We start from the raw sequence: 144,179 nt of genomic DNA, 5'->3' as shown, positions 1-144,179 counted from the left end.
AAAAGGGGCATTATAATATTTAATAACCAAGAAGAAGTTCCGTTTGTTGCATCTGCAGAGGATTCCCGATTGGTTCAATCTTTTCATGCGGCACAAACTTCTCATGATAATCCCATAGGTAATAATATTCCCACGGGTCTTTTACCTTCAGAGCTAAATCCAGGCGGTCAAGAAACTCTTTTGGACAATATTCCTGTAGAAAACTTAGAATCTAACCGTTTAGTTATAGCGCCAGGTGAAGGACAAAGACCAATTGACATAATTCAAGATAATAATTCAGAAGAGTTGTCATTTGGAACAATATACGTTGGGCAAAAGCGTACATGCTCTGAAACGTATAGCAAGATAATACGTTCTGAAATCGCCGTTTTAACAGAAGAGCGTGTACCATTCCCAAGTTATTCTATCATTACAAAAAATTAGAACTGCTACAAATTAAGAACAGCACATCCATCTGCCTTAGAAAGTTTTCAGGTCGCAACCAAGTTACGGCCCAAAATCTATTAAACGAAAGCATTGTTCAAAACTTGATTCAACACGATGATGGTTACAAGGTTTTGAAAGGCGTTAGAACCTCACCTGCACACTGGGAAGCTGAGAAGAAAAAGGCAATCGCTATGATTCGCCAATTTGGGCTTCCAACCTTCTTTATCACTTTATCGGCTGCAGAATCTCAGTGGGTTGAGCTTTTGGTCATCCTCTCTAAAACTGTTGATTCTAAAGATATTTCGGAAGAGGAAGCCAACAGTTTAACAACCCAAGATAGATATCGCTTAATTCGGTCAGATGCGGTTACTTGTGCTAGATATTTTGACTACCGCTATCGACAAATTCTGAAGCTTTTTAAAGATAACGCCAGCAATATTGGAGAGCATTTTGTCACAAATTTCTACTGGAGAGTGGAGTTTCAACAGAGAGGTTCCCCGCATGTACACGGCATGTATTGGCTTAATAATGCTCCCAGGATCAACCTTCAAGATACTCAGACATTCCCTGATGTCATTAGTTTTATTGACAATTATATTTCTACCGATGGTTCCATCAGCCACTTAGAAAATTATTTGGGTTATCAAAAGCATAACCACAGTCGATCTTGTACTAGGGAAATAAGAGGACAACAGTTTTGTCGTTTTGGTATACCATATCCACCAATGCCTTCAACGCAAATACTGTTACCTCTTACAGAATCAAGTCAAAATTCAGAAAGACACAAGGAAAACTATTTCAAAATTCAAAACTTTTTAAATTCAAATATGACTACAGAAGACATTTCTAATTTAAACGATTCTGAACACTTTAACAAAACCTAAAATTTTTCTAAAAAGAAAATTACAGGATCGTTTTATAAACGCTTATAATCCTCTGATTTTGGAACTCCATAGAGCAAATATGGATATCCAATATATACTGGATGCATAAGATTGCTGTTCATATATAATAAATTATATTAACAAGTCTAACAGAGGAATTTCTAGGCTCTTAAATGAAGCTATATCAGGGGTAAATGCTGGAAATTATACTATTAAGCAAAAACTTAAACATATAGGTCACAAATTTATATCAAGCACAGAAATATCTGCACAAGAAGTAGTATATTGCTGCATTGGGCTCCATCTTTCGAAAGCAAGTAATGCAGAAATATTTATAAATACCTCTCGACCTGAGGAACGTATTCGAATGATATAACCTAGAGCGGAACTTCAGAACCTTCCTTCTGGTTCGACTAAAATATTCGTAGCCGGAATTTTAGACCGTTATGCTCAAAGATCCGATCAGTTAGAAACTCTTTGTTTAGCTGATTTTGCATCTAGGTATAAATATTTTTAATCTAGTAGAAGAGCACAAGATAGTGATCATGAAGAAGAAGAGAGGGAAGACGATAATTTACCAGAAAGCGGGGTTGTCATGCCTCTTAAAGACGGTAGCGGTTTTGTGAAAAAACGTACCAAACCTTGTATTACTCGGTATAGAAAGTTTAACCCAGATTTGGCCAGAGTTGAGTATTTCCGCGATATGTTAATGCTTTACTATCCTTGGTGGAATGAACAGAGAGATCCCATTGAAAACGATAATGAGCAGACTTGCATAACACATCGTATTATAATTGAGGAAAATCAAAGAAAATATGATGTTTTTGAGCAAAGAGAAGTTGAAAATGTTCTAGAAAGTCTTTATAATGAAATAGACTTGGACGAAGGTGCTCAAAATGAATTACCTATCGTGGAAAATGAGTTCAGAGTGTTGGCACTTCCAGAAATAAACCCAAATATAGACTTATTAAACTACCCCCTTTAATTCTAGTTGAGGAATTATTTTCTTCAGTTCAAAGCCTAAATACTATGCAAAAAACCTATTTGACACATTTGATGCACCACCTAAAAACAAATCTCCCATTTTATGAGTTCATTGGCTGCGGTGCAGGTGTAGGAAAGAGTCGTTTGATATCTGCAATATATCAAGCTCTTAACCATCGTTACAATTCTACACCTGGATCCAATCCAAGTTCCTTAAAAGTTCTCCTTTGCGCACCTACGGGTAAAGTAGCATTTGAAATGACCCTTCATTCAATATTCTCTTTACCTGTTAATCAGTTGAATAGAGAGTTGAGGCCAGTTAGCAATGACACAGTTAATTCATTGTATTCCAGACTTATCGATTTAAAATTAATCATAATTGATGAAATATCGATGGTAGGTGCTCGTATGTTTAGCTCTGTTGATGCGAGATTAAAACAAATTTTCAAAACAGACAGCCCCTTCGGTGGTATACCGATCATAGTGTTTGATGATTTGAAGCAACTCTCACCTGTTGAAGATAGGTGGATATTCTCTCCTAATCCCAATGATGCATACAGCACTTTAGTTGGTTCCTCTTTGTGGGAGTTATTTAAATACTTGGAATTAACAGAAATAATGAGACAACGGGAGGATCAGCCCTTTGCAATTGCATTAAATCATATGGCATCTGGTACTATGACAAATGAGAACATATCACTCAATGAAACTCGAGTAGTTAATATACATTAATTTTGGTCCAATGAAGAGCCAAATAATTTCAATGCCCTTAAGCTCAGTCGAATCCCAACAGAAGCTTTCCTTTCGACTGCAAAAGACTCAGTTAAAGGAATTGGTATAAATGAAAATGATAATATTTTGGAAAGAGTTAAACTTTTCAAAACTTCTGAAACGCAGGGACTGCCCTATGAATTGACACTAAAAACCTTCGCCAAATATATGATTACAGTGAACATAAACACGTGTGATGGCTTGGTTAATGGGGCAGCTGGACAACTTATGCAAATTGATTTCCATTGTTCTTTTCCAACAATTCTGTGGATTAAATTTTTGGAACCTTCTGTTGGATTGATAGCACGATCAAAAAAGCCTCATCCTCTAGAAAGTTCTTGGACACCAATTGAAAAAGTTCTAAAATCTGTTCAATATAAAAGAAATGAACAAATTTCAATTGAAAAAAATCAGTTTCCAGTTGTTCCGGCTGAGGGAAAAGAAATATAATTTGGATATATGTATAAGAATCTCTACAAAAATTTATGTTTAATATTGTAAATATTATATACAAATTAATATAATAATATTATATCATTTTTAAAGTTGTTAATATTTACTAAATATTTTTAAGCTAAACATGTATAATAATATCGATATAGTAAAAAATAAAATATGTTATTCATTGTCCAAAAACGATTTCTTTTCATACTTCTCAATACAGTTACACATTCTATATAAAATCAATTATAAGCGTAAACCAAAAGCACAAGAACGATTTCTCATAATTTGAGTAAATTTAGTTTACAAATTGCTCTAATTATTTTCACTGTGAGTGAAAAGTAAATAACTAAGGCAACAGTTCCTACTTCTAACTATTAAAATATAATATATAAAGAAGTCTCAAACGAATATACCATTTAACTTTGCGAGAGTATAAAATGTTCGGTTATATCCGAACTTAGCCCTTCCTTACTTGTTTATTTTATTAATTTTATATTCAAGTTTGTAACAAATAAGAATTTTTCAAAGTTGTTACTTGATAACATTTGAGATAATGAAAGGGTAGATTAATTTTTAATAATAATGTTTATAGTTATTAATCATAAAAATTCAATTTAATCAGCTCTATTCGTATCGTACATTTGGACAGTACCATTGGTAAACGTGGCAAGAGGACAATTTATTTATTAAATTTTCCGGTCAAAATGGTTGCTACAATAATATTTTTATACTCTCGCAACCTGTTGCTACAGAGTATAATAGTTTTGCTCACCTAACGGTTATTTGTATCACCTAAAACTAATCGAGTTAGATATAGGGTTATGTATATATAAATGATCAGGATGAAGAGACGAGTTGAAATGCGGGTGACTGTCTATCCGTCCGTCCGTGCAAGCTGTAACTTGAATAAAAATTGAGATATCTTTATGAAACTTAATAGACATGTTTCTTGGTACCGTGAGACGATTGGTATTGATAGATGGGCGTAATCGGACCACTGACACGCCCACAAAATGCCATTAATCAAAAACAAATAAATTGCCATAACTAAGCTCCGAAATAAGATACAAGATACAAGACTGTTATTTGGTACACAGGATCACATTAGGGAGGGGCAGTGCAGTTAAAATTTTTTTTTTAATTGGGCGTGGTCCCGCCTCTAATAAACCGCTAATGCTATAATAACAAAATTCACTAGAAGCAAATGTTTTTAGCACTTCTATTGACGGTGTGAAAATAGTTGAAATCGGGTGGCAACTCCGCCCACTCCCCATATAACGGTATTGTTAAAAACTACTAAAAGCGCGATAAATCAAGCACTAAACACGCCAGATACATTAAATTTTATCTCTGGGATGGTATGAGATGACTTTATAGGAATCGCGTTCAAAATTAGACAGTGGGCATGGCACAGCCCACTTTTAGGTGAAAACCCATATCTTGAGATCTGCTTAACCAATTTCAACAAAATTCTGTACATAACCTTATTTTCATATTTCTATGTCATAGCGAAATCGGACTACAACCACGCCTATTTCCCATATAACACCATTTTCAATTCCATCTGATTCTTTCACTTTCCACTATGCATATCAAGCAACAATGATTATATCGGGGTAAAACTTTCCGCGAATAATACGTTTAAAGTATGTCCAAACTTTGTGACCAAAAATTGTCTAAATCGAACCGAAACTGTTCAAGCCCCTAAGTACTAAATATGTGGACCCCAGTGCCTATAGTTGACCTTCTACCGCAAATATCAGCCAATCCACAAAGAAATCTCAAACGAGTATCACATTTGACTTTGCGAGAGTATAAAATGTTCGGTTACATCCGAACTTAGCCCTTCCTTCACCACGCATCAAGGCAACCTTGCTGGAAGCAGCAGCATACACCCATACGGCAGAATAACTCTACACACCAACATGAACAAAACCAGGGAGGGCGATCGCACCGAGCCTCTTTTCCATCGAAAACGTCAACAGGGAAGTCGCAGTTTGAAGTTCCGCCTTTTTTCCACGGTCGTATATGCCGATTGTACTTTAATATTATCCAAGTGACGTTATAATTTTTTGATTTATTGATAAAAATATTAACATGTTTGTAACTATATTACATTGTAAATTGCGTTAAACGTTTGAAACAGAAACAAATTGTGTAAAATTTTTTTTTTTTTCTAATTTTTACAAATACGTGAGTGTTTAGTGGAACGAAATGTGGAGCGAAAAGGTGAGAACAAAGTTTCAACATTAAACATGGTCCTTCGAGCCTAAAAGAAAGGCACTATCGATTTATAAAAAAAAAAAAATGTGGGATGAGCCACAATATAATATTATATATGACAATATAACATGGCAACACCATGTCAACAAGTCAGCTGATCCTGGCTTACAAGGAACGCTGAAACGAATACGACACAAAACGGAACAGCGAATTCATAGTCAACAGTTAGGCTCGAGGACGCCTGCTGTTATTATAAAAGACGATACAACACGGTTAACGGCCTCTTCTCCTGCTGGCAGCCACCGCGTGCGCATCGTTCCTGCACATCAATCACCACAACTGGTGACCCCGACGTGATTTAATAATTTTTCCGCGATTTTGTAAATATAATTTAAAATCCGCTGATTAATTCGTGTACAGTGCATTTCGTTTTCAAGTTTCAACACTTGTGCATAAATTTGCGATTATAGTGCACTTTGTGTATTGGTTTTTGTGCATAATCGCGCACGTGGCTGCCCACGCATACGACCGATTGGAGGACAGCTGGAGTTTTCGCGCATTCCTAATCTTCACAGCTTTGAGCGCAGCGCATAAAACGTTCCAATCATTTAATTTTCTTCAGCAAAAATCGCTATGCCAGATAGCGTGGACGTGCAAGTGGCCGACAGTATAACGCCGCTCCAACGTGTCTCTATACGGTGTCCGTTATTCAATTCCGAACGACCAGCCTTGTGGTTCGCCCAACTTGAGGGACAATTTCATCTCGCCGGAATTTCCGATGAAATTACGCAATACCACTATGCTTCTTCACATCTTGACGCTAGGGCCGCCGCAGAAGTGGAAGATCTTCTTTTGAATGTTCCCACAGAAACGCCTTACACTCGCTTAAAAGGGACACTGGTCGAACGCCTTACGCTCTCTCGAGAAGCACGACTACAGCAGCTTCTCGATCGAGAGACCTTGGGTGATAGAAAACCATCTCAATTTCTCCGACATCTCAGAAGCCTTGACAACACTGTTCCTGACAATATTCTACGAACTAAGTGGCTCAGCAGACTTCCGATGACAATCCAATCTATACTTGCGTCCCAAGCAGACATGAATATCGATAAACTCGCATCTCTTGCAGACAAAATACACGATATCGCATTACCAGCAGCACAAATCAATTCGGTCCAAGAACCAGCCGCAATATCAGCAGTCGAATCACGCATTTCTCGTCTCGAAGCTTCCATTAATGAGCTAGCTTCCAGTTTTAAGAGACAAGTCATTTCTCGTTCCCGTTCTCGTCATCGCTTTCGTTCGCGCACATCTTCTCCAGCACCAAACAACGACACGTGCTGGTATCATCAAAATTTCGGCAATAAAGCGAAACGTTGCCGGTCACCTTGCACATTTCAGGGAAACCTACCGTCGGACCGTTAGTGGCGGCTAACGGCTCCTCACTCGAATCAAACCGCCTCTTCGTAACAGATCGAGCCACCAAAATCCAATTTCTGGTGGATACTGGCGCTTATCTCTGCACGTTTCCCAAGTCTCTCGCACCTTGGTCGCCGGAACAAATCAACTATAATCTCACAGCAGCAAATGGGTCTACGATAAACACGTACGGTTTCATAACTCTATCACTAAACCTTGGCCTCAGACGAAATTTTACATGGCGCTTCGTAGTGGCGGACATAACAAAACCTATTATTGGCGCAGACTTTTTAGCACATTTCGGAATCTTACCCAACCTAAAGAACAACTGCCTTATCGACTCGATCACTGGACTAAAAGTCGCATGTAAATTATCAGCATCCAACATCATTTCGGAAATTAAAGTACTGCCCGTCGACCTTATATGGGCAGATACTCTAGTGGAGTTCCCTAACCTGACAAAGCCGGAAGGAATCTGTCAGCCAACGAAACATACGACGCAGCACCACATATCTACTACGCCGGGACCTCCTGTTTCCTGTAAGGCTCGAAGACTTGTTCCCGACAAACTCAAAATTGCTAAGACAGAGTTCGAAAAAATGTTACAATTAGGAATCGCTCAACGTTCGAAGAGCTCCTGGTCATCTCCGCTCCATCTGGTTCCAAAGAAGTCTGGTGAGTGGCGACCTTGTGGAGATTATCGACGACTTAACGCCCGTACATTGCCAGACCGATATCCTGTTCGTGTTCTTGAAGACTTTACTGCCAATCTAACCGGCAAAACAATATTTTCAACCATTGATCTCGTGCGCGCTTTTAATCAAATACCTGTCACCAAAGAAGATGTCGACAAAACTGCAATTATAACACCGTTTGGTCTTTTCGAATTTCCGTTCATGACGTTCGGACTTCGGAATGCTGCGCAAACATTCCAACGATTTATCGACGAAGTAACACGGGGATTAGATGACTTTGTATTCCCATACATAGACGACATCCTAATCGCTTCTAAGGATGTTACGGAACACCGCAGTCACCTTCGCTCGCTTTTCCAACGGCTCACTAAGTATGGTGTCGTAATTAACACCGCTAAGTGCCGTTTTGGCTGTGTGGATTTTTTGGGACACCGCATCTCAGCAACAGGAATCTTACCTCTTCCAGGTAAAGTAGACGCAATCGTTAACTTTCCTCGTCCAACAACGATCCGAAAACTGCGTGAGTTCCTCGGCATGATAAATTTCTATCGTAAATTTCTTAAAAATGCTGCCAAGTTTCAGGCACCCCTGCACGAGTACACTCAAGGGGTTTCAATAAAATGTTCTCATCCGGTCCCCTGGACACCAGAAGGAGAAGCAGCGTTCGTCCGATGCAAAGAAGAGCTACGCAAAGCAACGATATTAGCATACCCAGACACAACGCTTCCTTGGGCAATATTTACTGATGCCTCCGAGTATGCTATCGGCGCCGTTCTCCAACAAAGACGTGGACAACACTGGGAACCATTGGCTTTCTTCAGCCAGAAGCTTCAACCCGCTCTGAGGAAACACTGTCCATACGACCGTGAGCTTCACGCTATCTACGCAGCTTTACGAAAATTTCGCTATATTTTCGAAGCACGACATGTCACGATATTCACGGATCACAAACCTTTGCTACATGCTTTTGCTCAGGACCCTGATCGAGCGACACCTTGGCCATTCCACCGCTTGGATTTCATCAGCCAGTTTACAACCGATATCCAGTATATAGCCGGCAAAGACAACATCGTCGCAGATGCTCTTTCCCGCATCGAAGAAATATCAACGGCAGTATCCTCAAACGAACTTTCTCAAGCACAAGCTGAAGACGAGGAACTTCAGCAACGTATACGAAGGGAACAGCACGATTCACTGAACTTACGACCAGTCAACATTCCAGGCTGCAATAAACCAATTTATTGCGACGTTTCTAGCGACCTTATTCGTCCCTACGTTCCTGCAGCGCTTAGGAAGAGAATATTCGACGCTCTTCATAGCATTAGTCATCCCGGAGCACGAGCCTCCGCCAAATTGTTAACGCAACGATACGTTTGGCCCAGCATTAACCGCGATTGCCGTTTGTGGGCCCGAACGTGCCTAGCTTGCCAACGAAATAAGGTATCACGCCACGTTTTATCACCAATCCAAAACTTTCCATGCCGCACAAGACGTTTCGAACATATTCACGTGGACATCATTGGACCATACGTACCATCAAGAGGATATCGTAACTGTTTGACAATCATTGACCGTTTCACCAGGTTTCCAGAGGCATTTCCTATTGATAATATCGGGGCCGAATGTGTCGCTCGCACACTCTTCCGTTACGGAGTACCGTTACGCATCACGACCGACCAGGGTACACAGTTTGAGAGTCAACTTTTTAACGCTCTCGCTCGTCTCCTCGGCAGTAAACACATACACACCACCACTTTCCATCCACAGTCAAATGGAATGGTGGAACGTCTTCACCGTCATTTGAAGGATGCGATTCGTTGTCACGAAAATAACTTATGGGTCGACATGCTACCAATCGTCCTTCTTGGAATTCGCGCTGCCTGGAAGGAAGATCTTGGCGCAACTCCTGCCGATCTTGTTTATGGAGAGCCAGTTCGTCTACCAGGTGAATTCCTCGCTCCTTCGCCACGATCTGGTTTGCCACCATCCAATATGGCAGAACGTTTGAGAAACTACTTCGCAGACCTCGCACCTCAACCTATCGTCCGACATGGTCAGAGGAAAACATTTATTTTTAAAGAACTATCGACATGTTCACACGTTTTTGTTCGTCGCGACGCTCCACACCACGCATTCACTTCACCGTATGAAGGACCTCACCGAGTCATTTCAAGGCATGAGAAACATTTCATCGTAAACGTCAGAGGCGACAACACTACAGTTTCTATCGATCGACTAAAGCCTGTCTACCTCCTTCCTGACGATAAGCTCAACGACAGTGAGCAGAACAACGACGATGACAACAACACAACGCTTATTACATCAACTTCACCGGAGTCATCCGAATCTGGGACATCTCGATTTTCGTCGTCATCATACCGCCCACCAGAATCCGATTTCAGCTCACCTACACCGTTACCCAAGAGACGCGTCAGATTCCGCTGAACTACTGATCACCTTTTTAAATTATCAATGATTTCGATAACGTACTCCGAGAAGGGGAGTACTTGTGGGATGAGCCACAATATAATATTATATATGACAATATAACATGGCAACACCATGTCAGCAAGTCAGCTGATCCTGGCTTACAAGGAACGCTGAAACGAATACGACACAAAACGGAACAGCGAACTCATAGTCAACAGTTAGGCTCGAGGACGCCTGCTGTTATTATAAAAGACGATACAACACGGTTAACGGCCTCTTCTCCTGCTGGCAGCCACCGCGTGCGCATCGTTCCTGCACATCAATCACCACAAAAAAATTAGGTCTTTTAACTCGGTATACCCTATAGGACTTGCGGACACAACAAAAATAAAAATAAAAAAAATTATTATAAATAAATAATTGCGGTTATTAATAAACTTTTGCAATTATTACAAATAATAATATATATTACAAATACTTATTTGATAACTCAAATAAAAAATCGGTCTTAATTATACAAAAAAAAAATTTTAATTCACGCACCTTTGTTTATTGTATCTGAATTAAAAACTCGTATTTACGTAAAAAAGTTTCGGTTGTAGTTATAATTTACAAAGTATCGCTTATTTTATTAAATATACATTGATAAAATTTGTTTTTTTTTTTAAATTTTCAATTTTTGTAAATGGGCACAGATTTAAAAGAATTTAAATCTTCACAACTATTAAAAGTACCTAAAATGATTTCGGACGAAAAAAGTCCATGTGCACCTGAAGAAGCTACATGCTCCAAGCAAGGTGCGACAAAACAAAAAAGGGGTAGAGACATTTCTTACACAAAATTCATTTCGGAAAGTGACAGTTTCATAAGATACTGCACTAGATTCTCATCTTCGCCGATTCAGGACAATTCTGAATCGGTATTAGAAATCAAAAAAGACAATCTTGACAATTTTTGGTCAAGTCTCTAGACTTCATATGACGCCAGAGTAGAATCTGACGACTCAGATCTACCAGAAAATTTTATGTCATCGGCTTACGCCAAATATGAGAACTGCTTAGACCAGTTCGAAGAAACTAAAGCAATGATTTCCGATCAACTAAAGCTAATGAAAGCAATTGCACCTACTCCACATCAGCGAGTAGAGCTGCCACAAGTACAAAGTCAAGAGGCAAGTTCAGGCATCCAACTCAAGGTGCCCACATGTGATACAGAAATCTTTCATGGTGGTTATGAACAATGGCCGTCCTTCCGGGACATGTTTACAGCCGTTTACATGAACCACCCAAATTATCAAATGCACAAAAATTGTATCACCTCCGTCAAGCAGGCGTAATAGTAAAACAGTTCGCACTAAATGACGATAAATTCAATTTGGCTTGGGAAGCTCTTAAATCTAGATATGAAAATGAGAGAATATTGGTCGATAATCAAGTAACGATACTAATGAACTTGCCTAAGATTCAAAAGAAAACAAGTGAAGAGTTTATAAAACTGCAATCCACTGTTTCTAATTGCTTGTCGGATCTATCGACACAAAATATTCCCACAGACAGCTGGGACCCAATACTGGTAAATATATGCACCGCCGCTTCACCAGAAAAAGCGTTACTTTTGTGGGAGCAATCGCTCTCATCTCGAAAAAAATGCCCAACGTGGAAACAAATGTAAGACTTTTTAATAACCCAATACGAAATCGTCCAAGCCAGTAGCAACAGCAATTTAAATAGAAGCTTCTTCAAAAATCAAACGTTCACATCCGAACAGTACAAACAAACGTCATGCGAACTATGTACAGGACGGAGCACAAACTGCTTGTCACATGCGCATACACTTAAAGAGTGCGAAAGCAAATTTAATTGCGTTTATTGTCATGAACGACATCATTCTATGCTTCATAATAACAATTAATCCAGCTCACCCACAATCAGCGAAAATATGAAAAGAGCCACGGGTTTAGTTTCAACAACAAATCCCGAAAATTGCCAAGAAGCACCATGCTTCTCAAAGGCATTAAAGACTCAAACGCTACACAGCGAAAACCAAAGTAGGGTACTACTACCCACAGCGGTCGTCTCCATCGAACACCGAGGAGAACTGTTTAAACTTAGGGCCTTAATAGACCAGGGATCACAACGATCTTTCATAGCGTCTAGGGCACAAAATAGGCTACAACTGCCAACAAAACAAGCCAACTTTGAAACTACCCCCCAAGCGGATAGGAAAATTAAAACAGAAGCTATAGTCTTACCGCAGCTAACAAATATGCTTCCAAGCTATCATATAAATAGCAAACATTGGAAAAAGGTTTCACACCCCCGCTCAAAAAGACATTCTTTTAGGCAGCGATCTCTTACCTCAGATAATACTCCAGGGTGTTGAGAAAATTTGAAACACACTATTGGCACAAAATACCATTTTCGGTTGGATCCTAATTGAACAAGTTACGGAACCAGTTACCACTATGACAACTCAAGTTGAGAAAATCTCAAATGAATACCTCAATTCACAATTAAAAAAATTTTGGGAGTTAGAAGAACCTCCCCCAATTCCAATTACAACCCTAGAAGATCAGTATTGTAACGACAGATAATGGTCGGTATGTCGTACGATTACCCCTACAACAATAATTTCCCAACACAATCGCCTTAGCTCACTCTCGTACCTCTGCAATACAGCAGTTTCAAAGTATGGAAAAAAACCTACTTAAAAAAAGACGAACTCAAACCAGTATATGATGGTGTGTTGGAAGAATACCTCCAGTTAGACTACATGGAGGAAGTAAGCCCATGCGAAAAAATCCCCAATGGCAAATACTACTCATTTTACTTGCCACATCATGCAGTAGTTAAGCCAGACAAAAAAACAACTAAAGTAAAAGTTGTCTTTAATGCATCAAGATGCACTAGCTCGGGGAATTCCCTAAATGATATCCTTTTACGAAACCCACGCTTCAACCAGAGTTAATGCTACTTATTTTAAATTGGCGTATATTCAAATATGTATTTAACGAAAATATCGAAAAAATGTATCGCAGATAGTCGTACATAAAGGCGACCAAGATTTTCAGCGAATTATTTTCCGAAAATCTCCCAATAGCTCCCTACGCGACTATAAACTAAAAACAGTTACCTTTGGCATCAACTGTGCCGCATATTTAGCCATTCGAACACTCCACGAATTGGCAGACAACACAAAGTCAGAATTTCCTCTGGCAGCCGAAGTGTTAAAAACTCAAACTTATGTAGACGATATCTTGTCTGGAAGTCACACTCTTTCTCAAGCATACGAGTCACAAGAATCTGTTGGACACTAATTTCCTTAAATTCGAAAAGGAAAGTACAACAAAAACTCTGGGGATCCAATGGAATGCGATATCTGACCAGTTTTCATACACTACAGAGTCAATATCTGCATTATCCGCCATAACGAAGCGACAAATTCTATCCTCTGTGGCAAAGCTTTTCGACCCCGCAGTGTGGCTTTCGCCACTTATAATTCAAGCCAAAATCCTAATACAAGAATTATGGGTAGATGGAACCGACTGGGACGAACAAGTAAAACCACTTCGTTTAGAAAAGTGGTCCCAGTTTGCGAGCAATCTAAATGATATCTTACAGATACAAATCCCACGATGGGTAAATTATGCCTCAGAGCACAAAGTCGAACTACACGGCTTCTGTGACGCTTCTGAAAAGGCATATTGCGCAATTATATATGTTCGCACACAAAGCGACACTACGACCACAAGCCACTTACTAGTAGCAAAAGCAAAAGTGGCTCCTTTAAAAACAATAAGTCTACCACGACTTGAACTTTGTGGAGCGCTATTACTAGCCAAACTAGTATCCATGGTGCGAATACATTTAAACATCTCAAAATACAAATTGTATCTGTGGTCCGATTCTGAAATCGTACTAGCCTGGTTAGAAAAACCACCACATGCATGGAAGACATATATTTCCAATCGAACGTCTCAAATACTTGACTTAATAGGATCAGCCACCTGGCGACATGTAGCCAGTGCTGACAATCCAGCTGATCTAGGTACAAGAGGGTGCAAACCCCTGCACCTTGCCACCACCACCCTATGGTGGAATGACCCCCGATGGTTGATAGAATCTCCCGATTCTTGGCCACAATCGCCCATGCGTAACATAATTGCCCCAGAGAGTCGAAAAATCGAATCCTTTCACACAACATTGCAGGATTATGACATCTTCGAGCGATTCAAGTTCATAGAGCGACCCCATTATATTCCCAATACGATACAGTGCCGCACCTAGACTTACAAAAAGCAAAGGTCGCTCTTATCGCAACTACGCAAGCGCGTTACTTCAGCCGAGAAATATCATTACTAAGAGAATCGAAGCCTATAGATAAAAAGAGTTCACTCTTAGTCTTAAATCCATTCATTGACACGAAAGAAGTACTCCGTGCGAATGGTCGGCTTGCCAATTCAAGCCTGACGTATAACTAACGTCATCCCATAGTTATCCCAGAGAAATCGCAACTTGCCACTTTATACCTTAACTATGCCCACGTGCTATTGCTACACGCAGAACATCGCCTCATGCGACAAATAGTCCGTCAAGAGTTTTATATTCCAAGACTCAAGCCCAAAATAAAGAAATGCATTTTCATGTGCAAGATCTGCACTATGCATAAGCAGAAGATGCGAACGCAGATTATGGCAGCACTTTCACCGAATCGCTGTAACTTCGCTCTGCCTTTCACCATCACAGGTGTCGACTTTGCTGGGCCTTTTCTGATAAAGGTACCATGTTAAGGTCTCCCATCCTCATGAAAGGCTATGTGGCTGTCTTTGTCTGTTTTACGACAAAAGCAGTGCACCTCGAGCTATGTACGAATCTGACAAAGGAGGCTTTTCTCGCGGCATTTGCTCGCTTCGTCGGACGACGCGGTTTTCCGTCAAAACTCATGAGCAACAATGGCAAAACATTTATAGGAGCTCAAGGAGCCACAGAGAAACAGTTCGTGAATTTTGCCAAGCAAATCTCATTTGTACAAAAGTACCCTCCCCAAGGTATTAACTGGCAGTTTATCCCTCCAAGCGCTCCTCATATGGGTGGTTTATGGGAATCAGCTGGAAACTACAAATTTAATTATGAAGAATTTACAACATTATTAATTCGCATTGAAGCCGTTGTCAATTCACGTCCACTTACCACACTATCTCAAGATCCCTCAGATCTCACAGCCCTAACTCCAGGGCACTTTCTAAAAGGAGCACCCATTCTGGCCATACCTGAGCCAGGCGTGGAGTCGCTGTCCTTACATAATAGATGGGAAAGAATTAAAATTCTCCATTATGATTTTAGCCGCCGATGGAAGGAGGAGTATATAAAGGACCTTCATAAAAGGTACCACTGGAAAACTCCCGAACAGGCGCCAAAGCTTGGAGATTTTGTCCTAATACATGAAGATTGTCTCCCCCCTACAGAATGGCGGCTTGGTTGCATAGAGAAGCTACATCATGGTTCCGACGATCATATACGAGTAGTTGACCTCCGTACTCGAACCGGTACGCTAACCAGGCCGCTCGTTAAACCATGCTTCCTACCAATCGCAGATAACAGCGAAAACGCAAGTACTAAAACATCCGTACAATAATATTATATATACACGCAGAAAACAAAATATCCGTCTAATAACCTAAAACCGAAATAAACCGCAAATATGATAAATCACCACAATATATACTAATACAATAATGGGTGGACTAATACGACCCCCACCAACCAAATAAAGTTGGTTACATTTTAAAGGCTCCATTATCTATATCACTGAGTCGTAACTAAACTCGCCCTTTTTTTCCATACAGGTAGTTATGGACGCTGAAATGTCAGTTACACCTACGCCAACCATGCATTTGGCTGTCACTGTGCCGCGCCCTGGGGCTACCCCCGTAGCAGCGCCACGAATAACACCAGCAACAACTGCACCAATAGCTTCACGACGTGCCATGCGCCCAATGCCTACTTTAGACTCGGAGCCGCCTCGCCTCCGCTGCCCGCTTTGTTGCCGTTCACACCGGCTGCAGCACTGCCCCATTTTAGGGTATGACACCCAATCAACGTCAGCAGGTGGACCAGGCACATGGGCATTGTTTGAATTGCTTGGCCCAGACGCATGACATGCAGGAATGCGTGTCCGATATCGTGTGCCAACACTGCGACAGGCCAAATCATACCTTGCTGCATCGAAACCCAGGACGCCCTGTCGCACGGCCCTCAGTACCCTGCAGCCATGATGCAGGCCGTCGTCCACAGCCAAGCCATGCAGCATAATCCCGTCGACGACAAGCACTCGCCGCACCCCGTACTTGGCGTCAGCTCAATAGCACCTCAACACGACCACAACCCTTAAGGCCGCATCATCGTCGCAGGACAGGCCTCAGCAACGTCGTGGCAACGTTGCAACAACTCCAGCGACTGCTAGGCGAAACATTCGCCTAGGGGGGCCGGGATGGCTAAATGAGCCATCCATCCATCCATCCAACCCTAATGCAGTCAACAACACTGCACAACACACCACTCATGCGACGACACAACACACCACTCACACATAACACACCACTTACAGGACAACACTGGCACACCACATCTGGAAACATCAGCACACCCACACACCACGCATCAAGGCAACCTTGCTGGGAGCAGCAGCATACACCCACACACAGCAGAATAACTCTACACACCAACATGAACAAAACCAGGGAGGGCGATCGCACCGAGCCTCTTTTCCATCGAAAACATCAACAGGGAAGTCGCAGTTTGAAGTTCCACCTTTTTTCCACGGTCGTATATCCCGATTATACTTTAATATTATCCAAATGACGTTTAATTTTTTGATTTATTGATAAAAATATTAACATATTTGTAAATATATTACATTGTAAATTGCGTTAAATGTTTGCAACTGGAACAAATTGTGTAATATTTTTTTTTCTAATTTGTACAAATACGTGAGTGTTTAGTGGAACGAAAAGTGGAGCGAAAAGGTGAGAACAAAGTTACAATATTAAACAGATGTCATTCCGAGTATATCTAGATAATGTTACTGTTGTAAGTTGAAAATAATTTGATCAACTTCTACACTTTTGGCCGCTAATGGTTTTGGTAGCTAAAGTATCAAACCTATTAATTATGAGAACAATAAAATGAACGATTAATGCAATTTTAGTCTATCCCGGTCCTACGTTCTACAAATAAGGAAAGAGTAGAGAATATTAAAACAAGCAGAATGTGCAGGAAACGAAGTTTTAAATTTAGCTTTCTTAAAAAATTAAAATTTTAATATTAAATCACGTTTAATTGAATTAAATTAGAATGAGTATTGAACATAGAGGTAGAGACTATATAACTAAGTAATCTTTATGTAATAATATGTTTACCTATTGTTTGTTTGTTAGTGACTTGTCGAGTGGTGTATTTTTTATGTGTTGATTTGAGTTAGAGAAAATGTTGTGATCCCTATCTTGCCCTCAAATGAAACATTTTTTATAATATGAGTTAATGTGTTCTTAGCCTATATTATCAAATTCAGCTGCCACCTGTTGCCCCTCACTGTGTAATTCATGTGTTTCTACCAAGAACTTTTGTGATGGCTTGGTTACGTGGGCGTGTGTATGTATGTATGTAGGTACATGGTCATGTTTATTTGTGCTTTGTTTTAATATTTCTTTTCATAATTTCATTAAACGTTTGTTCTATTATTACCTACATATGTATATATATTTTTGATATTTGTCGATAAAGCTACAAAACATATGACAACCTAAAACATAGATTTGAATCTGTTGGTTACAAATATATTGAAAATACTGTTATATTGAAATTACTTGAATATATATTTACAAAGTTTGAAAAAATGTGGAATAAAAGCAACGGAACAAAATCTAAAGCTCTCGGAAAAAGTCCGATTGAATTAAGTCGACAACCAACTGCTCAGATCCTCTGATAACTGGCCAAAAAAAATTGCCTTGCAAAAAAAAAGTCGGTTGCATTAAGTTTTTGAGTTAACTGAATAATATTAAAACTTTCTTTTTTCTAAGTTATCAACTAAAACTATTTTAAATAAACTTAAAATCACTATCTTTGTAATAATAAATTAAAAATGTCAATGCGATTTGCTGTTGTTACATTAAACCAGTCTTACTGGTTGCACATGGTGAGTTCTAACAAAAAACGACCTTGCTCAGTAGCAACAATCAGTATAATACTATATACTCATGCAGTAGCTATGTTTTGTTATTATTATTATTATTAATTTTTTTTTAAGTAATAAAATATTCAAATGATTCTTACATGAATTTTGAACACATGATTGTGATTTGATATATAATTTTTTTATTTATGAATAGTATTGACTTTTAACATAAAGAAATAAAAAGTATCGTAAGCCCTTCCACTGGTTCTAAGTTAGCTCCTCACCAATTCTCAGCCAAATCGGTTTAGCTGTTCTTGAGTTATAAATAGTGTAACTAACACGACTTTATTTTATATACATATATAAATTATTTATTTATACCATATTACTATCAGGATAATGCATAGGACTTTCATAATCGTCAATTAAATGCATTACATATTTTGGCAAAGCAGGGTTGTAATGAGGGTTGCGAATTTTTTAATCCAAAAATTTGGGATTAAAAATTTGATTTTAATTTTTTAGTTCCGATGTTGGGATTAATAATTAAATTCTACTTTTTTAATCCAAGATGTTTGGGATCAATTTTTAATTTATAATTATATGCTAAAGATTACAATTTTTCTTTTTTATTTTTCAATCCGGGGAAATTTATTTCAAATTTTTAATCCGGTATGCGGGTTAAAAAATTGGTTTCTTTTTATCCGGTATGCGTGATTAAAAATTTAATTCAATTGGTTATTCAATTATTTATTTAATGCATTATTTGCAATTTAGTAAAAAATAAATTTGAAATAAAATGAAAAAAGGGTTTAGTTGAAGATGTACAAATTAAAACAATTGTAACATTTTTATATCCTATAAACTTAATAAACATTTTAAACTTATATAATAAATTGTTATATTGATTTTATTTTTTAAAAGGGACTCATGTGGTATTCGGCTAGAGACAATCGAAAATATATTCACCAAATAATGTGGTGAAAAAAAGTGTAAACAATCAGGCTATGTGCCAAACGGTAACATTTTTCTATGCCTTGAGTTGGGGGTGAACACTACTAGGCTATTTGCATTTGATATGCATCCAGAACAAATTTATGGCAGCCTCAAGGCGCTTTATCAACAAAGCAAACTTTGATCACAACGAACCGACGTTGCTATCCAAGTAGGATCATTCGTGATTTTATAAATATCATTCCGATTACCTAACCTAACTTAACGTGTAACATTTGATTGGTAACAAAAGCTGCTTAAATTTAATAACATATTTTTGCATTCCTTAGCAGTAAACACAAAAATATCGAATAAAAGATAGGTCTACTCAATTTTATGGGAAATAATGAAGATTTCCCAAATGGATTTTGAAAGGAGACATAATACAGATTGAAACGTTGGCCAAGGAACTGAAATACTGCAGTAATAAGCTGACCTGCCATCCTTCCCAATACAAAGTCCGCACTATTAGTCAACTATGTACTTTCCATTCGATGCTTCTTCATTATGAAACATCTGTATCTTTCCCATGACCATTGGCTCCCTGTTGCTGATAAAGTGGAATTGTGCTTCGAAATTAACTACAAAGTTATAATAGTCAATAAAAGTATTTAAAGAGTACATCAGCAACTTGAAACGGATTTGAAAAGCCTTGTTCTAACCTTCTGCAATGCGATGTCAAAAATTTGAAAAACTCGCACAGCAGCACGCTGGTAATTCGAGAAAATTTAAATTTTTGAAAAATAAAATATTTACATATCAATTAAATATAAATGTAATTTGCTTCAAACAGCTGTTTCGATGTGAAATATAAGGACTTCGAAATAAATGAAATTACTCGGTTTGCAGAACACGTTAATTGAAATCATTCGGTTTGTAGAAACGAGATTACATCAATTTCATTCGGTTCCTAGACCATGCCTGAATTTTTTGGTTTTGTGTATTTTATGTTTAAAATAAACCAATGAATTTATACAAGTCTGACGTACCTTTTTTTCTTCCCAGTAATATTGCACTGAATCAAATATTGTATCTGGATGCACTTCGTCAAATGATAACTCTTATTATAACTTAAATATCACATAGCGAAGTGCGCGTTCTTTTGATAAACAACGAAGCGTGATTTTAATATGCTAAATGCTATTTCTATTAAATTTCTTCCCTTCTGAATGCAGGATTAGAAACTGGTGTCAACAACAACGGCTACAGTGGGCCTTAAAGCTTGAAAGCTCTAGCTGTATACTCCGTTATGAGTTTAATAATTACGGTGGAAGTAGTATATATGCCAGCATCGTGGCATGATCCAGGAAGACGAGAATTTATGTAAGTGCACTTTTAGACAGGGTCTCAAAAGAGTCTCATTTTTTTCAAATTTTCTTTTGGTGTCGCTCTGTGCATTCACACGGTCAAAAAGAGTAAAGCAACTCGAGTCTAGTTTTTCTGCATTCCTTTTCACAAATATTTGTGCGGTTCGACTGCGCAACACTGCGTGCTGCGTATTTCATTTGTATGTTAAGATGATGGTCACACATTTTGCTTGCAATGAATTACCATGAATATGGTAGAACAATATGCATAATACAAGTACCTACCCGCTAAATAGTTTCAAAGAAATACTAAAGACGGGAATTCCCTAATCCACAAGAATGTATTGAATATCCGCTACTAATATTTTCAAGGCCAAATTTATAATAGGAATTTCCTAATCTTTAAGTATTAAAAACTCATAATTTCTTTACTCCGTATTAAAAATTCATAATTTCTTTACTCCATAATCTATATCTTAATTTTCTCCTTATTTACAATTTGTCATAATATTTCTATTATTCTATGCATACATATTTGCATATTACATACAAAAATAGATAACAGAACTCAAATTTGCGATCGAATTCATTTGAAACCGAGCGCTCTTGCAACTATTCAAAGAATTTGAAAGTGAAAAGGAATGCTGAAAAGGGTAGCAGCGAGCTGTTACGAACAAGAATACAAAGCGTGCCACCCGAACACGAGTGGCACGGTACCTTCGTCTTTCCTCGTCGTCCCCTCGCCCACAATAAACTGGTTTGAGACTCTTTTGAGTCCCTGTGTAAAAGTGCACTAACGAAACTTAAGGTCATCATCACAAATCTATTAAATAAAATTTGTCACAATATGAGTAGAGGTTTACGCATTAATTATATTTTAACATACAGCTTCAAGGTTGATGCTATAGTATGCTTTCCGATTAATGTAATCGTGAGTTACTAATGGCACAAATAGTCACCGACGCAAAACCGTGGACCGAATCAGCTGATACAACCTTTCTTATGAGAGCGCAATGTAAATGATCAGTCACCACCGCTTCTACCGTCCGCTTCAACAGACCATAAGGTAGGATATCCGCGAAAATTGGATCTTAGTAATTAAAAAATTAACTTGAATATATTTGAAATATTCTTAAAATAACTCAAAATCACAGTCGAATACACTTATTTACAAATAGGTAAAATATTTTTAATAGTAGGATTTTAGTTTTGAGCTTTTACATTATGAAAAATTATAACTGAAAAACTAAATGTTTGAAAAATCGTACAATATACAAATAGAAATGAAATGAAATGAAAAAAAAGAGAACAACTGATTTCTGCGTTGCAACCACGGGCATAACTTTTGACAAATGTGGTTTGATAGGGGCGGTAAGTACGGAAGGGAGGAATGTCGGTGACTGCGCTTTAAACAAGTGTGTGCAATCAATGACAGCTATAATTTCAAATTCGGGATGAAAACTATAAAAACACCTAATTTGAATACATTTTCTTTGGAACTTCTTGTAGACTGAATTTACCCCACTTTGACCAGGTTGTATTCCTGCGTCGATTTCGGGAAGCTTACCTACCGATATTGTCCTTTCGATTTTTGTACTTGGCTCAAAACCGAAAAATACCCATTTCCGACACAACTTTGATATGAGCAATTGTAAAGGAAATATATAAACGAACTGAATAACTTAAAAATAAATACTTACTGTAACGCAGATCTTTTTATGTAAACGTATGGATGTCTAACTAACTCTAAGCTCAAACGCAATGGTGGGTATTTGTTCGTCATGACGTTTTAACTTTCTAAACGTGTTTTCCTCAAACGTACAAAAACGGGTTTTCTAAACCCAAATAGCGCCTGAGAGTATATCTATAAAATAAGCACTTGCTGATTATTCATTTATATATTCATGTATTACCTCTTTTCCCCCTCTTTTTTCATTACGATATAAAATAGTGCAATGTTTTCCTCTAGGTTCACAAAATTATTTTAGTAACTTATTTGACAGCAACTAACAAGATATGCTAAAGATACGGCATTTTTTGAATTCTACTATTACAGAATAAGCAGAAAAAGTATCCGCTCACTGCTTATTACATTAGTTTATTGTAGTTTCTACGCGTTTAAGACTTGTTAATTTTTTTTACGTTATTGTCAATAATACAGATTAAGATAATCAAAGGAAAATTTTTCGAATTATTCAGCTTTAATCGAAATATGTGCAAAAGGCAAAGAAATAAGTGTTGATGAGCGGAAAATAATTTTAAAATTAAGGGAGGGCGGTAAAAGCTTTCGTGAAATTGGACGAGTTGTTAACGGAACGTAGTCATCAGTGTTATACGTCATCTAAACATTCAAAAAAACGGGAATTATTACTTCAAAGCCTCCGATCTGGACGTTTGAGAATATTGACTGATCGGGAAACACGCAAAGTTGTATCTCGTGTAAAGGTTAATCCGCTTCCCAAATAGCAGAAGATGTAAAATACAATCAAAATGCAGCGACACAGCAAAAAATATTAAAAAGTGCTGGTCATAATGGGCGAGTGGCACGCCTAAAGCCATTAATTTCCTTTAAAAATCGTATGAAGCGCATTGCTCGCAAATGAACATATAACCAAGTCTATATCTTTGTATAATGAATAATTTTGATTATCTAAATATTTCAAAACGACAAATGAAGCAAAGTGGTGACAAATTAGGATTGCCAAACGTGTTTTGTTTCCAACAGGACAATGACCCTAAGCATACAGCGGAACTTGTTCGCCTTTGGCTTCTTTACAACGCTCCAAAACAGCTACATTCACCTCCACAATCACCTGACCTCAATCCAATTGAGCATTTATGGGCTCTGTTGGAGCGCAGAATTCGTACACATACGATTACCAGCAAAGAAATGCTCAAAACCGTTATATTGGACGAATGGAGTAAAATGTCGACTGAAGATATGAAGAAATTAGTACATTCCATGCCTAAACGTCTAGCAGAAGTTCTAAAATTTCGAGGCTACCCCACGAGCTATTAAACTTTTTATATTTACTTGATATTATTGTGTTCTGTTTGATGAGCCGAGACTTTTTCCGTTTAAATTAATTGTTTTTAAAATTACAAAGAACTCTGTGGCTTTTGCTTCTTGAATTATTTGAAAAAAAAGTAAATATTTTTAATGAAAATGTATGATTTAATAACACAAAGAAATTTTTTTTTAATCTCTTAATTGGTCAAACTTTTATTTTAGTTTAAAAGATTTTGTACCCAGTGAGCGGATACTTTTTCTATCTAGTGTATGGTTCCGTATAACAATATTTACTACAATAAAGTTTAGGAAACCACGTACCAGCATAGTGACAAACATATGGGTTTCTTTGAGTTTGACACTCATCATATAAACCAGGAAAATGAAGCCAAATTGCTTATGACAATCTTAAAATATTTTATTACCTGAAAAGGATAAAGAAATATTTTACACAATTTCTTTGGGCATTAACAAGGACCAAGCAATATAAAATATTGATTTCAAGAAAAGGTCCTTGCAACAAATTTTTTTATATTTTTTTTTTTTTTTTGTTTTTTGCATTTTTTGGTTATTTTGATGTTTATTTTTTTTCATGTTGAAATTACAGAAAAATTATGATACTGACAGAAGAGCATTAAGCTGAAAACTGATGGATATTTGACCTTTCTACTTTCTACTACACGAGATTTTTTATGTTCTTTCATCTTATTTTTTATTTTCTTAGTTTTTGTGCTCTGGTAAAATGAAAACAATTGATACAAAGTGTTTGCGTGAGAATCGATATAGACGCAATGTTGCTTAACAGTGGAGTTGCAACTTATTTTCCAATTTGGTGGTATTACGATAAAAATTAGCAATTGATAAAACTTTTAGAATAAGTTAAGATCTTGTTTTTACGGAAATATGACAAGCAAAAAAATTTTCATAAAAGAATTTTTATGAGACCTGGTTACATGGTAATATAACAAACTTAAAATGCATTATGGCAATATATTAAATATTTTTAAAAGTTTATTGAAAATTTAATCTCATTAACCCTTTTACACGAAAAATCACCACGCAAGCTAAAAAGTTCACAGCTTTCTATGCAAAAGTGAAACTTCTTTGGATTGTAGATTTTTTGTAGTTACATTTCACAAAATCCGGGTAATTGATTCTTGAGGTATATCATTTTGACTGATACAAGATTGAGCATTTGAAAGACGAAGTAGGAATATTGTGTATTAAGGAATCACTGTATCTATGAGGGTTATGCGAGTTCTGCCTTTTTTCAGGCCATATGTGTATCGAAGTAATGACAGCAAGTTTTATTACGTACAGAGGCTGTTCATAAATAGATTTTGAATGAACGTAAAATTAAGTTGCAATATACAACGATTAACTGGTAAAGTCATGACGTATGCATTTTGAGATCGCATGGAATAATATTCACTGACTATATTATTTAGCGTTTTTAAAAGATTGATTGATAGATATATCAAAATAATGTAACAAATCACTAAAAACTATGACAAGCTGACCCAGGGACTTTTCCAATTTTTAGACCACAAGAGATTGCAAATCGTAACATAAATCAGATGGGAATGTTGAAAGATCGTTAAAATAAGTTTACCGCCCTCGATAGAAATAATAGGTTTTATTCTTTAATATGGTAAAAAAAATTTTAGTAGTTTTAGCTTAAAAAATAGCTTAATGGTTTAGCTTTTCCATTTTTACTTATAACAGCCCTTCGTCCTGTAAGAAATATATTTATAAATTACAACTATTATTATTAACTATGGCTGTGTATATATACCATCGTTATCTGAAGAGTTCGCGATCCCCATTGCATCCAATGATCTTATGAGTATACCAAGATTCGACCGATCGTCGAGATATTTGTTGTTAATACGTAGAGTAGTTCGCTCACGATTCTTCGTTTGTGTATGCCAAACTAGTATTTCTGTGCAGTTATTAGCTTTAGGTTCAATTATATTTAAATTTAACCGGATACTGCGTAGAAAAAGGTCTTCTTCATAGCCCGGTTTATAAGGCATACTAGCATTTGGATACTCAGCCATATATGCCAAATTCGTTGCAAATCCTGCCATATCCACTGGCCAACGCCTTTCTGCTACCCAAGAATCTAGAAATCCAACTACCTTTCCCTATCGAATATAGTTTTTAATAATTAAAGAAAAAATATATTTAAAGCTCACCTTCCGTACAACTGGTCCACTTACGGAGTACTCTTCAATTAGTCCCACAGGAAACATAGAAACTCGTTGTGTATCTCTTATTTCAGAGAATAGCCTTAAATCATATGTATTGTCATCATCGCCAAAGTAGAGAATTCCGTTTGTGATATTTCGCTGTCGTAACCATTGTAATGCTGCCCGACGGTTCGCTACACCACGAGGCATTGGTTTTTTCTTGCGGTAAGATGCTGGCATTGGACTTGCCAAGTGCGTAAAAGGTAACCCTAATGAAAAAAAAACTTTCTATTCATTGAATATATATTAATATATATACTAATGTATTACTTTGAAAAAAGTAACAGATACAAAACGCATACACATATATAATAAAGTCTGCGTTGACCCGACACAGTGAAATATATGGTTTCTTTTGAGCGACTCTACCATGATATCCAGCTTTTCGTAAAATTTTTCTAGCAGTTTCGGCACAAATTGTTTTTTTAATGGTTATATTTACGTTTTCAATAATCTTTGTGGACGTAATTCGAGGGTTAACTTTCACCATAGTTATTATTTTCCGTTCTTCCCGGGCTGATAATATTTTCGGACGTCCAGATCGCGGGTTTGACGTTAAAATTCCGTTTTTTTTAATTGTTTACGACACGCTGGACAGAAGAATACGCTCTTCCAATAGTTTGCCCAATTTTTCTGAAACTTTCGCCATCTTTTCACAACTTAACGATAATTTTTCTTTCAGACAGACTAATTTCTTTTGCTTTGGTTTCCATTTTTTTAAATATTATTAAAACGCGTCAAGAGCTCTTTAAACGACTTATTATATTAAAACACAATAGAATCTACGCAAAAAGAAGGAAAAATTCATGAGAAGTAACGGTATTTCCAATTCATGCTAAATGAACGCAGATTTAATGGCGCCTATGTTTACTTGTACTTACACTGAAATCCCGTTATCGCAAAAATGAAAATAGGAATATTAATTTTTGTTTTTGCATTTTGAACTTAAGAATATAAAGAAGAAATACATGTAAAAAATTTGACGTAAATCACCTATTTACATTGTGTTTTTACTTCACTTAAAAAAATGTGTCAGGTGAACGCAGACTTTATTGGCTATGTGTATGTCAATGAATATCTTATTCAAAAAATATTCGTGTGAATAAATCAATCCATGTTTTAGTTTTGATTCGGTGGCATCGAAAAAAAATTGGCTAAATGACCACTCAATCCCCCCTCACCGTAAGACACTGTCACACTACACCAACTCACATCCACATCACCACACCTACTTACCATACATTCCACACCTACATACCATACATTCCACATCACTACACCATGCACCAACACGCACACAAATACAACTTAACACCGGCATCACACCACCATGAAGACATCAACAGATATATAAGGGACCAAAAGAAGGATCCCGCTTCCCTTTTTTCATCGACTCGCTAGCGATCAGTTCTGTGAGCACCCGCCGAAATCGACTCTCTTTCCTTTTTAATTATTATCTGCTAACGGTGAGTGAAGTGAAAATTAATTTACTGATTACATAAATAAAAATTTATAAATTTATAAAGCCAATACTTCTGTTTTAGGGGTCACCAACAAGAACGACGCGATGTTAAAATAAAACAATACACTGAAATTTGGTCAAATTGGGTACTGTTTTCTTTTTTGTTAATCAGAAATTTTATGCCATTTATGATTTAAACAAAATGTCGGCCACGCTGAATGTTGTCTACGAGCTCCTCTAGGGTTGCTGGTTGAATGGCGTAAGAGACAGCGCCCCGTCTTGTTGGAAATAGAGATCGTCCGGGTCGACTTCATCAAATTCCTGGGAAAAAGTCGGTGAACATCGTTTGGTAACGGCATTTCGTGCCTCATTTCGAATAAATAAGGCCCGATGAAGCAGCCATACAATCCGCAATTTTGCGTTATAATCTGGAGTAATTTCCAAGTGTTGTACCAAAGTAAAACATTACATAATGAAATGGCAAACTGAAAACACTAACACAAATCCGTAAATGAACATCGCCACCTGGAGGTGTATAAATCATGTCATCCTTATTGTTAGACGCTGTATTAGCAGCATAAATTATGCAGATAGAGATTTTCGGTGCTGGCCCAATTTACGTTCTCCACCACAGAAAAAAGATGTAATGGTATATTTGAAAGAATAATGGAATTCAAAAAACTTTTTGAATGGCCACACATTGGGTAACAACTTGACAATTGTTAGTTACCTTTTCATACCCTGAAAAGGGTATATTAGGTGTGTCCGTCTGTATATATGTAACTCAATTTTTAAAATTTCGACCTGAAATTTTGCACACTCCTTTTCTCACTAAGACGTTCCTCATTTGTCGGAACCGGAATTTGGCATGGATTATTATCTAAGGAAATTATGCAATATGCGAAGAAATTGTTTAGATCGGATCACTATAGCCTATAGCTGTTAGACAAAGTGAACGATCGGAATCAAGCGTTTGCATGGTAAACAGTTTAATTTCACGAGATATCTTCACGAAATTTGGCATGTATTATTGTCTAAGATAACTATGCAATCTGAGAAGAAATTATTCAGCTCGGCTCACTATAGCTGTCTAAGACAATCGTTAAGATCAGACCACTATAACATATAGCTATAATACAAACTGTCCGATAAAAATCAAGATATTTTTATACTTCTCTATGCTATCTTAAGTGCATCTGTAAAGGGTATTATAGCTACGGTGCAGCCGAAGTTAACGTTTTTTCGTGTTTCATTCTGAAATCGATTTCGGTCACGTAACTTCTTTATACAGTATGCAAGCTTAAGTCTTCGTTGAGCGTGTAATATCGCAATATACTATAAAATTCGAATTGTGCAGAAAAAACCAAACAACAATTTTTAAAATTACCGTTACACTCGCTTTTTTACCCTTGTTTGTTGTATATTTATAGTTTTCCTAAATTTTGTATTTTTACGTAAACCATATAGCCAAACCAAAATATTATTTGCTTGGACAACCCTAGTTTAAGGAAGGGTAAAGTGTGAGCTTATTTAAGGTGTAAATCAAGGACAGCTCACAATATAACGTGATAAATGAACTACAATTACGAGTATTATAGTATATACGTATGTAGTTGCTGAATAAATCTGCACAGTAGCTCACAGCTTATTTCATTCAACGTACCTTTCATAACAACATTTACATTAACTTACAAACTACGATGCTTAATTTTTTTGTTCAATTTATATTAATTTCGTTAGTTCGCCAGAGCGGAAAGCCATTGTAAGTCAAAAGTTAATAACACAGCATATTTGATAAGATACTTTGGATACTTGGATCCAACTAAGGAGGCCTCAAAGATGAATTTTTTTTTTTTAAATCGTGTTATTTTGACGCGAATATTACAAATCCGTGAGCGGAAAGTTAATTTTTTCAATTCAATTTTTTTAAAATTATTTTAAATATATTTGTAAGTATACTTGTATACATAAATTAATGAACAAATTCACTTTCCGCTCACGGATTTGTAATCATCGCGTAAAAATAAGACGATAAAAAAAAATTTCATTTATGAGGCCCCCTTAGTTGGGGGACCTAAACTATACATTTACCGATACTTTAATTAATTTTTTTATATTAACAGTAATTTTCGTAGTAAGTACTAGATAATTATTATAACCCAATTCAGTAAGCACTCTGTAGTCACTATTTGAGACATTTTGAAGTAAGGTCTCAATTTGTGACAAGTTACTATTCACGATACAGTCTCTAGCCTTTAATCCCAAGATAATGCCTCAAATTTTCAGGTAATAGTAAGCAGGTCAAAAAACTAATAAGAATTCTGGTTTTCCATTTTGAATATCCTGACACTTCTCTTATAGAGGTCATCACAGATATTAATCGATTGTCGGTTTTTATATTTTGTAAGCAACTCAAACAAGTAAATATTAAAAATATTTTGGAGACTTGTGACTGTATCAAAGTATTGAATTCTTATATTCTTATATTAGTTTGATTTTGCAAGCGTGAGTGCAAACATCAACTTCAAGAATTCTAACCTTCGAAACAATCATAAGTGCTCGGGAGCCTTGCCCATCTTCGCTTTTCCATACTCGATGCAAGCAGGCACACACCAATTTTAAACTGCTCCGCTCTGTCCAATTTGCCTTTGTGACTGGGCTTTTTGCGCCTATTTCTTCACTCACATTTGTTCAACTCCACTTCATGCATTACACCTCGCAATTCTGGATTTTCTTGCAAATACTCATCCATTTCAGCGTTTATTTTATCCTGCTTTTCCAACTGTTAGGACCCTTGTACTGGTATACAAGCTTCTTGTTCTTCTGACTGTAAGAACATTGACACTCTCGACTGTTCTTTCTGCATTAATATATTTTTCTAACTGCGAGTACAAATGCGATTGTTGTGCAATCATTTGTGTTGACATCTCTGCTATATACCTACCTCCCGTTCTTTCAACTATGTCGACTACTCTCTCCTTTGTGTCGATATTTGCGTTGACATCTGCGACATTGCAGCACAAATCATATTCATGTCCATAATATTTGGCGAGCATTGAGTCTCTTCCTCTAATTCCAATTGAAATTTATATTCAACATCAATATTTTCTGCTTCTATCGCCTCTCGTACCCGCGATTGTAATTCGGACTTTAATCCTCCTTTTTTAGTTGTGGAATCTTCATATCGTTAAACTTTGCCATTTTAAAACAATTATCTCCTTGGGAATTTATTTGACAACCCCACTTCTGACATGGCAACTACGAATTTCGATGTTTGGTTAATTCTGGCAATTTATCGTCGATTCGATTTTGTTTTCATTTACATCTTTATTGTCTACATCCATCGTTTACACCGGTTAGGAAACCATATACAAAAATATAACTTATCACGCAGAGGAATTTAGTAATTTTCCGACGAACGTAAAATTTAGCTTAAATCTACTAATTTATAATTTTACGAACTCTTGCATAAATTTGAGCAATCCTGCCAAATACCCAAAAGTAAAATCCTTTTATAAGAGTCAGAGCATGTATACTGGTAATTATAATCTAGTAGGCTTATGCAACTGAGATGTTAATATAATATATTGGGCATATAAAGAAGAAGTCAACTAGAGAGGCAAAAATCATTATATTAGGGGTGTGGCGCTAGACCACAATCACACCGAATTATATATTATTTGGGCCAGAAGATGGTCTCAGCTGTATGTATTTGCTTTTACCATTAAACTAAAGTCTGATAGAGAACATGTTTCCATACAATTGTATTAAGATAACTAACAATTTGACTGCTAATTTGGAATAAAGTCCACTAGAAATATATGTATGTATTGTAGTATATGGTGGCTGAGGTAATTTGCGGACCGATTTCATTTCAGTTCAGTTTCGCAACCAAAATACGGTATTTCCAATACTTAACTTAATTTTCTAAGCCATGAAAGATATCTATTTTTCTTTACCATAATTTTCAAAATAATCGCGCTAGGTAGGACGACGTGGTTTTTGTTCAATTTCATACTTTATTTAGAAACGTTTACGCTAAGTCTGATTATTTTTCAACTTTAATTTAAACATTACCTATTAATTGGTACAATCAAAAATATTTCCCCAACCGCCTGAATAGATTTACAAGTTTTACAAGGTGTACCGGTATGAAATTTTTTTGTGAAAATGAAATACAGCAGTATTCTGAAATAACGAACACATTAATTAATCTGCCTAGTTAGTTATATCGAAATATTCGTTAGTTCGAGTGCTCACTTAGCGAGGTATGTTTTTAAATAATAAATTAATACATTGTTTATTGAATTATTTTTTAAAAAAGAACGATTCAAAGCGTTTATGCATGTTAGCATACCTCAAAGAAAGTAATGTTCTTAAAAAGCAAATTCATGAGATTAAAATATTTGTATATCAGTAATAAAGTTTCTATAGCTATTTAAAAAATTGATTAAACGTCAATTGCTTCGTTGGAATACGAAGACTATATTTGATGGATTCTTCCTGAAGTTCGGCCAATAAGTTTTATGAATTCGACATGTTTTTGCTTTGCCCACTGGATAAATGTAAAATTTTCTGTATGAAATTTTGTTCAACCCTTCCATTTAAATCGTTGCCTGAGAATTGAAGCCGAAAATGTTACATAAAAATATTTATTTAAAAAGGCCTAAGCATTTAACAGTTGTAAACAAAATTAAACTTTTTTGCTTTATGAATCATTTAAACTATATCTTACTAATTGACGTCGCTGATTTCAAATCTATTCTCAGTTTTTTTTTCTAGTAGCTCTAGTTTTAGTGATACAGATACTTTCTGAAATATCGTTACTCGACTTACTTGAATTAATTTTTAGGGCAAAAATTACTTAATTTTCACAAATAAACCGCTATGATTACATTAGGAAGAACTTCTTTAACGGATCCGAATAGTATTTGTGCTGTTTGTGGTGACTATATGTTTATAGAATGCCGTATAAAGCCTTATAATGGCTCCCAAATTTAAACGGCATTCTCTAAACAGTAAGCCTTCATGTGCTGAACTAAAAAAGTTTGGCATTTGAGAGTGAATTTAGTACCGGAGCCAGAGAACGCATTATATTATCCACTCTTCATATAATGGATGATATGATAAAAGTTTTTAATAGCTCTAAACAAGGATTGGGAATATTTTAAATATATCAGTAAAATATATCAGAATAATTGAGCACAGAAAAAATTTGCTCTGGTATTTTTGACGGTCCTCAAATCAGGGAAAATAAAGGACCAACATTTTACTGATTGTATGACAAATAAGAAGATAAATGGATTGAAATTATTTGGGATGTGCAAAATTTCTTAGGAAATAAAAAGTCTCCAGACTGCATTCAACACATTGAGCAGCTCATGTTATACTTCCTGAGACTAGAATATAACATGAGCGTCAAGCCATTTAGACCGCTTCCTACTTGTAGAAAATTTAGGCGCCTTAAGTGGAGAACAAGGAGAATGCTTTCATCAGGATATTCGCACTATGGTAGAATGATATCAAGGTCGTTGGCATGCAAATATGCTGAAGCATTCAAAACAAGACTGATGTTTCTACTTATGCAAGAAAAGCACATAAAAGAAAGTTTTTCGTGTTGAGTAAGAGCAATATATTCTATAATTATAAAATTGCAGTATTTTTGTCTAAAAATGTAATATATTCATATTTCGAAAACTAGAGCTGTTAAAGAAAAACTGACTACAGATTTGAATTCATACAAAACTTCATAAAACAAAACTACTGATTCCCAGTGTAATTTAACGTTTTCATTTGGAAAAGCTGAACTCGATGAAGCGCACTTTTTTTCAAATGAGTTTTTCTCGAAACGACTTTTTTGCAACTTGCGCGAATCCTAGCTCGAAAAGTTATTGACGAATCGATCTCATAATGTGTGTTGGCTAAATGAGTTAAGCTTCCCGCCCCGAAAAACTCAACTACACCGCACAACACATCACTCACAAGACAACACTGGCACACACCCCACACCTGGAAACAGCAGAACACCCACACACCACACAACACATACAAATGCGTTACACTACTGGAAGCAGCCGCATACACACACACACACAGTAGGATCTCAACACAGCTCAACATACAAAATATCTGTCCTCGAAGCGGACAGCCCCTTCTCTCAGCGACTTTCGAGCAACAAACACCGAACTTTCTTTTGGCGCGCGTGTCTCCTCATTTCATTCATCAACCATTTTTTATACTCTCGCAAATTGTTACATACATTTTTATTACCTCTCCACTGGTATGCGACCAGGGAGTGCGTTGAGATAATCTTTGTGTAATTATTTAAAATAAATTTTGTGAACATTTAAAAAAAAGGAAAAAAACATATAATCCAAATTTCATTTGAATATACGTGGAGTGAAAATGGCAAGTAAGTGGTGGCGTTAACATTGGTCTTTGAAGCCATTCAGAATGGCACTATTGTGAAAAACAAAAAAATTTATAATAAAAATAAAGTTGGAAAACAAAAAAAAAATCAGTGACAAACAAATACAAAAAAAAAGGATATATATAAAAAAAAATAAAAGTAGAAGACATAAAAAAAAACATAAAACCATACTTGTGTGCTGGCGAGAACCCAACAACAAGTGTACTGCAAAAAAAAAAGCAGAAGATTAAAAGTGCAGTGACCACAACAACCAAAAAAAATTTATATATATATATACTTGTATATACATATGTTTTTGGTGCAGAATTCACAGTGCAGTGACTAAACGGAGCAATACTCATACAAAAACAAAACGGGCGCGAATTAAAATCCATATATATGTATATATAACACAGAAAACGGGCGCGAAATTAATACAACCAAAAAGCCCATCTAGAGGAAGTCCACATATATACAAGCTATAGTGCCCAAAATCCCTTAACGGATTTCAGTGAGTTGTATCGATTCCGTTTTGTATTTCATTACTGCAGGGTATATGTATATTTATTACGGTTTACATTTAATCTCAAGCCGGTTTGAATAACAAACAAAACAAGAAAAAACGTTAACTTCGGTTGCGCCGAAGCTATAGTACCCTTCACAAATACAAAGGCCCTTTACAAGAACTTGATTCCGAACGTTCAATTTGTATGGCAGCTATATGATATAGTGATCTGATCTGACCAATTTCTGTGGAGAATAATTGGTAGCCTTAAGCAATAACTCGTGCTTAATTTCGTGAAGATACCTCGTCAAATAAAAAAATTTTTCATGCAAGCACTTTACTTCGATCGTTCAGTTAATATGGTAGCTATATGCTATAGTAATCCGATCTATACAATTTCTTCGGAGATTAGATTAATGCTTTAAATAATAATACATGCCAAATTTCGTGAAGATACCTCGTTAAATGAAAGAGTTTTCCATACATGCACTTCATTCCGATTGTTCAGTTTGTATGGCAACTATATGCTATAGTCATCAGATCTAAATAATTTCTTCGGAGATTACATTGTTGCCTCAAATAATAATCCATGCAAAATTTCGTGAAGATAGCTCGTCGAATGAAAGAGTTTCCCATACAAGCACTTGATTCCGATTGTTCAGTTTGTATGGCAGCTATATGCTATAGTCATCCGATCTATACAATTTCTTCGGGGATTGGATTAATGCCTTAAATAATAATACACGCCAAATTTCATGAAGATACCTCGTCAAATGAAAGAGTTTTCTATGCAAACACTTGATTCCGATTGTTCAGTTTGTATGGCAGCTATATGTTATAGTGGTCCGATATCGGCCGTTCCGACAAATGAGCAGCTTCTTTGTTAGAAAAGAACAGGTGCAAAATTTGAGATCGATAGCATAAAAACTGAGGGACTAGTTTGTATATATACAGACAGACGGACAGACAGACAGACGGACATGGCTAAATCAACTCAGCTCATCATGCTGATCATTTATGTATATATTTTATAGGGTCTCCGACGTTTCCTTCTGGGTGTTACAAACTTTGTTGCAAACTTAATATACCCTGTTCAGGGTATAAAAAAACGGTAGCCAAACGGTTTAATTTTTTCGGTAAAAAATAAATAAATACCGCAAATACAACAGTTTGGCATAATACATATATATATTATATAAATATATCTGAATATATACATATTTTTATTGCCTATGAAAGCTATATATACCGAGATCACATTTACGAATCGTAGTGCACATACTTTGTTTCTAATTACGTTTATGCGCTGTTTCTTAACTCAACTCCCGCTTACATACGTACTTATACAAGTACGTAATAATATAATATTATACCCTACTAGGGTACCACTCAAAGTTAAAGAATTTCTAAAAGCGCTTTCCAAACACTATATACTTATAAATAAAAAAATAACAATAACAAAAAATTGTGAACAATATTATACATATTGCTTTATATACAATTTAAATAGCATAAAAAACAAAAAACAAGTTAACAAAAAATGTGCTTGCGTAAATAAGTACAGCACCAACAACAACAGCGCAAGTGGTCTGAAAACAATACGTAGCCCAATTAATAGACTCAACTAGATGGATGTGCACACACAAGAAAAACAAAAACAAAAAAGCGGAGAATAATAATGAAAGCAGCAAAAAAGAACGAAGCAGGGGTGATTGGAAGAGATGGCGTAGAGCAAAGTGCGGTGAAAATTTCTGCAGCAAAATGCAAAAGTGCAAGCAAGAACAGGGACGAAGCTGCGCAGCTTGGTGATAAGTGTGACGAAACTTTTAAGTGTCATTCAAATATGAAACTTCCAAAAATTGTAATTTGCATTATATGTGAATGTGTTTATCACGAAGGTGACTTCAACAGATTTAAAAAAGGTTTTTACGTGGGTAAGCGATTGATTGTGTGTCCGGATCATGGTGATGTAAACATAACCTCATCAGACCACGCCACGCTGGATGAAAACTCAAGAAAAATAATAGCATATATAAAACAGCACGAAAAAGAAGATCTTAAGTTATGTTTGAGCAGCAGTGTAATGTTAAATACATCAAGCTCACAAGATCTTCTCAATAAAACAGTGAGAAAGAATGAGGATGAACAGCTCCTGAATGCCAAGGTTGAAATTGAACTGCTACGTGATTTAAATCAAGAATTGAAATCTAAAAACAAATTATTAACTGAATTACTGGAAATAAATAAAGCAGAAGTAAACAAATGTAAGTCGTACGCGGAAATTTTAAAAGAGGATAAGAAAGAAAGAGTGTTTGAAAAAGTTCCAGCGATTGTAGTTAAAACCAAGAATAAAGAAACTCATAAAAACTATGCTCAACTAGTTAAAAAAAATATTTCTACTAACACAAGTGCTCAAATAAAAAATGTAATGACAACAAAATCGGGCGCAGTGATAGTTAAGTGTAAAAGCAAGCAAGATGTCTCAAGAACCAAAGACCTACTGACTGAAAAACTAGGTGAAGATTTTGAAGTGGTACAGGGAAAATGAATGCTCCCAAAATCAAAATTTTTGATATAGAAAGTGACATGAGCAAGGAAGAACTAATTGATGACATTTGTAATAGAAACAGCGCCTATTTCGATGGTGACTTTAAAATTATAGCTGACTTTACTAATAGTAAGAACAAACGTAGCTTAATTCTTGAAGTGTCTTCTAACATTTATCTCAGTGCGATGTCCAATAAAGTTACCTATGTTGGCCATAAGAGCTGTCGTGTCTTTGATGTTTTTGACTTGAGTATGTGCTTTCAATGTGGCCGGACCAATCATAGCCGCAAAAAATGTAACAATGAATCAGCTTGTCTAATTTGTGCTGGAAAGCATGACACTAGAGAATGCATCAGTACCATAAAATCATGTATAAACTGTGTTTATTACAATAAACATTTTAATAAAAACAACCCCACTGATCATGCGGCAACGGATATCAGCGCATGCGCATACCTCAAATTCAAATACAACAACATTGTGAAATCAACAGACTATCCTACAATGCCTCAGATTCCGACTCACTTTGGTAAAGTCCTTGAACCAAAGAGAGCATCAACTTAGAACATATAACATAATTTTCTCACCAAAAATTAAGAATAATAGTAATCAAGATTTGAATTGTATTATTGAGGATTCTGTAGATAATCTAGAATATTTAAACAAGAAGTTCGCTGTCAGTGACATTCTCATACTTCATATCAACATCAGAAGTCTCAATGCGAATTTTGAAAAACTTGAACTTTTGCTAAAAAGTCTAATATGTAAACCACATGTTATAGTTTGTAGTGAAACGTGGAATTTAATTGAACATAAATTATATTCAATAAATGGTTATAGCATACATTATAATCAAAGCAGTATAAATAAGGCAGATGGAGTAATAATGTATGTCTCAAATGCTCTAAAACACTCCACATCCGTAGATACTATCGGGCGTTGCAATTTTCTCTCTACATGTATAAGTATTAACAATAATTTAAATTTAAAGGTAACTGGAATGTACAGATGTCATGACATCCCTAAGGATGAATTTATTAACAATTTAAAAATACACATGGATACTAATTCTAAGATTAAAAATCATATATTAGTTGGAGACTTCAATATAAATTTAAATGATGTAGACTATCACTCAGATCTACTACTATCAAGCGTTTTAGATATGAATTATGTACCGTTTTTTAATAATACTACCAGGCCTTATAGTGAGGATGGATCATGTATAGATAATATGTTCGTTAAAACAAATATGCCCAACGTAAAATCAATTACGTATAAACAAATGATCTCTGATCATTATATTTTGTTTTTGTCATTAAATACGTATAAATTATTAAATTATAAAGAACCTAAGAATTATCTCAGTTATAAAATACTGGAAAAAAATAGTAAAAATGTACTTTGGGAAGACATATTAAATATACAGAATCCAAATATTGCTACTAATAGTCTCATAGCTAAAATACAAAATTTGATAAAAAATGCTCATGTAAAACCAAAACACAACAATCGTAAATTTAAACAGCGTAAAAATTGGATTACGATTGGCATTATGAAGTCATGTCGTACTAAAGAGAAGTTATATAATAAATGGAAAAAACATAAAGATAATATAGAACTAAAAACAAAATACAATACTTACTGTAAAAAACTGGACAAAGTTATAAAAATTGCTAAGTGTAATTATGAGAGTAATTTGATAAATAGTAAATCTAATTGTAGTAAAGACTTATGGAATTATGTAAATCATAAATTAGGCAAAAATGTAAAGGCATCTAAAGATATAGACTACTTAATCGAACATGATGTGAAGATCACTAACTCCGCGGAAATTGCTGATACTTTTGTAAATTTTTTTAGTAATGTGGGTATAGATTTAGCTGATAAAATGAAAAAAACAGATAACAGTACGGTTTATAATATAGAAAATAATGCTAAGTCAATTTTCTTTAAGCCAACTGATGAACAAGAAATTGAAATAGTAATTAGAAACCTAAAAGACAAAGCTGGGGGAGTTGATGGAATCAACACTAAAGTCTTAAAAATAATAAGTAAATTTATTAGTAAACCATTGGAATTTATCTTTAATAACTGTATGACTATAGGAATATGGCCGCATGGATTAAAATGTGCAGAAATCCTACCAATCCATAAATCAGGAGACAAATATAAAACTAATAACTATCGTCCAATATCCTTACTTTCTAATATAGCAAAAGTTTTTGAAAAAATTATACATAAACGAATTTATAACTTCATAACAGACTCAAAAATTATTGCGAAAAACCAATATGGCTTCTTAAAAAATAAAGGCACTAAGGATGCAATTGTAGCAATTACCAGTTTTATATACACTAATATTGATAAAAATAATTCAACAGTGATAGCTTTCCTGGATTTAGCAAAAGCTTTTGATACAGTAGATCACGCTTTATTGCTGGATAAATTATATAGATATGGAATCAGAGGAATCGCTGTTGATTTAATTCGTGACTACCTTAAAAACAGATATCAAGTTGTTAAAGTTAACGGGGTAAAAAGCAAATCATGTAAAGTGCAAATAGGGGTGCCGCAAGGTACAATCTTGGGACCACTGCTTTTTCTTCTATATATAAATGATATCTTTAAGGAACTACCTGAAAACTGTTTGGCAGCTTATGCAGACGATACAATAGTTAAATGTATAGGTAAATCTTGGGCGGAAGCTGAATCACAAATGAATGTGCAGTTAAGTTTAATAGGGAATTGGATGTGTAATAATTACTTAACTCTAAATGTTGGAAAAACTAACTATATAACTTTCGGTTCATATAAAGACAGTATTCCAGAAAGTTTTGAGTTAAAAATTTATGATAAGACCATTAAAAGAACTGATAATAGTAAATACTTAGGTATATATTTTGATAGTCACATGAGATGGGATATTCATATCAAAGAAGTCATAAAAAAAACTAGATATTTTCTATTTATATTCTCAAAGTTTAAAAATATTATGAACAAGAAAGCACTAAAAACAATTTATTACGCATTATTCGATAGTATAGTCAACTATGGAATAATTGCCTGGGGAGGTAGTTATAAGAATGTTACAAAATTGTTAATAAAAATACAAGATAAATTAATTAATCATTTATGTGATAAAAACGAGAGAACACCCGTACTGGGTATTAAAAAGAAGTTTATTTCTGAGTCACTATGTTATCATTATTCTGATTGTAGAGAGGTATTTAATGAATATAAAGGTAAGGCTAGAGCTAAACAGTTACAGTTACCAAAGATTAATAAAAATATATCTTACAAAGACTCGAAATATATAGCAATTAAATACTACAATATGTTACCGCTGAGTCTAAAGTTGTTAAATATTAAAAATAAAGCAAGCAAAAAGAAAATAACTGAGTGGATTGTAGACACTGATATTTAAAAATACTATGTTTTCTTTTGTTTTTCTATTATAAATGACATTTGTTATTAATACATTAGTACGTAATTATAATAAACTAATATTACCAGGCCTATGTACAGGTGTTTTGTAACAACTCTATAGGTGCATACTTTATATGTAATATGTACTTTGTATCCTGGGATAAATAAATAAATAAATAAATAAATAATCTTATATATTCAAAGTCCAAATTGGCACATATTCGGCAATACCCCATGTTTCTTGGCAACAAAAAAAAAAAATTGGATTGCATACATATGTTTAAAGTGCATTGATCTTATACGAGCTCTCATTTACACATAATAATTCGCTTATAGGTATACCCTATAACGCATACGAACACAAAAAAAAATAACAAATTAAATATTGCAATTTTCTAATAATTATAAAAATAAACAATACAATCGAGAAAAATAATAAATAAATACTGTAACAACGAAACACGCTATCTTATTGAACCCGATTTCAAAAACAACAAGTAAGGAAGGGCTAAGTTCGGATGTAACCGAACATTTTATACTCTCGCAAAGTCAAATGGTATACTCGTTTGAGATTTCTTTGTGGATTGACTGATATTTTCGGTAGAAGGTCAACTATAGGCACTGGGGTCCACATATTTAGTACCTAGGGGTTTGAACAGGTTTGGTTCGATTTAGACAATTTTTGGCCGCAAGGTGGCATACTTTAATTGCATTATTCACGCAAAGTTTTACCCCGATATAATCATTGTTACCTGATTTGCATAGTGGAAAGTGAAAGAATCAGATGGAATTGAAAATGGTGTTACATGGGAAGTAAGCGTGGTTGTAGTCCGATTTTCGCACTATGACATAGAAACATGAAAAAAACGTTATGCACCGAATTTGGTTGAAATCGGTTGAGCAGATCTCAAGATATGGGTTTTCACCTAAAAGTGGGCTGTGCCACGCCCACTGACTAATTTTGAACGCGGTTCCTATAAAGCCAATTTATACCATCTCAGAGATAAAATTTAATGTCTCTGGCGTGTTTAGTACTTGATTTATCGCGCTTTTAGTAGTTTTTAACAGTACCGTTATATGGGGAGTGGGCGGAGTTGCCACAGATTTCAACTATTTTCACACCGTCAATAGAAGTGCTAAAAACATTTGCTTCTAGTGAAGTTTGTTATTATAGCATTAGCGGTTTAGGAGATATGCACATTAAACCTATTAAAGGCGGGACCACGCCCACTTTTTAAAAAAAAAGTTTTAAGTGAAGATGCCCCTCCCTAATGTGATCCCGTGTACCAAATAACAGTCTTGTATCTTATTGCGGAGCTTAGTTATGGCAAGTTATTTGTTTTTGATTAATGGCGTTTTGTGGGCGTGGCAGTGGTCCGATTACGCCCATCTGCAATACCAACCGTCTCACGGTACCATGAAACATGTCTACCAAGTTTCATAAAGATATCTCAATTTTTACTCAAGTTAGAGCTTGCACGGACGGACAGACGGACGGACGGACAGACAGTCGCCCGGATTTCAACTCGTCTCTTCATCCTGATCATTTATATATATATAACCCTATATCTAACTCGATTAGTTTTAGGTGATACAAACAACCGTTAGGTGAACAAAACTATTACACTCTGTAGCAACAGGTTGCGAGAGTATATAAATAATAAACCGATTTACGAATTCTCTTATTTATATAAAAGAGAATACGCGTTACAATTACGAATTTCGCTTAAATTTAATCAGTTTACACTGAGAGAAATCATTTCATTAATTGAACTTATTTAAATGAACGCAGATTCTAAAGATTGTAAATCTATACAACTATCAAAAGTACCAAAAATGATTTCGAACGAAAAAAGTCCATGTACACCTGCAGAAGCTACACGCTCAAAGCAAGGTGCTACAAAACAAAAAAAGGGGGAAAGACATTACATAAAGTAAATTCATTGCTGAGAGTGACAGTTTAATAATATACTGCACTCGATTTTCATCTTCCCCGAAGTTAATAATTTCAAGATAATTCTGAATCGGCATTAGAAATCAAAAAGGAAAATCTCTACAATTTTTGGATACGTCTCCAAGCTTCATATGACGCCATAGTAGAATCTGACGACTCATATTTACCAGAAAATTTTAAGTCTTCGGCTTACGCCAAATATGAGAACTGCTTAGACCAGTTCGAAGAAACTAAAGCAATGATTTCCGATCAACTAAAGCTAATAAAAGCAATTGCACCTACTCCACATCAGCGAGTAGAGCTGCCACAAGTACAAAGTCAAGAGGCAAGTTCAGGCATCCAACTCAAGGTGCCCACATGTGATACAGAAATCTTTCATGGTGGTTATGAACAATGGCCGTCCTTCCGGGGCATGTTTACAGCCGTCGCACTAAATGACGATAAATTCAATTTGGCTTGGGAAGCTCTTAAATCTAGATATGAAAATTAGAGAATATTGGTCGATAATCAAGTAACGATACTAATGAACTTGCCTAAGATTCATAAGAAAACAAGTGAAGAGTTTATAAAACTGCAATCCACTGTTTCTAATTGCTTGTCGGATCTATCGACACAAAATATTCCCACAGACAGCTGGGACCCAATACTGGTAAATATATGCACCGCCGCTTTACCAGAAAAATCGTTACTTTTGTGGGAGCAATCGCTCTCATCTCGAAAAAAAATGCCCAACGTGGCAACAAATGTAAGACTTTTTAATAACCCAATACGAAATCGTCCAAGCCAGTAGCAACAGCAATTTAAATAGAAGCTTCTTCAAAAATCAAACGTTCACATCCGAACAGTACAAACAAACGTCATGCGAACTATGTACAGGACGGAGCACAAACTGCTTGTCACATGCGCATACACTTAAAGAGTGCGAAAGCAAATTTAATTGCGTTTATTGTCATGAACGACATCATTCTATGCTTCATAATAACAATTAATCCAGCTCACCCACAATCAGCGAAAATATGAAAAGAGCCACGGGTTTAGTTTCAACAACAAATCCCGAAAATTGCCAAGAAGCACCATGCTTCTCAAAGGCATTAAAGACTCAAACGCTACACAGCGAAAACCAAAGTAGGGTACTACTACCCACAGCGGTCGTCTCCATCGAACACCGAGGAGAACTGTTTAAACTTAGGGCCTTAATAGACCAGGGATCACAACGATCTTTCATAGCGTCTAGGGCACAAAATAGGCTACAACTGCCAACAAAACAAGCCAACTTTGAAATTACCCCCCAAGCGGATAGGAAAATTAAAACAGAAGCTATCGTCTTAAAGCAGCTAACAAATATGCTTCCAAGCTATCATATAAATAGCAAACATTGGAAAAAGGTTTCACACCCCCGCTCAAAAAGACATTCTTTTAGGCAGCGATCTCTTACCTCAGATAATACTCGAGGGTGTTGAGAAAATTTCAAACACACTATTGGCACAAAATACTATTTTCGGTTGGATCCTAATTGAACAAGTTACGGAACCAGTTACCACTATGACAACTCAAGTTGAGGAAGTCTCAAATGAATACCTCAATTCACAATTAAAAAATTTTTGGGAGTTAGAAGAACTTCCCCCAATTCCAATTACAACCCTAGAAGATCAGTATTGTGACGACTTTTACAAAGCCACAACTACTAGATCAGATAATGGTCGGTATGCCGTACGACTACCACTACAACAATAATTTCCCAACACAATCGCCTTAGGTCACTCTCGCACCTCTGCAATACAGCAGTTTCAAAGTATGGAAAAAAACCTACTTAAAAAAGACGAACTCAAACCAGTATATGATGGTGTGTTGGAAGAATACCTCCAGTTAGACTACATGGAGGAAGTAAGCCCATGCGAAAAAATCCCCAATGGCAAATACTACTCATTTTACTTGCCACATCATGCAGTAGTTAAGCCAGACAAAAAAACAACTAAAGTAAGAGTTGTCTTTAATGCATCAAGATGCACTAGCTCGGGGAATTCCCTAAATGATATCCTTTTACGAAACCCACGCTTCAACCAGAGTTAATGCTACTTATTTTAAATTGGCGTATATTCAAATATGTATTTAACGAAAATGTCGAAAAAATGTATAGACAAATAGTCGTACGTAAAGACGATCAGGATTTTCAGCAAATTATTTTTCGAAAATCCCCCAATAGTCCCCACGCGACTATAAATTAAGTTAAGTTAAGTTACCTTTGGCGTCAATTGTGCTCCATATCTAGCCATTCGAACACTGCACGGATTGGCAGAAAACACCAAATCAGAATTTCCTCTGGCAACCAAGGAGTTAAAACCACAAACGTATGTAGACGATATCTTGTCTGGAAGTCAGTCTTCCACAAGCATACGAGTCCCTATCACAAGTGGTACGAGCCCTCAAAACCGCAGGGTTTCCATTAAAAAAGATAACGGCGAACCACCCTAATATTTTAAAAAATATACCCAATGAAAATTTGTTAGATACTAATTTTCCTAAATTCGAAAAGGAAAGTACAACAAAAACTCTGGGGATCAAATGGTGTGCGATATCTGACCAGTTTTTATACACTACAGAGTCAATATCTACATTATCCGCCATAACGAAGCGACAAATTCTATCCTCTGTGGCAAAGCTTTTCGACCCCGCAGTGTGGCTTTCGCCAGTTATAATTCAAGCCAAAATCCTAATACAAGAGTTATGGGTAGATGGAACCGACTGGGACGAACAAGTAAAACCACTTCGTTTAGAAAAGTGGTCCCAGTTTGCGAGCAATCTAGTTAAGGCAACACTTCAAGCTCTTAAGCTGTAATTTTTTAGCTGTGTACATTTGTGTTTTTATTTTTAAAAATTCTTGAAGTTTAATTGATTTTTATTACCGTGTTAATACAAATTTTTAGTGATTAAACTCTCAGTTTCATGATAAGTATTATATGTTCTGTTTTGTGCGGTATTAAAAAGTATTAAAAAGTTTAAACTTTCCAATTTTTGGTGCCGAGTCAGCCTTTTGTTTTATTTTGTTTTATTTTATTCTATTTTCTCACTTTGTTTATCTTATTTACTTCTTTATTCACAGCAGTGTTGCGTTTAGCTTTTTATTTGTTACAGTGCTTCTAAAACTGCTCGCTATATTGCTTTTTCAAATTGTCTTGGTTTTAAACTTTGATACAAAAAAAAATAAATAAATAAAATAAAATTGTTTTTAATTGAGTTTATTATTATTAATATTTTATTAATACACTAATTTATTATTTATCTATTAAATTTTGTTCTACCTACTCTTTTATTTGATCTTCATTCTTGTGGTTTATTATGTCTTGTAACTTCCCCAATTGTAACATTAAAGGCGAGTCAGATCGCTACGTTTCATGCTGGCTTTGTGATGGGCTTGCCCATATTAAATGTGCTGGACTGACAGGTAGAATCTTAGATTCTATTTTCGACTGTAAGCGATTGCGTTGGTCCTGTTTAAATTGTAGATCTATTGAAATCGATCTATTTAAAGTTTATAGGGAGACACGCAATGGCTTTAACGAAATCGGTCGTGATCTTGTAACCCTCACTGAAAAATTTAGGCACTATGAAAAATTGTTCAAATCTTTTAAGTGCCTGAATGATTCTCACGAATCCTCTAAACCTGCTCCTAAGCGTAAACGTCCTTCCGATGAAGTAACACTTAGTTCTTCTGTACAGAAAAGAACGTATCCCAATGACCTAATAAATCTCTCTTCTCCTTGCCCTCAAGGTGATAAGCCGTCAACTTCCAAAGAGCTCAATTCCCCAAAAGCTCTATCTAATAGTAATAAGTGTCTCACAATTCCAGAGGCTCCTCCTATTAACTTAGTAGCATCAGTTAATAATTTGATAGTTATTCCACCTAAAAAGTCTATATTTATTTCGAGACTTGCCAAAGATACCTTGGTGGAGGACATTAAATCTTACATTTCGTCACGTTTAAAAATCGATGTCAAACTGAGGAAAACATTGTTAAATTACCAAAAGCAACCACCGATATAAAAAACTGATTGGTAGAATTTCGCTAAGCATTTATTATCAAAATGTTAGAAGTCTTAATACAAAATTAACCGACTTGTATTTGAACAGTTCCAATTTTAATTTCCATATAATTGGATTTACAGAAACTTGGTTAAAACCTCACATTTTTGGTCATGAGATTTTAAACAGCGAATTTCAAATTTTTAGATGTGATCGACTGAACAGAATCGGTGGAGGTGTTCTATTTGCCGTGCATTCCTCTATCCCATCTGAAAATATTCTTGTTCCAGGGACCGACTCATTTGAATTTAAATGTATTAGAGTATACGTTAATAGTTGCTTTATTTATTTAACCCTATCTTATATACCACCCCATTCGGACTTATCTGTATACATGCAGCATGCTTCTTTAATAAATAGTGCTACCTCGATGGCAAATAATGCAGATTCAATAATTGTATTAGGTGATTTCAATTTACCGTGTGCTTCGTGGAAACCTTTCGATGACTATATCGTGCCGATTTGCAATCGGTCATGTTTTAATGAATTTTTCGAAAAAATGTCCGAGTTGGGTCTGAACCAAATTAATTTGATTCCGAATAAATTTGGTAAATGCTTAGATTTAGTATACGTTGATACCTCTGCAAAGTGTTCCGTTATTCAGAGTAATCCTCTTGTTCTACCAGAGGACTCATATCATCCTGCTTTGGAAATATCTGTCGAAATCTCAGGCATTGTACGGGATAATAATCATCAAACTTCGTGCTTCTGTACTCGGTTTAACTTTGCAAAAGCTAATTTAAAAAAATTAAATACAGAACTCTCTACAATAACATGGCCTAATTATAATGGTGACATTGAATTGAGTGTCTCTCATTTTAATAACATTATTATGAAATTATTTGAAAAGTATGTTCCAATAGTAATTGTTAATAAAAGCAAAAGTATAAGTCCGTGGTTTTCGAAAGAGTTATATAAATTGAAAAACAGAAAAACTCGAGCCTTTAAACATTTTAAAAAAACCGGTTCACTTGTCGACTATTCTAAATATTCTCTATTGCGTCGACAATATTTTGACCTAAACAAAAAATGTTATAATAATTACTTAAATAAAGTAAAAAAAAATATTGTAAGTAATCCAAAATCGTTTTATGATTTCGTCAACTCCAAACGCAGGATATCCAAATTTCCGTCCGCAATGAAATACAAATCTATCATTTCAAGTGACAATGATATTATATCCAATATGTTTGCAGAATTTTTCAAGTCAAACTACTGTAATAATTCTTCCAAAACTTTTTCTTATCAGCAAGTGCTGTGTTCGAATACTTTAATTAACGCTCCAATTATTTCTGAAGAAGACGTCCTTTTTAATTTAAATAAGTTAAAACCATCTTTAAGTTATGGCCCAGCCATGATACCCTCATGCTTCCTAAAAAATAGTGCCAAATATATTTACTTGCCTTTGACAAGGATATTTAATTCCTCTCTTAAACACGGTATATTTCCTTCAATATGGAAACAGTCATTTATAATCCCTTTGCATAAAAGTGGATTTAGATCCAACATTGAAAACTATAGAGGTATCGCAAAACTATCAGTTATACCTAAACTTTTTGAAGCTATCATCACTGACCATATAACCTTTTCGATTTCTCCGTTAATTTCCTCATCTCAGCATGGATTTCGTAAAGGGAACTCGACTATAACAAACTTACTTGAATTTGTAAACCATGTATCATTGGGTTTTAGGGAACATAAGCATACGGATGTTATATACACAGACTTTAGCAAAGCTTTCGATAAAGTAAATATCTCGATTCTCATACATAAACTTGATCTGCTGGGCTTTCAGCCAAGATTCCTTCAATGGGTATCTTCCTATCTTTATAATAGAACACAACGAGTGATATTTGAGGATACACCTTCAGATACAATTAATGTTTCTTCTGGTGTTCCGCAAGGTAGTCATCTTGGCCCGATTCTGTTCTTGTTGTTTATTAACGATATCTCTTCAGTAATAGAATTCTCAAAGATTTTATTATACGCTGACGATGTAAAGCTTTTTAAATCATACACTTCAACTGAGGAAAGGTGTCTGTTGCAAACAGACTTAAACAATTTGGTTGCATGGTGTGAAAGAAATGATTTGCCATTGAATCTCAATAAATGTAAGACGATGTGCTTTTCCCGTAGATCTGTGCACCCCTCTTCTTATGTAATAAAACACCATATTCTAGAGCAAGTTTTAAACTATGTTGATTTGGGAGTTAATATGGACCCTAAGCTTAATTTCAGTCTTCATATTGATACCATGGTCTTGAAAGCAAAAGTTGTCCTCCGTTTTGTTAAACGTTGGTCTAAAGAATTTAGAGATCCTTATATTACTAAAACACTTTATACAACTTTGTTTAGACCTATATTGGAATATGGCTCTGTGGTATGGAACCCTAGCTACCAAATCCATTCTGAAAAGTTAGAGTCGGTTCAAACACAATTTTTACTTTTCGCCTTAGCGCATTTCCCATGGGATGCTAGGGTAAGTCTACCTCCATACACTAGTCGTTTAAAACTTATTAATTTACCTACAATTTCTAGTCGTAGGGAAATGCTTGGCATAACATTCTTAGTGAAACTTTTGAATGGAACTGTTTGCAGTTCTTTTCTCCTGTCTGAAATTAAATTTAATATCCCGGTTCGCCTTTCGAGACCTTTACTGCTAAAATCCTGTAGATCAAATTTTGAACTAAACGAGCCATTATGATCATATCGCCGTATATGTCATGATTTTAATTCTCATTCCAGCACATTTGACTTATCTGACTCACTTTTCAAAATTAACAAGTAAGGAAGGGCTAAGTTCGGATGTAACCGAACATTTTATACTCTCGCAAAGTCAAATGGTATACTCGTTTGAGATTTCTTTGTGGATTGACTGATATTTTCGGTAGAAGGTCAACTATAGGCACTGGGGTCCACATATTTAGTACTTAGGGGCTTGAACAGTTTTGGTTCGATTTAGACAATTTTTGGTCACAAGGTGGCATACTTTAAACGTATTATTCACGCAAAGTTTTACCCCGATATAATCATTGTTGCTTGATATGCATAGTGGAAACTGAAAGAATCAAGTGGTATTTAAAATGGTGTCATATGGAAAATAGGCGTGGTTGTAGTCCGATTTCGCCCGCACTATGACATAGAAACATGAAAAGAACGTTACGCACCGAATTTGGTTGAAATCGGTTAAGCAGATCTCAAGATATGGGTTTTCACCTAAAAGTGGGCTGTGCCACGCCCACTGTCTAATTTTGAACGCGGTTCCTATAAAGTCATCTTATACCATCTCAGAGATAAAATTTAATGTCTCTGGCGTGTTTAGTGCTTGATTTATCGCGCTTTTAGTAGTTTTTAACAGTACCGTTATATGGGGAGTGGGCGGAGTTGCCACCCGATTTCAACTATTTTCACACCGTCAATAGAAGTGCTAAAAACATTTGCTTCCAGTGAATTTTGTTATTATAGCATTAGCGGTTTAGGAGATATGCACATTAAACCTATTAGAGGCGGGACCACGCCCACTTTTTAAAAAAAAATTTTAACTGCAGATGCCCCTCCCTAATGTGATCCTGTGTACCAAATAACAGTCTTGTATCTTATTGCGGAGCTTAGTTATGGCAAGTTATTTGTTTTTGATTAATGGCGTTTTGTGGGCGCGGCAGTGGTCCGATTACGCCCATCTGCAATACCAACCGTCTCACGGTACCATGAAACATGTCTACCAAGTTTCATAAAGATATCTCAATTTTTACTCAAGTTAGAGCTTGCACGGACGGACGGACGGACAGACAGTCACCCGGATTTCAACTCGTCTCTTCATCCTGATCATTTATATATATATAACCCTATATCTAACTCGATTAATTTTAGGTGATACAAACAACCGTTAGGTGAACAAAACTATTATACTCTGTAGCAACAGGTTGCGAGAGTATAAAAAGACTATTGTTTTCTCTTAATAAATAAAAATGTAACAATTTATTATATCGTAACTTTAGATCTTAGCTGTTGAAATTTTTGTTTCTGTAGCTGAGCAGTTTTAGATCTCAACACTTAAAAAACTCTCTTGCCTCTTCTGACTCGGCTAATTCCGCACGTATGCGGATTGCGCCCCTCGCGTCGGTTGGGCTGGAGGAGGGTAATCGTTGGGTTATTATTATTATTAAATGATATCTCACAGATACAAATCCCACGATGGGTAAATTATGCCCCAGAGCACAAAGTCGAACTACACGGCGTCTGTGACGCTTCTGAAAAGGCATATTGCGCAACTATATATGTTCGCACACAAAGCGACACTGCGACCACAAGCCACTTACTAGTAGCAAAAGCAAGTGGCTTCTTTAAAAACAATAAGTCTACCACGACTTGAACTACGTGGAGTACTTCTACTAGCCAAAGTCGTGTCCATCGTATAAACGCATTTAAACATGACACAATATAAATTATATCTATGGTCCGATTCCGAAATTGTACTAGCCTGGTTAGAAAAACCACCACATGCATGGAAGACATATATTTTCAACCGACCGTTTCAAATACTTGACCTAGTAGGATCAGCCACTTGGCGACATGTAGCCAGTGCTGACAATCCTGCTAATCTAGGTACAAGAGGGTGCAAACCCCTACACATTGTCACCGCCACCCTGTGTTGGAATGGCCCCCGATGGTTAACAGAATCTCCCGATTCTTGGCCACAATATAATTGCCGAGAAAGTCGAAAAATCGACTTCTTTCACACAGCAGTGGAGGATACTGATATCCTTGAACGATTTTCAACGTTCTCCCGAGCCCTCTGAGTAATCGCATATATGTTAAAGTTCATAGAGCGACTTAAAATCAAAGTTAAGGGAGTTCCCTCAGAATATCCCCAATGCGATACATTGACGCACCTAGAGTTGCAAAAGGCAAAGGTCGCTCTAATCGCATCCACTCAAATGCGTTACTTCAGCCGCGATATAACACTATAAAGAGAATCAAACCCCATTGACAAAAGGAGTTCACTCTTAGTTCTTAACCCATTCCTAGACACGAAAGGTCTGCTTCGTGCGAATGGTCGGCTTGCCAATTCAAGCCTCACGTATAACGAACGCCACCCTCTAATCATACCAGAGAAATATCGACTTGCCACTTTACTCCTCAATTATATCCACTTTCTTATGCTCCATGCGGAACATCGCTTAATGCAACATATAGTCCGCCAAGAGTTCTATATTCCAAGACTTAAGCCTCAAATAAAAAAATGCATTTTCATGTGCAAGCTCTGCACTCTGCATAAGCACTTTGTCAGCACTTCCACCGGAACGCTGCAACTTCGCTCTGCCTTGCACAGTCGCAGGTGTGGATTTTCCTGGGCCTTTTCAAATAAAGGCGTCCATGCTAAGGTCGTCCACCATAATGAAAGGCAAAGTGGCTGTCTTTGTCTGTTTTACGACAAAAGCAGTGCACTTCGAGCTATGTACGAATCTGACTAAGGAGGCTTTTCTCGCGGCATTTGCTTGCTTCGTCGGACGACGCGGCTTCCCCTCAAAACTAATGAGCGATAACGGAAAAACCTTCATTGGAGGCCAAAGAGCCACAGAAAAACAGTTTGTGGATTTTATTAGACAGGTGTCACCTGAAATTGTTCTGAAGTATGCCCCCCAAGGCATTAATTGGCAGTTTATCCCCCCAAGCGCTCCTCATATGGGTGGTTTATGGGAATCAGCTGTAAAAAGCTTCAAATCCCATATGAAAAAAGTAGGTGGAAATCACAAATTCAATTATGAAGGATTCACCACCTTATTAATTCGAATTGAAGCCGTTATCAATTCACTGCTACTAACGACACTCTCGCAAGATCCCTCAGATCTCACAGCCTTACCTCCAGGGCACTTTCTAAAAGAAGCACCCATTCTGGCCATACTTGATCCAGGCTGGCGTCGCTATCCTTACAAAATAGATGGTAAAAAATTAAAATTCTCCATCCTGATTTCATCCGCCGATGGAAGGAGGAGTATATAAAGGACCTTCATAAAAGGTACCGCTGGAAAACTCCCGAAAAAGTGCCAAAGCTTGGAGATTTTTCTTTCCCCTACAGAATGGCGACTTGGTTGCATAGAGAAGCTTCATCATGGTTCCGACGGTCATATACGAGTAGTTCACCTCCGTATTCGAAACGGAACGCTAACCAGACCGCTCGTTAAACTGTGCTACCTGCCAATTTCAAATAATAGCGAAAACGCAAGTAGTAAACCATCCGTTCAATAAAATCTACAAGCAAAAATCAAAATATCCGTCTAATAACCGAAAACAGAAATAAACAACCACAATAATATGATATATTACAATCATATATACTAATAGAATAATGGGTAGACTAATACGATTACCAAACCAAATAAATTTGGTTACATATAGAAAGATATCCTTACTCTATACCATTGAGTCGTAACTAAACACGCCGTTTTCTCCATACAGGTAGATATAGATACAGAAATGCAATCGGCCATCAGTGTGCCTCGCCCTGGGGTTATGCCAACAGCGGTGCCCCGAACACCAGCCTCAACCGCACCGTCAACCACCGCTTGTAATGGTATTCGAGCATCCGCCGCCGTTCCGTCTCCACCAGAGGCGCCCCATCGCATCCGATGCCCCCTTTGTCGCCGTCCACACAGCTTGCAGCACTGTGGGGTCTTCAAGAGCATGTCGCCGACACAACGCCAGCAGGTTGCCCAGGCGCATGGGCATTGCCACAATTGTCTGGCACATACCCAAACGACGCAGGAATTCGACTCCGGGGCTTTGTGTCAAATGTGTGGCAGGCAGCATCACACGCTGCTTCACCGTACCCTGAGACGAGAGGTCAATCGGCAGCCTGTCCCACGCATCCGCGTCACAAACCGACCGCAGCAAACCAACCGTGTGGCACGTCGCCGAAGAACGGCACCCCGTCCTGAGTCCGATCCATGGCGATAACAAAACACAGCACCGACTAGGCGTAGGCCGCACTATCGTCGCACGTCCGGACTCAGCCACGTTGTGACAACATTGCAACAGCTAGGCTGAGCATTCGCCTAGTGGGGTCGGGATGGCTAAATGAGTTAAGCTTCCCGCCCCGAAAAACTCAACTACACCGCATAACACACCACTCACAAGACAACACTGGCACACACCCCACACCTGGAAACAGCAGAACACCCACACACCACACAACACATACAAATGCATTCCACTACTGGAAGCAGCCGCATACACACACACACACAACTTTCGTCGTTGATTTACGTGAATACCTGCCGGCGACGGCCTTACCTCACGGTGTTCCAAAACACAGCGTATCAATACAATGCGTTGATAAGCGCCCCAAACAATACGAGCTATTTGCAAGTATTTATTTGGATACCAGTGGCAGTGTGTCTGGGTCCACACTACCATCTTGGTATGATTCGAGGCCGATCTAAAACCTCTTCCGTTTTCGGGGACGGAACGCAGTTGCTTTTTGCAACTCTATTTTAGAACTGAAAAACAGTTAGGCTGAATTTTCAGTTCTTCCTGCATTTAGGCTTCAAACACATCCACCACGAATCTCCCCAAAGGGGCTATAACCCAATGAGCAGATGGGACCGAAGTGCAAGGGCTTTCTGCTCCCCGTGGTACCAGAAAGTCTCCGGTAAGACTGTGTAGCCGAACCTACTGCCAGTTGAGCAACCCATTACTCAATGGCTGGTGACATTTGTCGCTTGAACTTCAAATGTCTTTTTATTTGCGTTTTCATTTAAAGTCTATAATATCAGTTCAAGCTGAGTAATCTAGCACTATTTCTGACATACTATGCTGATATTACTGAGCAAGGTACATAATAACAGTCATAGTGCATTTGTCTTTTAGTCGCCTTTTACGACAGGCATGCCTTACGGCGGGTAAATTCTTACCCCTCCGCAGGGGGAACACACACACACACAGTAGGATCTCTACACAGCTCAACATACAAAACATCTGTCCTCGAAGCGGACAGCCCCTTTTCTCAGCGACTTTCGAGCAACAAACACCGAACTTTCTTTTGGAGCGCGTGTCACCTCATCTCTTTCTTCAACCATTTTTTATACTCTCGCAACTAGTTACATACATTTTTATTACCTCTCCACTGGTATGCGACCAGATGCAGATAATCTTTGTGTAATTATTTAAAATAAATAAACCTTGTGAACATTTTTAAAAAAAGGAAAAAAACATATAATCCGAATTTCATTTGAATATATGTGGAGTGAAAGTAGCAAGAAAGTGGTGGTATCAACCAAACTCTGGAATGATATTATTAAGAACAAGTAAGGAAGGGCTAAGTTCGGATGTAACCGAACATTTTATACTCTCGCAAAGTCAAATACTCGTTTGAGATTTCTTTGTGGATTGACTGATATTTTCGGTAGAAGGTCAACTATAGGCACTGGGGCCCACATATTTAGTACTTAGAGGCTTGAACAGTTTTGGTTCGATTTAGACAATTTTTGGCCGCAAGGTGGCATACTTTAATTGCATTATTCACGCAAAGTTTTACCCCGATATAATCATTGTTACCTGATTTGCATAGTGGAAAGTGAAAGAATCAGATGGAATTGAAAATGGTGTTACATGGGAAGTAAGCGTGGTTGTAGTCCGACGTCGCCCATTTTCGCACTATATACATAGAAACATGAGAAGAACGTTATGCACCGAATTTGGTTGAAATCGGTTGAGCAGATCTCAAGATATGGGTTTTCACCTAAAAGTGGGCTGTGCCACGCCCACTGTCTAATTTTGAACGCGGTTTCTATAAAGTCATCTTATACCATCTCAGAGATAAAATTTAATGTCTCTGGCGTGTTTAGTGCTTGATTTATCGCGCTTTTAGTAGTTTTTAACAGTACCGTTATATGGGGAGTGGGCGGAGTTGCCACCCGATTTCAACTATTTTCACACCGTCAATAGAAGTGCTAAAAACATTTGCTTCTAGTGAATTTTGTTATTATAGCATAAGCGGTTTAGGAGATATGCACATTAAACCTATTAGAGGCGGGACCACGCCCACTTAAAAAAAAAAAGTTTAAACTGCAGATGCCCCTCCCTAATGTGATCCTGTGTACCAAATAACAGTCTTGTATCTTATTGCGGAGCTTAGTTATGGCAAGTTATTTGTTTTTGATTAATGGCGTTTTGTGGGCGTGGCAGTGGTCCGATTACGCCCATCTGCAATACCAACCATCTTACGGTACCAAGAAACATGTCTACCAAGTTTCATAAAGATATCTCAATTTTTACTCAAGTTAGAGCTTGCACGGACGGACGGACGGACAGACAGTCACCCGGATTTCAACTCGTCTCTTCATCCTGATCATTTATATATATATAACCCTATATCTACCTCGATTAGTTTTAGGTGATACGAACAACCGTTAGGTGAACAAAACTATTATACTCTGTAGCAACAGGTTGCGAGAGTATAAAAATATATTTTTTTATGTAAGAAAGGTGAAAAATATTATATAAAAACATAACACTTTGTTCAAACATCTCCAAAACATTTAATTTTCAACTCTTTTGGCCAGAGTTTGGTTCACATTCTTACAAAATATGTTACTTTAGAAAGAAAAAATATGATTTCAGATCAAAACTGTGTCCTCCAGGAGTCCCTCCAGGTGGACACCACTTTCTAACTCCACTTCTTCCGGCGGAAATGCCATCGAAAAATTTAAAAGTGCAGTTCAAAATAGGAATAAACTACCTGAAACCGACTTTCCACCAGATTCAAATCGTATATTTTGGACAATATGTGATATTTTAATTAAATTAAGTGTAGATGTTTTTTTTTTAAATATAATCTGCTTTAGAATATATATGCAATTAGTCTAGACCTTGGTCTAAGCCTTATATCCCTAATATTATGTATATATATTTTCTGATGCTCTGGTAGACCTTTGCTTGATATAACCAATAAATTAAATTTAGACCCTATGGATTGAGTTTACATCTAGCTCATATATCTCAATTGAGTTAATTAGGTTGATTTTAAAATAAATATCTCGGACACGAAACAAAATGTAGTAATGAAACTAAGTATGTCTGTGACCTACGTTATAAATTAACGAGATACCAAACATGACTGTAATTCATTGACTGACACTGACCATCTATTAATGAATATTAAATTCTTAAATTTTAATACAAAGTTTTGCCTCCCCCTGCAAATTAGCAAACTTTGCCCTTCTTTACTTGTAAGCATTATATTAAACTTTATAATAAAAAATAATAATAATAAATTTTAAATAAAAAAAAACTAATTTTCAAGATTTGTTAGTAGTTTTATATACTATGTAGATTTTTTTCCTCAAAACAAATAAATATAACATTTGAAATTGTATTTTTTAAGCCGAAAACAAAGTGCAGTGAAACGTTAAATAATGGATAATTTAAAATAATTTGTTTCCAAATTGTATGCAATACATTTATATACATACATATGCATACTTATCTACAGGGTGGCTCACGAATCGTGCTACAAAAACAAACCGTAATAGCTTATTTCTGTGTGAGTAATCGACTTACTTTTTTTATTTGGCGGGATTTTTTTTAAATTTTTTAAAAATTAATGCTTGGGATACCAAAAAGAAGTTTTGGATAGTGCAGCGGTAGCATGCTTTGCAGTCTGTCATTTCCGTCCAAAGGGAATTCAGACGGGATTTTGGCGAAGCTCCCCGAGTAGATGGACCATTATGTGGTTGGTAAACATGTTTGCCGGATCTGGAAGTATCACAAGAAGACCGTACTCGATGCTCGTGTTCAAGAAACAATCGCGGATGTTGTGTCGTCAATTCAGGAAAATCCAACAGTTTCGAATCGCACCTTATCGGCGTAACTTGGATTTAGCAGACAGCCATTACAACGAATAATTCATAATGACTTAAACCTCTTTCCGTACAAAGTTCCAATAACAAGCCAGTTAAACACTCTATATTTGCCTATTCGCCTGGAATTTTGCCAAAAAATAATTGAAATGGCCGAAGAAATCGATAAATTGTATGTTTATTTCTGATGAGGCCCAGTTTGATCAAAACGGAAGTGTAAACAATCACAATTGCCGTATATGGAGTGAATCGAATCCAGAAATAATCCACGAGACAAAACTTCACCCAGAACGATTTACTGTGTTGTGCGCAGTTTCATCAAGGCGACAATACACCTTACGCCATACTTTTTTGAAAAAAAAACGGTGTAACAGTAATTATCAATAGGCACTGTTATTTAAAGATGTTGAATGAGGTGTACAAAACAAAACCCAGAAATTTTACTGAATTGAAGCAGTCCATTTAATTGATAATTGAAGCAATCCCGACTTCAATCCTTCAGGTCGCAATGAATAATTTTCTAATTAGGTGTCATTTACGGTCCATAATTTTTAAATATAATTTATTATATTAAATAAACAAAAATTTGCTATACAATAAAAAAAAGAATAAATGTAATGCATTGGTTAAAATAAAAAGTTATTACGGTTTTTTTTGTAGCGATTCGTGAGCCACCCTATACAAATATACTCGACACTACTGGACAGTTTCAGGAAAATTCTAACACACTCGCAGTTTTTCTTCAGTCTTTAATACAAGCTCATAGCAAAAATTATTTTGTTATTTTATTTAGCTAATATCTAGATATGCAACGAGCTGTGCTCTCTGCTTTAGCAGACGTATATTCCCATAGCAACAAATGGCTCATTCAAAATGTTTAATCTTAAATTATATTAATGGGTTAGTGGAAGTCAAAATCATCAAAAAGTCGATTTTTTGCACTTTCATAACATATAATATTGTCTGAAAATTTGAAGTAAGTCTGACAAACAATTTTCGAGTTATTCAATAATTAACAAAGGGTTCTCGGGAGCTCTCGAACGATCAGCAGCTGCAAGCGAACGGTTGTGAGTATAAAACTTCCAATGCGATTTTCTCCAAATTATGTTTTCTAAACTGGTAACCACTGTAGCTCGAGACACCTCAGTAGATTTCAATGAAATGCATGATTTTGGAAAACATTAAAAACTTATGCCTCATCGAAGGATTTTTGTGTTTTTAATTTCGGTTTTTTATATACAATTAATTAACTGTTGGTTTTACCCCGAAAATCTGGAAAAAAATTTCATTACTTTTCCATTACTTTTAAAATTATTAATTTTTTTTTAATTTCTATCAACTAAATTGTCTCTGACTAAACCTAACCCCCTAAAGATTTGCTGTGCAATAAGTATATGTAAAGACTGTGGTGAAAAGAATCTTAAAGATATGTGGTGCTATAAGTATTTGTAAAAACTGTGGTGAAGATCCCCTTAAAAGATTTGTGGTGCAATAAGTATATGTAAAAACTGTACTGAAGAGTTCAGCAATGCGAGTGCGCAAATATTTTATAAATATATTGTACAGAGTTTACACACGCGCATACATATACAAAGTTCACAGTATAATTGAGTTAAAAAATAAAGTTATAATAAACTTAAATTACGGTATGCTATTTGAATAAGATATTTATTAAATGTTTTCTACTGCAAAACATGTATATGTTATTAAAATGCTAAATATAATAAATGGGCTCATTATTATTGCCGATATAATTATTTATTTAATATTATTAATTGTACAAAATTAAAATATAACGAACGATTTATTCACCTACGAGTACTAAAACTATTGTTTTGTATAAAATCAAATTTATCTTTTATTTAGTTGCATTTTTTACACCTCTTGGGTATTTTTGATTTACAGGTGATTGAGGTTAGCAAGAGATAGACAAACTTTCTCCCTGACAGTATGCTTCATAGTTAAACTTGAAACTTGATTTGGCTATTATATCACATTTAACCTATTCAAATTCAATACTTTCTTCTACTTCCGGAGGTTTTAGGTATTTTCCTTTGCGGTTGATTTTGTGCACACTGGTGCGATCCTTTTTATCAAATTAATGATTAAGACAATATTTTGTAAATCAATTAAGAGTGTTGGAAATACACGACAATGACTCCAACACACTTCGAAATATTTGCTACAGTGGTTGAACCAAAGACACAGTACATGACCTGCAGTCATCTAACTTAGCCCTATAGAAAATCTTTCTATTTTTTACATTTAAAAAAATTATGAATAGTATTTGTTTTCGTTGAGTTTTGAAATAACATATTGTAGCCAATAATGAACAGAAGATACTTGATAAGGATTATATGTTAATTTATTTTGCTATAACCGATTATCTAAAACAAAAAATAATTTATTTCTTTATCAAAAATAAAACTTCATAAAATAATAGTTTTTACTAAGATATAGCTAATCTTCCTATTTATAGATATCTTACCAAATCTTTTGAGTAAACCATCAATATAAGCATTGCATGCTTTGTGATCATTTGCAAGAATCCATTGAATACGTGGTACATGTAGTAGTGTATATGCCAACCGAATGAGTTCAGGTATCTGCTCTCGTCTAGGATACGTGGGCGTCACGAAATATATCATAGGTAAAGATTCATAATCACGGAGTGCACGGTCGTGAACAAAAACTCGACGGTCAATAAAGACCTCGTTGCAAACTAGATAAGACTCGTTAAACCGAGCGTGCACTGTCTCATCTTTAATATATAAAAAATATAATTATTGATCCAACTGTGGACAACATTTTGTTTATAAATAATTAATAATAAAATTGTTTAATAAGTTAATTTCAAATATTTTCTCATAATTATTTTCCATCCTTATGAAATTATAGAGAGGAGGTGTTCAGTTCATTCTTCTATTCCATATATACAGAATTATTTGAATTTAAAAATTAAAAAAAATATTTAATGTTGTGTATTTTAATTATTTGCATATATTGAGCTATTTTAGGGATAAGTAATCTAAACTGGTAATTTTACCAGAAACTTTAAACGTGTTTTTCTCGAAGCTACTTTTTTCAAAAAACTTTTAATAATTTCTAACGGCCTACTCAGCCAATTTACTTTAAATTTTGTGTGAGACTTCTCTATATATGTTTCCATCGTACCAATTATGCTTTTTTAACTCAGAAAAGTCAAAACATGTATTATTTTTATCGTACATCAATAATTTGTCGGCAATTTTTTCAGTTTCTTTATGTAGTACGGTAGCAGTACTTGTCTAGATAATTTTGAGTTTTCAATTTTCACTGTTTTATATCTTGTAACCGAACTTTTCGTACTCTCGCATATTTCAAATATTATTTTATATTAAAATCTGTGGCGTAAAAATTCACCGTTTATTATTCGACAAAATTATAATCATATTTGGTATATTTCTATCTTATATTCTTACATCGACTTATTTAGTTTCATTACTAAATTTTGCTTCTTGTTCGAGATATTTATGGTATATTAAAATCAGCATAATTAACTGCAATAAGAAATACGAATAAACGGCTTAAAGTCAGTTGGTCCTTGTCTTGAATTTGAATTTTGTTTCCATTTTTCTTTTGCATTCGCAATTATTAAGACAGAACATACGAGCAAATCTTCGATAAATTTGTAAGCTGGCAATTTTTTATTGAGTTTTCCTTCTTTTTTAGAACAGTGTTTGGTATGGCCCACTTTTGCATAAGCATTATGTTTTGTATGTATATGTTTTTTATTCTTAAGAACTATTGTATCAATTGACATTACTTAAAACAGTAAAAAAGAACTACGTAGCTTAAAATATAATAGGACCCCATGAATGCGATAGCTGTATCAAAAATCAATTTATACACGGAGTGGCCAATTTTGAAGTGGAAGTGTGAAAATCTTATATTAGGCATATGAGAGGTAGGGGTAGTATTGACCTGTTTTTGTCTATTTTTTGGCAATACAACATACTATTAACAGAATGGAAGTTTGAAAATTTTGTGATCAGTTAGAAGCGGGCTAAAGCAAGTTTTCAAACGATTTTAGTCACAAAAATGCACCATTATAAGAAAAATACATCCACTTAATTTTAGTAAGATAGCTCACATATTGGCCGATATATGCGGTATGAAGTAAAAAAGAAGTTTGAAAATATTTCGATAAGGTATATGGGGCTAAGGGAAGTATTGACCCGATTCAATCCTATTTTAGCATACAGGCATATTATTATCAGAAAGAGACTTTCTCCGAATCGCAATAATATTTCTCACAGATTAATAGTTAGTTCCGGTAAATAGTTAACACCAGGCACTACGCTCCTCTTATTCGACAACTGGGGGCTTTAACAGTTATGGTCCTATTTTGACAATTTTTAGACATGAGATGGTATACCTCAAAGGCAAAGTTTTAAAAGTTTTTGTGCAAAGTTTTGTCTCAACATATTCTTTGGTGCTTAGTAGCCTGATTTACGAAAGTGATTTATTTTTAATGTTACTGTGTTTGCTTGAGGGTCTAGATGAAGGGAAAAATAGCTAAAAAAAATCACAATATTTATTTAGAAAAAAAAACAGGTATCAATTTTGATACTTCAGGCATTAACACCATAAAGAAATCAATATTCAATATGCTCTCAATATCTTCTGGTCGCATTTTTGATAAATTTCTATAATAAAATAAAAATAAAAGTAATCCCAACACCAAGCTATGCAGAAAAATAATGAATCGGAAGTTCAAAAAATTTTTATAGCTAAAGAATTAGTAGGTAGGTTTTATGTAGGGCGGAATGCCTGAAGTATTAAAATTGATACTCACAAATATGTCAGATAAAATAAAACAATAATGACATTTGATTTTTTTTTTAAATTTCGTTGGAAAGAATATTATACAACAGTAAACAGCCTTATACAACAGCCAACCAATAAAAAAAAACTAATAGTAATGTGAACATTCGGTTTAAAAGATTGGTATCAAAATTGAAACTCTAGGTTATTAAGGGTTAATTTGTATCATGGAAAGTGTAAGAATCATATGGAATTTAAAATTATGTTATATGGGAAGTATACGTAGTACCTATCCGATTTCGCTCATTTTCTCACTATTACATGGCAATGTATAATCTTATGTACTAAATTTGGTTTAAATTAGTGGAGATGTGTGATTTCACCTAGATGTGGGGGATACCACGCCCATCGTCAAATTTTGACATCGGCTCCTATAAAACCTTCTTGTACCATCCCGGGGGTAAAATTTTATGTCTCTGACGCATTTAGTTATTGATTTATCGCCGATTTATTCTGTGGTTCATATAATTTGAATGGTTTAGGAGATATATACTTTAAACTTATTAAGGGACAGAGCCACGCGCAGTTTTTAAAAAAATGTTAAACCATAGATGCCCCAAGTGCAATTCGTTGTACTGAATAACAGCCTTGTATAATATTGCGGAGCTTCGTTGTGACACTTTATTCGTTTTCGATTAATTGCGTTTTGAGGACGTGGCCCATCCACAATACCAAACTTCTTATGATACTAAGGGACATGTGTAAATGCAAAACAATTCATCCTAATTAACTCAAATGATATATATTGTCGACTCAGCAACAACACCTAACAGCAAAAAAAGGTCATCTTAAATTTTAGCAAAACTTTTTATAAAAACTTGAAATCTAAGCTGTCGCTCGGAATTTAAGCACGCCGAAACCATATGACAAACACCCCTTGTAGAAAAATTGAAACCAGAATTCCATAGTCAACGGAAGTTATGCAAATGTGGAAAAATTAACACAGTTCAAATGCAATTGCCCTAAAAAGAACCAAGCGGAAGCGTTGAAAGTATGGTTTTAAATCTTACCCAATGTATGACACAATTTTTGTCTACAATACAATAGTTTTAATCAACGCACAAAATTAAATGCTGCAAACTTTTTTAAGTAAAAAATGAGCGAACTAAATATTTGTATTTGGAGTGCTAACGGTGTTAACCAGCACAAATAGGCGATTATTAGATTTATAAATGAAAAAACTATAGATGTAATGTTATTATCGGAAATACATCTAAGAAATAAGAACAATTTTTATACCCGATTTTAGACTCTATCCTACAAATCACCAAGATGGAAAGCGGCATGGTGGAGCAGCAGTGTTGGTTAGATCGATTAAACCACCATGCTTTAGAATCTCATGCTACAGCCCAGTTACAAGCAATAACATAACGTTTAAAAAATCGCAGTAGTGACATAAACCTGTTGGTTATATACTGCCCACCTCGTTTCAAAATTATACAGATTGCCAATTTTTAGACTTCTTTGGCTATATCTCCCGGTAAGCCGACATACTGGCCCAGTGAACGAAACAAAATACAAGATTTAATTGATTTTACTGTAGTTGAAAATATAGACAGATCGCTTATAACTGTTTATACATGTACTGACTTATCTTCTGATCATTCTCCTGTGCTAACAAAAATACGCGAACAACCCTCGGTTGTATCGCTAAAAGTGGGTTTAACATCCCATAGAATGAGCTGGTTAAAATATAAAATATATATTAGTAACCACATTAATATTGATTTCAGAATAAACTCAGAAAGAGATATTGACCAAAGCATAACCGAATTAAATGTAATAATAACTAGAGCCTGCTGTCTTAGCAACACCAAACCAAACTTATAAGCCGCCTGGTCTCAGAAGAATCAAAAATGTTGAAATAGAAAAGCTTGTAAGTGAAAAAAAGCGAGCTCGGCGTGAATGGCAAGTAAATCGCTCTGCTAATACTCAGCTGTACTTGAAGGATTCTGTACCTAAACTAAGTAAAGCGCTAAAGTGTGCGGAGGAATATAGCACTGAAAATTATTTAAAGAAATTGAGCCCCAATTCAACAATCCAAACTCCTTTTGGAAAGCTCAAAAACACATTAAGCCACCGGTAGATTTCAACATGCTCAGAGACGTGAGTGGTAATTGGGCTCGATGTGATAAAGAAAAAGCAATTTGCTTTGCAAACAACCTAGAGAAGATATTTCAGCTTAATTGTCCGCAAAACAACTTTATTTTGCCAACTTTGCCAGACACTGCTAGCAAGTCGCTCTTGCTTATTAAAAACACCTTTCAAGTTAAAAATACAATAAAGGAGATAAATCCAAAAAAGTCGTCATATTTTTACCTGCTTTTTGGAGTTACGACATTTAGGATTTAAGATTTTATTACTAATTGTTCGGCTTTGAACAAGCAGAGTCAATAAATAAAGATATATTAACAAAAAAAAATACAAAAGCATACCTCAAACTTTTCTGTCAAAACAAATGTCTGACGCAAAACGAAGCAAAAGTTCTATGTGAATCAGCCATAACTTTTGTGTCAACCTTTACTTCTTCAACATGCCACCATGCACATCGGCATTTCAACTACGTATATAATATTAATTTATAATAGAAATAATAAATTATAAAAATGCTGATATATTAAGGTTTATTTTCGTAATATAATAATATTTACGCAATACAGTCAACGCCTACAAATTAGAGGCTTCTGTAATTATAATTCCAGAAATTAAAATCAGAGTTTGCAATACATTAAACATTCTGAAATTATATTTTGTTTGTTTGTTGCAATCGATAATAGAACTATTATTTTGTTAATTATATTATCTAAAATGGGGAATCCCCAGTTTATTTATGTGATTCGCTATAAGTGAATAACAGAAAAATGAGATAGTGGGATAGTCTTGCATCATGTCATCCTTGTTTTTGCAGTATATATTCGGAAATTTCGTATATATCGTGGAAATTTCAAATAAACGTAGGAAAAATACTTATACAATAGAGCATCAATTTCCATCAAAAATGGAAACAATTCTTTATAAGGTGTTTTTAAACCAACGCAAAAAAAACGTATATTAAATGGGCCAATACAAATATATAAAGAGGAATATCCCGATAAAGGTGAAATGCATTTTGTATGCAAGTGACGGATGGTTTTCCAAAATTAAAAAGCTATACGGAATTAATTTTTTTTTTTAATTTCTGACGAGATTGTCTCTAGTGATGTTGCTTCATATTCATTGCATATATTCATAGATTAAGGTGGATTATGTTCTACCTGATAAAACATACGTCTGTGCTTTCGAAAAAACCGGTTCTGGATAAAGAATCCAGCAAAAACGAATTTCAATCTTACTTGCTGGAAATATTGATGGATCACATAAATTAGTGCCATTAGTAATTGAGAAAGCAAAAAACTAAGGAGTTTTCAAGGATTTAATAATTCACTTCATTATAACTTCTCAAAAAATGCTTGGATGACGTGTCGGATTTTTCATGATTGCTTTCACAAAATATTTATTAATGAAGTTGATATTAGGTTCAATAATTAAAAAAAAAAGAAGAAGATCCGCTTCTCTCAAAAAAGTAATATGCTTCCGAAGCCTATTTTTCTTATTGATAACTGCTCCGCTCATGCTTCAAATTCTTGCTTTACAACCAATGGATCAGAATCTTATTATGTTAACCAAGCCAAAATACAGAATTAAGTTTCTTTCTAATAGGCACTGAAGTAAACATATTAAGTATGTGAGCGCTTGAAAATTTTTGGCCCGATTTTAATCATTTCAGGGTAAGAGATGGCTTGTCTTGAAACCACTATTTTGTTCATCCGATTTCATCTATTTTCACACTATCTAAGAAGTCTCCAAAGGATTTATCCTGTGCAAATTTGGTGATCTCGTTAATGCAATTCGTTGTACTAGATTACATTTTGAATCTTAACTTGCGGCTTGGTTATGACAATTTTTAGGTCTTTGATTAAGGGCGTTTGGTTGGCGTGGATGTAATCCAATTACGCCTAGCTAGAATGAGGAACTTTCTATGGTACCAAGGAACATGTTTACCAAGATTTATCAAGATATCTTAACTTTTACGGACGGACGGACGGACAGACAGTCACCCGGATTTCAACTCGTCCCGTCACTCTGATATATAACCCTATATCTGTCTTAATTCGTTTTAGATGATACAAAGAACCGTTAGCTGAACCAAACAATTATACTCTGTAGCAAAATGTTGCAAGAGTATAATAACAAATCACTGCCAGCATAGCCGACATTGACGCCAGATCATCGATTCAAGAAAAAATTTGTTAACTCCGCGACGATTCGCCCAAATCGGCGTCAATATGCATGTGAGTTGTATGTTTTTGGGCAAAGTTGTCAGGGGTAAGAGAAGCGGTGACCATTGACGATCATTTATTTCGACGTTTTGTCACAACAAAATTTGTTTACAATGTTGCTCCGTTCTGTCTTCGCACAGGTTTAAGTTTAACCGTTTAAGCCGATTCACATACAACTTTCCCCGCTTTGCTTAACAATTTATACTTTGAAAACGAAGCGAAGAAAGCTAAGGATATGACAACTCTTTCATAGACGGCGTTCAAAGTGCCGCTACGCATACGGACTCTTTTGTTGCCCAACCCGGTTTTTTGTCGGCGAGGGGACGCCGAGTAAAAACGAAGGGACTAAACTTACTTTTTTATATTTACATAATCATATTATAAATGGATTTACATTTATTTCCTTTAAGAGAAATGGATGCGTTCGAATATTATCTTTAAAATATAAAATGTAATTAATTCATGAATATTTTGTGAGAATAAAAATTTTGGCGTAAAAAAAAATATGGATATTTAATACTTTTCGATAGATTAGGAGATTCCCGTCATAAATTTAGCCTTGAAAATATTAATAGCGGGTATTCTAAATATTGTTCTACCACATTCATGCTAATTCTTTGTAAGTAAAATGTGATACCACCATACCGATATAAAAATGAACAATGCAACATGCTCTAAAGTGTTACGTGGCCGAAGCGTACAATCATTTGCGAAAATTTTGTAAAATGGAATGACAATAAACCTCGACCTAAGTTGGCGGACTCGGTGGTATTTATTGCATTCACACTTCAACTTGAGTCGCACAATTTTTTGCAATATTTGACATTCTCAAATTATTGTATACTTCATGTACGTGGTGCACAAAAATATTTTTGATTAGCTAATTTTATCCTTACTGATAATTTTCTGATACATTTCTATTATATTATTAACATTTCTATTATATTATCTACATATGTAGATATTTGCATATTACAAACAAAAATAGATATAAAGTTCAAATTTCCGAACATAATGTAAATATTCATTTGAAACCGTGCGCTATTGCAACAAGGAAAATAATTTCTAAATTAAAAGAAATGTCGAACAGTGTAGCTGTGAAGTGTTACGAACAAGAACACAAAGCGTGTCAGCTGAGCACGAGCCGCACAGTTCCGTCGTCGTTCTCTAGCCTCAAGGGGACAAAATTAGTGATCGCGGAACATAGTCATAGCAAAGCGTAAAAAAATGAGGAATGATTTTACTTTGCTTTACTTCGATGTGAACAAACTTATACAAAAGTATACATCAAACTTATCTGTCAAAGCCAAAATTCTATTGGCCCATTCACATAGAACTTTCCTCGCTTTGTTTGACAATTCATACTTAACAACGAAGCGAAGAAAACAATGGGTATGCCAGAATGAACGCTTCAAGTATTTCTCTCTAAAAAGAATGGCAAAAAAAAGTGTAAAAATATGTGAGCTGCCAAAAATTTTGCTTCACCTGGCTGCGTTTTGCTTCGATGTGCACGTACTCATACAAAAGCATACAATGATCAAGTATGTCAAAGAATGCGGACATGTATTTAACTCGCTCCGTGAATGTTTACACAAAATCGATCAAATAAAAAAAAAAACACAAACAAGAGATACAAAAATATATAAACATAGAAAACAGTAGTTGAATAGTGTAAACCAAAACATAACATTATTCAAACAATATTAAAAATAAACATAAAAAAGTAATAAGTCAACAAACAAAAAAAAGAAACACAAGGCAGCATTCATGGAATGCCTACTTTTGTCGCCCCAGCAACAACAACTAACAACAAACGGTGACAAAAATGAGTCATCGCAGCGTTCTGAAGCAGCAGTGAACAATCACGCAAGAACAAACCTGCAGGCACCAGTCAGCATTCAGATATCAGCAAACGCGATACCAAACAAAGTGAAGGAAAAACGAAGCGAAGGTGAGAGTGTACCTAATAAAAGAAAACAACAGTCAATTCAAAAAAATTTCAAACCGGCACTCCAAACGTAAATAAGGATGAAACTCTAAATGGCAACAGATTTGCCTTATTGAGTGACGAACCCAACGATGTGAAGGGTACCACCACAGTACGTAATACCAAACCGCCTCCAATAACGCCCAACGAGACTCTGGAATTTATCAGAGTGCTGGAACTTTGTGAGTTGGAGAGAGGGGGGAAAGCACCTTAGGTCGTAGTGCAATCCTCAATTTATTTATATTATATTATGTTCTGTCTGTACGCCTTGCAAGCAATAAATTGAGTAAAAATTGCGGTATCGTGATAAATATTGGTACACGTGTTCTTTGGCAATAATATCCGCAGATGTATGGAAGCGGGCCAATGCCACGCCCACAAAATTCTGTTAACCGAAGAACTACAAAGTCCTATAACTAAATTATATGAAGAGTGGAGGAGCAAAGGCTATCGAATGTAACACTTAAAATCTTTGGGTTGTTGACAATCGGAACTTTAACGTCATCGACTGTGATGATAAAATCCATTCTGTACTTCTTTGTCCAGTTCGTGAATATGGTCGCTGTGGATTTCGTGGGGAGAGTGTCAAGCTCCTTGCAGAGAAGAAACGAGAAATAGCTGTTTACTTTCGAACACATGCCATCGATTCCATTGACTGACGTTAATATCGAACAATCACCTAATACGAGGTGATGGAAATTCAGTCTGATGGTTGAGGAAGCTTTCGAAATATAGAAGTTAAACAGTATCGGGGAGAGGGCACTACCCTGCCGAAGCCCTTGTTTAATTCATCTTAATTTCGAGCTTTGATCTCGAAGAACTACCGCTCAAATATTTCATTGTCGATCTTCTCAGCCTTGGAGGGAGAGTGGATTGTTTGAAATCCTTAAGCAGCGTTGTGTGATTGCTTGTTTCAAATGCTTTTGACAAGTTCAACGCTACGAGGATCGTCTTCTCACAGGGTCGTTTTCGGTTTAGACCATGAACTATCTGGATGTTTATGACGCTAAGCGCTGTGATGGAGCTGTGCACTTTATGGAAGCCATGCTTATGCTCTGCTAGACTCAGGTGGTGTGTGAACGTCGGGAGTAACAAGGCCTCAATTATATCCCGTCGAGCCTATATGTTTTCGCACAGCATGTTTATTCCGTCTGGGCCAATAGATTGCATGATTTAGCCTTGTTGATGACACTCTGAACCGCCTCATCGATGAAAGTAAGTGTAAGTCTCTTGGCATTTTGCGCAGCCGTTGGGTATCACATTTTTTGGCCTTGCCTTTTGAGGGTGCAGTGTGAACTACCGGCTAAAAAGGCCAAGGCTTTGACAGTAGACCAAAGCTTACTCACACCCGTAGAGAGGTTAAAAGACTTCAGGTTTTCTACCCACTTTGTCCGCTTGTGTTGATTTACCATTTGCCGAATCTCCAAGTTGAGCACCCTTATTCGGGCACTACAGGGATCGGCATGGTGTAAGGTGTCGCGCTCTTTTCTAGAACAGGTCGCCAATACATGCTTATTATCAGACCACCGCTAGCGGTGGTAATATCCCGTGAGATGCTACAGTTGCCCATAATTCTGGTGGTGGCTTCGTCATTCATTGTGCAAAATGTCAAATCGTCTATCTGTTCCGCCAGCTCCACCCCCTATGATCATTAGACAGGCAGGAGTGCCTTGGATCGTAGGGCGCGTTAAAGTCGCCTAGTATCAAACGGTTTTTACCACGATGTAGCGCACCTATGTAACTGGGGCGATGAACATACACATAGCCAATAAAGTCTGCGTTCACCCGACACATTTTTTTAAGTGAAGTAAAAACACAATGTAAATAGGTAATTCAGCTCAAATTTTCTGCATGTATTTCTTCTTTATATTCTTAAGTTAAAAATGCAAAAACAAAAATGTATATTTCTATTTTAATTTTTGTGATAACGGGATTTCAGTGTAAGTACAAGTAAACATAGGCGCCATTAAGTCTGCGTTCAGTTAGCATGAATTGGAAATACCGTTACTTCTAATGAAATTGTTCGTTCTTTTTGCGTAGATTTTATTGTGTTTTAATATAATTAGTCGTTTAAAAAGCTCGTGATGCGTTTTAGTAATATTTAAAAAAAATGGAAACCAAAGCAAAAGAAGTTAGTCTGTCGGAAAGAAATATTATCATTAAGTTGTGGAAAGATGGCGAAGTTTCAGAAAAGTTGGGCAAACTATTAGAAGAACGTATTCTTCTGTCCAGCGCGAAGTAAAAAATTAAAAAAAAACCGGAACTTTAACGTCAAAACCGCGATCTGGCCGTCCGAAAATATTATCAGCCCGGGAAGAACGGAAAATAATAAATATGGTGAAAACCCTCGAATTACGTCCACAAAGATTATTGAAAACGTAAATATAACCATTAAAAAACAATTTGTGCCGAAACTGCTAGAAAAAATTTTACGAAAAGCTGGATATCATGGTAGAGTCGCTCGAAATAAACCATATATTTCACTTGTGAACAGGCGAAGGCGCATTGAATTTGCTCATAATTATATAAATAAGTCGCCGGTATTCTGGAGACAAGTAATATTTTCGGATGAAAGTAAATTTTGCATTTTTGGCATAAAAGGTCGACAAGTTGTGTGGCGCAAGTCAGGAACTGCCCTTGGGTCAGCTTGAATTTATTGAATCCACAATGCGTAAATGGGGTTATTTGAACATTTTAAAAAACAATTTGAAACAAAGTGCAGAGAATCTCGGATTATCTTCGACGTTTTAGTTCCAACAAGATAATGACCTGAAGACTTTGGCTCTTGTACAATGCTCCTAGACAACTTAAAACGCCCCCTCAATCACCTGACCTTAATCCTATTGAGCATCTATGGGATCTGTTGGAAAAAAGAATTCATCAGCATACCTTAACAAGTAAAGAGGTTTTGCGAAGTTTTAAGAAAGACGAATGGTCCCAGATTACTGCTGAGGAAACAGATAAGTTGGTAAGATCAATGCCAAATCGATTGAGTGAGGTTTTAAAACAACCCGGCTATTCAACAAAATATTGAATTTAATTTTCCTTTATCATTTTTAATACTTTTGTAACTAATTTTAAAGCTGAACGCAGACTTAATGGTGCCTATGTTTACTTGTTCTTACACTAAAACCCCGGTATCACAAAAATGAAAATAGGAATATTCATTTTTGGTTTTGCATTTTGAACTTAATAATATTAAGAAGAAATGCATGTAGAGAAGGATGTAGGTGAACTGAATTACCTATTTACATTGTGTTTTTACTTCACTTAAAAAATAGTGTCGGCTGAACGCAGACTTTATTGGCTATATGTATGTATTAAAAATTTTGAGTTCGTCAGCGCCTGACCTGATAGCTTTGCCCTGAAAATCAAGGGTAGTATCCCTGAGGACGATGTTGCCATCGATAAGACGATATTGCACTATGAAGGCTAGGCCTCCAATTATCTCGCCCAAACTAATATTTCAAGAGTAAAAGATTATAAGTATATTTTCTTTGCTCTGCACATAAAGTGGAGCGTTCTTTATTTGTTCACTTTACCGTTACAAAAGTAAAACCCTAAACATAAAGAGAAGCCACCCTTCGGTATGACTACGATTTATCTTAACTAAAACTACATAGTATGTTGGACGTTGGCTGCTACGTATGTAGTAGATTTAATCGTAGCGTGATGTTATCAGGTATTAACTCCAGCGGCCATTACGTATAATGTTTAAGTCTGCACAACTCTGAAGATCTGAGCGGCTGTTTAACTTGGTTTCTTGGACCGCAGCTATCGATATGCGATTCCTGCTCATAAATGTAACTATTTCCTCGATCTTACTTTGGAGTCCTTTGCAGTTAAATTGTAAGAGTCGAATTTTTCGCGGGTGTCTAGGAGTGATGCTGGGAGTAAGAGAGTGGCATGTGGGTGGTGGTTGTTGCAAGTGTAGAACCCGCAGGGGCGGTTTTCGCACTGTGCTGTTGTTTGGCGATGCCACTGCAGGGTGTTGCGGGGGCGGACTTCTGCAGCACCAAGCAACGTACGGCACCATCCGCTTACGCGTGGTGCGCAGTCTAGAACACGTAGGGAAATGACAACAGCTGGAACAAGAATCGGACTGATGACTGATGTGACGTTCCAACTTATGACGGTCTGACACACGGCACAAACTATGCGATCAACCAGAAGTTGCCGAGTGGTTCTCGCACGAGGATTGGAGTGGGATAAAGTTTCGGGGGAACTTGTCAGACTGGGAGTCACGCTGCTTAGTTTAGCTCCTTGAGACCGTAAAGGTCCTTTATTGAACGCGCTGGTGCGCCAACTAGGAGTAATTTAAACAAGAAACTAGTGTCGCAGTAGTTCGTTGGCAGCATAGGGTCACATATATTGTGGTCCACTTTGTATGTGTCTTGGGCCTGAGCAGATCATGATGGCTACCTCCATTGTATGTACTGCACCTAACCGAGGTGGAGTTTAGATGGAGCCTTTTAGCGCAAACGCAGCAGAAAAATTCTTCCGGGTATGAAATGGTCTTAAGGCCAGCACGGGTCTGGAGGATGCGGAGTAAACCTGCTGGTAGGAGTTGCTCCAGTGATGAAAAACTTAACCTAAAAGTAACCGATCCCATCGGAGCCCTAGACCGGATAGAAGCCGGGTCAATTCCGGTATCGTGGAACTGGCTGTTCTAGTAAGTTTATTGACGGATAGACGAACATCCAAAACGAAACTAGTCTCAAAATCAAAAGGTGATAAACACGTGGTTTTTAGTACTATGGTATGATATTATACTTTGCTGAAAATACAATTTTTGTTTTGCGTGAAGTTCATTATATTAGGTTAAGTAAAAGGTTCGTTCGGTTTTTATCTAAGAGATGGCGTTATTGTCCATAGTACTAGTGTTACGTGTCGCATCATGTCCTACTTTACGGCGCTGAAACGTGTTTATTCGCGCTAAAAGTTTGTCTTTGACAGTTTTTCGATTGATTTACTCAGTTCGTTGTGAACGCTCGTCAGAGATGGACACCAACAAAGAGAAAATTAGCTATATTTTACAATTTTTCTTCGATCAAGGCGAAAAAGCAGCCAAAGCGGCTGAAAAAATTAGTTTAGTTTATAGGCCCGATACTGTAAACGAACGTGTAGCACAAAAGTGATTTGCTAGGTTCCGTTCCGGTAATTTCGATGTCAAAGATGCACCATGCGTCGGGAGGCCTTTCGTCGAAAATTGCGATAAAATCATGGAAATAGTGGAAACAGACCGTCACGTTAGCACTTATTTAATTGCTGAGGAACTAAAGATAAGCCAGAAAACCGTTTGGAACCATTTGCATAACCTTGGATTCAAAAAGGAGCTCGATGTTTGGGTGTCACACGAACTAACGCAAAAAACATGATGGACCGAATTTCCATCTGCAAATCGCTGCAGAATCGCAACAAAATCGACCCGTTTCTGAAGCGGATTGTGACTGGCGATGAAAAATGGGTCACTTATGACAACATCGAGCGCAAACGGTCGTGGTCAAAGCTCGGGGAAGCGGCCCAGATTGTGGCCAAGACCTGATTGACGGCCAGGAAGGTTTTGCTGTGTGTTTGATGGGATGGGCAAGGAATCATCTACTGCGAGCTGCTCCCCTATGGCCAAACGCTCAATTCGGCCCTCTACTGCCAACAACTGGACCGCTTGAAGGCAGCACTCATCCAGAAGAGGCCATCTTTGATCAACAGAGGCCGAATTGTGTTCCATCAGGACAACGCCAGGCCACACACGTCTTTGGTGACTCGCCAGAAGCTCCTGGAGCTCGGATGGGAGGTTCTAATGCACCCACCTTATAGTCCGGACCTGGCACCAAGTGATTACCATCTTTTCCTGTCCATGGCGAACGCGCTTAATGGTGAGAAGTTGATCTTAAGAGAGGCCTGTGAAAATTGGCCCTCCGAGTTTTTGAGCAATAGGGACGCAGTCTTCTACGAGAGGGGTATAATGAATGATTGGCATCTCGTTGGCAACAAGTTTACGAACAAAACGGCGCATATTTGACTTAAATCGGACAAATGTACACAAAGTTATCTTTTGAAAAATCAATAAAAAACCGAACGAACTTTTTACTTTACCAAATATTTATTTACAATGAAAAATTGCGTTGTTTCAACCTTCGAACAAAGAACGGCGCAAGATTTATGAAGGTTTTGCACAAAATATTTATATTTTTAATATTTTTTTTAACAGCTTTAAAATTATTGAATAGTGAAATTTTTTATAGTTGATGTTTTAAATTCTTCTAAAATTCATTTTAGTTTGCCTAAAACTTGACAACATTGAAAAAATTTTCATGTTTAACCTGCTACAATATCGAGAACGAAGTTGCGCGAGGGTCATTCTGGTTTCGCGAGACAATTCGAGCTCTACGTCTGCTATGGTTGGTGGTTTGATTCCTAGTACGCTATTCACTGAGAGGGAGTCGATGAAGGTGTTAATGGCTCCACTGTGAATGGACTTGCGTCCGAAGTCTGTTCGATGTACTGTTCAATGTCGTCGAAGTAGTCAAGGAAGGACCTCTTGATGTTCCTGGGATCCGGTTTCGCTTTAATCAGACGACTGCACGCCTGATTTCTGCGAAAACATCTCAGTAGGAACTGCTTGGCGACTATGTCGGTGCGGCGTAGTTTAAGACCGGACTTCCGATTGCCTTCTATGTTGCCAACAACGGTTCAGGCTGTCATTAGTTACACCAAAGATCTTAGGGTTAGTGAAGTTAGAAGAAGCGAGAAAGCTTCTAGAGATAGCCGTATACTTTCGAGCACATGCCATCGATTGACCGACGTCAATATCGTGCAATGCCCTCAAGTAGCGTTGTGTGGTTGACTGTGTCAAAAGCTTTTGACAAGTGGCTAAATGACCACTCAATCTCCCCTCACCATAAGACACTGTCACACCACACCAATTCACATCCACACCACTACACCATGCACCAACACGCACACAAATACAACATCACCACGATCACACCACCATGAAGACATCAACAGATATATAAGAAACTAAAAGAAGGATCCCGCTCGCTTTTTTTAGAATCGATTCGTCCGAAGCACAGCGCACCTTTCGTTGCGCCTAAATTCGATCAACTTGGTTTTTTAGTAACGCTTTTAACGGTTAGTGTAACTAAATTTAATAAATTCAGTTCTCATTTATGGTCCTTCGAGCCCTAGTGGACAAAACTATGGGTTATAAAACATAAAATAAAAAATATTAAAATAACGTGAACAAAAAAAATTGTACAAAAAATGGACAAACAGTAAAAAAAAACCAAAAATAAAAAATAAACAGGTGCAATGACAAAGTGAATAAAAAAAAAGAGAGGAAAAAACCCAAAACGGTGCAGTGACAGTTATTGAAAAAAAAAACGTGCAGTGTGATAATATAAAGAAATATATACACATATTGTATATGTTATATGTGTACATAAACAAAGTATATGTACATATTTATATACATAAATACATATGGAAAAGTGAAGTTGAGAGTTAAGTGACCGAACATATATTCGAACACATACACATGACATTGTTTTTATATCTCTATGTCATAGTGCAAAAATGGGCGAAATCGAACTACAACCACGCCTACTTCCCATATAACACAATTTTAAATTCCATCTGATTCTTTGACTTTCCACTATGTAAATCAGGCAACAATGACTGTATCGAGATAAAACATTGCGTGAATAATGCTATTAAAGTATGCCACCTTGTGGCCAAAAATTGTCTAAATCGAACTAAACTGTTCAAGCCCCTAGGTACTGAATATGTGTACCACAGTGTCTATAGTTGACCTTCTACCGAATATATCGGTCAATCCGCAAAGAAATCTCAAACGAGTATACCATTTGACTTTGCGAGAGTATAAAATGTTCGGTTACATCCGAACTTAGCTCTTCCTTACTTGTTAGGTCTAATTTCAATGCAGCCAGCAACCTCACTACTTCAACCAGCTTTCTAATTGTGGACAATCCAGAAGATATTGGTGTTACTGATCGGGCTGCTAATAAGCGAATACCTGTGACACACACTGAAAGTTCGAACGGAGACGTATCAAATGTAGCTCCCCCAGCCAATAGGGTGTATACGGTATCACCCCAACAAGTGTATCTTCAAGAAAGCCAACTCATAAGTCCTGTTCAATCCGTAAATTCCGCGGGTTCACTAGGGCTTCGTCGTCGCGCCGAGTTGCAAGAGCAAAGCGAAATCTTGCGACAGAGGGAGGCTTTACTAAGGGAAGAGCACAGCTATCTGGATCGCATAGATGCAATGGGTTTCGATGACGACCTCGACGAAAGGCAATACTCAATGCCTAAGATCTCAAATAGTTTGAGGGATCAGGTGCCTCCTCCATCCCAGATCCTGCAGCTACCTTGACAATTTGTAGCACCATTTACTGGAACAGCTCCTGTTATAAACGGTATTACTAATAGTGGGCTCTCACTACATAACAATATTCCAACCGGAATATTAACTAGTCAACAATATGATACTAATATACAAACACCGCTTCTTCAATCTTTATTGGACCGAATACACTCACTTGAACAACAGTTGCGACGGAACTCAACACTCTATCTAGAGACTGCTTTGCCGCAACCAGTACATACAACTTTTCCGACAGGTGGACACGCTAACAGCTTGTCCTTTGGTACTTCAGCTTATCCTCGATTGACTCGAGATCAAGTTGCTTCTCGTAACAGCCTAGCTAAAGAATTGCCCAAATATAATGGTAAGCCCAGCGAGTGGTCGTTGTTTTATGCCGCTTAAAATCAAACTACGGAGGTTTGCGGATTTTCCGACGAAGAGAATCTATTAAGACTGCGACAGGCATTGGAAGGTCCAGCGCGAAAGGCTGCTAAAAATTTGCTATTGCACTCCTCATGTGTCGACCAAATTATGGCCCCACTTCATATGAGATTTGGTAGACCAGAATTGATCATCAGTGTTCTGCAACGCCAAATTTATGAACTACCGTCACCATCGGAAAGCCATCTGGAATCTATAATCGACTTTGCGGAAGAAGTGCAAAACACCTGTGCAACGATGTCAGTATCAGGCCTGACTAGTCATTTAAACAATCCCAAATTTGAACAGCCGTTGGTTTTAGAATTACCTAGGCTTCTACCAGCATATTGGGGAATGCATAAACAAAACTTGACAGTATGTAATTTAGAAAACTTCAGTGATTGGCTTTTTCAGTTGGCTCAAGGAGGTCTGAAAAGGCATTCGACGAATAGATGTAATTTGGTTAAAGCTTGCACGGGTGCACACGCAGTCATCATCCACTTTTACACAATTCGGGATTTGACCAAACTGTAGCTGAGACAATATGGTATCCAGATGATGGTTCGTCGCTTACACTTATTGACGAAGAGCTCTTAAAACAGCTTAAGGTGGGAGGAACACCGCAACCACTATGCCTACGTTGGACTGGTGATACACATCGGTATGAGAACGAGCCTGTTGTAACCGACCTAACCATATCGGCTACGCAATCACTTGATGCTGACAAACTACGACTGCGTTTCAAACATTTGAAAGGGTTGCCATTGCAGTAATATTCAAACGCCACTCCACCACTGCTGATAGGCTTAAATAACGCGGCACTTCGATCTTCAATAAAATTCCTATATGGGGGAGAAAATGGTCCAATTGCAGAGAAGTCTAAATTGCGATACACATTGAAAGGATTGATGTCTAAAGCCGGTACCGATCCTATCCAAAACGTTTATCACATCTGTGATTGCTCTGCCCAAGCTGAACTGCTTGAAATTACCAAAGCGTACATTTGCCTCGACAACTTAGGTGTATCAACCAAACCTGTTGCCTTAATGTCTAAGGAGGATGAGGTCGCTTTGGAGCAACTAAAAAGGTTCACCGTCCGCATTGAAAGTCGTTTCGAGACCAGTTTATTGTGGAAGCATCCGGGTATTGAGATACCCGATAGCCTGTCAATGGCCTTATTTCGGGCGAAATGTCTAAGGAAAAATATGCAACGAGACCACGACCTGGCTGAAACTCTTCACAAAAAGATCCTAGATTATATGCAAAAGGGGTACATCATACGTTTGAGACCCCTTGATTCTGCCGCCAAATGATATTGGTATTTGCCAATTTTTGCAGTAACCAATCCCAATAAACCAGGAAAGGTTATATTAGTCTGGGACGCAGCTGCTAAGGTAAATGGAGTGTCCCTAAACAGCATGCTGCTGAAAGGTCTAGACCTTACAACCGCTCTACACTCAGTGCTCTTTAAGTTTCGATAAAAGCGAATTGCTATAACAGCCGATATAGCTGAAATGTTTCACCAAATTCATGTACGAAAAGAAGACCAAAACTTTCTACGCTTTCTTTGGTATGAACCAAACGCCAATGAGCCCACTACATTCGCGATGACAGTGATGACGTTTGGGGCCACATGTTCACCAAGCTGCGCTCAGTACGTAAAATATAAGATTGCTAAAGATTTTGAAGAGGAGTTTCCTTGTGCTTCAAAATACATAATCGAAAATCATTATGTAGACGATATGTTGACACCGAAAAGGAAGCTATTAAATTAGCTCAAGACGTGCGTCATGTTCATGCACTTGGAGGCTTTCATTTAAGAAATTTCTTGTCCAACTCGAGTCGGGTATTCGGTGCCCTAAATGAGGATCCGCTTGATGATCTATCTCTTGATCTTGAACGTGAACTGCCTACTGAGAAGGTTTTAGACATGTGGTGGATTACGTCCACTGACCATTTCGCATTTCGTGTCTGCTAAGTATAGAGATTCTGACATATTTCTTCGTCAACGGCGGCCTACTAAGCGCGAGGTTTTGAGTTTAGTTATGACTGCAAGAGATATGGAGAGCTGAGTAGCTAAGATGGCTAGAACTAATTCCGAAAATAGAGAGCCTAAGAATTCCAAGATGCTATATGCGAACTCTGTTTGCCGGAGTTCCACAAATAGCATTACATACATTTGTTGATGCAAATAAAAGCAGCTACGCAGCAGTGTGTTACCTCCGATACTCGTTTGGCGATGCGATTAACTGTACAATGATCGCAAGCAAAACAAGGGTAGCCCCACTGAAGCTTATATCCATACCTCGTTTAGAACTGAAAACAGCTCTCGCCTCGCCCAATATATTAACGAATCGCATTCTGTACACGTTGATAAATGCGTTTATTGGTCAGATTCACGAACGGTATTAGCGTGGCTACGATCCGATCACCGCCGCTACAAACAGTTCGTGGCTTTCCGAGTTAGTGAAATTCTAGAGATGACCGACGTCAAGGAATGGCACTGGGTTCCAACTAAGGAAAACGTTGCCGATGAAGCTACGAAGTGAAATAGTGATCCAGACTTTTCTAACGACAGTCAGTGGTTTAGAGGACCTTCCTTCTGGTACCTTTCGCCTGACCAGTTGCTTTTGTCTGACGAATTGCAATGTATTGCAACTGAAGAACTGCGTCCACAGTTTACGGGTTTTCATCACCCCATCTCAGAAAAGCTTCAGGTTGCACCAGAACCATTAAGATTTTCAACTTGGAACCGTCTACTTCGTGCAACAGCTAGGACAATATATTGTGTACGGATCTGGCTAAGCGTTATTCGTGATAATCAACTTGCTGGCGATGGCCCATCTAGTGAAGATTTTCGTAAAGCGGAACGTTATCTGTGAAAAAAGGCCTAACTCGATTACTTTGGAGACTCAATAGCATGTTTAGAATCCGGAAATCCGGTTGACAAATCCAGCAATATTCAAGCTATCACCTTATTTAGATGACTACGGTGTTTTGAGAAAAAATGGTCGAGTTAATATAACAGGGCGACCAGATCAAGCATTATTGCCCTGAAATCGCAATGTTACGTACCTAATCATAAACTACTTCCATGTAAAGTATCATCATGGCAATTTGGAAACAGTGGTCAACGAAATAAGGCAATGCTATTGGATTATAACAAAACCCACAGTGGCTAATAAGATTCGAAGCATTTGTCAGAACCACCAAACCTCGACCACCTATGATGGCCTCTCTGTCACCATCTCGTACATCAGCATGTAGGCGACCGTTTTCCTACGTAGGCGTTGATTACTCCTGGTTACGGTTAAAAGAAGTACCGAAAAGAGATACGGAGTATTGTTCACCTGCTTAACAACCAGAGCGGTGCATCTTGAAATCGCATACTCGATTTCAACAGACTCCTGCATTCTAGCTGTACGTAATTTTATCGCTCGCCGAGGCAGTTCGTTAGAAATATGGAGTGATAACGGTACAAACTTTAAAGGTGCTGAGAAAGAGTTGGAGTCAGCATTTAAACTGTTAGATAAAAATCATATAACAAGAACTTTTACTTCTGCTGCTACCAACTGGCGTTTTATATCACCCGCTTCGCCACATATGGGTGGAGCGTGGGAGCGGTAAGTTCGGTCAGTAAAGCAAGTGCTTAAACAAATCTTGACAACTAGCCGTCCCAGTGACAAACTTCTTCGTGCAGTTTTTATGGAAGCGGTTAACTCTCGGCCCTTAACTTATATCCCTATCGACCACGAAGAGGAAGAGGAAGAGACACTCACTCCTAACCACTTCTTGTTGCTCCAGTGGGGTTAAGCCAAGCGCGGAAGCAGTTGCTGAGAATATTTTATTGCGTCGTAACTGGTAAACATCGCAAAAACTAGCAAACGCATTCTGGAGACGTTGAATATTGGAGTACTTGCCCACCATAACCAAGAGAAGGAAATGGTTTACAGATGTAAAGGACATCAAAGTCGGTGAAATCGCGCACATAGTTGATCCTAGTAACCCGCGAAACTGCTGGCCTAAAGGCAAAGTGATCCAAGTACGAAAGAGTAATGATGGAAAAGTCCGTAGCGCTACTCTGAAGACGACCTGTGGCAGCTTTGGGAGACCTGCCGCTAAAATAGCCGTTCTAGATGTGTCTAATTCGGTACACCCTGATCAGCAGGATATACCGAAGGGAGTGTTACGAACGATATGGCAGCATGATTGACGTAATCCTCGTTAGTCCTACCTGTTTACGTATGAACTGACGTGGCGCGCTCTGATTGGCTTAACAAGCGAAGCGGAAGCAAATGGCAGTATTATTAGCGTAATTCTCGTAAGTCCTTCCTGCTTACGTATGAATTGGCCTGGCGCGTTCTGATTGGTCCAATGGGAAAACGGGAGCCGATAATGCATTCGGACGACAACTTTCAGCGAGTAGACTTCAGAGTAAATTTTTTAATTTTTAAGAATATCGCTTTAATCGCCTTTAAATATAATTCAGTTAAATTGCAAAAAATTCTCGCCTATTTTTTAACACCCGGCTTTCATCGATAACATTAGATAACATTTACTCTTGTAATCTAGGATTTTGGTCTATGCAACTCCCGCAAACTGCTACCACAGCGCCCTATATATATATAAATATATAGATATGTATTTTTTTTCAAGTACCTTCAACTAACTATTTTTTATTATGTATATTGCCGATTGGCGTAGTCAATAAATAAGTAAAAATAGCTTTAATTCAATATTTACATATTGTTGAATTCTATTTATTCACACAATAACATAGCGGTTGCATACTGACAAATAACCAGTGTTACCTTTTCGACATCTTTTGTAAATGTAGAATAACGTACCTGATATTACATAAATTTTTTCCCAAAATTAAATAACGAATTTGATTGAAATTAATTCTTTTTCACTTTCACATGCTAAGAACGCTTATTTTCCTAATACGAAATGAACAGCAAAAGGAAAAAAAAAACCTACTTTGTTTCAAAAGTAACAGTAGTAATATCCGTTAGAGAAGATTGTTGTAAAAGAGCGTGATATTTATTTATTTATTATATTATTATATGACAATATTAGTTTTCACTTAGAACTCCGACACCAAGGTGTAGTAAGTTTTTCGCGTGGAACTCTTTTTTGTGTTTGAATGTGAAATAGATGTGTACAAAAGAATAAGTAAACTGTCAGTCGAAATAAATGTGAAAAACATATGTATAAAATTTATTATAAATAAAAAAACACGTGCGTTGAATAGTTGAATTTTTTAAATTTAAACGCAAATATCTTGAAATTTATATATCTATATATATTCACTTATGCCAGCGTTTTTTCCATATATAATATATATATATTTAAAATAGATATGGCAACACTTATTATCTGTCAACATGGAACCCATTTTTTATTGTGCATATAACGACAATTGTGTTAAGTTAATTTTTCTTTTATATTATGCACTTATTATGCACTCACACTTCACTACATATTTATTTTATATGAATTATTTTAATATTTGCTTTAAATAAGCATTTTATTTTTACACAATTTTCGTTATATGCACAATAACAAATGGGTTCCATGTTGACAGATAATAGGTGTTGAAATATATATTTTACCCTCTTTAACATTACGTTTTTTGGTTGGATTCCCTATTTACATTGGGGGTCTTCGGCCGAGCTTCAAAAAAATAGCCCTTGCCAATCTAACACCGGGGTGATTGTTATTCCTTTCGTGTCCTATTTCTTTCTGATAAAAATAACACTGGCCAATCCGATACCATGGTTTATCAAGAGAAGAGAACGAACAAAGTAATGGTTAATGTATTTGGGGTATAATCCTCTATTGTTCATTTTAATTCGTTTGCAAAATATATATATATAAAATAGATATAGCAACACTTATTATCTGTCAACATAGAACCCATTTGTTATTGTACATATAACGAAAATTGTGTAAAAATAAAAAGCTTATTTAAAACAGATATAATAATTTATATAAAATAAATGTGTAGAAACATTGCAGTGAAGTGTAAGTTTATAATAAGTGCATAATATATAGGAAAAATTAACTATAAATCGAGAAATTGTGAGATAAAATTTGTGAAATTTTCAACTTATGTATATTCTTTATCTGGAGAATCTACTCTATCCAACCATACCCCTTTTAACCCAGAAATCGTGGGATGGTATACTAAAGCCGACCCCAAATATAACTTAGGGCATGCTAATTTAAGTCCCAGCCAAAAGAAAAAATACATACTTCCAATTTTTTGAATTTTTAATTTTAATTGCAAATATCTTAACCATAATTCAGCGGAAATTATATATGTATGTACTGTTAACCTAGAGAAGCTCGTTTATCCCTCATATCCAATTAAACGACGAATTCGGGTCATGCGATTCAAAATCTCAGCCCTTTAGTACGACGTACGGGTGGGCTTTAGTTTAGCAACCCACGATTTCAGGGTTAAGATGGGTATGGTTGGATAGAGGAGATTCTCCAGATCACGAATATATATAATTATATATAAATATAAAAATATAATATATATAATTATATATAAATATAAAAATATAATATATATAATTATATATAAATATAAAAATATAATATATATAATTATTTATGGTTATCTTTTCTTTTATATTATTCATTCATTATACACTAACTTTTCACTTCAATGTTTCTACATATTTATTTTATATTAAATATTTAAGTATTTGCTTTAAATAAGCATTTAATTTTTACACAATTTTCGTAATATGAACAATAACAAATGGGTTCCATGTTGTCAAATAATAAGTGTTGCCATATCTATTATATATATATTATATATATATATATATATAAATATATATTTTTAAAGCGAATTAAAAATGAACAATAAAAGAGGATTATACCCCAAATACATGAACTATAATTTTGTTCATTCCCTTCTATTATAAATTATGGTATTGGATTGGGCAGGGTTATTTTTTTAAAGCGCGGCCGAAGGCCGCCAGAGCGGAAAGAAGTTTGACGCGATTAAATTATGAACAGACCGGTGCTGGACCGACCAGGGTTATTTTTTTGAAGCGCGGCCGAAGCCGCCAGTGCAGAAAGAAGTTTGACGCGATTGAATTATGAACACCCCGGTGTTGGACCGACTAGGGTTATTTTTTTGAAGCGCGGCCGAAGGCCGCCAGTGCGGTAAGAAATTTGACGCGATTAAATTATGAACACCCCGATGTTGGACCGACCAGGGTTATTTTTTTGAAGCGCGGCCAAAGGCCGCCCGTGCAGAAAGAAGTTTGACGCGATTGAATTATGAACACCCCGGTGTTGGACCGGCCGGGGTTATTTTTTTGAAGCGCGGTCGAAGGCCGCCAGTGCAAATAAAAAATCTTAACAAAAAAAAAGTAATGTTAAAGAGAATATATCACTCTCTATAAACGTCAATTTTTATTAACGATAATTATTATAACAGTGAAGATTTTGAAAATTTGATATATGAGTATTCACCCTAGTCGGTCCAACACCGGGGTGTTCATAATTCAATCGCGTCAAACTTCTTTCTGCACTGGCGGCTTCGGCCGCGCTTCAAGAAAAATAACCCTGGTCGGTCCAGCACCGGTCTGTTCATAATTTAATCGCGTCAAACTTCTTTCCGCTCTGGCGGCCTTCGGCCGCGCTTTAAAAAAATAACCCTGCCCAATCCAATACCATATGGCGTAAAAATATAGTAAATCAGCATCATGATCCATTTGTGAAATTATCAGATGCAATAAAACATACGTTTAAGCCATAAAACCTTTTTCGTTTATTAAAATGGAAAATTAAGTTCATAATATTTTGTAGAGGGTGATTGGGTTTTTTATTTATTTTGATTGCTTTCATCCGTTTGGATATGGCAATACTTATTATCTGACAACATGGAACCCATTTGTTATTGTTCATATTACGAAAATTGTATAAAAATTAAATGCTTATTTAAAGCAAATACTTAAATATTTAATATAAAATAGATATGTAGAAACATTGAAGTGAAGTGTTAGTGTGTAATAAGTGTATAATATAAAAGAAAAGATAACCATAAATCGAGAAATTGTAAAATGAAATTTGTGAAATTTTCAACTTAAAATGCAAATATCTCGAAAACTATAAGTTTCCGGCGGCAATAATTATATATATTCGAGATCTGGAGCATCTCCTCTATTCAACCATACCCCTCTTAACCCTGAAATCTTGGGATGCTAAACTAAAGTTTTCATATATTTTGATACACCCCGGTGTTGGACCGACCAGGGTTATTTTTTGTTGAAGCGCGGCCGAAGGCCGCCAACGCAAAAAGAAGTTCTACAAGAAAAAAGTACTATTGTCATAGAGGGTATAACATAATACTTAACAGCAATGGTTTGTAATAGTTTATTTCTCTAGGTTTTGGATTCCTGTATTTGGGGTATTATCTGTTTAAATTTCTTTTAGTTCAATTACAAAAGATGTCGATAAGGTAGCACTGGTTATTTGAAATTTTGCAACCCTTTTGTTATTGTCAGAATTAATAGAATTTAACAATAATTTAATTATTGATTTAAACTATTTTTGCACTATATAATGTAAAATAAATGTGTACAAACGAATTAGTGAAGTGTTAGTGGATATAAAAGTGGAAAATATAAGTGTATAACTCATTCGAAATGGGAAAAATGCGTACTTTAAATAGTCGAAATTTTGAACTTTAAACCCAAATATCTCGAAAACTACAAGTTTCCCGCGGCTATATCTATATATTCTTGATCTGGAGAATCTCCTCTATCCGCCCATACCCATTTTATCCCCGAAAGCCTGGGACGTTATACTAAAGTTTTCCCATATTGTCTTCACTTATAGTAGAAAAAAATTTTAGATCTACGTTTAATTAATTACCTGAGAGATTGCTCTCGGTAGAGTCAGCAATAGTAACATTCAAAGTCCCCCATAAAACATATAGAAGGAAGCAAATGGCAACGAAAAGTACACCAACCTTTGGAATTGTACTGCTTTTAGACCATGCGTGCCTTGATGAGGAACTATCTCTATCCACGGCTAGGTCAGCAGTTACTCCTTTATAATAATAAACATTTTGCTTTCGGACTTCTTGTTTATACCGTGTCAACTGGTTCGTCATAATTCTGATTAAGTTTAGTTTACGAAAACATCACAAAAAAAAGATATTAATAACAACCCACATCACCATTACATGAATTGGAAATTTATTTTTTTTTTTAATTTAACACTCACGAATAATTTTCTGACTTTAAGCCATATGTTCACAAAATAATCGATATCATTTAAGTCTAGGGTACTATATTCAGTGTTACCGTAGTCGGTCAAACGTAAATTTGAAATAGGTAGCTCTGAAATGAAAGAAACCCCTTCGCAAGATGGCTATCTGTTATAAAACGTTTTGAGTCGGCTTTAATATACCGTCCCAGGCTTTCGGGATAAAATGGGTATGAGCGGACAGAGAAGATCCCCCAGATCAAAAATATTTGTAAATATAGCCGCGGGAAACTTATAGTTTTCTAGCTATTTACGTTTAAAATTTAAAATATCAACTATTTAAAGTACGTATTTTTTCGATTTAAAATAAATTATGCACTTAAATTCTTAACTTTTATATCATTTAACACTTCACTTATCCATTTGTACACATTCACTTTACAATATATAGTGCAAAAACAGTTTAATTCAATAAATTCTGAAAATAACAAAAGGGTTGCAAAATGTGAAATAACCAGTGATACCTTATCGATCTAAAGTTTTAATCGTTTATTATTGTTCCCTTCTGCATAAGTTAATATTTGATACTTTGGTTCAGAGAGTGAGAAAAAAGTAACACACCGCCTATTGATATTCAATGTTTTTCTCACTCTATCCAATTGCTGTAAGACTGTGCAGCACACCCAGTTCTAGTTAGAGTGTTATCGTGTTAAGAGCAATTGAGACATAAGAAAAAAGCTCGAATAACGAGTAAAGTGCGACTTACAGTCACGTTTACGAGAGGCTATGGATGCAGAAAACGTTAATGTTTACGAATATGTGTTTCAATTGGAATTAGAGGGAGAAACAACGAGAGTACAAGAAAAGAATGATACTCAATGTTCAACCGAGGAAGAAGAGGAAGCGTGTGAACCAGTACAAGGGTGATCACAGTCGAAAGTTCTGGACGTGAGTATGTCAGCGCAGGTGTGCTCACAAGGGTTCTCACAGTCAGAAGAGCAAGAAGCGTGTAGACCAGAACAGGTGGAAGAGCAGTCTACAATTAAACCTGAAATTCCCGAATTGAAAAGTGTAATCCATGAAATGGAGTTGAACCAATGTACAACGAATGGAGAAAAAAATTCAGAAAGCCGCTAAAGCATATTGGGCAGAGCGGAGCAGTTTAAAGTTAGTGTGTGGCTGCTTGCATCGAGTATGAAAAAGCGAAAATGGGCAAACCTCCCGAGTACTTATGGTTGTACCAAAGGCTAGAATTCCTAAAGTTCTTAACGTGTGGTACAAAGGTCAAAGAGGAGGGCGCTTGAGGATCACGAAAACCTGAATGCATTGTAGCTAAGAAATCGAGGTCCCGGAGTCATGGCCAGATGAAGCAGTACAATTCGGATGCGCCAGTGGAGCGAATAGGCGTGAATGAAGATAGTCCAATTCACCCCTATATATTAGGAAATAATAATGTTTTGGTAGTCAAAGAAATGTACACAATTTCTAATCAAGAGGCTGAAGCAGTGGTGGACGCACTCATCAACAAGTGGGTCACGAGATTCGGTGATACAATGGAGTAACATTCTGATCAAGAATGGGATCTCGAGTCAGCTTTAAGTCAAGGGCTGTATCAAAACTGGGTATCCGCCAGACAGACGGAATTGACTCCAAGAAGAGAAGGACGGCTACGGAATATAACACCAGCGTAGAAGGCGAGATGGGGGACATAAAAGCTTTGCGTTTGGTACCGCAAATGTGTGTTATCTGGACGATCAGACTTAGGTCCAGGCCAGTGTGACGATCATGGATGATAGAAGAAAATCGAACCGACGATAAATTGCCAGAAGCAACTAGACAGCAATTGAGACATAAGCAAGAAGTTGTAGCCTCAAATCCGAGCAATAAGTGTTAAGTTGTTGGAATTAGAAATAAAAATAAGTGTATAGCCATTAAATTGGGCCTTTTATTTAACAATCCAGTGATCGAACTCAAGAGTGAGTTATAGGGTAAAAGATTAAGCGAGAAATCCGTTACAGTGTTTTAAAATAAAAGACAGCACTCACCTCTTTTTCGATTTTGCTATTGTTTAGTTTTAGTGCAGGTTTGTTAGTTGCGGGTACACTCTGCGTTTTCGGGAACTTGATGACTAAAAACACTTTTGTAATTCATGTTTTATGTTCTATAAATTTGTGCACTCACAAAACATGTTCGTACTTATGCACTTCATTGTATGTAAATTGGTATGTATGTATGTTTATACCCATATATAAAAGTATGTTTAGATATATGTGTTCAAGATTTAAGTACATTAGAATGCAGTCCTGTACACAATTAGCAAGGACATAAACCAATGCCAGTCAGCTGATTGCTGAATGCTGAATGATCAGCATAATTGTGTCCTCCTTTTAGCATTGAATTCTTAGACTAGTCACTCCACTCTAGCGTAGGGAATGTAAATGGGAACTATCCTTATGTATATGTAAATATGTATCATATGGCGTGGTGCTATATCCCGTTCATCAAAATGTTATTTAAGAAGGAATTGAATAAAGAAGCGGCCTATTCCGTGACAGACGTGTGTAAGATCCAGACGACTTCTCTTTTATTTGGTGGAAATTGATGCAAATATTATACATCTTTTTTGGTGCCTCCTGTGAGGAACTATTGGATCCTGATTCAAAGTAAGATTGATAAGTATGGCATGCCTGAATCTACGTACTTCAGCGCAAGCCGCGATTGTGCGCATTGGAAAACTGACAGAAGCAGCTACTTACGATCCGGACAGCATTGAGTGCGATGTGATTCGCGGACAGTTGGATAAACATTTCGAGAGGTTCATGGAGTATCATACTGACTTGGTTTCCTCAGCATAAGCCAGTGAATTGACCACGCATGACGAATTCCTGGCTGCAACGGAATTGCTGTACACACAAATATGTATTCGACTACGCCGGATATGTGGCGCAAGTGCAGGTGCTAATCGTGTAACGAATCAATTGGACATGCGATTAGATCCAATTAAGATTCCTGTGTTCAATGGTGATCCAGCGAATAGGCTGCCTTTTAAGGATTTGTTTGAGGCACTGGTTCATAATCGTACAGATCTGGATTCTAGTTACAAATTAAGTAAGTTACGCCAACATGTAAATGCAGACAGCGTACCATTGGTTGGCGGATTATATACAGGCGGCTACGAAGACATGTGGCAGGAATTGAAACGGCGTTTTGATAATCCACGTTTGTTGGTTGAATCTCACGTGCAGCGTATCCTGGATTTGCCCAACCAACCCGTCGAATCCCAGAAGTGCTTGCTCCGACTAGTCGACACCGTGCAAAATGTGATGCGAGCCCTAAGTGTTATGGGCTTTCCGGTAAGTCATTGGGACGCCCTATTGGTACCACTTCTGCTGCCCAAATTGCCTACCACCACTAGGTATGAGTGGGGGATGAGTCTTCAGACGAACAACATACCAATGGCTCAGGACTTTTTGCTATTTATTGAGAAGCGGGCCAACAATTTGGTTCAAGGAACTACGAACGGTACAACAACTATTCATCAGAGACCAGCCCGTCCCGTTAAAGCTCATGTGGCAGCGGTAAATTCATCTGAGCCGTTACATTCCGGGAAAGGTGCAACGGTTGTTTGCCAACTTTGTTCTAACGGGCACCGAATATATAAATGCCAACGGTTCATCAATCTTTCAATACCCGAACGGTGGAATACAGTTAAGCGGCTTTCATTATGTTTCAATTGTCTTGGGGCTGATCATGGATCGCGCGATTGTACCACGCGTGATTGTTTTAAATGCCATCATCGCCATCATACTATGCTTTGCAAAGACAACGTTGCGAACAATTCACCGACTATGGTGGAAGACATTAACAGTCAAACTCCCGATCGGAATATACCCAGTGGAGCACCTTCCACACAGGTGCCACAGGTATATCGACGACAACAGTGACATTTGAGGAAGGTCCGGTCATTTCTCGTAAATGGTGACCGGACCATTTTATTAGCGACTGCGAAGGTCATCCTTATTGACCACATCGGAAGACAATTCGCATGTCGCGTTTTATGCGACCTGGGCTCTCAGGTGAGTCTTATTTCCGATTCTACTACAAAACGTATGTGTCTTCGTAGGCATCCAGGAGAGATACGAATTGAAGGCATTGGTTCTAACGCTGCAGTCTATAGTAAGGGCCATATAACGGTTCAGATGCAGGCTGCCTTTGACAACAGCAGTAACTTCAAACTTGAGGCTTTTGTCGTGCCGAAAATAACGTCAGTAACGCCAGATACTAAAATTGATAACAACGGAACGTCACGCACCGTTCTTGTTTCAGCGAAGTCGAAGATAGCACCAATTAAGGATGTGACTATACCGCGCCTCGAACTATGTGGTGCTCATCTTCTAACCAAGACGTTGGATAACGTACGTATTGGAGCGATTCTACTATTGTATTATGCTGGATCCGCAAAACGCCATCCACGTTCAAGCAATACGTATCGAATCGTGTCGCTTACATCCAAGCCAACTCAGACATTAACGCTTGGAAACACATTCACTCGGAAACGAATCCAGCCGATTGTGCAAGCAGGGGTCTATCTCCTGCTCTCTTAGCAGAGCATCACCTTTGGTGGACGGGACCGACGTGCATACATCGAGGTGTGGGCTGTACAATGAGCCTACCCGTTTTGACGGAAGAGGAAGAGCAACTCTCCATAGCTGAATCTCGTCCGGTCTCCATCTTCGTTTCTAGAGCTGATTACCAGTGGATTATGACATCCACGAAAGACAAGCGGATACCTCTCGTAGAGAAATTTAGCAAATTGAGTCGTTTACTCAACACTACTGTTTGGTTAAGGCGATGGTTACCGAAATATCGTGGTTACAGGAACGATGAAGTTTCTCTCGAAGAGCAGCGATGGGCGTTACTTCTGCACGTTCGACAAGCACAAGGTAATCATTTTAAACACGAAACTAAATCGCTTGCATTGCATTCCAGGATTGTGGGTCGTAGTCAAATCATAGCACTCAATCCATTCTTGAATACTGACGGCATACTGAGAGTAGGTGGTCGACTCACCAACACCGACTTAGATGAAGCTCATCGACATCCAATTATAATTCCACATGGGGCCCTGGCTTACTTGCTAGTCTCTGATGCGCATACACGTTGCCTACATGGTGGTATACAACAAATGCTGCAGTTTCTTAGACAACGTTTCTGGCTTATAGGGGCACGAGCTCAAGTAAAGTCTTTCATCTGGACATGCACTACATGTCGTAGGCATCTTCAAATTCTACAACGCCAGCAAATGGCTTCGCTTCCAAAAGAACGAGTGTTAGTGGCACCACCATTTTCTCGTAGCGGATTGGAATACTGCGGGCCATTCCATGTCCGTGTGGGAATGCATCGTGCTACCCCGACTACAAAAACATACGCTGCCATATTTGTTTGTATGGCTTCACGAGCGGTACATATTGAGCTGGCAGAGGACTTGAGTACACAGGCATTTATAGATGTTTACGATCGCTTCATTAGTCGAAGAGGTATATGCACCACTTTATACAGTGATAATGGAACACAATTCGTAGGCGCGAATCGTCAAATGCAGGAGGACTTAAGAAATTGGGTAGCGACATATGCTCAACAACATTTGGCAGCTGAAGGTACTTGTTGGAAGTTCATAACCCCTTCCGCACCTCATCATGGAGGTCTATGGGAGGCGGCAGTTCGTTCGGCTAAAAAGCATCTACTGCGGGTCATGGGCAGCCAGACGCTGCGTTACACTGAGTTGTCCGCTCTCTTGACTCGCATTGAAGCGTGTCTGAATGTGAGACCACTGATAGCTCTCTATGATGATCCTGAAGGTGGGATAGCTCTAACTCCCGGGGACTTCCTGATCGGGCGTCCACTTAATTGCCGCCCAGATCCCCCATTACCTGAAGCTCCAGAAAATCGTCTTCGATATTGGCAACGACTCCAGAAAATGCTTTAGCACTTTTGGCGTCGCTGACAATCCGAATACCTACAAACTCTCCAAACTCGGAATAAATGGACTAGAGCGGAACCCAATGTGCAGCGTGGTGACATCGTTCTTATACGTGGTGAAAATCTACCACCATTGGTTTGGCGTATGGGACGTGTTATTGACGTTCACCCGGGCAGTGATGGCCTGGTACGTACCGTGACGATAGAGTACACTGCAAACCAGAGATTATCGGATGGAATTCCTATTAAACAGCGGTGTCAGCGACCGCTGCAAAAATTATGCCGCCTAACAGGTCCCGCAGAAGAATTACTGAACCGCGAGGGTTCAGCCGGGCAGGATGTTCAAGATTTAAGTACATTAGAATGCAGTCCTGTACACAATTAGCAAGGACACAAACCAATGCCAGTCAGCTGATTGCTGAATGATCAGCATAATTGTGTCCTCCTTTTAGCATTGAATTCTTAGACTAGTCACTCCACTCTAGCGTAGGGAATGTAAATGGGAACTATCCTTATGTATATGTAAATATGTATCATATGACGTGATGCTATATCCCGTTCATCAAAATGTATATTTAAGAAGGAATTGAATAAAGAAGCGGCCTATTCCGTGACAGACGTGTGTAAGATCCAGACGACTTCTCTTTTATTTGGTGGAAATTGATGCAAATATTATACAATATGTATGTTTGTGTGTGTCGGTATTTGAACATAAATTCTCCACACCTTGTTTAAAGATACTCCTGGATGTTCTTTCTTATTTTTATAGTTATATATATTTTGCTCACAATTTTATGCGATTATATCTTTTTATGCAATATAATTTGCACAATTACAGATAAACTTATTCCATAAGAGACATTGCTATGACATTTTAGTTTTTTTATTTGTTCGATATTTTTGAAATGTTTTGTAACAATATTGTCAAATGTTAGATGCATATTTGAAGTGTTCAATTTTACACTGAATGGGTCAAACTATTTTTCTTTTTATATCTTCTTAAATTAACGTTTAAATATTCTCTGAGTGAAAACAAACATAATGTTTAGAGAATTTTTCTATAAAAATGATTAACGAATTTTTGCTCTTAACATATGTAACTATGGTATCTACATATACTATATCGCTTAAAGCAGATGGTGTTTCTGTATTATTATATTCTTAATTGTTATTAATCGGACATCTATAATGTCTTCTTTGGCCTGAAATTTTGAGCAATGTCTGAATTACAAATTACAGGGACGGCGCGACATCGCATCCGCATTTCCATTACTCCCTGGGACCACGGACATTGTCGCAGTTCTTAAACGTTTCTTCAGAGTTTGGAAAGCCAGTTCCTGTTCCTTATTCCACTCAAAAACTCTGTTCCTTTTCGGGATTTCATGGAGGCTAAAAGCTACACTGGAAAAATTTTCAACGAATCGTCGATAATATGTTCACAGTCCAAGGAAACTCCGAAGTTGCTGTTAATTTTTGAGAGTGGGCTAATCTTTTACTGCCTCTATTTGCCGCAAGTCAACACTTACTCGGGCTTATCTTTATACCTGCGCTAGCTATCCGTTGAAAAACCACTTCCAAGCTCTTATGGTGTTCATCGAAGCTTTTACCCAACACGATGATATCGTCGAGGTATACTAAACAGGTCTTCCAGTGCAATCCTTTTAATACTTGGTTCAAAAATCTCTCAAAGGTAGCAGGAGCGTTACAAAATCCAAAGGGCATTATGGTAAATTGCCATAGAGCCACGTTTTAAATAAAGTGTTGAGAACCAAAAAAAACATGTCGTCTTGATCAAATATAGATGAGTATTTGAGAAAGAGTTGTTTATCCTTACTTTGATGGTTTGCCTACAGGTTCATGCGTTAAAATTGATAAACTTACCAATTTTCAAATAATTATCTCCTTGGAAATTTGTTTGACAATCCCACTTCTGAAGCCAACGGATTTTTCGGTATATTCGTCTACCTTGTAACTCACTCTTGAGTTCGATTACTGGATTGTTAAATAAAACTCCCAATTTAATGCTATACACTTATCTTTATTTCTAACTCAAACAAAGGAGACACTTTAGTATAGCATCCCACGATTTCAGGGTATTGCCGCCGGAAACTTATAGTTTTCGAGGTTTTTGCATTTTAAGTTAAAAATTTCACAAATTTTATCTTACAATTTCTCGATTTATGGTTAACTTTTCTTTTATATCATGACCTTATTATGCACTAACACTTCACCTCAATGTTTCTACATATTTATTTTATATTAATTAATTAAATATTTGCTTTAAATAAGCATATTATTTTTACACATTTTTCGTTATATGCACAATAACAAATCCATATTGACAGATAATAAGTGTTGCCATATCCAAACGAATAAAAGCAATCAAAATAAGTAAAATACTCAATTACCCTCTACAAAATTACATGCACAATATTTAGCAATTCAATGACAAAACAGACAAAAAAAGAAACGGTACCTTGTTTAGTTGTAACAATATCCGTTATAATCCGTTATAGAAAATGAAATTTAAAGAGAGTTATATTCCCTCTTTAACATTCCTTTTTTTTGGTTAAATTTCCTATTTGCAAAAAATAACCCTGGCCGATCCAACACCGGAGTGGTCGTTATTCCAAATGTGTCCAACTTTTTTTTGGATTGGCGGCCTACGGCCGCGCTTCAAAAAAATAACACTGGCCAATCCAATACCACGGTTTGATCAAAAGAAGGGAACGATTAATATTATGGTTCATGTACTTAGGGTATAATCCTCTATTATTCATTTTAATTCGTTTTCAAAGTGTAAATATATGTATTTATATAAAATAGATATGGCAACACTTATTATCTGTCAATATGAAGTCCAGTTAGAATATTAAATTAATGCCTCATATAAGATTCCTTAAAAGGAAATAATAATTCTTATAAGAAAATATAATGTACAAAGAAAAGTTCGATTTAATTTTGATATTGAACCATAATTGAATTTCGTACAACAAAGAAAGGTGTGTGCGACGTAATATTGTGAGGTAAAATAATAAAAAGCATAACAAACATTAACATTGATTGTGAATTAGACATCATAGAGTGAATGAATGCATTGATAATACACGAAAATAAAAAATTACTCCGGAATTATTGGAACATATCTTTTTTCCTGTATCGTGTACTTACAAAATGCCACCCAAAAAAGTAAATACAACACAACAGATTTGTGGTTATTCCTCAGACATAATCCGGGATAAAACGCAGCCAAGTATTCAATGTTCGGCTTGTCGACGTTGGTTTCACTCAAAGTGCACCAACCTTTCATCCGATGAGTTTAAATCCATCGCCAACAGCATTAAGAAAAAAAAAACAGTTTGGAACTGTGACTCATGTGCAAGTGACATTTGTGTTAAGACATGTGATGTATTACATTCCGATGAGGAGACATCAGATGATCCGCCACCGTCAAAGGATATTGAAACCTTACTCAAGAGACACTTTAAACGTTTTTCAACAAATTATGAACGTGAGTTCAGGGACCTAAAAAAATCAGTTGTAAGTGAAATCAAGGACTTAGGAAAAGAGGTAAGCAAACGGTCAGAACAAAACGTCTCGCTATCAAATCAATGTTCTGCCCTGGATGACAAACTTACATCAGTTGAAGACAGGCTAAACGTAGATATGAGGCTGCCTACCAGCCAGGAAGAGTTTTTCACTGAACTGTCGGAACGAAAACGCTGTGAAACCAACGTGATTGCCCTAAATATTCCTGAGTCTGATAAAGCTGCTGGAAAGGACCGTTTAGAGGATGACAGAACAAAGTTAGTCACAGCTTTGCCTCCCAGTCTCAAGGATGAGGCCACTGAACTCAAGTTACGTAGACTGGGTCGTCCTACACCTGGACGTACACGTCCTCTTCACATTACCACCCGCTCAGCAGCCGATGCAGTTTCCATTATCAAATACAGACCAACAGACGAAAACTCAAGTTTTATTTTCAAGACTGATCTAACTCCCTCTCAACAACTTCATCTGAAAAATTTGCGTCAAGAGCTTGATTCAATCGTGAAGAGTGGTAATGACAGTAACACAATTAAATATATCCATGGTGTCCCAAGAATCGTTAAAAGAAATTTTCGTCCGCTCAACGAGCAGGAAGAAAGTATCTTATGTCCACCTGTGCTACTAGAACGTCAGAGGTCTGCGTACAAAACTCTCAACATTTCAAACAGCATTAGCGGCTAACCAGTAAGTTGAAAAGGTGCAGCGTAAATTCTGTAAGTCACTGGCCTATAAACTATCTTCACCAAGTCACATCTGCTCTACTGATGAGGTCTACCAGTGCTACGGTATAAACAAACTGTCGACAGGTCGCTGACCTCTGCTTTTTCTACAAAGTAGTCAATAACATCACTGACACTCATGGGATCCTAAACAGTTTTGAACTGCTGGTCTTACCCTGAGGCGAAATAAATTACTAAAAACATCGAAATCCAAGATAAATTATGTTATCCATGGTCCTCAGAATAGACTGGCTAATTTAGTAAATTCACTTCAAGGTGAAATTGATTTCTATGGAGGAACATACGCTGCTTTTACCGAAAACACCAAGAGACACCTGCTCGTCTGAATTACATATTAACTTACAATTATTTAAATATTTTCCAGATATTACACTAATATACCCTAGCTACTTTTGTATAATACTTTAATTCTTTATTATATCTATGTATATTGCCGATTGGCGTTAAAATAAATAAATAAATATGGAACCCATTTGTTATTGTGCATATAACAAATATTGTGTAAAAATAAAATGTTTATTTAAAGAAAATTTTAAAATAATTAATTTAAAATAAATATGTAGAAACATTGTAGTGAAGTGTAAGTGTATAATAAGTGCATAATATAAAAGAAAAAATAACTATAAATAGAGAAATTGTAAGATAAAATTTTTAACTTGAAATGCAAATATCTCGAAAACTATAAGTTTTCGGCGGCAATAATTATTTATATTAGTGTTCTGGAGAATCTTCTCTATCCAACCATTTCCCTCTTAACCCTGAAATCGTGGGATGGCATACTAAAGCCGACCCCAAACAAATTATCTCTTATTACTCGTTATTCGAGTTTACAACTAATTGCTTATAGATCAATTGCTCTTTAGACGGTACCACTCTAATTAGAACTTCCCTGCTGCACAATCTTTAGTTCCTATACCATATAGCAGATTATTAACAAAACTTCATTACTCTAACGTTCTATCTAGAAGTTCATCGTCGATTCTATTTTGTTCTGGTAATCTTGTTCGACACAAAACGTGCGTGTAAAAGCCGTTATTAAAAGCAGAGGATGTTCGACAAAATATTAATGAGATTGTTTTTTTTATCGATTAATGTTTAATTTAACTAAAACTATAAAATCATTTCTATAGTGTAAATAAAAAAAAATTTATCACTGTTTATATTGTTAGCTACCAAAATGAAAAGTTATCTAAAATGAAAAAAAAAATAAAAAATTATGAGTACAATGCTAGCAATATTGCCAGAAGAAACTGCAAATTGCAAATGTTTAGCAACTGATGTATAAATAAATGTCATGCCATATATTGCTAGTGGTGCACTAACATTTGGTGGTAGTGTTTTATGTTTTGTTGATTGTAAAAATAAGTACTACTTTTTTCATCCTCCACATAATTTTTTGTCATTCTCAAAAAATTTTTAAAAAATTTCTAGAGCTCACGCATGCACTATATCAGCTCAAACATACCTACCCGACGCCGTTGTGAGAATGAATTTTTCATGATTGCAAACGCCCACAATGTGGGCCAATGTGGCCCGCACATAACAAGATTGCCAACCTCAATGGCGATGTGTTTGACAGATGGTTAGCAATGTACATTGCCTGTGAAGATACGGTGAAACATATTGCAGCGGATTTCTCGATAAATCATCACCCTTATAACTCACTCTTGAGTTCGATCACTGGATTATTAAATAAAAGTCCCAATTTAATGGCTATACACTTATCTTTATTTTTAATTCCAACAACTTAACACTTATTGCTCGGATTCGAGGCTACAACTTCTTGCTTATGTCTCAATTGCTCTTAACACGACAGCACTCTGTCTGTGCTGCACAATCTGTCAGCCCTTATATAATATATCTTTAACAAAACTGCGCCACTAGAACATTCTGGCAACTATGAAGCCGCTGTCTAGTTGCTTCTGGCAATTTATCGTCGGTTCGATTTTCTTCTTTTATCCGTGATCGTCACACTGGCCTGGACCTAAGTCTGATCGTCCAGATAACACACATTTGCGGCACCAAACGCAAACCTTTTATGTCCCCCATCTCGTCTTCTACGCTGGAGTTATATTCCGTAGCCGTCCTTGTCTTCTTGGAGTCAATTCTGTCTGTCTTGCGGATACCCAGTTTTTGATACAGCCCTTGACTTAAAGCTGACTCGAGATCCCATTATTGATCAGAATGTAACTCCATTGTATCACCGAATCTCGTGACCCAATTGTTGATGAGTGCGTCCGCCACTGCTTCAGCCTCTTGATAAGAAATTGTGTATGATTCTTTGACTACCAAAACATAATTATTTCCTAATTTATATTGGTGAATTGGACTATCTTCATTCGCGCCTATTTGCGCAACTGCTGCATCCGAATTGTACTCTTTCATCTGGCCATGACTCCGGGACCTCGATTTCTTAGCAACAATGCATTCAGCATATTTCGCAATGCTCTCCATAGCTGATTGACCAATCCAATAAAACTTTTGCTTAAATGTCTCCAAGGTTTTCGTGATTCTCAAGTGCCCTCGTCTTGGACCTTTGTACCACACGTTAAGAACTTTAGGAATTCTAACTTTTGGAACAACCATATGTGCTCGGGAGGTTTGCCCATTTTCGCTTTTTCATACTCGATGCTAGCAGCCACACACTAACTTTAAACTTCTCCGCTCTGCCCAATATGCTTTAGCGACTGAGCTTTCTGAATTTATTTCTCCATTCGTTGTTCATTGGTGCAACTCCATTTCATGGATTACACTTTCCAATTCTGGAATTTCAGGTTTAATTGTAGACTGCTCTTCCACTTGTTCTGGTCTACACGCTTCTTGCTCTTCTGACTTGGAGGATCCTTGAACTGGTTCACATGCTTCCTTATTTTCCAATTGTGAGGACACCTACGTTGACATACGCCCGTCCAACTCTTTCGACTGTGAGGACCTGTGTGCTGGTATACACGCTTCCGGCTCTTCCGACTGCGTGGACGCTTGTGCTGGAATACAAACTTCCTGCTCTTCTGACTGTGAGGACCCTTGTGAGCACACCTGCGCTGACATACTCACGTCCAGCACTTTCGACTGTGGTCACCCTTGTACTGGTTCACACGCTTCCTCCTCGTCCTCGGTTGAACATTGAGTATCTTTCTTTTCTTGTACTCTCGTTGTTTCTCCCTCTAATTCCAATTGAAACACATATTCGTCAACATTAACGTTTTCTGCTTCCTTAATCTCTCGTAAACGTGACTGTAAGTCGCACTTCACCCTATTTGTTGCCAAATCACGTTGCTCCAGTTCCTTTTTCAGTTCTGAAATCTTTAGACCATTAAATTTAGCCATTTTCAAACAATTCTCTCTATGGGAGTTTATTTGACAATTCCACTTCTGATACCAATTGTAACGGATTTCTCGATAAATCGTCTACCTTGTAATTCACTCTTGAGTTCGATCATTGGATTGTTAAATAAAAGTTTTAATTTAATGGTGATACACTTATCTTTATTTCTAATTCCAACAACTAAACAGTTATTGCTCGTTATTCGAGCTTACAACTTCTTGCTCTTATCTCAATTGCTCTTAACACAACAACATTCTTACTAGAACTGCGTGTGCTGCACAATCTGGCAGCGCTTATATAATACATCTTTAACAAAATTGCGCCAATCTAGAACATTCTGGCAACTACGAATCCGCTGTCTAGTTGTTTTTGGCAATTTAGCGTCGGTTCGATTTTGTTCTATCAGCCATGATCGTCGCATAATTTATTTATCAGCAGAAGCAGAAGTCAGCAGAAAAGAGAATGCGTAAAGAGTTCACTTTTATCTGTAGGGAGACTCTTTTTTTTTTCTACATACACACTTAAAGCATCAATTTTTAGAAAAATTCCTGAGATTGTATCGTTAAGGATCTCTGTTCAACACCAGCGCTAGGGTATTGCTGTTTCCGTAGCTGTAAATGTGTGCTAAATTGAAACCGCAACTATCATAATCGACATCAATGAGAAAAGTGAAATGGATGGAATTAGTCCATTTACACGTAGCAGAAGTAGTGAGGGTGAGCACCGAGATATGGACTGACCCATAAGCCAAATTGCTTGCTCTGCCTGAAAGCAGGCTCTAGTGAGACTGATAACTTTACTGGGAGCGTCAAATGGCCGGTATACAAGAAAGCGGCACAAACCCTAAAATGAATATGACCACTGTCAAGCAGCACATGACTTATTAAAACAATCTGTCCTTAAGAAGCAGATCGATTTTGCTCAAGGAATAACGCTGCTATATGGAAATGTAACCTTAACTCACCGCAACTGGAAAACGCTTACCCTTTAAATGGATTTGTTCGAGCAACAGTTATTGATGTTTGTATCTATAGTTATTATGTGCCTCCTAGCATCAATCACGAAGATTTTAATAACATAAACAACCGTCTAGTGACTGATACGCGAAGCAAAACTAATCTAATAATATCAGGCGATTTTCTGCCTGTGCTATTGAATGGAGATGCAAAAGAAGGAATAGTAGGGCAAAACCTTACTAGAAGGTTTTTTTCCTTTGATCAATTAGTTAGATGTTCAAGTTCACATCAATGTCCAGGCATACACAAAGCAACCATCACCCCACAGTATATTGGTGGAACGAAACAATTGCCAAACTGCGAAAAGAATGTCAGAAAACAAGACGTTCATATCAAAAGGTACGTGTATCAAATTTGTTATGAAATTTTGGTATTGAATTCAAAAAGACTTCAATTTGTTTGATTTTTTTTTGTTTATTTGTTTGTAATTTTAATTTTCAAAAAAAAAAAAAAACAATGTCTACCCAAAGTAATTTTAATTGCCTGATGACATTTGAAAGAATGACATATTTGAACAAGTCAAATCCGTAAAAAATCATGAATATTGTTTATCTATATATATAGAAAGAAATTCAAGATTTTTTTCATGTATCAGTATGTCATAGAAATACATAATACTCTGTGTTTCCCCTCTATCTATTTTTCCGATTTATTTCAAACCAGCTTTAAGGGGCTATCCTGGTTTAGATTTTTGTGTATATTATTGTAGTATAACTCTTTAAGAATATGTACCTAAAAAGGTTTTTTAAAATTTCAATTATTTTTAGAGTTACAGCTCATTTTGTGATGCGACGACAAAATCAATTGGCAGCTCTGCGAGAGCTTGAAAGTTGTGCATATTATTGTAGCATAACTCTTTAAGAATATGTGACTAAAAAGGTTTTTTGAAATTTCAATTATTTTCAGAGTTACTGCTCATATTGTGATGATAAAATATTCCGAACGGCAAAAAACTGGGTAGTTACTTTTGTACCTTTGTTCTCACCTTTTCCACTTTTTCGTTCCACTAAACACTCACGTATTTGTAAAAACTGAAATTTATTTATAAATATGTTGATATCTTATCAACAAACCAAAAAAGAACTTATAACGTCACTTGAGTAATAAAAGGTTATAATCGGGATGTGCGACCGTGGAAAAAAGGCGAAACTTCAATTGCGACTTCCCTGTTGACGCTTTCGATGGAAAAGAGAGTCGGCTCGATCGCCCTCCCTGGTTTTGTTCATGTTGGTGTGTAGAGTTATTCTGCTGTGTGTGGGTGTATGCTGCTGCTTCCAGCAAGGTTGCCTTGGTGCGTGGGGTGTGGGTGTGCTGATGTTTCCAGATGTGGTGTGCCAGTGTTGTCCGGTAAGTGGTGTGTTACGCTGTCGTGTGCGTGGTGTGTTGTGTTGTCGCATGAGTGGTGTGTTGTGTTGTCGTATGAGTAGTGTGTTGTGCGGTGTAGTTGACTGCATTAGGGCGGGAAGCTGAACTCATTTAGCCATCCTGGCCCCCCTAGGCGAATGTTCAGCCTAGCAGTCGCTGGAGTTGTTGCAACGTTGCCACGACGTTGCTGAGGCCTGTCCTGCGACGAGGATGCGGCCTTAAGGGTTGGTGTCGTGTTAAGGTGCTATTGAGCTGACGCCAAGTACGGGGTGCGGCGAGTGCTTGTCGTTGACATCTGCATCATGGCTGCGGGGTACTGAGGGCCGTGCGCCAGGGCGTCTTGGGTTTCGATGCAGCAAGGTATGATGCGGCCTGTCGCAGTGTTGGCACACGATATCGGACACGCATTCCTGAGTGTCGTGCGTCTGGGCCAAACAATTCAAGCAATGCCCATGTGCTTGGGCCACCTGCTGACGTTGATTGGGTGTCATACCCTTAAAAATGGGGCAGTGCTGCAGCCGGTGCGAACGGCAACAGAGCGGGCAGCGGAGGCGAGGCGGCTCTGAAACTAAAGTAGACATTGGGCGCGTGGCACGTCGTGGAGATGTCGGTGCAGTTGTTGCTGGTGTTGTTCGTGGCGCTGCTACGGGTTAGTCGCAGGGTGCGGCACAGTGACAGCCGAACGCATGGTTTTCGTGGGTGTAACTGGCATTTCAGCGTCCATAACTACCTGTATGGAAAAAAGAGCGAGTTTAGTTATGACTCAGTGATATAGATAATGGATCCTTTAAAATGTAACCAACTTTATTTGGTTGGTGGGGGACGTTTTAGTCCACCCATTATTGTATTAGTATATATTGTGGTGATTTATTATATTTGCGGTTTTTTTCGGTTTTAGGTTATTAGACGGATATTTTGTTTTCTGCGTGTATATAATATTATTGTACGGATGTTTTATTACTTGCGTTTTCGCTGTTGTCTGCGATTGGTAGGAAGCATAGTTTAACGAGTGGCCTGGTTAGCGTACCGGTTCGAGTACGGAGGTCAACTACTCGTATATGACCGTCGGAACCATGATGTAGCTTCTCTATGCAACCAAGCCGCCATTCTGTAGGGGGGAGACAATCGTCATGGATTAGGACAAAATCTCCAAGCCTTGGCGCCTTTTCGGGAGTTTTCCAGCGGTACCTTTCATGAAGGTCCTTTATATACTCCTCCTTCCATCGGCGGCTGAAATCATGACGGAGAATTTTAATTCTTTCCCATCTATAATGTAAGGAAAGCGACTCCACGCCTGGCTCAGGTATGGCCAGAATGGGTGCTCCTTTTAGAAAGTGCCCTGGAGTTAGGGCTGTGAGATCTGAGGGATCTTGCGAGAGTGTCGTAAGTGGCCGTGAATTGAGAACGGCTTCAATGCGAATTAATAATGTTGTAAATTCTTCATAATTAAATTTGTAGTTTCCAGCTACTTTTTTAAAGTGGGATTTGAAGCTTTTTACAGCTGATTCCCATAAACCACCCATATGAGGAGCGCTTGGAGGGATAAACTGCCAGTTAATACCTTGGGGAGCGTACTTTTGTACAATTTCAGGTGAGACTTGTTTGACAAAATTCACGAACTGTTTTTCTGTGGCTCTTTGAGCTCCTATAAATGTCTTGCCATTGTCGCTCATGAGTTTTGACGGAAAACCACGTCGTCCGACGAAGCGAGCAAATGCCGCGAGAAAAGCCTCCTTTGTCAGATTCGTACATAGCTCGAGGTGCACTGCTTTTGTCGTGAAACAGACAAACACAGCCACATAGCCTTTAATGAGGGTGGGAGACCTTAACATGGATGCCTTTATCTGAAAAGGCAAAGCAAAGTCGACACCTGTAATGGTGAAAGGCAGAGCGAAGTTACAGCTTATGCATAGTGCAGATCTTGCACATGAAAATGCATTTCTTTATTTTGGGCTTGAGTCTAGGAATATAAAACTCTTGACGGACTATTTGTTGCATGAGGCGATGTTCTGCGTGTAGCAATAGCACGTGGACATAGTTAAGGTATAAGGTGGCAAGTTGTGATTTCTCTCGGATAACTATGGGATGACGTTCGTTATACGTCAGGCTAGAATTGGCAAGCCGACCATTCGCACGGAGTACTCCTTTCGTGTCAATGAATGGATTTAAGACTAAGAATGAGCTCTTTTTATCTATCGGCTTCGATTCTTTTAGTAATGATATTTCTCGGCTGAAGTAACGCGCTTGCGTAGATGCGATAAGAGCGACCTTTGCTTTTTGTAAGTCTAGGTGCGTCACTGTATCGCATTGGGAGTGTAATGAAGTTACTCCCTTAAGTTTAATTTTGAGTCGCTCTATGAACGTGAGCATGTAAGCGATTACCCTGAGTGCTCGGGGATATGAGGAAAATCGCTCCAGGATGTCATTATCCTGCAATGTTGCGTGAAAGGAGTCGATTTTTCGACTTTCTGGGGCAATTATATTGCGCATGGGCGATTGTGGCCAAGAATCAGAAGATTCGGTTAACCATCGGGGGCCATTCCACCAGAGGGTGGTGGTGACAAGGTGCAGGGGTTTGCACCCTCTTGTATCTAGATCAGCAGGATTGTCAGCACTGGCTACATGTCGCCAAGTGGCTGATCCTACTAGGTCAAGTATTTGAGACGTTCGGTTTGAAATATACGTCTTTCATGCATGTGGTGGTTTTTCTAACCAGGCGAGTACGATTTCAGAATCGGACCACAGATATAGTTTGTATTTTGCCATGTTTAAATGCATTCGCACCATGGATACTAGTTTGGCTAGTAGTAGCGCTCCACACAGTTCAAGTCGTGGCAGACTTATTGTTTTTAACGGAGCTACTTTTGCTTTTGCTACTAGTAAGTGGCTTGTGGTCGCAATGTCGCTTTGTGTGTGAACATATATAGTTGCGCAATATGCCTTTTCAGAAGCGTCACAGAAGCCGTGTAGTTCGACTTTGTGCTCTGGGGCATAATTTACCCATCGTGGGATTTGTATCTGTGAGATATCATTTAGATTGCTCGCAAACTGGGACCACTTTTCTAAACGAAGTGGTTTTACTTGTTCGTCCCAGTCGGTTCCATTTAACCATAATTCTTGTATTAGGATTTTGGCTTGTATCATAACTGGCGAAAGCCATAATGCGGGGTCGAAAAGCTTTGCCACAGAGGATAGAATTTGTCGCTTCGTTATGGCGGATAATGCAGATATTGACTCTGTAGTGTATGAAAACTGGTCAGATATCGCATTCCATTTGATCCCCAGAGTTTTTGTTGTACTTTCCTTTTCGAAATTAGGGAAATTAGTATCTAACAAATTTTCTTGTGGTATATTTTTTAAAATATTAGGGTGGTTCGCCGTTATCTTTTTCAACGGAAACCCTGCGGTTTTGAGGGCTTTTACCACTTGTGAGAGTGACTCGTATGCTTGTGGAAGACTGTGACTTCCAGACAAGATATCGTCTACATATGTTTGTGTTTTTAACAGTTTGGTTGCCAGGGGAAATTCTGACTTTGTGTTTTCTGTCAGTTTTTGGAGTGTTCGAATGGCTAAATATGGAGCACAGTTGACGCCAAAGGTAACTGTTTTAAGTTTATAGTCGCGTAGTGGACTATTGGGAGATTTTCGGAAAATAATTCGCTGAAAATCTTGATCGTCTTGATGTACGACTATTTGTCTATACATTTTTTCGACGTCTTCGTTATATACGTATTTGAATATACGCCAATTTAAAATTAGTAGCATTAAATCTGGTTGGAGCGTGGGTCCCGTAAATAGGATATCATTTAGGGAATTCCCCGAGCTAGTAGATCTTGATGCATTAAAAACAACTCTTACTTTAGTTGTTTTTTTTTGTCTGGCTTTACTACTGCGTGATGAGGCAAGTAAAATGAGTAATATTTGCCATTTATGATTTTTTCGCATGGACTTACTTCCTCCATGTGGTCTAAATGGAGATATTCTTCCAACACACCATCATATACTGGTTTGAGTTCGCCTTTTTTAAGTAGGTTTTTTTCCATTCTTTGAAACTGCTGTATTGCAGAGGTGCGAGAGTGACCTAAGGCGATGGTGTTGGGAAATTGTTGTTTTAGTGGTAGTCGTACGACGTACCGACCATTATCTGATCTAGTAGTTGTGGCTTTGTAAAAGTCTTCACAATACTGATCTTCAGGGGTTGTGATTGATATGGGGGGGAGTTCTTCTAACTCCCAAAATTTTTTCAATTGTGAATTGAGATATTCGTTTGAGATTTCCTCAACCTGAGTGGTCATGGTGGTAACTGGTTCCGAAACTAGTCCACTTAGGATCCACCCAAAAATAGTGTTTTGTGCCAGAAGTGTATTTGAAATTTTCTCAATACCTTCGAGTATTATCTGTGGTATGAGATCGCTGCCTAATAGAAAGTCTATTTGAGCGGGAGTGTTGCAGTTGGGATCTGCTAGCTTTAGGTGTGAAACCTTTTGCCAATGCTTGCTATTTATGTGATAGCTTGGAAGCATATTTGTAAGTTGCGGTAAGACTATAGCTTCTGCTTGTATGTGCTTATCCGCTTGGGGGGAAATTAAGATAATGGGGCAGATTTTATTTGAGTTTTGGACTACTCTTCCGCCCATTCCCGTGATTTCAAAATTGGCTAGTTTTGTTGGCAGTTGTAGCCTATTTTGAGCCCTAGACGCTATGAATGATCGTTGTGATCCTTGGTCTATTAAGGCTCTAAGTTTAAACAGCTCTCCTCGGTGTTCGATGGAGACGACTGCTGTGGGTAGTAGTATTCTACTTTGAATTTCGCTGTGTAGCGTTTGGGTATTTATTGCCTTTGAGCAGCATGGTGCCTCTTGGCAATTTTCGGGATTTAGCACTTCGGGATTTGCTGTTGCAACTAAACCCGTGGCTCTTTTCATAGTTGCGCTGTTTGGGGGTGATCTAGAAAAATTGTTATAATGAAGCATAGAATGATGTCGTTTATGACAATAAACGCAATTAAATTTGCTTTCGCACTCTTTAAGTGTATGCGCATGTGACAAGCTGTTTGTACAAAGTCGTTTTGTTTTTACATAATTGTTTCGGTCGATAATATTCAATTTTTTGAATCTCTCGCAAGATTTGAGCTTATGCCCTCCTCGCATGACGTTTGTTTGTACTGTTCGGATGTGAACGTTTGATTTTTGAAGAAGCTTCTATTTAAATTGTTGTTGCTACTGGCTTGGGGTCTGTGGAAGCTTCTATTTAGGTCATGTTGAACGGGTTTTGTTCTGACCATTTTTTTATCTACCCTTTCTGCGATTTCATATTGGGTAGTTAGGAAATCTTTCATTTATTGCCACGTGGGGCATTTTCTTCGTGATGAGAGCGATTGCTCCCACAAAAGTAACGTTTTTTCTGGTAAAGCGGCGGTGCATATATTTACCAGTATTGGGTCCCAGCTGTCTGTGGGAATATTTTGTGTCGATAAAACCGACAAACAATTTGAAACAGTGGATTGATGTTTGATGAATTCTTCACTTGTTTCCCTTTGAATTTTTGGCAAGTTCATTAATATCGATATTTGTTTATCTACCAATATCCTTTCGTTTTCGAATCTTGATTTAAGAGCTTCCCAAGCCAAATTGAAATTATCGTCATTAAGTGCGAACTGTTTTACTATTACGCCTGCTTGACCTTTTGTTTTGTATCGGAGGTGATACAATTTTTGTGCATTTGATAATTTTGGGTGGTTCATGTAAACGGCTGTAAACATGTCGCGGAAGGACGGCCATTGTTCATAACCACCATGAAATATTTCTGTGTCACATGCGGGCACCTTGAGATGGATGCCTGAACTTGCCTCTTGACTTTGTACTTGTGGCAGCTCTACTAGCGGATGTGGAGTAGGTGCAATTGCTTTTATTAGCTTTAGTTGATCGGAAATCATTGCTTTAGTTTCTTCGAACTGGTCTATGCAGTTCTCATATTTGGCGTAAGCCGAGGACTTCAAATTTTCTGGTAGATCTGAGTCATCAGATTCTACTATGGCGTCATATGAAGCTTGGAGACGTGACCAAAAATTGTCAAGATTGTCTTTTTTGATTTCTAATACCGATTCAGAATTGTCCTGAATCGGCGAAGATGAGAATCTAGTGCAGTATCTTATTAAACTGTCACTTTCTGAAATGAATTTTGTGTAAGAAATGTCTCTACCCCTTTTTTGTTTTGTCGCACCTAGCTTGGAGCGTTTAGCTTCTGCAGGTGCACATGGACTTTTCTCGTCCGAAATCATTTTATTTACTTTTAATAGTTGTGAAGATTTAGATTCTTTTGAATCTGTGCTCATTTGGAAAAAATAGAAAATTAAAAAAGTAAATTTTCTCAATGTATAAATAATAAAATAAGCGATACTTTGTAAATTATAACTGCAGCCGAAACTCTTTTACGTAATTACGAGTTTTTAATTCGAATACAATAAACAAAGGTGCGTGAATAGAAATTTTTTTTTGTATAATTAAGACCGATTTTTTATTTGAGTTATCAAATAAGTATTTGTATTGTATTTTATTATTTGTAATAATTACAAAAGTTTAATAATAACCGCAATTATTTATTTTTAATAATTTATTTTTTTTTGTATCCGGAAGTCCTGTAGGGTATACCTATAGTTCAGTTTATATATATTGGCTTAAAGTACGAATGAGCGCTCGTGAGAAGATCACTTTATACAAAGGTATGCACGATTTGTTTGTGCTTTGATTTTCTGTATGCAATCCTGCTTGCTTACTGCAAGGGGTATTGCCGAATAGATGCCGAAGTGGACTTTGAAAATAATTTAGTTGTTGCTCAACCAGTATACATATATGAGTATATATATATAAATTATTATTATTTTTTTATTTTTTTGTATTATTAAACCGTTCTATATTTTTGTTTTTGGCTAAATTAAAATTCCGTTTATCGTACTGTTTTAATTTGCGAAATGTTACGATTACTTTTTCGCACGATTGTACCCTATGTATTTAGGGTATGCCGACCTAAGTGCATTAGATACTGTATGTAGGTATGTATGTATATGAGAATTGGTAAAATGCTGGTATTTTTTGCTTTCGTTTTCGCTTTGCTAATTTGCACTTAGGAATTAAGTAAGTATATGTAATATGCATATAATAAATATGAACATACGTATGAAGTATATATGTATATATGTATGTAAGTAGGTAAGTATACTCAAATCTGTCTCTTTTCTCTTCTTTATTTTCTTTTATTGTATTTAGGTTGTTATTTTGCCTTTGCTTACCTTTTTTTTATGCAGACCTGCTTATTGCTTTGTTAAGCCTAAGGGGTCTGTCGGAAATTTTTCGCAAGTAAATGCTTGAAAATTTTTTTGTATTTGGGAAATTGATGTGTTTTTAAAACACAGTGCTTTTTAAACACAATGGTAAGCTTATAGGCATTGATTTATTATGTATATATTAATATACATTATATATTACTGTACATGCTGATATAAATCGTACATCAACATACTACATACATATGTATATACAATAATGAATAATGGAAACGATACAACTCACTTGGCATTCCTCCAGGGGCTTTAGGGGGTATTATATATTTATTTTGCCTATCTGGGTTTTAGAGTCCTTTCCTCTTTGTTCCAGATTTTGCTGTAGTAATTGGTGTAATCTCCGTGCCTATTTGTTTGGGTGTTAGTTTTTATTTTAGCTCGCGCCCATTTAGGTTTATTGTTAATATGGTTGTTATTTTCGCGCCCGCTTATATGGTTTATTTTGTTTGACTTCGCGCCCGCTTTTATTTTACTTATTATTTTTTTCTTCTTCACTTTATTTGTGTGCTTTTTTAAGTATATATTAAATATGTATATTTTCCAAAGAAAATAAAATTTTATAAAAACGGGTTTTGTTTTTTTGTTTTTCTTTTTGTTGTTTTTTTTTTTCTTCACAAAGTTAACAGACTTTTGGTGCCGACCAAACGCACGAAAGTTTTCACCGGTACATATGTATATCCATAATTCAGTTACTTTCAATAACTGCACTTGTCATATGTACATATGTAAATATATGTATTTTTTATAAATGCACTTTCGTTTATACACTTCCCGCCGGTTTTTATTTTCCGGTACTTTTTTTTGTTTCACTGCCCTTTTATCACTTTATATACATGTCTCTTTATGTAATTTATTGGTTTTGTCACTGTTTCACTGCACTTTGGTCACATATGTATTTTTCCTTTTTTTTTTTTTATAAATCGATAGTGCCTTTCGTTTAGGCTCGAAGGACCATAGTTACTTTTGTACCTTTGTTCTCACCTTTTCCACTTTTTCGTTCCACTAAACACTCACGTATTTGTAAAAACTGAAATTTATTTATAAATATGTTGATATCTTATCAACAAACCAAAAAAGAACTTATAACGTCACTTGAGGAATAAAAGGTTATAATCGGGATGTGCGACCGTGGAAAAAAGGCGAAACTTCAATTGCGACTTCCCTGTTGACGATTTCGATGGAAAAAAAGGGTCGGCTCGATCGCCCTCTCTGGTTTTGTTCATGTTGGTGTGTAGAGTTATTCTGCTGTGTGTGGGTGTAAGCTGCTGCTTCCAGCAAGGTTGCCTTGGTGCGTGGGGTGTGGGTGTGCTGATGTTTCCAGATGTGGTGTGCCAGTGTTGTCCGGTAAGTGGTGTGTTACGCTGTCGTGTGCGTGGTGTGTTGTGTTGTCGCATGAGTGGTGTGTTGTGTTGTCGTATGAGTAGTGTGTTGTGCGGTGTAGTTGACTGCATTAGGGCGGGAAGCTGAACTCATTTAGCCATCCCGGCCCCCCTAGGCGAATGTTCAGCCTAGCAGTCGCTGGAGTTGTTGCAACGTTGCCACGACGTTGCTGAGGCCTGTCCTGCGACGAGGATGCGGCCTTAAGGGTTGGTGTCGTGTTGAGGTGCTATTGAGCTGACGCCAAGTACGGGGTGCGGCGAGTGCTTGTCGTTGACATCTGCATCATGGCTGCGGGGTACTGAGGGCCGTGCGCCAGGGCGTCTTGGGTTTCGATGCAGCAAGGTATGATGCGGCCTGTCGCAGTGTTGGCACACGATATCGGACACGCATTCCTGAGTGTCGTGCGTCTGGGCCAAACAATTCAAGCGATGCCCATGTGCTTGGGCCACCTGCTGACGTTGATTGGGTGTCATACCCTTAAAAATGGGGCAGTGCTGCAGCGGAGGCGAGGCGGCTCTGAAACTAAAGTAGACATTGGGCGCGTGGCACGTCGTGGAGATGTCGGTGCAGTTGTTGCTGGTGTTGTTCGTGGCGCTGCTACGGGGGTAGTCGCAGGGTGCGGCACAGTGACAGCCGAACGCATGGTTTTCGTGGGTCTAACTGGCATTTCAGCGTCCATAACTACCTGTATGGAAAAAAGAGCGAGTTTAGTTATGACTCAGTGATATAGATAATGGATCCTTTAAAATGTAACCAACTTTATTTGGTTGGTGGGGGACGTTTTAGTCCACCCATTATTGTATTAGTATATATTGTGGTGATTTATTATATTTGCGGTTTTTTTCGGTTTTAGGTTATTAGACGGATATTTTGTTTTCTGCGTGTATATAATATTATTGTACGGATGTTTTATTACTTGCGTTTTCGCTGTTGTCTGCGATTGGTAGGAAGCATAGTTTAACGAGCGACCTGGTTAGCGTACCGGTTCGAGTACGGAGGTCAACTACTCGTATATGACCGTCGGAACCATGATGTAGCTTCTCTATGCAACCAAGCCGCCATTCTGTAGGGGGGAGACAATCGTCATGGATTAGGACAAAATCTCCAAGCCTTGGCGCCTTTTCGGGAGTTTTCCAGCGGTACCTTTCATGAAGGTCCTTTATATACTCCTCCTTCCATCGGCGGCTGAAATCATGACGGAGAATTTTAATTCTTTCCCATCTATTATGTAAGGACAGCGACTCCACGCCTGGCTCAGGTATGGCCAGAATGGGTGCTCCTTTTAGAAAGTGCCCTGGAGTTAGGGCTGTGAGATTTGAGGGATCTTGCGAGAGTGTCGTAAGTGGCCGTGAATTGAGAACGGCTTCAATGCGAATTAATAATGTTGTAAATTTTTCATAATTAAATTTGTAGTTTCCAGCTACTTTTTTAAAGTGGGATTTGAAGCTTTTTACAGCTGATTCCCATAAACCACCCATATGAGGAGCGCTTGGAGGGATAAACTGCCAGTTAATACCTTGGGGAGCGTACTTTTGTACAATTTCAGGTGAGACTTGTTTGACAAAATTCACGAACTGTTTTTCTGTGGCTCTTTGAGCTCCTATAAATGTCTCGCCATTGTCGCTCATGAGTTTTGACGGAAAACCACGTCGTCCGACGAAGCGAGCAAATGCCGCGAGAAAAGCCTCCTTTGTCAGATTCGTACATAGCTCGAGGTGCACTGCTTTTGTCGTGAAACAGACAAACACAGCCACATAGCCTTTAATGAGGGTGGGAGACCTTAACATGGATGCCTTTATCTGAAAAGGCAAAGCAAAGTCGACACCTGTAATGGTGAAAGGCAGAGCGAAGTTACAGCTTATGCATAGTGCAGATCTTGCACATGAAAATGCATTTCTTTATTTTGGGCTTGAGTCTTGGAATATAAAACTCTTGACGGACTATTTGTTGCATGAGGCGATGTTCTGCGTATAGCAATAGCACGTGGACATAGTTAAGGTATAAGGTGGCAAGTTGTGATTTCTCTCGGATAACTATGGGATGACGTTCGTTATACGTCAGGCTTGAATTGGCAAGCCGACCATTCGCACGGAGTACTCCTTTCGTGTCAATGAATGGATTTAAGACTAAGAATGAGCTCTTTTTATCTATCGGCTTCGATTCTCTTAGTAATGATATTTCTCGGCTGAAGTAACGCGCTTGCGTAGATGCGATAAGAGCGACCTTTGCCTTTTGTAAGTCTAGGTGCGTCACTGTATCGCATTGGGAGTGTAATGAAGTTACTCCCTTAAGTTTAATTTTGAGTAGCTCTATGAACTTGAGCATGTAAGCGATTACCCTGAGTGTCATTATCCTGCAATGTTGCGTGAAAGGAGTCGATTTTTCGACTTTCTGGGGCAATTATATTGCGCATGGGCGATTGTGGCCAAGAATCAGAAGATTCGGTTAACCATCGGGGGCCATTCCACCAGAGGGTGGTGGTGACAAGGTGCAGGGGTTTGCACCCTCTTGTATCTAGATCAGCAGGATTGTCAGCACTGGCTACATGTCGCCAAGTGGCTGATCCTACTAGGTCAAGTATTTGAGACGTTCGGTTTGAAATATACGTCTTTCATGCATGTGGTGGTTTTTCTAACCAGGCGAGTACGATTTCAGAATCGGACCACAGATATAGTTTGTATTTTGCCATGTTTAAATGCATTCGCACCATGGATACTAGTTTGGCTAGTAGTAGTGGCAGACTTATTGTTTTTAACGGAGCTACTTTTGCTTTTGCTACTAGTAAGTGGCTTGTGGTCGCAATGTCGCTTTGTGTGTGAACATATATAGTTGCGCAATATGCCTTTTCAGAAGCGTCACAGAAGCCGTGTAGTTCGACTTTGTGCTCTGGGGCATAATTTACCCATCGTGGGATTTGTATCTGTGAGATATCATTTAGATTGCTCGCAAACTGGGACCACTTTTCTAAACGAAGTGGTTTTACTTGTTCGTCCCAGTCGGTTCCATTTAACCATAATTCTTGTATTAGGATTTTGGCTTGTATCATAACTGGCGAAAGCCATACTGCGGGGTCGAAAAGCTTTGCCACAGAGGATAGAATTTGTCGCTTCGTTATGGCGGATAATGCAGATATTGACTCTGTAGTGTATGAAAACTGGTCAGATATCGCATTCCATTGGATCCCCAGAGTTTTTGTTGTACTTTCCTTTTCGAAATTAGGGAAATTAGTATCTAACAAATTTTCTTGTGGTATATTTTTTAAAATATTAGGGTGGTTCGCCGTTATCTTTTTCAACGGAAACCCTGCGGTTTTGAGGGCTTTTACCACTTGTGATAGTGACTCGTATGCTTGTGGAAGACTGTGACTTCCAGACAAGATATCGTCTACATATGTTTGTGTTTTTAACAGTTTGGTTGCCAGGGGAAATTCTGACTTTGTGTTTTCTGTCAGTTCGTGGAGTGTTCGAATCTCTAAATATGGAGCACAGTTGACGCCAAAGGTAACTGTTTTAAGTTTATAGTCGCGTAGTGGACTATTGGGAGATTTTCGGAAAATAATTCGCTGAAAATCTTGATCGTCTTGATGTACGACTATTTGTCTATACATTTTTTCGACGTCTTCGTTATATACGTATTTGAATATACGCCAATTTAAAATTAGTAGCATTAAATCTGGTTGGAGCGTGGGTCCCGTAAATAGGATATCATTTAGGGAATTCCCCGAGCTAGTAGATCTTGATGCATTAAAAACAACTCTTACTTTAGTTGTTTTTTTTTTGTCTGGCTTTACTACTGCGTGATGAGGCAAGTAAAATGAGTAATATTTGCCATTTATGATTTTTTCGCATGGACTTACTTCCTCCATGTGGTCTAAATGGAGATATTCTTCCAACACACCATCATATACTGGTTTGAGTTCGCCTTTTTTAAGTAGGTTTTTTTCCATTCTTTGAAACTGCTGTATTGCAGAGGTGCGAGAGTGACCTAAGGCGATGGTGTTGGGAAATTGTTGTTTTAGTGGTAGTCGTACGACGTACCGACCATTATCTGATCTAGTAGTTGTGGCTTTGTAAAAGTCTTCACAATACTGATCTTCAGGGGTTGTGATTGATATGGGGGGGAGTTCTTCTAACTCCCAAAATTTTTTCAATTGTGAATTGAGATATTCGTTTGAGATTTCCTCAACCTGAGTGGTCATGGTGGTAACTGGTTCCGAAACTAGTCCACTTAGGATCCACCCAAAAATAGTGTTTTGTGCCAGAAGTGTATTTGAAATTTTCTCAATACCTGCGAGTATTATCTGTGGTATGAGATCGCTGCCTAATAGAAAGTCTATTTGAGCGGGAGTGTTGCAGTTGGGATCTGCTAGCTTTAGGTGTGAAACCTTTTGCCAATGCTTGCTATTTATGTGATAGCTTGGAAGCATATTTGTAAGTTGCGGTAAGACTATAGCTTCTGCTTGTATGTGCTTATCCGCTTGGGGGGAAATTAAGATAATGGGGCAGATTTTATTTGAGTTTTGGACTACTCTTCCGCCCATTCCCGTGATTTCAAAATTGGCTAGTTTTGTTGGCAGTTGTAGCCTATTTTGAGCCCTAGACGCTATGAATGATCGTTGTGATCCTTGGTCTATTAAGGCTCTAAGTTTAAACAGCTCTCCTCGGTGTTCGATGGAGACGACTGCTGTGGGTAGTAGTATTCTACTTTGAATTTCGCTGTGTAGCGTTTGGGTATTTATTGCCTTTGAGCAGCATGGTGCCTCTTGGCAATTTTCGGGATTTAGCACTTCGGGATTTGATGTTGCAACTAAACCCGTGGCTCTTTTCATAGTTGCGCTGTTTGGGGGTGATCTAGAAAAATTGTTATAATGAAGCATAGAATGATGTCGTTTATGACAATAAACGCAATTAAATTTGCTTTCGCACTCTTTAAGTGTATGCGCATGTGACAAGCTGTTTGTACAAAGTCGTTTTGTTTTTACATAATTGTTTCGGTCGATAATATTCAATTTTTTGAATCTCTCGCAAGATTTGAGCTTATGCCCTCCTCGCATGACGTTTGTTTGTACTGTTCGGATGTGAACGTTTGATTTTTGAAGAAGCTTCTATTTAAATTGTTGTTGCTACTGGCTTGGGGTCTGTGGAAGCTTCTATTTAGGTCATGTTGAACGGGTTTTGTTCTGACCATTTTTTTATCTACCCTTTCTGCGATTTCATATTGGGTAGTTAGGAAATCTTTCATTTATTGCCACGTGGGGCATTTTCTTCGTGATGAGAGCGATTGCTCCCACAAAAGTAACGTTTTTTCTGGTAAAGCGGCGGTGCATATATTTACCAGTATTGGGTCCCAGCTGTCTGTGGGAATATTTTGTGTCGATAAAACCGACAAACAATTTGAAACAGTGGATTGATGTTTGATGAATTCTTCACTTGTTTCCCTTTGAATTTTTGGCAAGTTCATTAATATCGATATTTGTTTATCGACCAATATCCTTTCGTTTTCGAATCTTGATTTAAGAGCTTCCCAAGCCAAATTGAAATTATCGTCATTAAGTGCGAACTGTTTTACTATTACGCCTGCTTGACCTTTTGTTTTGTATCGGAGGTGATACAATTTTTGTGCATTTGATAATTTTGGGTGGTTCATGTAAACGGCTGTAAACATGTCGCGGAAGGACGGCCATTGTTCATAACCACCATGAAATATTTCTGTGTCACATGCGGGCACCTTGAGATGGATGCCTGAACTTGCCTCTTGACTTTGTACTTGTGGTAGCTCTACTAGCGGATGTGGAGTAGGTGCAATTGCTTTTATTAGCTTTAGTTGATCGGAAATCATTGCTTTAGTTTCTTCGAACTGGTCTATGCAGTTCTCATATTTGGCGTAAGCCGAGGACTTCAAATTTTCTGGTAGATCTGAGTCATCAGATTCTACTATGGCGTCATATGAAGCTTGGAGACGTGACCAAAAATTGTCAAGATTGTCTTTTTTGATTTCTAATACCGATTCAGAATTGTCCTGAATCGGCGAAGATGAGAATCTAGTGCAGTATCTTATTAAACTGTCACTTTCTGAAATGAATTTTGTGTAAGAAATGTCTCTACCCCTTTTTTGTTTTGTCGCACCTAGCTTGGAGCGTTTAGCTTCTGCAGGTGCACATGGACTTTTCTCGTCCGAAATCATTTTATTTACTTTTAATAGTTGTGAAGATTTAGATTCTTTTGAATCTGTGCTCATTTGGAAAAAATAGAAAATTAAAAAAGTAAATTTTCTCAATGTATAAATAATAAAATAAGCGATACTTTGTAAATTATAACTGCAGCCGAAACTCTTTTACGTAAATACGAGTTTTTAATTCGGATACAATAAACAAAGGTGCGTGAATAGAAATTTTTTTTTGTATAATTAAGACCGATTTTTTATTTGAGTTATCAAATAAGTATTTGTATTGTATTTTATTATTTGTAATAATTACAAAAGTTTATTAATAACCGCAATTATTTATTTTTAATAATTTATTTTTTTTTGTATCCGGAAGTCCTGTAGGGTATACCTATAGTTCAGTTTATATATATTGGCTTAAAGTACGAATGAGCGCTCGTGAGAAGATCACTTTATACAAAGGTATGCACGATTTGTTTGTGCTTTGATTTTCTGTATGCAATCCTGCTTGCTTACTGCAAGGGGTATTGCCGAATAGATGCCGAAGTGGACTTTGAAAATAATTTAGTTGTTGCTCAACCAGTATACATATATGAGTATATATATATAAATTATTATTATTTTTTTATTTTTTTGTATTATTAAACCGTTCTATATTTTTGTTTTTGGCTAAATTAAAATTCCGTTTATCGTACTGTTTTAATTTGCGAAATGTTACGATTACTTTTTCGCACGATTGTACCCTATGTATTTAGGGTATGCCGACCTAAGTGCATTAGATACTGTATGTAGGTATGTATGTATATGAGAATTGGTAAAATGCCGGTATTTTTTGCTTTCGTTTTCGCTTTGCTAATTTGCACTTAGGAATTAAGTAAGTATATGTAATATGCATATAATAAATATGAACATACGTATGAAGTATATATGTATATATGTATGTAAGTAGGTAAGTATACTCAAATCTGTCTCTTTTCTCTTCTTTATTTTCTTTTATTGTATTTAGGTTGTTATTTTGCCTTTGCTTACCTTTTTTTTATGCAGACCTGCTTATTGCTTTGTTAAGCCTAAGGGGTCTGTCGGAAATTTTTCGCAAGTAAATGCTTGAAAATTTTTTTGTATTTGGGAAATTGATGTGTTTTTAAAACACAGTGCTTTTTAAACACAATGGTAAGCTTATAGGCATTGATTTATTATGTATATATTAATATACATTATATATTACTGTACATGCTGATATAAATCGTACATCAACATACTACATACATATGTATATACAATAATGAATAATGGAAACGATACAACTCACTTGGCATTCCTCCAGGGGCTTTAGGGGGTATTATATATTTATTTTGCCTATCTGGGTTTTAGAGTCCTTTCGTCTTTGTTCCAGATTTTGCTGTAGTAATTGGTGTAATCTCCGTGCCTATTTGTTTGGGTGTTAGTTTTTATTTTAGCTCGCGCCCATTTAGGTTTATTGTTAATATGGTTGTTATTTTCGCGCCCGCTTATATGGTTTATTTTGTTTGACTTCGCGCCCGCTTTTATTTTACTTATTATTTTTTTCTTCTTCACTTTATTTGTGTGCTTTTTTAAGTATATATTAAATATGTATATTTTCCAAAGAAAATAAAATTTTATAAAAACGGGTTTTGTTTTTTTGTTTTTCTTTTTGTTGTTTTTTTTTTTTCTTCACAAAGTTAACAGACTTTTGGTGCCGACCAAACGCACGAAAGTTTTCACCGGTACATATGTATATCCATAATTCAGTTACTTTCAATAACTGCACTTGTCATATGTACATATGTAAATATATGTATTTTTTATAAATGCACTTTCGTTTATACACTTCCCGCCGGTTTTTATTTTCCGGTACTTTTTTTTTTTTTTTGTTTCACTGCCCTTTTATCACTTTATATACATGTCTCTTTATGTAATTTATTGGTTTTGTCACTGTTTCACTGCACTTTGGTCACATATGTATTTTTCCTTTTTTTTTTTTTATAAATCGATAGTGCCTTTCGTTTAGGCTCGAAGGACCATAGTTACTTTTGTACCTTTGTTCTCACCTTTTCCACTTTTTCGTTCCACTAAACACTCACGTATTTGTAAAAACTGAAATTTATTTATAAATATGTTGATATCTTATCAACAAACCAAAAAAGAACTTATAACGTCACTTGAGGAATAAAAGGTTATAATCGGGATGTGCGACCGTGGAAAAAAGGCGAAACTTCAATTGCGACTTCCCTGTTGACGATTTCGATGGAAAAAAAGGGTCGGCTCGATCGCCCTCTCTGGTTTTGTTCATGTTGGTGTGTAGAGTTATTCTGCTGTGTGTGGGTGTATGCTGCTGCTTCCAGCAAGGTTGCCTTGGTGCGTGGGGTGTGGGTGTGCTGATGTTTCCAGATGTGGTGTGCCAGTGTTGTCCGGTAAGTGGTGTGTTACGCTGTCGTGTGCGTGGTGTGTTGTGTTGTCGCATGAGTGGTGTGTTGTGTTGTCGTATGAGTAGTGTGTTGTGCGGTGTAGTTGACTGCATTAGGGCGGGAAGCTGAACTCATTTAGCCATCCCGGCCCCCCTAGGCGAATGTTCAGCCTAGCAGTCGCTGGAGTTGTTGCAACGTTGCCACGACGTTGCTGAGGCCTGTCCTGCGACGAGGATGCGGCCTTAAGGGTTGGTGTCGTGTTGAGGTGCTATTGAGCTGACGCCAAGTACGGGGTGCGGCGAGTGCTTGTCGTTGACATCTGCATCATGGCTGCGGGGTACTGAGGGCCGTGCGCCAGGGCGTCTTGGGTTTCGATGCAGCAAGGTATGATGCGGCCTGTCGCAGTGTTGGCACACGATATCGGACACGCATTCCTGAGTGTCGTGCGTCTGGGCCAAACAATTCAAGCGATGCCCATGTGCTTGGGCCACCTGCTGACGTTGATTGGGTGTCATACCCTTAAAAATGGGGCAGTGCTGCAGCGGAGGCGAGGCGGCTCTGAAACTAAAGTAGACATTGGGCGCGTGGCACGTCGTGGAGATGTCGGTGCAGTTGTTGCTGGTGTTGTTCGTGGCGCTGCTACGGGGGTAGTCGCAGGGTGCGGCACAGTGACAGCCGAACGCATGGTTTTCGTGGGTGTAACTGGCATTTCAGCGTCCATAACTACCTGTATGGAAAAAAGAGCGAGTTTAGTTATGACTCAGTGATATAGATAATGGATCCTTTAAAATGTAACCAACTTTATTTGGTTGGTGGGGGACGTTTTAGTCCACCCATTATTGTATTAGTATATATTGTGGTGATTTATTATATTTGCGGTTTTTTTCGGTTTTAGGTTATTAGACGGATATTTTGTTTTCTGCGTGTATATAATATTATTGTACGGATGTTTTATTACTTGCGTTTTCGCTGTTGTCTGCGATTGGTAGGAAGCATAGTTTAACGAGCGGCCTGGTTAGCGTACCGGTTCGAGTACGGAGGTCAACTACTCGTATATGACCGTCGGAACCATGATGTAGCTTCTCTATGCAACCAAGCCGCCATTCTGTAGGGGGGAGACAATCGTCATGGATTAGGACAAAATCTCCAAGCCTTGGCGCCTTTTCGGGAGTTTTCCAGCGGTACCTTTCATGAAGGTCCTTTATATATCTATTATGTAAGGACAGCGACTCCACGCCTGGCTCAGGTATGGCCAGAATGGGTGCTCCTTTTAGAAAGTGCCCTGGAGTTAGGGCTGTGAGATTTGAGGGATCTTGCGAGAGTGTCGTAAGTGGCCGTGAATTGAGAACGGCTTCAATGCGAATTAATAATGTTGTAAATTTTTCATAATTAAATTTGTAGTTTCCAGCTACTTTTTTAAAGTGGGATTTGAAGCTTTTTACAGCTGATTCCCATAAACCACCCATATGAGGAGCGCTTGGAGGGATAAACTGCCAGTTACTACCTTGGGGAGCGTACTTTTGTACAATTTCAGGTGAGACTTGTTTGACAAAATTCACGAACTGTTTTTCTGTGGCTCTTTGAGCTCCTATAAATGTCTTGCCATTGTCGCTCATGAGTTTTGACGGAAAACCACGTCGTCCGACGAAGCGAGCAAATGCCGCGAGAAAAGCCTCCTTTGTCAGATTCGTACATAGCTCGAGGTGCACTGCTTTTGTCGTGAAACAGACAAACACAGCCACATAGCCTTTAATGAGGGTGGGAGACCTTAACATGGATGCCTTTATCTGAAAAGGCAAAGCAAAGTCGACACCTGTAATGGTGAAAGGCAGAGCGAAGTTACAGCTTATGCATAGTGCAGATCTTGCACATGAAAATTCATTTCTTTATTTTGGGCTTGAGTCTTGGAATATAAAACTCTTGACGGACTATTTGTTGCATGAGGCGATGTTCTGCGTATAGCAATAGCACGTGGACATAGTTAAGGTATAAGGTGGCAAGTTGTGATTTCTCTCGGATAACTATGGGATGACGTTCGTTATACGTCAGGCTTGAATTGGCAAACCGACCATTCGCACGGAGTACTCCTTTCGTGTCAATGAATGGATTTAAGACTAAGAATGAGCTCTTTTTATCTATCGGCTTCGATTCTCTTAGTAATGATATTTCTCGGCTGAAGTAACGCGCTTGCGTAGATGCGATAAGAGCGACCTTTGCCTTTTGTAAGTCTAGGTGCGTCACTGTATCGCATTGGGAGTGTAATGAAGTTACTCCCTTAAGTTTAATTTTGAGTAGCTCTATGAACTTGAGCATGTAAGCGATTACCCTGAGTGTCATTATCCTGCAATGTTGCGTGAAAGGAGTCGATTTTTCGACTTTCTGGGGCAATTATATTGCGCATGGGCGATTGTGGCCAAGAATCAGAAGATTCGGTTAACCATCGGGGGCCATTCCACCAGAGGGTGGTGGTGACAAGGTGCAGGGGTTTGCACCCTCTTGTATCTAGATCAGCAGGATTGTCAGCACTGGCTACATGTCGCCAAGTGGCTGATCCTACTAGGTCAAGTATTTGAGACGTTCGGTTTGAAATATACGTCTTTCATGCATGTGGTGGTTTTTCTAACCAGGCGAGTACGATTTCAGAATCGGACCACAGATATAGTTTGTATTTTGCCATGTTTAAATGCATTCGCACCATGGATACTAGTTTGGCTAGTAGTAGTGGCAGACTTATTGTTTTTAACGGAGCTACTTTTGCTTTTGCTACTAGTAAGTGGCTTGTGGTCGCAATGTCGCTTTGTGTGTGAACATATATAGTTGCGCAATATGCCTTTTCAGAAGCGTCACAGAAGCCGTGTAGTTCGACTTTGTGCTCTGGGGCATAATTTACCCATCGTGGGATTTGTATCTGTGAGATATCATTTAGATTGCTCGCAAACTGGGACCACTTTTCTAAACGAAGTGGTTTTACTTGTTCGTCCCAGTCGGTTCCATTTAACCATAATTCTTGTATTAGGATTTTGGCTTGTATCATAACTGGCGAAAGCCATAATGCGGGGTCGAAAAGCTTTGCCACAGAGGATAGAATTTGTCGCTTCGTTATGGCGGATAATGCAGATATTGACTCTGTAGTGTATGAAAACTGGTCAGATATCGCATTCCATTTGATCCCCAGAGTTTTTGTTGTACTTTCCTTTTCGAAATTAGGGAAATTAGTATCTAACAAATTTTCTTGTGGTATATTTTTTAAAATATTAGGGTGGTTCGCCGTTATCTTTTTCAACGGAAACCCTGCGGTTTTGAGGGCTTTTACCACTTGTGAGAGTGACTCGTATGCTTGTGGAAGACTGTGACTTCCAGACAAGATATCGTCTACATATGTTTGTGTTTTTAACAGTTTGGTTGCCAGGGGAAATTCTGACTTTGTGTTTTCTGTCAGTTCGTGGAGTGTTCGAATGGCTAAATATGGAGCACAGTTGACGCCAAAGGTAACTGTTTTATGTTTATAGTCGCGTAGTGGACTATTGGGAGATTTTCGGAAAATAATTCGCTGAAAATCTTGATCGTCTTGATGTACGACTATTTGTCTATACATTTTTTCGACGTCTTCGTTATATACGTATTTGAATATACGCCAATTTAAAATTAGTAGCATTAAATCTGGTTGGAGCGTGGGTCCCGTAAATAGGATATCATTTAGGGAATTCCCCGAGCTAGTAGATCTTGATGCATTAAAAACAACTCTTACTTTAGTTGTTTTTTTTTGTCTGGCTTTACTACTGCGTGATGAGGCAAGTAAAATGAGTAATATTTGCCATTTATGATTTTTTCGCATGGACTTACTTCCTCCATGTGGTCTAAATGGAGATATTCTTCCAACACACCATCATATACTGGTTTGAGTTCGCCTTTTTTAAGTAGGTTTTTTTCCATTCTTTGAAACTGCTGTATTGCAGAGGTGCGAGAGTGACCTAAGGCGATGGTGTTGGGAAATTGTTGTTTTAGTGGTAGTCGTACGACGTACCGACCATTATCTGATCTAGTAGTTGTGGCTTTGTAAAAGTCTTCACAATACTGATCTTCAGGGGTTGTGATTGATATGGGGGGGAGTTCTTCTAACTCCCAAAATTTTTTCAATTGTGAATTGAGATATTCGTTTGAGATTTCCTCAACCTGAGTGGTCATGGTGGTAACTGGTTCCGAAACTAGTCCACTTAGGATCCACCCAAAAATAGTGTTTTGTGCCAGAAGTGTATTTGAAATTTTCTCAATACCTTCGAGTATTATCTGTGGTATGAGATCGCTGCCTAATAGAAAGTCTATTTGAGCGGGAGTGTTGCAGTTGGAATCTGCTAGCTTTAGGTGTGAAACCTTTTGCCAATGCTTGCTATTTATGTGATAGCTTGGAAGCATATTTGTAAGTTGCGGTAAGACTATAGCTTCTGCTTGTTTGTGCTTATCCGCTTGGGGGGAAATTAAGATAATGGGGCAGATTTTATTTGAGTTTTGGACTACTCTTCCGCCCATTCCCGTGATTTCAAAATTGGCTAGTTTTGTTGGCAGTTGTAGCCTATTTTGAGCCCTAGACGCTATGAATGATCGTTGTGATCCTTGGTCTATTAAGGCTCTAAGTTTAAACAGCTCTCCTCGGTGTTCGATGGAGACGACTGCTGTGGGTAGTAGTATTCTACTTTGAATTTCGCTGTGTAGCGTTTGGGTATTTATTGCCTTTGAGCAGCATGGTGCCTCTTGGCAATTTTCGGGATTTAGCACTTCGGGATTTGATGTTGCAACTAAACCCGTGGCTCTTTTCATAGTTGCGCTGTTTGGGGGTGATCTAGAAAAATTGTTATAATGAAGCATAGAATGATGTCGTTTATGACAATAAACGCAATTAAATTTGCTTTCGCACTCTTTAAGTGTATGCGCATGTGACAAGCTGTTTGTACAAAGTCGTTTTGTTTTTACATAATTGTTTCGGTCGATAATATTCAATTTTTTGAATCTCTCGCAAGATTTGAGCTTATGCCCTCCTCGCATGACGTTTGTTTGTACTGTTCGGATGTGAACGTTTGATTTTTGAAGAAGCTTCTATTTAAATTGTTGTTGCTACTGGCTTGGGGTCTGTGGAAGCTTCTATTTAGGTCATGTTGAACGGGTTTTGTTCTGACCATTTTTTTATCTACCCTTTCTGCGATTTCATATTGGGTAGTTAGGAAATCTTTCATTTGTTGCCACGTGGGGCATTTTCTTCGTGATGAGAACGATTGCTCCCACAAAAGTAACGATTTTTCTGGTAAAGCGGCGGTGCATATATTTACCAGTATTGGGTCCCAGCTGTCTGTGGGAATATTTTGTGTCGATAAAACCGACAAACAATTTGAAACAGTGGATTGATGTTTGATGAATTCTTCACTTGTTTCCCTTTGAATTTTTGGCAAGTTCATTAATATCGATATTTGTTTATCGACCAATATCCTTTCGTTTTCGAATCTTGATTTAAGAGCTTCCCAAGCCAAATTGAAATTATCGTCATTAAGTGCGAACTGTTTTACTATTACGCCTGCTTGACCTTTTGTTTTGTATCGGAGGTGATACAATTTTTGTGCATTTGATAATTTTGGGTGGTTCATGTAAACGGCTGTAAACATGTCGCGGAAGGACGGCCATTGTTCATAACCACCATGAAATATTTCTGTGTCACATGCGGGCACCTTGAGATGGATGCCTGAACTTGCCTCTTGACTTTGTACTTGTGGCAGCTCTACTAGCGGATGTGGAGTAGGTGCAATTGCTTTTATTAGCTTTAGTTGATCGGAAATCATTGCTTTAGTTTCTTCGAACTGGTCTATGCAGTTCTCATATTTGGCGTAAGCCGAGGACTTCAAATTTTCTGGTAGATCTGAGTCATCAGATTCTACTATGGCGTCATATGAAGCTTGGAGACGTGACCAAAAATTGTCAAGATTGTCTTTTTTGATTTCTAATACCGATTCAGAATTGTCCTGAATCGGCGAAGATGAGAATCTAGTGCAGTATCTTATTAAACTGTCACTTTCTGAAATGAATTTTGTGTAAGAAATGTCTCTACCCCTTTTTTGTTTTGTCGCACCTAGCTTGGAGCGTTTAGCTTCTGCAGGTGCACATGGACTTTTCTCGTCCGAAATCATTTTATTTACTTTTAATAGTTGTGAAGATTTAGATTCTTTTGAATCTGTGCTCATTTGGAAAAAATAGAAAATTAAAAAAGTAAATTTTCTCAATGTATAAATAATAAAATAAGCGATACTTTGTAAATTATAACTGCAGCCGAAACTCTTTTACGTAATTACGAGTTTTTAATTCGAATACAATAAACAAAGGTGCGTGAATAAAAATTTTTTTTTGTATAATTAAGACCGATTTTTTATTTGAGTTATCAAATAAGTATTTGTATTGCATTTTATTATTTGTAATAATTACAAAAGTTTATTAATAACCGCAATTATTTATTTTTAATAATTTATTTTTTTTTGTATCCGGAAGTCCTGTAGGGTATACCTATAGTTCAGTTTATATATATTGGCTTAAAGTACGAATGAGCGCTCGTGAGGAGATCACTTTATACAAAGGTATGCACGATTTGTTTGTGCTTTGATTTTCTGTATGCAATCCTGCTTGCTTACTGCAAGGGGTATTGCCGAATAGATGCCGAAGTGGACTTTGAAAATAATTTAGTTGTTGCTCAACCAGTATACATATATGAGTATATATATATAAATTATTATTATTTTTTTATTTTTTTGTATTATTAAACCGTTCTATATTTTTGTTTTTGGCTAAATTAAAATTCCGTTTATCGTACTGTTTTAATTTGCGAAATGTTACGATTACTTTTTCGCACGATTGTACCCTATGTATTTAGGGTATGCCGACCTAAGTGCATTAGATACTGTATGTAGGTATGTATGTATATGAGAATTGGTAAAATGCCGGTATTTTTTGCTTTCGTTTTCGCTTTGCTAATTTGCACTTAGGAATTAAGTAAGTATATGTAATATGCATATAATAAATATGAACATACGTATGAAGTATATATGTATATATGTATGTAAGTAGGTAAGTATACTCAAATCTGTCTCTTTTCTCTTCTTTATTTTCTTTTATTGTATTTAGGTTGTTATTTTGCCTTTGCTTACCTTTTTTTTATGCAGACCTGCTTATTGCTTTGTTAAGCCTAAGGGGTCTGTCGGAAATTTTTCGCAAGTAAATGCTTGAAAATTTTTTTGTATTTGGGAAATTGATGTGTTTTTAAAACCCAGTGCTTTTTAAACACAATGGTAAGCTTATAGGCATTGATTTATTATGTATATATTAATATACATTATATATTACTGTACATGCTGATATAAATCGTACATCAACATACTACATACATATGTATATACAATAATGAATAATGGAAACGATACAACTCACTTGGCATTCCTCCAGGGGCTTTAGGGGGTATTATATATTTATTTTGCCTATCTGGGTTTTAGAGTCCTTTCCTCTTTGTTCCAGATTTTGCTGTAGTAATTGGTGTAATCTCCGTGCCTATTTGTTTGGATGTTAGTTTTTATTTTAGCTCGCGCCCATTTAGGTTTATTGTTAATATGGTTGTTATTTTCGCGCCCGCTTATATGGTTTACTTATTTTTTTTTTTCTTCACTTTATTTGTGTGCTTTTTTAAGTATATATTAAATATGTATATTTTCCAAAGAAAATAAAATTTTATAAAAACGGGTTTTGTTTTTTTGTTTTTCTTTTTGTTTTTTTTTTTTTTCTTCACAAAGTTAACAGACTTTTGGTGCCGACCAAACGCACGAAAGTTTTCACCGGTACATATGTATATCCATAATTCAGTTACTTTCAATAACTGCACTTGTCATATGTACATATGTAAATATATGTATTTTTTATAAATGCACTTTTGTTTATACACTTCCCGCCGGTTTTTATTTTCCGGTACTTTTTTTTTTTTTTTGTTTCACTGCCCTTTTATCACTTTATATACATGTCTCTTTATGTAATTTATTGGTTTTGTCACTGTTTCACTGCACTTTGGTCACATATGTATTTTTCCTTTTTTTTTTTTTATAAATCGATAGTGCCTGTCTTTTAGGCTCGAAGGACCATAGTTACTTTTGTACCTTTGTTCTCACCTTTTCCACTTTTTCGTTCCACTAAACACTCACGTATTTGTAAAAACTGAAATTTATTTATAAATATGTTGATATCTTATCAACAAACCAAAAAAGAACTTATAACGTCACTTGAGTAATAAAAGGTTATAATCGGGATGTGCGACCGTGGAAAAAAGGCGAAACTTCAATTGCGACTTCCCTGTTGACGCTTTCGATGGAAAAGAGAGTCGGCTCGATCGCCCTCCCTGGTTTTGTTCATGTTGGTGTGTAGAGTTATTCTGCTGTGTGTGGGTGTATGCTGCTGCTTCCAGCAAGGTTGCCTTGGTGCGTGGGGTGTGGGTGTGCTGATGTTTCCAGATGTGGTGTGCCAGTGTTGTCCTGTAAGTGGTGTATTATGCTGTCGTGTGAGTGGTGTGTTGTGTTGTCGCATGAGTGGTGTGTTGTGTTGTCGTATGAGTAGTGTGTTGTGCGGTGTTGTTGACTGCATTAGGGCGGGAAGCTGAACTCATTTAGCCACTGGGAAATAACAAAACATATTTTTCAAACAGCCGCTATTTTGTGAAGAATTTTTTTGCCAAAATCCTCTCGTAGTTCTATAACTACATCCTTCCTCTTTAAGGATCTCTCAAAAATTTTCATTCTGGGTTACTGAGAGTCCTGATACTTTGCGGGCCTAGAATTTTTTTTAAATATTATAAATGATTTGTACTCTTTGAATATCAATTAAAAAACATATAAATTATATCTTTATATATTTTGCTTCATATTTACATGTGAATACATATGTTTATTAGGTTTAAATATACATTTCTTCAGGACTTAAAATCTCTGCGACGCGTAGGTTAGTCAAAGCTAAATAACTTTAAGGTGCACGATGTATTAATTTAAGTTTTTAGCATTTACAAAGGCGAATTCGCGAATTTTCCACTTTTTTAACTGATTTGACTTATTTAAATATGTCATTCTTTAGAAATAGTATCAAGCATTAGAGTTGCTATTTTTTATTTGATGATTTAAATTTTACTCCAAATTGATACATTCTTGAAGTTTAAAAACGTTTTTTAAACACAAAACCATTTCATAACATCTTTGATACAAATTATCATCAATTGCTAACAAGAACATTAGCAAATAAGTCAAATACGTTAAAAAAGTGGAAAATTCGCAGCGGTCGCGCAATTAAAAAAAAACGAGTATTTAGTATGTTTTAAAAGTGTTAGCTGTATAAATTGTGTAAAAATTGATTGTAATACACGTTTTTATTCTAACTTTTTTGATTGATTTGACTTAATTATTAATATTTTCCTGTATGCATTCCTTTTATCATATCCACTATTGAATTTCTTAGATTCAATTATAAATTTTCAACTGTTTGCAAATCAAGACAGTGGCTAGTTTTGTCTCTTGAGTACAATATCTTTAGCATATGTTGTTGTAAATTAAAAAAAAGTATCTACCAAATTTGTAAACAATAATATCATACGCCAAATATGTTCTTAAAAAACTTAGAACTAATTTTTATTACTGAAATAACAGATTTTCATAACAAAAATAAATTTGGATGTATGTAAACACTTGTATTCTAATCTAGAATCAAAACCGAAGCAATTATTTTATTAAATTCTCTTCAAAAATACATTACTTGCAGGAGGTTTATTTTATTTTTTATTTATTATGCATCATAAACGGTGGTCTAACACCTCTGCGAATAACAGAGGCTCAAATCGTAGCGCTATTCGGTCACTCCCAATGGCCGTGAAACGGATAGCGGTGTTGCTTCATAACTATCTGGCGGCTCACTGAGTTCTAGAAAAACACAATATATGAGATCTAGGGAGATCTGAGTACCCTGGCTATTTCTATGTTGCTTATTTCAAATTAGTTAGATATATGCAAGCTATAGCCAGCAAAGGTCACTTCGAAACTGGAAAAATCAGGGAACGCCGGATGAAGACTCAACATCAAGCCAAAATCCACGGCAAAAAAAGCTAGACCGTATGCAAAGATGCCGATTAATGCTGTACCCAGTCATTCTTGTACTGGAACAGTCAAGCAGGCCGCTACTGCTGCTGCCGCACGGTCAGGTGAACCTGAATAACGGGACGCAGGACTCGGCTGTCATCGTGAGCAGGTTCCACTTAGTGAACCTGGGCATCCTACTGATCCAAAAACCGTGAACTTAGAAAAGGGACCTCAAGATAAAGACAGACAAGGTCATCTAGAATCCCTCTAGTGACAGATTAAGTGATCACTTTTATTACCAGTACTCGAAGGAAGGTCCTTGTGGTCACTTTGAGTTTATGAGTTTATAGCTGATCTCACGATGGAGGAAGTTTTTAACAGCACTGTTATATGGGGAGTGGACGGGGTTGTCACTCGATTTCACCCATTTTCACACCGTCGATAGAAATGCTAAAAACATTTGTTCCCAGAGAATTTTTTTTATTATGGCTTCAGTGGTATAGGAGATATGCACATTAAACCTATTCGGGAGCGGGACCTTGCCCACTTTTAAAAAAAATTTTAATGCAGATGCCACTCCCTAATGTAATCGTGTATACCAAATAAGATTCTTGTATCTTGTTGTGGAGCTTAGTTATGGCAATTTATTTGTTTCTAATTAATGGCGTTTTGTGGGCGTGGCAGTGGTCGGATTACGCTCATCTGCAACACCAACCGTCTTACGGTATCAAAAAACATATGTACCAAGTTTCATAAAGATATCTCAATTTTTACTCAAGTTACAGCTTGCACAGATGGACGGACGGACAGATAGTCACCCGGATTTCAATTCGTCTCCTCATCCTGATCATTTATATATGCATAACCCTATATCTAACTCGATTAGTTTTAGGTGATACCAACAACCGTTAGGTGAAGAAAACTATTATACTCTGTAACAACAGGTTGCGAGAGTATAAAAAGTAAGGAAGGGCTAAGTTCAGATGCAGCCGAACATTTTATACTCTCGCATAGTCAAATGATATACTCGTTTGAGATTTCATTATATATTTTAATAATTAGAGCAATCGTTCTTGTGTTTTGTTGTATACGCTTATAATTTATTTTATATAGAATGAATTACAACTGTATTGAGGAGTATGAAAATAAATCGTTTTTTGACAATGAATAACATTTTTTATTTATTTTATCGATATTATTACACATGGTTAGCTTAAAAATAATAAATATTGTGACGAACACGGATGATAGAACAAAATTGAATCAACGATAAACTGCCAGAAGCAACTAGTTAGCGAATTCGTAGTTGCCAGAATGTTCTAGAAGCAATGTTTTGTTAAAGATTTACTATATAAGGGCTGCTGGATTGTGCAACAAAGACAGTTCTAGTAAGAGTGTTGTCGTGGTAAGAGCAATTAAGCAATAAGAAAGAAGTTGTAAGCTCGAATAACGAGCAATAAGTGTTAAGTTGTTGGAATTAGAAATAAAGATAAGTGTGTAGCCATTAAATTGGGACTTTTATTTAACAATCCAGTGATCGAACTCAAGAGTGAGTTACAGGTAGACGATTTATCGAGAAACCCGGTACAATTGGTGTCAGAAGTGGGATTGTCAAATAAATTCCCAAACAGAGAATTGTTTGAAAATGGCCAAGTTTAACGATCTGAACATTCCACAATTGAAAAAGGAGCTGCAAAAACGTGCCTTGGCAACAAAGGGAGAAAAGTCCAAATTACAGTCGCGGTTAAGAAGAGCCATGGAAGCAAAGAACATTAATGTTGAGGAATATGTCTTTCAATCGGAATTAGAGGAAGAGACAACAAAGAAACAAGAGAAGGAACTGACTCAATATTCAGTAGAGGTTATTTGTGCTTCGTCGGAATCCTTCCTTGAGGATTTTTCAGCACAGTTGTCAGCATCGAAAGAGCTGGACGTGCATATGCCAGCGCAGGTATCCTTACAGTTCGAAGAGCAAGAAGTTTGTATACCAGCACAAGTGTCTTTGCAGTCGGAAGAACTGAGCGGGCGCATGTCAGCGCAGGTGTCCTCACAGTCGGAAGAGGAAGAAGCGTGTGTACCAGTACAATGGTCCTCACAGTCGAAAGAGCTGGAACTGCGTATGTCAGGGCAGGTGTTCTCACAGTTGAAAGAGGAGGAAGCCTGTGAACCAGTAAAAGGTTCCTCACAGTTAGAAGAGCAAGAAGCTTGGATACCAGCACAAGTGTCCTTACAGTTGGAAGAGCAGGAAGCGTGTATACCATCACAGGTGGAAGATCAGCACAAAATTGAACCTGAAACGGATGACTCTGTGCAAGAAGATCCAGAATTGGAAGGTGCATTACATAAGGTGGAGTTAAACCAATGTACAACGATTGGAGAAATAACTACAGGAAGGCCAGTCACAAAATCATATTGGGCAGAACGGAGCAGTTTAAAGTTAGTGTATGGCTGCTTGCATCGAGTATGGAAAAGCGAAAATAAGCAACCCTTCCGAGTACTTATGGTTGTTCCAAGGGATGGAATTCCTGATGTTCTTAACGTGCAGTACAAATGTCCAAGAGGAGGGCACTTGAGAGACATGAAATCCTTGGAGCATTTGAAGCAAAGGTTTTATTGGACTGAATGTCAATCAGCTATAGAAAGGATTGCGAAATATGGTGAGAACATTGTAGCTAAAGGATCAAGGTCCAGGAGTCATGGGCAGATGAAACAGCACAATTCGCGTGCGCCAGTTGAGAAAATAGGCGTGTATGAAGATGGTCCATTCCCTACCAATAAATTAGGAAATAGTCATGTTTTGGTAGTCAAGGACCATTTCAATGAATGGCCACAAGTATACACAATTCCTAACCAAGAGACTGAACCAGTGGCGGAGGCATTCATCAACAAGTGGGTAACGAGATTCGGTGTTCCAATGGAGTTACGTTCTGATCAAGAATGGAATCTCGAGTCAGCTTTAAATAAAGGGATGTACCAGAAACTGAGTCTGAGGACGGCTAACGATGTCAGCACCATCCTAGAAGACGAAATGGGGGACATAAAAGCTTTGTGTTTGGTATCGCAAATATGTCTAATCGGGACGATCAGACTTAGGTGGAGGGCAGTGTGACGAACACGGATGATAGAACAAAATTGGATCAACGATAAACTGCCAGAAGCAACTAGTTAGCGAATTCGTAGTTGCCAGAATGTTCTAGAAGCAAAGTTTTGTTACAGATTTACTATATAAGGGCTGCCGGATCGTGCAGCAAAGACAGTTCTAGTTAGAGTGTTGTCGTGATAAGAGCAATTAAGCTATAAGCAAGAAGTTGTAAGCTCGAATAACGAGCAATAAGTGTTAAGTTGTTGGAATTAGAAATAAAGATAAGTGTGTAGCCATTAAATTGGGACTTTTATTTAACAATCCAGTGATCAAACTCAAGAGTGAGTTACAGGTAGACGATTTATCGAGAAATTCGGTACAATATTAACAACTTTAAAAATTATATTATTATATTAATTTGTATATAATATATATATACTTCGTCCTGGCAGCGGCCTACTTTCCGGGAGACACGATGACAGCACCGCCAGAGGCCGTCGGGAGCCTCATGGTTTACTGCAGGAGGAACAAGCTGCCCCTTGTCATGGGATGTGATGCCAACGCCCATCACACCGAATGGGGCAGCACGATCTGCAATACACGGGGTGAGTCTCTACTTGAATTTATAGTAAGTAGTAATCTAAGCGTTGTAAACGTGGGGTGCGAACCCACCAGTGTAAGAAGGGAGGTGCTTGACATCACCCTTGGTAACGAACTCATGACGGGGCTGATCGGGCAGTGGAGAGTCTCATCGGAACCCTCCATGTCGGATCACCGCATCATAAGATTCGCACTAGGGGTAGAGGTTAGGCAACCCTCTCCCAGGCGTATCCTCCAAAACATGGACTGGGCCACTGCTTCTGGACTGGAGAGTCCTGCGCTAAATCAGTCCATTATAGAAGCATACAACAGTAGCTGCCCCCTAAAGACGACCACCAAGAACCGCAGCTGTCCCTGATGGGCAGGTAGGCTCTCAAACCTAAGGGAAACGGTACGCAAGCTATTTAACAGGGCTAAGCGTACCGGGGACTGGGAGAACTATAGGTGCGGCCTAACTGCTTACAACAAGGAGATCAGGTCAGCAAAGCAGAAGAGCTTCAGAAATTTCTGTGAAAGTGTCTCCTCAACGCCAGAGGCTGCAAGGCTGCATAAGGCTCTGGCTAGGGGCAAGACCGACACAGTTCTAGCAATTAAAAGACCGGATGGGACCTATACGTCCAGCGCAGAAGAAAGAAAGCGGGGCCCTTCTACGTGCGCACTTCCCGGAACCAACTCGAGAAGACCTAATTCGACCCAGAGTCGAACGAAAGCCAACTCGCTTAGATTGGACAGCCGCAAAACAGCTCTTCACTGCGGACTCCATTAAGTGGGCTGTGGCCTCCTTCGAAAAATATAAGTCTCCGGAAGCGGATGGCATCCTTCCAGCCTTCATGCAACAGGGGGGGCAGGTCCTCCTGCCCCACCTTGTTCGGCTGATGAGGGATAGCCTGGCGCTGGCGTATATCCCAGAACCTTGGCGCACTGCAAGGGTGATCTGCATACCCAAGGTAGGAAGGAAAAACTACTCGTCGGCAAAATCCTTCAGACCAATAAGTCTAACTTCCTTCCTACTGAAAAGCATGGAAAAGATCATAGACCACGAAATAAGATTGAAGGTGCTGAAAGCTGCATCGCGTGTAGCGGTTACATGCTTACAGAGCAGGCAGATCAACCAATACTGCTCTGTATCAGCTGACCTCAGAGATCCGAAGTTCGTTCGACGGGGTTGAGGTGCTGTTATGCGCCTTCCTTGACATCGAAGGTGCCTTTGACAATACGTCACACGAGAGCGTGTCAAAAGCACTGGAGAAAAGGGGTGTGGCGGTGCCGGTGCGCAGATGGATTGAAGCACTACTGAGCACCAGGATTGCCGAAACCACAGTAGGCGACACTAAGATTCGTCTTGGCACAACAAGAGGCTGTCCACAGGGTGGAGTGCTATGCCCCCTACTTTGGAGCCTAGTTGTAGACGATCTTCTCGAGCTGCTAACGAGCAACGGAATCCGCTGTCAGGGATATGCGGGCGACATTGTTATATTAGCAAGGGGTAAACTCGCAGACACTCTCTGCGATATTGTACAAAGGGGATTAAGGCTGGCAAAGGAATGGTGTAGTGGGGTTGGTCTAAACATCAACCCCTCCAAAACTACAATCATACCGTTTACCAGACGCAGGTTGCTGCCACGCCTCAGAAACCTATCCCTAGGTGGAACGGAGTTGGAGATGGCCAGCATGGTAAAGTACCTGGGCCTCACGCTGGACTCCACTCTACGGTGGAAGCAGCATATGGACTTAACCGCAGCCAAAGCTACGAAAGCGCTCATGGTGTGTAATCGACTTGCTGGGAAATCATGGGGCTGCAACCCAAAGATTATCAGATGGTTGTACACCATGATTGTTAGACCGATCATAACATAAGGAGCGGTGGCCTGGGGTTCCAAAGCAGCGCAGACCTCGGTAGGACTTCGACTATCGAGGCTGCAATGACTTGCCTGTATCTGCGCGTCGGGCGCGATGCGTACGTGTCCGACTGCAGCACTGGAAGTAATGCTGGAGCTAACACCGCTACATATAGTGATCGAGCAGACGGCCAAACAGACCTTGCTTCAAATTTCAGCAGAAGGGTCTGGCAAAGGGAAAGTAATCTCGTCCCAGCAGATGAAGGCCATAAGTGACGCAATGCCACTGGCCCTTCTTCCAAGGGACAGTATTACCAAAACAGTAAGCTTCACTAGGAAGTTCAGGGTTACCCTTGGTAGTAAGGCAGAATGGAACGATTCCACGCTGGACCTACTACTAAGGAACAGTACTATCAAGTGATACACCGACGGCTCGAAAACGGCGGAGGGGATTAACGCAGGGTTCGCAGGATCACGCACCAAGCTCTCCATTCCCATGGGAAGTTTTCCTAGCATATTCCAGGCGGAGGTATATGCTATAAGTCGGTGTGTAGAAATAAACCTCCAACGCGACTATCGCAATAAGAGCATCGCCATACACAGCGATAGTCAGGCAGCACTTAAAGCAATCTCGGCTTTTGAGGTCAAATCGCTACTAGTGCAGGAGTGTATAGAATGGCTGAACAGCCTATCAAGTTTCAACAGTGTGCACCTCATCTGGGTGCCTGGTCACAGGGGTATAGCAGGAAATGAACTTGCTGACGAGTTGGCCCGCTCTGCAGCCTCTACAAACATGGTAGGACCGGAACCGTGCGTAGCGGTGGGTCCACATACCATTAAGGAGCTGCTCCGTAGAGAGGAAAGAGCAGGCAGGGAGAAACACTGGCAACACCTCCAAGGCATGCGCCATGCCAAGTTGCTACTGGGGAGCTATAATCTCAGACGGTTTAAAACCGTAATCAATCTCCCGAAGAACAAATTTCGACTTCTGGTCGGGTTCTACACCGGACAATGCAGGTTTTACAAGCATTTATTTAACATGGGCTTGGTCTCCTCTGCAAACTGCCGGTTCTGCGACATGGAGTCGGAAACCCCAGAACACCTACTAATGGACTGCACGGCTGTCTGCAGACGTAGAGTCAAGGCCCTGGGATCCATGTTTCCAAACAGGGATCGCATCGCCTCATTGGCGCCTAGCAGTATATTGGAGTTCATCAATACGCTAGGGCTAGATGAGTCGCTGTGAGCACAATAGACCATAGGTCGCGGTGCATACCTCAATCACTATCCAATCTAATCTAATATAATATTTACAATATTAAACCTTAATTTTTATATGGATTCTTATACATATATCCGAATTATATTTCTTTTCTCTTTATACTACTTAATTTCTATCATATATTTATTCAATAATGTCTTATATAATAACAAATTATACATATAATTTAAATTTTCTTAATTAGATTATTTACATATTTGAATTCCCTGTAGACATTAAACAAATGTTGAAATCTCCAACAATTAGCACATTTTGATTGCATAACTCAGAAGTAAGGACTTCCTAAGGTTCTACAATTAAATATCTGACAGAGAAAGCTGAAATTCTGTATAGAACCAGAATATTAATACTGAAACATTTAAACAAAACCGCTTCTAACACTTTGCGTCCTGAACAAATTTTCTTTATAGCCTTTGGTTCTATAGAGCTAGAAATACTATGCTTTCCATATATTATAATGCCCCGTTTATTTCTATTGCTTGTTTCCGTGCTATCTATCCTCAGCTCATTAATTGGAGTAAATCCTGGTATATCAAAATTTTCGCACGGATAACTCCAAGTTTCTACAAAACATAAAATATCTGAAGATAACATCAAACATTCGCTTTTTTTCTCATTAATGTGAGCATGAAGACTCTGAACATTATGGATTAAAAATTGATGTCCTGATGTTCGGGAATTCATAAAACTGAAACTTGTTGTTAGAGCTTTATTTGCGTTTAATTCCCTCAGTTCAATGAGATCTCTAAATACAGGATCCGATTCAAAAAATTTGTTAGGAGGAATAAAATTTCCTAAGATGAATACACATTCTGCAGTACTAGCTCGACTGCAAGCGACATCTATTGAAGCTCTAGACATTCTGGGTCGAGTATGAACTACAACTTTATTATATGTGGAACCCTGACTTTTATGAATAGTTATTCCCTCAGCCTCAGCAATTGAAATTTGTTCATTTCTTTTATATTGAAATGATTTTAAAACTTTTTCAATTGGTGTCCAAGAACTTTCTAGAGGATGAGGCGTTTTTGATCGTGCTATCAAACCAACAGAAGGTTCCAAAAATTTAATTCACAGAATTGTTGGAAAAGAACAATAGAAATCAATTTGCATAAGTTGTCCACCTGCTCCATTAACCAAGCCATCACTCGTGTTTATATTCACTGTAATCATATATTTGGCGGATGTTTTTAGTGTCAATTCATAGGGTCCCTGCGTTTCAGAAGTTTTGAAAAGTTTAACTCTTTCCAAAATATTCTCATTTTCACTTATACCAATTCCTTTAACTGAGTCTTTTACAGTTGAAATGAGAGCTTCAGTTGGGATTCGACTGAGCTTAAGGGCATTTAAATTATTTGTCTCTTCACTGGACCAAAATATATGTATGGCATATTGAAATTGACTACTCGAGTTTCAATGTGTGATATGTCCTCATTTGTCATAGTATCAGATGCCATATGGTTTAATGCAATTGCAAAGGCCTGATCCTCCCGTTGTCACATTATTTCTGTTAATTCCCCAACTAAAGTGCTATATGCATCATTGGGATTAGGAGAGAATTTCCACCTATTTCCAACAGGAAAGATTTGCTTCAAATCACCAAACACGATGATCGGTATATCAGCGAAGGGGCTGTCTGTTTTGAAAATTTGTTTTAATCTCGCATCAACAGAACAACTAAACATGCGAGCACCTACCATCGATGTTTCATCAATTATGATTAATTTTAAATCGATAAGTCTGGAATACAATGAATTAACTGTGTCATTGCTAAGTGGCCTCAACTCTATATTCAACTGATTAACAGGTAAAGAGAATATTGAATGAAGGGTCCTTCCACCGATTCCGAATACTACTTTACCCGTAGGAGCGCAAAGAAGAACTTTTAAGGAACATGGATTGGATCCAGGTGTAGAATTGTAACGATGGTTAAGAGCTCGATATATTGCAGATATCAAACGACTCTTTCCTACACCTGCACCGTGGCCAATGAACTCATAAAATGGGCGATTTGTTTTTAGCTGGTGCGTCAAATAGGTTCTTTGCTTAGTATTTAGACTTTGAACTAAAGAAAATAATTTCTCAACTGGAATTAAAGGGGGTAGTTTAATAAGTCTAATATTGCAATCAGATTCAGTGATATTATCTGTTGAATCTTCACCATGCATGTCCAGCAAATTTATATTTGGGTTTATTTCTGGAAGTGCCAACACTCTGAACTCATTTTCCACTACAGGTAGTTCATTTTGAGCACCTTCCTCTAAGTCTATTTCATTATAAAAACTTTCTAGAACATTTTCAAGTTCTCTTTACTCAAAAACATCATATTTTCTTTGATTTACCTCAATTAGAATACGATGTGTTATGCAAGTCTGCTCATTATCGTTTACAATAAGATCTTGCTGTTCATTTCGTCATGGATAGTAAAGCATTACCATTTCGCGAAAATACTCAACTCTGGCCAAATCTGGGTTAAACTTTCTATACCGAATAACACAAGGTTTGGTACGTTTCTTAACAAAACCACTACCGTCTTTAAGAGGCATGACATCCCCGCTTTCTGGTAAATTATCGTTTTCCCTCTCTTCTTTTTCACGATAACTGTCCTGTGCTCTTCAACTAGATTTAACATATTTATACATAGATGCAAACAGCTAAGCAAAGAGTTTCTAACTGATCGGATCTTTGAACATAACGGTCTAAAATACCGGCTACGAATATTTCAGTCGAACCTGAAGGAAGGTTCTGAAGTTCTGCTCTAGGTTTCACCATTCGAACACGTTCCTCAGGTCGAGAGGTATTCATAAATATTTCTGCATTACATGCCTCCAAAAGATGGAGCCCAATGCAGCAACATACTGCTTCTTGTGCAGATATTTCTGTGCCTGATATAAATTAGTGACCTATATGTTTAAGTTTTTGTTTAACAGTATAATTTCCAGCATTTACCTCTTATATAGCTTCATTTAAGAGCCTAGAAACTCCCCTGTTAGACTTGTTAATATAATTAATTATATATGAGCAGCAAGCATATGCATCCAGTATATATTGGATATCCATATTTGCTCCATGTAGTTCCAAAATCAGAGGATTATAAGCGTTGAGCAATATAATTGTCAATAAAACTAATGACATCAGGGTATGTCTGAGGATCTTGAAGGTTGATCCGGGGACCATTATTAAGCCAATACATGTCATGTACATGCATAGAACCTCTCTATTGAAACTCCCCTCTCCCGTAGAAATTTGTGACAAAATGCTTTCTGTCAAAACGCCGAATTTCAGAACGTATTATCTTGCTATATGTTTCAGAGCATGTACGTTTCTGCCCAGCGTATATGGTTCGAAATGACAACTCTTCTGAATTATTGTCTTGAATTATGTCAATTGGTCTTTGCCCTTCACCTGGCGCTATGACTAAACGGTTATAGTCCAAGTTTTCTACAGGAATATTGTCCAAAAGAGTTTCTTGACCGCCTGGGGTTAGCTCGGAAGGTAAAATACCCATGGGAATATTATTACCTGAGGGATTATCATGAGAAGTTTGTGCCGCACGTAAAGATTGAACCAATCGGGAATCCTCTGCAGATGCAACAAACGGAACATCTTCTTGGTTATTAAATTCTGAAATCCAGTTCTCATTAATATGTATATCGTGCTCACGATACAGAGGGGGGGGGGGGGGGGGGGGATTCACTAAGAATTTCAAAGTTTCCATAATCTCTGCGGGGTGTATGGTAGCAATCATGTAATCATGATTGTACTCCAAACGCCTTCTTAAGTGAATTTGTGTCACATGAGCCTCATCAAAGGACTTTGGTAGAGATGTCACAATATTGCTAATAGAAATTGGTATATTAACAACAGCACCTTTGAGAGAACTCTGACCTTGATACGCTAACGGACGGATTGTCATAAAAGGCAATCTAGGCATTATGAGACGTTCTTCAATTGGGGTTAAATCAGGAAAGTCTAGACCGTTAGCTAAACATATTTTTGGAACGTTCTTTTTAACAATCGCGTTTTTGCAAATAGCACAAAAATTTTTGCATTAAATGGAAGGCGGATGCAGCATTCGGATGACCTTGCGCAATAGTTTCGAAATTTAATTTGCGAACTTGGTGTGAAAACCATAATAATTCGCCGCAGCAAATACATATTTCAGTAAGGCCCCTATTTATATAATGGAAATAAATGTTTTTGAAATCTGTTAAATTGCCACTATAATCATTTTCTATAACATTATTTTCTCTCGTTAATCGGATTCGTTGGGACTGTCTTTCGTTTTCAATTTGCCTATTGACCGAGTTATTTCTACAAAAGCGAACTTGGCTTTGTCTAAGACGTCTCTGATTCAAAAGTTCTTCCCTCATACCCCTCCTACTAAGCTGTCGACGTTGTGTTTCTTTATCACGCTCTTTTCTCCTTATTTCAGGATTTCTTCTTGCATGTTCTCTTTGCATGTAACCACGGATTTCTTGCGCGAAATTCTCTATGATCCCTAGTGTTCCTACTTTGCTCATCATAACGTACCTCGGGATTTTCTCGACGAGACCTACGACCTTGAGTATTTCTAATTTGCTCTTTAGAGCGAATTTGTGCCGTCTTGTTCTATGTTGAACAGTATTTCTCATTTGCTCAACAGATCGAACCTCGGGGTCTTCGCGCCGAGATCTATGACCTCGAGTATTTCTTATTTGCTCTTCAGAGCGAATTTGTGGATCTTGCCGCCTTGTTCTATGTTGAACAGTATTTACAACTTGCTCAACAGATCGAACCTCGAGGTCTTCGCGCCGAGATCTATGTTCTCGAGTATTTCTTATTTGCTCTTCAGAGCGGATTTGCGGATTTAGACGTCTTGCCCTATGTTGAACAGTATTTAAATTTTGTTCAAAAGACTGTACCTCGAGATTTTCCCGCCTGATTCTATGTTGATTTGTATTGATAATTTGTTCGGACAGACATACATCGCAATCTAATCTACGATTAGCGTGACTTACAGAATCTTGTGGCTGCTCACTGTCTCTATATAAAGAGTTTGCACGAAGAACTCTCATACGTATTCCAATCTGAACGACTTACTACTTAATCTAGGCATAATTAATAAATACTAAGTGGCTTAATATATAAAATACTTATATATAATACTTATATAATTCCGTCCGTCCGGGTCTAAAAAGTTGGATCCTCTCTTTCACTGTAATTGAATCCTTGCTATGACTCCTTTCCTGTTCGGTGTATAGGTACTATGGTATACTGGTGCACATATGTATATGTGTTTGCTCGCCACTGTATATAATACGGTTTTGCTTGCCACTGTATATAACAATACTTTAAACACTATATAACTAATACACTGAAATTAGTTTGAATACAGCACTTTGTTGGTCAAGAAATCTAGTGTAACTCAAACTACAAACACAGTGTACTTACTTTTGATACTACACTACTAATATTATCTCTTGCGATTTTTTCTAGAAAGATATTTTTGCTCTATACAAAGTCCAGCACTCTAAGAAACTTTTTTACGTTCTTGTCTGGTATATTTTGTTATAAGTTCAACATGATGGCTGCGAAAATATACTTATCCACTGATTATCACCAAATATTAGAAGAAATATTTGTATATAGAAATCTATATATATCTCGATTAGTTTTAGGTGATGCAAGCAACCGTTTGGTGAACAAAACTATACTATGTTGCACCATGTTGCGACAGTATAAAAATGTTGCGAAAGAATTCAACATTTATTATTCGGTTAATATTTGGTATCTTATTAACTTATGTTATTGATCATCGATTTACTATTTTAGATAGATACTATTTTTTCTCCCAAATGTTAACTTTAACAAAAAGAAGCTATTTAACTCAAACATGGTATATGTGATACAAACTGAACCAAAGGGCTTAGATTTAATATGTGGGGTATATGAGGTTGTTGCTGTACGAAAGGAGCGGAAATCAGTATATTATTCTTATAAGGTTTAAACAAAGGTCTAGACCAATTTCATTCAAATGCAACGATAAACCACATTATTTTTAAGAAATACTGTCCATTTAATTTCATTAAATTATAAAATTAACGAAATAAATTATACCATTGGATTATACCATAAGTAGTACATGTATGCTGGGGAAATTCGTGGATCGATTTCACACATTTTCGGCATTAAACTGTTGTATATCTAATATTTTACGTTTATATAAATCCAAACGGAAGTTTGAATTTTTTACATAAAGTATGTTGGATCTAGGGTCAATATATACCCGATAATGGGTACTAGGGCGGAACCAAGAATTTTATACTCTTATAATTCGCAAGAATCAAAAGCCAGGAAATTCCTTCAGGTGTGGCAAAGTTGAGAAAGAATTAAACATCGTGATTAAATTACAATCAAATTTGGTATCTTCTTGACTTATATTAAAGGCCATAAACTTCGTCTCAGTTTTATTTCTATATTTTAGTTTGCATCAGCGAAAATTATATTAAAAAAAAAAAACAAAAAACATCTTGAAGTGAGATATACATAAGTATGAATGTGATATTAACTCGACCAAAGTGGCTAAATTTTATATTATAAGCTTATGTGCAAAACGTCAACCAGAGAATCGGAAATCATTATATGAAGGTGTGAGGTTTAGACTTAGTATGTACTAATTTCATTCTAATTCAGCGTCAAACCACATAATTTTTAAGAAATCTTTTCCACTTAATTTCGTTAAAATATCACGTTGATCAACCGGAACGGTGTAAAGTCAGGTGGAAAGACGGAAATCATATATATATTGGGGATAGAGAAATATATTAATTTTGACATTGCTCTGCTATACTCGAGAACATATAATATTTTGAAGCAATTTTATATATAAAAAAAATATTAATACTCACTGACCGACATGTGCGGCATAAAACTGGTTAGAATAACGAAAAGCATTATAAGTAGTATATGGAATTTGAGGGTAGTATTAACCCGATTTTATTAATTTTTTCCAGTACCACATACTTTTAACATGCCACAGACTAATAAAATGCTCCCATTGTTTCATTAAGGTACCTCACATACCATCACCAATCAAATGGAGTAAAGTCAGAATGCTCGAAAATCCTGATATTAGTTACATTGGGGCCAGGTAACATTTTCACTCGCTTCCATCCATTTTAGGCACAAAGATACCTTGTTATGAGTAAAACACGCTCTCTCATTTTCATTGAGATAACTCACATATTGGCCGATATATGCGGGATAGTGTCACCCGGAAGTTCAAAAATCTTTATATTAGGTATATGAGGGTTATAGGAAGTATTTATTCGATTGAACCCATTTTTTGACACAAACATACTATTATCGAGAGTTTTATTTATTTATTTTATTATATGAATTTCAATTAAATATCTTACACATTGACCGATATTTTCGGTAAAAAGGCAACTATAGGCACTGGGGTCAACAAATTCAGTACCTAGGGACTTGAATAGTTTTGGTTCGATTTAG

At 37.4% G+C, this 144,179-nt stretch overlaps 3 protein-coding genes across 5 annotated transcripts; 1 reads left to right on the top strand and 2 right to left on the bottom strand.

Annotated features, from left to right (window-relative positions):
* Positions 1–25,361: 25,361 nt before the first annotated feature.
* On the bottom strand, positions 25,362–86,556 carry GlcAT-S (Glucuronyltransferase S). Of its 3 annotated transcripts, none has more exons than XM_036356787.2 (5): positions 86,140–86,556; positions 59,744–60,016; positions 25,957–26,219; positions 25,554–25,899; positions 25,362–25,492 (listed from the first exon to the last, which is right to left on the bottom strand). In XM_036356787.2, the coding sequence occupies exons 1-5, from the start codon at positions 86,378–86,380 to the stop codon at positions 25,431–25,433; spliced, it is 1,185 nt and encodes a 394-aa protein (XP_036212680.1). In that variant the 5' UTR covers positions 86,381–86,556; the 3' UTR covers positions 25,362–25,430. The 3 variants fall into 3 exon arrangements, with proteins under 3 accessions (XP_036212680.1, XP_036212679.1, XP_069962766.1); XM_036356786.2 differs by having other exon boundaries at positions 25,554–25,905; positions 86,140–86,551; XM_070106665.1 differs by having other exon boundaries at positions 25,554–25,905; positions 86,237–86,546.
* Positions 86,557–89,459: 2,903 nt separating this feature from the next.
* Positions 89,460–92,461, top strand: LOC138856095 (uncharacterized). The gene is made up of 4 exons (XM_070106518.1): positions 89,460–90,398; positions 90,475–90,551; positions 90,599–90,890; positions 90,956–92,461. Exons 1-4 carry the CDS (start codon positions 89,460–89,462, stop codon positions 92,459–92,461), a joined length of 2,814 nt encoding a protein of 937 aa, XP_069962619.1.
* Positions 92,462–103,092: 10,631 nt separating this feature from the next.
* LOC138856094 (hepatitis A virus cellular receptor 1-like) lies at positions 103,093–120,477 on the bottom strand. The gene is made up of 3 exons (XM_070106517.1): positions 120,274–120,477; positions 111,644–111,853; positions 103,093–103,179 (listed from the first exon to the last, which is right to left on the bottom strand). Exons 1-3 carry the CDS (start codon positions 120,475–120,477, stop codon positions 103,093–103,095), a joined length of 501 nt encoding a protein of 166 aa, XP_069962618.1.
* Between the last annotated feature and the right edge of the window lie 23,702 nt (positions 120,478–144,179).

The sequence above is a fragment of the Bactrocera oleae genome, chromosome 3 (assembly GCF_042242935.1).
Source record: "Bactrocera oleae isolate idBacOlea1 chromosome 3, idBacOlea1, whole genome shotgun sequence".
Classification (NCBI taxonomy): Eukaryota; Metazoa; Arthropoda; class Insecta; order Diptera; family Tephritidae; genus Bactrocera; species Bactrocera oleae.
The sequence above is the reverse complement of the archived record's forward strand: the minus strand, read 5'-3'. Positions and strand labels throughout refer to the sequence as shown.

What these genes read in the sequence shown, in the direction of transcription:
- LOC138856094 (XM_070106517.1), bottom strand. Translation starts at nt 120,477, where the DNA reads ATGGACGCTGAAATGCCAGTTACACCCACGAAAACCATGCGTTCGGCT. An exon ending in GCACTGCCCCATTTTTAAGG is followed by an intron (nt 111,854 to 120,273) that starts GTATGACACCCA and finishes TTTTCCATACAG; the next exon opens with GTAGTTATGGACGCTGAAAT. An exon ending in GCACTGCCCCATTTTTAAGG is followed by an intron (nt 103,180 to 111,643) that starts GTATGACACCCA and finishes TTTTCCATACAG; the next exon opens with GTAGTTATGGACGCTGAAAT.
- LOC138856095 (XM_070106518.1), top strand. Translation starts at nt 89,460, where the DNA reads ATGCGATTAGATCCAATTAAGATTCCTGTGTTCAATGGTGATCCAGCG. An exon ending in TATGCGACCTGGGCTCTCAG is followed by an intron (nt 90,552 to 90,598) that starts GTGAGTCTTATT and finishes GTGTCTTCGTAG; the next exon opens with GCATCCAGGAGAGATACGAA. An exon ending in TAACCAAGACGTTGGATAAC is followed by an intron (nt 90,891 to 90,955) that starts GTACGTATTGGA and finishes TCCACGTTCAAG; the next exon opens with CAATACGTATCGAATCGTGT.
- GlcAT-S (XM_036356786.2), bottom strand. Translation starts at nt 86,380, where the DNA reads ATGACGAACCAGTTGACACGGTATAAACAAGAAGTCCGAAAGCAAAAT. An exon ending in GTGGACCAGTTGTACGGAAG is followed by an intron (nt 25,906 to 25,956) that starts GTGAGCTTTAAA and finishes TATATTCGATAG; the next exon opens with GGAAAGGTAGTTGGATTTCT. An exon ending in GAACTCTTCAGATAACGATG is followed by an intron (nt 25,493 to 25,553) that starts GTATATATACAC and finishes TATTTCTTACAG; the next exon opens with GACGAAGGGCTGTTATAAGT.